Raw genomic sequence first — 132,556 nt, forward strand, 5'->3', positions numbered from 1 at the left:
GAGAGGCAACCAACTGATGTCTCTCTCTCTTCCTTCCTCTCTCTAAATATGTTCCCTGGTGAGTATTATTAAAAAGTCACAGTGATGTAAAGTACAACATAGAGGCTACAGGCAATAATATTGTAAAAACTAGATATACTGTCAGATGGTTACTAGACTTATTATGGTAATCACTTCTAAGATATAAAATGTCTAATCAATGCAACTGAAACTAACATAATATTGTATATCAACTATAATTGAAAAATAAAAAGAAATTAAAAGTTGTGTCGTGATGTGAATAAAAAAAACCAAAGAATAAATAGGTGTCAAGGAAGAATTCATATTGGATGTTCTGGAGTACATAGAGGAAGCTTTCTTTTATTTCTTTCTTTATTTTTATTTTTATTTTTTTATTTAGTTATTTTTCGAGTACAGTTTTTTGTCTATTTCTCCCATCCCAGCCCCGCCCCCACCCCATGCTCCCCACCTCCCTCCCATCTCCACCCTCCTTTTTTCTCCTCCCTGTGTACTTCACATTTGTTCCTCCAAATCCCTCCCCCCTTCCCCCTTAAATTCCCTTCCCTCTCCCCTTTGTTTTTATTCTGCTTGCTTGTTTGTTTTGTTATTTAGCTTCCTGAAACTTTTTAAAATAAGATGCAAAGTCCACAAATCAAAAGTGAAGGCACCGTAAAAGATGATTAAAAATGAAAACTGTGTATTTTTTTCAAATTATCCTTTTTTTAAATAATTTTATTTAGTTATTTTTCAAGTAAAGTTTTTGTGTCTATTGAAAACTGTGTCTTGTTAAAACAACTTAATAAGTTGTAATTCAGAGATTCACTGGGCAAAAGGATTGAACCTTACTAACAGATCAGGTATTCAATCCACAATACATAAAGAGAACAACAAATCAGAAAGAAGAAAAAATGTTCCAATCCAACAGAAAACTGTCTTAAATATCAGACATACCACAGAGAAATATCATAGAATGTTCGGTAATAATATGAAAAAAGTAATCAATGTTGCTAACAATCAGAATTAAGAAAAACAATAATAAGTTAATATTTGCCAATCAGAATAGCAAACATTTAGAAATAATATTCAGGAAGTGTAGAGATGTCGTAAAACAACATTCTCAGAACAGAATGACAAGTTTCTATGGTGTGTACAAAAAGATATGTGCAAGGACGATGACCATAGCATAATTTGTAATTGTGAAATTGGAAACAAAGCACACCGTGATAATTAGATCAACGACACAGTTCTGTATTAAAGGCAAGGGAATTTCCAAGATGCCTCATAAAGTGGAAACACACAAGAGAACAGTTTGCATAAAATAATCCTGTAAAAAAAAAACCACTATGTACTTTTGTATATATACTGTTTATTCAGAATTTAACTCTGTGACAGGCATCACTGTTAACTCTTTGTATATTTTAACGTCCTTAAGTCTCATAAAAATCCTATGAGATAGATAGTATTGCTAATCCTCATTTTACAAATTAAAAAAGAGACAGAGTGCAATTTGCACAAAGTCACAGAGATGAGAAGGGATTCATACCAAAGTGGTTTGGTTTCCTCACTCGTTTTTCAGCATCGTTTTCTCAATTTCCTTACCTCCCTGACCCTTCTATTTCCCTTCTTCCCCTTTGCCACCTCCCTGGTCACTCAGTAAATTTTCAAGTGTCTCCTGACAGTGTCATGGGGAGAAAAGTAGGGGTGCAAAAGGTGTGTTTCGCTTTTCTCCATATTCAGCTTTATGGTGTGGAAGAAAGCTTTATGGTATGGTATTCAGCTTTATGAATGAAAACTTTAAAAGAAAAGGGAAATCAACGAATTCAGTTCAGTTCAACAAGCATATATTGTGCTTGGATGCCAGTCGGAGGGAACCTGAAAAATTAAACATTCTTAAACACATAGGATCTGTCTGACACTTAAAAAGAATTAACATCGTCTCCTCAGAGACAGAGACTAAGCCTGAAAGAGAGGAAGAGAGACCGACAGCCAGAGAGCAAAAGTGAAAAGGCTCCATAAAGAAAAACAAGCTTGACCTTCCTTATCTGTGCTCCGAACTGTTCACCGCTCCCAGACCTGAAAGCCCGGAGTCTAAGGAATGGGGGTCAAGGTCCGAGGAAAGAAGTTCTCGCAGTTCAGTGACTTCGACCACACCTCCGAGGCAGCGGGCTCCTAGTTTGTGCCTGTCCCAGTCCCAGCCGGTGCGGACATCTCAGTCCCTTGCTGCCCTTCGGCCGCAAAGGGGATGTTTCTGGAGTTTGTCCAGAAGGCAAGAGGAAGGGCGGGGCACCATCTGCGCACCGCCCCGGGTGTTGGTCTCCCTGCAGCATTCATGCCTCCTGGCAACTGCCGGGACAGCCTGGGAACCCTTTAATGCGCGTAGGATCCCGGAAACGAAACCTGGAGACGCAATTTCGGCGCGGCGGTGGCTCCGAGCCCCCTTCCTGTTGATATCAGGGAACTTTGTGTAACAAGGGGGGCAGGGCCACTCCGGCAACGAGAGGACCCGCGCCGCCATCCGTGCCTGGGATCCCGGTCCTCGTTGGCCCCGTGCTGTCATCGACCAGCAGCAGCCACAGGTGGGCCGCGGCCTTCTCTGACCCCTGCCGTGGGCGCAGGGCTCCGGGGTGGCGAATGACACAGGGGCGCGAGGGCTGCTCTGGGCTTGTGCTGCGGTTGGGGCGGGGGGCGGGATACTGGGATCCTGGGGGCCCAGGGAAGTCCCCGGAAGTGGAGCCGGGGCCTAGAAAGGCAACCGAGTGACCCCGTCGTAGGTACCCAGGAGCAAAGTGCCCATGACTAGGAGATTTCTGCCTGAAACCGCCCCCAGGCTGGACTCCCCTAGTGCATCTCTACACAGTGGCACGGGGATCTGCCAGCCTATTTCGGAAGAAGATGGAGCTATTAATAGAGCCTGCTAGCTGTCCTTTAACTGTAAATCCTAATTAGGGGTATGGCTGGAATTACCCCAGGCTCCCTGGGGCACCAGAATTGGAAACACAGAGGCGGTTTGTGGATTAGAGGTCAAGCCCTTATCTCGGAATCTATCTGTCTCCTCCCTCTGCTACTTAATATCTGGGGACTCTGACCCCCAGCCAGTTTCTTCCTAGACCTTCCTTCCTTACCTCATCTCTGAAATGGTGTGACTATCCAGAGCTACAAGAGTCATACAGTAGGACATGTACTAGTGTAACTCTGTTAGAGTAGGGTCTGGCACTGCCCCAGTACTCTAGTTTTTATTGTTTCTAATATTTGACAAGCCCCCGTTTCTCTGAATCTACTGTCTCGTTCCTGTTTTATTTCTCCATTTAGTCCTGGAGGTCTGGCACGGTCACTTCCCAGTTCCAGGGGACAGGCAGAAAACAGTAGTTTCTCCTGGTTTAGCAAGGTGAGGGATGTGGCTAGTACTGTACAAGTGTCACTTGCTCCGTGTGACCTGTCAGGCGATTTGGGATCCCCTTTTTCTCCCTTGAACAAGTTTCTCTGGATACTGCCCTGGCCAGCATGACAATCGCAGGACTTGGAACGCTGGAGTAAGTAACGCAAAGGCTGTTTGTGAAATGAGTGGACTTGTTCACTTGGGTAGAAAGTGGCATTTGAAATAGCCAGGTTGTGAATTAAGCAGCCTTCAAATCTGTAAGGGATCCATTCTTTCTGACTGAAAGGAATGAAATAATTCTGTACACACATTGTTGAATCAGCAAGCACCAGTTTAAGCGCCTTGCCTGGGACCAGCCATGCTCCAGCCTTTGAGAGTTTAGAGAGCAGCTGGAGAAGAGTCAACGTGTGAGGATGGTCTCCTGTGCGCCTCTCCATCCTCATGTCTAATGATCTCTCCCTCTTGGTCTGTAACCCACAGACCTTTCCTTTCCTTTCCTTGAATGAGAAGAGCTCCCTCAGCCTCAGGACTTCTACCCATGCAGTTACCTCCGTCTGCAGTTACCCCACCCACTCCTCAAACACACTTCTTTGAGCTCTTGGATCTGTCTTCCTTGGACACCCTCTCCCCATCACCTGACCTAGTGCCCCTATAACTCTTCATTACAGCGCCATTAGATTTATGGATAGCACTTCAACTGTTTGTAGTAATATATTGTTAGTTGTCATTTTGCTCTAGTGATTGTTATAGTGTATGCCTTCCATGGATATGCTTTGAAAAGAAGCACAAGCTTTATACTTGTGAATATTTATATAATATTTATATATGTACATACATATTATACAAAGGAGGACCCCCAAAAAGCCAAAATTATCTTCTGGAGGGCATGCCTCTTGTGCAGGCTTCCCCCTCTAGGTGCCTGTTCCAGGAACCCATCCATATACCGGCCAGCGTTGTTGTGGGAGACTTCATTTGACTTTAGTAAATTTGTTGAAGACTCTTTCCATGCCTTTGCCCATTTCATGGAGGGTGATTTATGAGCACACCTGCCCACACGGTGCTGAGTATTCCGCAGTTTTTGACCAAAAAGGCATGATCCCTGTGGCCCACTCTTCATATTGGCCCGAACTTGCCATGAGTGACTTTGTTTTTGTTTCCCTGGATGAAAAGTGTCCCTCCCCAAAGGGAAACATTTTGCAGATGTGTAAGTGAAACCAAAAAAAAAAATGGCAGAAAGTACTAAAAGGCATCAAAATTGATGAATGCAAAAACTGTTTTGAGCAGTGGAAAAAATGTCTCGATAGGTGTATTGCATCAAAAGGAGAGTACTTTGAGGGTGACTTAAGTTTAAACAACAGGTAACAATAAGTGCACAATTTTTAATAAATAAGTTCCGCTTTATGGGGGACCCCTTCATATATAAACCTATGGAAAGAGCACACCAGGGAAGATACAGAGCATTTCCATTGTCACAGAAAATTCTCTCCTGTCACTTTCCATCAGCCCCCTCCTATCCTAGCAACAACCAGACTGTCTGTTCTTATTTCTGTGGCGAATAGACTATTACTCAGCGGAAGGAGCCATGATAAAAGCAGCCATATGGGTGAAAAGATCTCAAAAATATATTGAGTAAAAGAAACCGGACACAAAAGAGCACACACTGATTACATTCCTATAAATAATGATATTTTAAATGCTTTCTATAGCACAACTTTGGCTGACACCATTTGCCAATAGGAGCTGCTAAGCTCCTATGCTGCTAAGCCCCACAGGCTTTAGAGACATGCATGTGGAGGAAATTATTTTAAAAATACAAAACTCAAAATAATGTAACCAAATAGGAAGGAAAAGTAAATATGAACAAATGTGCTCTGTTTTGGGATTTGTTTAGTTTCACTTCTTTGGGTTTCCGTCCAAGAAGGAAATGATCTTTGACCCCATGAAGGAAAGGTAAATATTCTGTGGCTCACCCTCCATATTTGCATACCTTAAAGGTATTCAGGTTGGTTTTGTTTGGGAAGGACACGGGCTCTTAGGGGACTCATTGCTTAAGAGACTCCACCAGTTCCTAATGTGATTCACAGCATTTGTTTATGAATTTCCTCTTTCTGGCACATTCTTTCTTTCTGACTGGCACTGCACTCCCCAGGCTCAAAAAACTAAATGTAAAAATATATATGTTTTTTAATCAAAAATATTTTTAAGTAAAAAATATTTAAGTTAATAATAGTCCCCTCCACACACACACAGAGTGTGTGTTCCTCCTCCAGATATTATTCAGGATTTGTCCTTGAAATGAGGGCCTTTCTGTCAGTGTAGGCAAGTGGAGAATGATGGAAAAGTGCTGTAAAATTGGTTAAAGGCTATAGGATATTTTTTAACTAATCACATTAAAGAAGGCTGTCCTACAAGCAACAGAGGAGAGATAAAAACTTAAGAGTCCAGTATGTTGAGTTGATGAAGGAATACTATTTAATTCTACTGCACATCTTCAGTCTTTTAATTTTAGATATCTGTGAAAGTACTCAGCATATTTACTTTCAATGTATAATCTTTGATACTGGAAATGTGAGTTTGACAAAAGTAACCGTGGCATTTGGTATGTATGACTTTAAGTCTCCTTTTACTTTTTTTATGACAGAAACTAAAACATGAATGTGGCCTATGAAAATGCTTAGCCAACTTTGGTTACATGTGCTTATTTGCTTATTGATCATTTTACTGATTAACTGAAGAAAAGCATACATTTTAATCTTCTTGCTCTTTTTGCCTGATGAGGTCCATAGCAGTTGGTCTCTGACTAGCAAATGAAAACTTATATTTGTATTATTCTAAGAAAATCCAGGAAGTGAAGTCAGTAACTCAAACAATGTTTTTGCTTTATTCCAAGCCAAGTAAACACATTCCGAATTATTCAACCATTGCTGAATTTCTTGAGTATGTAATTAAGAGGTGATTACAATTGGAATGTTCATAAGAGTTTTACTAGATTATGAAATTATATGCCTAAAGTAGGCAATGATAAAAAATTAAGAGAAGTGACATGATTCCCTCTTGGGAACCCCAGATTTTAGTACAGGACAGAGGGATCAGTTGATTTTTATTTACCATTAAGACAACACAGTTAATAGAATGGCAGCCAAGGCTGGAGAGGGCCTGGGAAGGGCAGGGATGGTTTATATTAGTTTGTGGGTACACGATGAAAGAGGTAACAGTTTTTGCTTCACATGTTAATTGTAATTACAGGCATATAGGGATTTAAAGTGGAGAGATAGGGAAAGTAGTGAATGGACGGTCATGGGAAAGACTAGGACGGGATCAAGACATTGGAAGACAGAAGTACTAAGTACAGCTTTTATTTATTTTTATTTTTTATTATTATTCATTATTTTCAGTAGAAATAACCAAACACAAAATTTAAGTTGGATTCGTTATGCTACTACAACTATGGCATCCCCTGAGAGTGGATGGATTTTCTGGCTAAAAGCATGTCTTTAAAAATTTTTTTAATTTAATCTTTATTGTATTTTTTTTCATTACCATTTAGTCCCCTTACATCCCCTGCCCCCAGCAATCACCACGCTGTTGTCCATGCATGTTTTAAAGCATAGAACAAAGGGTCAGACCTTTCAGGTTTTCCATTTAAGCTGGCAGAAAACGTCCATAGGACTGGAAATTTCCAGAGATATTTACAGTAGTGTAACCTGATAGCTAACCTTTCTCCTTCTCATGTTGGACCATGCCTGGAGCCCAGCCGTGAGCTGTCCACTAACTGGGCTGACTTACAACATCTGAAGTCGGACTCAGACACATAGCAATGGGAATCGACCAACCAAAGGGTTTAAACGATCAGATTCTGGTAAACTAGATGAATGGAGGAATATCTTACTTGCATGTATAGTTTCAGAGTATCGTGTTTTAGCGGTCATATTTGACCTCTAAAAGTATAACCTATATATTAATATCAGGTCTTCTTTTTCAGAACTCTTTAAATCATGGACAAACAAAGTAAGTAAATTAAGTGTTGACTTTTCTCCTTAAGTGTTAAATCTGTTGTTAATATATTTCTTATCGTGTATTTTATTCAGTTTCTGAAAGGGTATGGTTTGCTTTGTGTGATTTATGCTCTAGTTCAGTGTGTTCATATATATATGCAGATAGTCACTACCACTAGTGTTTCCTTTAAAAATATTTTTAAAAAGCCTTAGATGAACCTAAGAAATTTTAGGCTTACTGGAAAACACATTGTATAATTTATTTATATTTCATCCAGATCAGTTTCTCCTTTTTCATGTGTATTTCATGCACATTGAATATTCAAATCATATTAACATATAAATTCAATTTGTCAGTTTATTGTCATAAAATCCTCACATAAATCTCTAATACACACACATAAATATATATATATATATATATTTCATAACATACACACGTGAATAGTTTTAAATAAATACCAAACATTATGTTCTAGCTTTTTTTCTTTCAAGAAAATTTTAAATAAGTTGAGTATTGACAAGCATCTAATAAGACTTTGTCTGATTAAAAATCTAAAGCAATCCATATGGGGGAAAATATAAAAAATAAAATTTTGTGTTCTGAAAGGTTTTATCATCTTTCTTTACATTTGTTTAGATAGCCAAAGATGTTTGTGTCTCACCACAGTGTCACTCTTGCTACCTATAGTGTCATTTATTAGGACCAGACACCTTTGCTCTTCTTTAGGAAGTTTCATGATTTTCTGTTTATGTTTTCTGTAATAATTTAATCTTATTTGCAAAATTCAAAGCTTTTTAAATGTAAATGTTTATAATATTAAATTATTTTGTTTGCTTTAAACTTTGGGATGCTTCAAATCACTTCATAAAGATTCTTTGGCCACAGTCATTGTCACTTTTTTTTTCTTTTCTTTTTTTTTTAATTAATTAAAATTTTACACTTGGAAAAAGGACTTTGCCTCAACTCAGCACTGATACCCACTGGGTGTTAAATTTATAAAATAACGTGAAGTCAGCTGTAATGATTAGGAGTCAATGGTAGGAGTTTCTATTTTGTTAAAGTATGTTTTTTTTTAATTGGGTTTATTTGGGTGACATTGGTTCACAAAACCATGCATTCAAGTGTACAGCTCATTGAAGCCTCATCCGCACACTGCATCCTGTGCCCGTTGCCCGAAGCAAAGTCTCTTTCCGTCCCCATTCTCCCCAACTTTGCCCACCTCCACCTGTCACCTATCCCCCTGTCCCTCTGACCATCACCACGCCATTTCTGTGTCTATGTATTATATATATTTTACGGGGTTTTTTGTTTAATTACTTAACCTTCTTTCATTTAGCCCTCCAATCCTGACAGCTCAGTCTGTTCCATGTGTCTATATTTCTATTTCTGTTTTGTTTGTCACTTTATTTTGTTCATTTGACTCTGCCAGTCGTTACCTTTTAACTTTTCAATTTCATATAGGTAAATTGTATATGTTTGCATAAATAGAAATGAAATGTAAATATGTATACTTTATATATATACATATATAAATATACAATTTAAATATACACATATATAATTTAAATGCCTTTAAACAATATACTCTTATGATTTTATAAGTTACTTTAAGTTGCATTTCTGAAATCCATTCGTGATTCATATGCTCTTTGCTCTACCTGGTTCAGCTGGCACAGGAATACAATTAAAGCTTATCAGTCTTTGTCAGCTGTAAGGATCAAACAATACATAACATTCAGAAAACCACAAAAGCTTATTCTGAGCTAAAGGGCCATAAAACTTTGGGAAACAAACTCATTCTATGCTTGGACCCTTACCAGAAAATTGAGGGCATTCTTCACAAAGCAGGTTTTACAGGATTTTATACATTCTTTCTTAGGCCCAATTGCCCCAGGGAACCGCCCATTCCTGCCCAGGGCTGCACTACCCTCTGTCATTGTTTCAGGCTTAAGTCAGGCAGGGGAAGTAAAGTAGCCAAGAGATTCGAACTTCTTGGAGACAGAATGAGGACTCGGGCTATGTCAGAGCTGATGGGTGAGGGTCCATCACCCCCTTTTTCTAGAGTCCCCCAAGTCCTTCCCTGAGGGCCCCATTGAGACCATGCCTGTCTCAGGTCATCCCTCCCTTGAGGAATCTTACCCACCATTGACTAACCAGTCATCCGCCCGGAGCCAAGCAGGTGAAGTAAAGAGGGCAGAGGCCGAGCCCCTGCCGGAAGATAACTTTGTCTCCTTAGTGGCTTATGGTCCCCTGGTCTTTTACTCAGCCTTAGCCCTGGGGGGTATCAGCTTCTGAAACCAGGCAGGGCAGTTCCCAACAGTCTTTCTGTCAGACTTGTAGTGGATTTCCTGGAGATCGACTGAGTCAGATCCTGTCATCTCCAACTCAGGCTGAGAGTGGGGGCTGTGAGCAAAGCCTTAAGAGAAACAGAAGGGAATGGTTAGAAGGAAGGGCTTGTGGTATTTCAGTTGGGGAATGTTGCAGTATCTGCCTCCATCGCCTTGCTGGAGGTGGAGGATGCTCTGTTGCCTGGATTTGTAGTCTCCATGGACTTCATTCTGCAGAACTTTCTAGGAAGCCACCTGAATGGAGGAGAGAGGGGGCCCGAATCCAGCCTTCCTGCTGAAACCACATGGGTGGAGTGGTTTTAAAAGGCACATGAAAGGGACACCTACCAGAAATGTGTCAGATTGAAAGTCCGGTCAAAATTTCCATGTGACATGTCCCCATGATTCAAAAAGAAACTTGAATTTATAGTTAGTAAGTCATGGGAAAGAGAGGAGGGCATAAGTGTAGTGTGCACTTGACCACAAGTTCCACGAAGGCAGAGCCAGTGCAGCCCCTGAGCCTAACTCGGGTGAGACAGGAGTGCTCCGTAAATGTTTATTGTCGGGTTGGGGTGGCTGTTGAGTGAATAATTGGAGAAACACAAAAATGAAGAACTAGGATGTTGAACCATTTGTGCATATTTTGAGGTTATTTAAGGCAGATAACATTTAATGTTATTATAATTAAGTCAGTTATGATATTTGTAGGTCAAAGTCAGTCAAATATTAGAATTTACTTTGGTCAACCTCATTAGGGTAATTCCAGAAAAAGCTTTAAAATATATATATATATATTTTAGAGATATTTAAATACAGCTATAAATGCATTATTTTAAGTGTTTAGTTGGGGGCTTATGGGGTGGGGGGATCTAGCAAAAAAGAAAAAGGACTCATGGACAACAGTGCGGTGATCAGGGCAGAGAGGGGTGGGGGGAGAGGGTATAAGGAGGATAAATGGTAATGAAAAAAATAAAAAATACATTGAAAAATGTAAAAATAAGAAATTCCTATAGCAATAATTATAGATATCTTTAAAATCATCCATAATCCTTTCATTCCCATACACACATCTACCTAGTTTTATTTGTCTTTTCACACTCTATATGTGTTTTTAAACCACTTTTTTTCTAATACCAACAAAAATGAAAGTATGGAAGTGAACATTCACCAGGCATAGTCGAAAACTAGAAGTTCAACCCCAGTAACTCAACCTGTCTTATTTCATCCAAAAGAGAGCTTGTTTGAGACAGGATTCTAGAGCAAAAGGGTTCTGGTAACAGGCACAGCTTTTGCCAAGTGGAGAATTCACTCTCTCTATTTCAATACAGCATAAGATCATACAAATGACGTTATATGTAGATACTGTATTTTTCTTTCTAATAAGTATTTCATTAAAGCACATATATGTTTGCCTCTCCTTGAATTACAGACGTGCAAATGAATGCTCCTCACCCAGGAAAAAATTTCCCAGTTGCATATCCTCAATATCCTCCGGCAGCATTCCAAGGTAAAAAAATTTTCAAGGTGTAACACCAGGGTAAATCAATCATTGATATTCCCAAAAAGCCAGGTGTGTGTGTGTTTCTGTCTGTCTGTACATTTCTTATAGTATTGCACTTTGTTGAAGGAACAATAATGAAGTTGCCAGCCTAATTTTGATTGTTCGTGGTTGACCATACGTTATCATAAATATCATTAAAGTAAGTTTTATTTATGCAGGGTAGTAAAGGTATAGAGTTAGTAAAAATAGTAGTGAGTTTACATTTAGCAGGTGAAATATAAAGCTGCATATAACTTAAACCCCAAAATAAACAAGTAAAATATTATATTGGTTCTCCATCTCTTCAGAAAATTGTGGTCCTGTAATCACATTTAGAAGATGTAATCCTGAGTGTTGTTGAGTCATGCCTAGCTCAGGTTAATTGTTCAGTGGGAGTCACAGAAAAGACATGACTGCTTTAATAAAACAAAGCTGCAAGCAGTAGAAACGTAGTTACCTGGGCATAATTCTCATTTTCACTCTGTAACGTGTAAAAGCTTTCCTTTTGTTTACAGGCTGAATTACGCCTTGCTTTGAGTAGGCAGGCTACCCACATCTTGAGAGACCGTGTGGAGGGGACTTTTGATTTCAGGTTTGAAGAGAAGGGTGTATGCATTTTGTATTCTATTCTGAACAATCTGCTGAGGAGCTGAATGGTCTGTTTAATTGTCTAACCGGAAATCTCCCAGTGGGGCCCGGGTGTCATCAGATGTTTGCAATTAAAATAATGTGTGCTAGAAAATATTCAAGGCTCTAAGGTAATTGTTAAAGAGTAAATGTTTTAAGTGTTCCATGAGAGCTCTTAAAAACACTAGTGTGAGAGCACAATCCCAGAAAAAAACTAAAGCAGAAGTCAGGGAGTGGGACTCAGGGACTGGTAACATTTTAATTACCCAGGTTAGTCTAACTGGCAGCTAGAGCTTCAAACCACTTTTCTAAATTCTTATGTGGTTGGTGTTCAGACACTTATTAGCAAGTCTGTAATACTCATCTAAGGCACTTGGAGAATGATTTAATCCACCTACAGCTAATTAAAAGTACATGATACATAATTAAATTGGTTATCATCAGACTTGAGAGTTTGTTGGCAAAAATAGCTCCAACAAGTTTATTGTTCAAGTTTTATTGAACAATTTTATTGTTCAAGTTCAAGGCCACATATAGTACAGGTTTTAATGTAAGGACACTGATAGCTTAATATTGAGGACTTACTCTGCCTAATGTGGATGAACTCATTTAATTCTTAGGTACCTTTATGAGATAAATACATTAGTTATTCCTATTATCCAAGTGGGAACATAGGTATAGAGAGGCTTGTTCAGACTTCAAGTTCTGGTCTCTGTAATTAATAGTTATTGTTGGTTTTAAACAAATTACTGTACCTCCAAGCCTTAGTGCTTTAAAAAAAAATTTTTATTGTATTTTTTCTATTACATTCATACACCCCTCCCCCTGCAGTCACCACTCTGTTGTCCATGTCTGTGAGTCCTTTTTCCTTTCTAGTTGATCCTGCCATCACCTAACCCTCTCACCCCCCACCTGTCATCCTGCGCACTATCTATGAGTCAGTCTCTATTTTGCTTGTTAGTTCAGTAGATTCTACATATGAGTGAAGTCATATGGTATTTGTCCTTCTCTGACTAGATTTCACTTAGCATAATGTTCCGTAGGTCCACCCATGCTGTCGCACTGCAAAAAGTAAAATATTTTTCTTTTTTTACAGCCGAGTAGTACTCTGTTGTGTAAGTGTCCCATAGCTCTGTTACCACTCATCTACTGATAGACACTTGTGCTGTTTCCATGTCTTGGTGATTATAAAAGAACACTGCAAAGAATATAGGGTTGCTTATGTGTTTTTGAATTAGTGTTTGGGGTTTCTTTAGATATATTCCCAAAAGTGGGATCGCTGGGTGAAAAGATCCATTTTTAATGATCTGAGGTATCTCTATACTGCTTTCTAAGGTGGCTGCCCCAGTCTGTATCCCAACCAACAATGTAAAAGGGCTCCCCTTTCTCCACATCCCTGCCAGCACTTTTTGTTTGTTGATTTATTGATGATGGCCATTCTGACAGATTGGAGATGATATCTCATTGTGATTTTAATTTGTATTTCTCTGGTGATTGGTGACATTGAGCATCTTGTCAAATGTCTACTGGCCATCTGTATGTCCTCTTTGGAGAAGTGTATATTCAGTTCCTTGGCCTATTTTTTAATTGGATTGTTTCTTTTTTCTGTTGTTGAGTTTTGTAAGCTCTTAATAGATTTTTGGATGTTAACCCCTTATCAGCTATGTCAGTGAATATGTTCTCCCATTCTGTGGGTTGTCTTTTTATTTTGTTGATGGTCTCCCTTGCTGTGTAAAACTTTTTAGTTCATCGTAGTCCCATTTTTGTTTATTATTTCTTCTGTTTCCCTTGCCCGTGGAGATATATCTGATAAAATATTGCTATGAGTAATGTTCAGGATTTTGCTGCCTATGTTTTTTTCTAAGGTTTTTATGGTTGCAGGTCTAATAGTTGTCTTTAATCCATTTTGAATCTATTCTTTTGTGTGCTTTAAAAAGGTGGCCTAGTTTTGTTTTTCTGCACATATCTACAATTTTCCCAATACCATTTATTGAATAAACTATCTTTAGCCCATTGTATTGTGCTTACTTCTTCTGTTGAATATTAATTGGCTATAAAGGCGTGGGTTTATTTCTGGGCTTTCTGTTTTGTTTCAGTGATGTATGTAAATGTTTTTATGCCAATACCATGCTGTTTTGATTATTATAGCTTTATACAGTTAGATATTAGGCAGCATGATTTCTCCAACTTTGTTCTTTCTTAGAATCACTGTTGGCTTTTGGGGATCCGTATAAATTTTTGAAATATTTGTTTTAGTTCTGCAAAACATGTCACCAGAATCTTGATAGGATTTGTGTTGAATCTATATATTGCTTTGGATAGATAGCATGGTTATTTTAATCCATGAGCACAGTATGTGCTTCCACTCATTTGTATCATCTTCAGTTTCTTTCTTCACTTTCTTAATAATTTTCCAAGTGCAGACCTTTTACATCCTTGGTTATGCTTATTCCTAGGTATTTTATTCTTTTTGTACCAATTGTGAATGGTACTGTGTTCTTCATTTCCCTTCCTATCAGTTTGTTATTGGCATATATAAATGCAACTGATTTATGCATATTTATTTTGTATCCTGTTACTTTATTAAAGTTATTTATCAATTCTAGTAGTTTGGGTGGGAAATTTAGGGTTATCTTTATATAGTATCGTATCATTTGCAAATAAGGAGAGTTTTTACTTCTTCCTTTCCAATTTGGATGCCTTTTATTTATTCTTCTTGTGTGATTGCTGTAGCTTGGGCTTCCACACCATGTTGAATAAGAGGTGAGAGTGGACATCCCTGCCGTGTTCCCAATCATAAGGGGAACACCCGTAGTTTGGTCCCATTGAGAATGATGCCGCCAGTGGGTTTGTTATGTTTAGGTGTGCCCCCTCTATTCCCACGTTTCTAAGAATTTTTATCATTAATGAATGCTGGATTTTATCAAATGCTTTTCCTGCATCTGTTGATTTGATCATGTGGTTTTTATCCTTCATTTTGATTACATGGTGAATCACATTTATTGCTTTGTAAGTGTTGACCCAAACTTACATTCCCAGAGTAAACCCCACTTGATCATGGTGTATGATCTTTTTGATGTATTGCTGTACTTGGTTTGCTAATATTTTGTTGAGGGTTTTAACATCTCTTCATCAGAGATATTGGCCTACAATTTTTTTTATAGAGTCTATATCTGATTCTGGAATTAGTATAATAATGCTGGCCTAATAAAATAAGCTTGGGAGCCTTCTTCCCTCCTCTTGAAATTTTTGAAATAGTTTGAGGAAAGATGTTAGTTCTCCTTGGAATGTTTGGTAAAATTCCCCTGTGAAGCCATGCAGTCCAGGACTTTTGTTTGTTGGGTTTTTTTTTTTATTACTGCTTCAGTTTCATTAAGTGTAATCTGTATTCAGATTCTCTGATTGTTCCTGATTTAGTTTTGGAATTTACCCATTTTGGCCAGGTTGTCCAGTTTGTTGATATATAACTGTTCATAATATTTTCTTATGACCATTTGTATTTCTTTGGTATCAATTGTTATTTTTCCTTTTTCATTTCCAATTCTATTTATTTGAGTCCTCTTTGTTTTTTGATGAATCTGGTTAAATGTTTGTCAGTCTTGTTTAATTTTTGAAAGAACCAGCTCTTGGATTCATTGATTTTTATATCATTGTTTAGACTCTATTTTATTTTTTCTCTGATCTTTATTATGTCCTTCTTTTACTCACTTTGAGATTTTTTGGTTGTCCTTTTTCAAGTTCCTTTAAGTGTAAAGTTAGATTGTTCATTTGAGCTTTTTCGGGGGAGGGGGCTTTTTTTTTTTTTATTATTAAGCCTGTAATGCTAGAAATTTCACACTCAGGATTGCTTTCCCTGTGTCCCACAGATTTTGAATTGTTGTGTTTTCATTCTCATTTGTTTCAAGGTATCTTTTAATCTCTTCCTTGATCTCATTGGTGACCCATTCATTTTTTAATAACATGTTATTTAGTTTCCATGTCTTTGTCAGTGTTCTTCTTGTTATTGATTTCTAGTTTCATTGCACTGTGGTCAGAGAAGATGCTTGATATGATTTCAATCTGCTTAAATTTATTGGGACTTCTTTTTTGTCCTAACATGTGGTCTATCCTAGAAAACATTCCATGTGCACCTGAAAAGTATGTATTTTCTGCTGGTTTTGAGTGAAATGTTCTGAAGATATCAATTAAATCCATTTGATCTAGTGTGTCATTTAAGACTGCTGTCTCCTTGTTGATTTTCTGTCTGGAAAATCTGTCCATTAAATTCAATGGTGTAATATCACCTACTATGACTGTATTTCTGTCAGTCTCTCCATTTATGTTCATCATGATTTGCTTTCCATATTTAGGTGCTCCTATGTTGTATAAATGTTTACTAGGGTTATTGCTAGTAAACATATCCTCTCTTTGGATTGTTCCCTCTATCATTATGTAGTGTCCTTTTTCATCTCTTGTAGCCTCATTTTTAAAGTCTATTTAGTTAGATATAAGTATTGCTCCCCTGGCTTTTTTTTCCTTTCCATTTGCATGAAATATCTTTTTCCATCTCTTTATTTTTAGTCTGTGTGTATCTTTCAACCTGAGATGGGTCTTGCTTCCTTACCCATTCAGCTATCTTGTATCTTTTGGTTGGAGCATTTACATTTGAAATTATTATTGATGATATATATGTATTTAATGCCATTTTATTGTTAGTCTATTTTTCTCTATTTTTTACATTTTCTCTTGCTTTTTCTTTTTCTTCTTAAAGCAAGCCCTTTAACATTTATTGCAGTACTGATTTGGTGTTGACAAGCTCCTTTAGCTTTTTCTTGTCTGGGAAGCTTCTTATTTCTCCTTCCATTTTATAAGATAGCCTTGCTGGGTCAAGTAACCTCAGTTGTCAGTCCTTGCATTTCATCACCATAAATATTTCATGGCAGTCCCTTCTGGCCTGAAACATTTCTCTTGAGAAATCGGATGACAGTGTAGTTGGTGCTCCCTTGTAGATAATTGCCTGCTTTGTTCTTGTGGCTGTTAGGATTCTCTCCTCATCTTTAAGTTTTGCGATTTTAATTATGACATGTCTTGGTGTAGGCCTCTTTGGGTCCATCTTGTTTGGGTCTCACTGTGCTTCTTGGGCTTGTTATTTTCCGTTAACAGATTAGGGATGTTTTCCATTATTTCTTGGTATGGTTCTTGATACCTTGCTTACTTTCTTTCCCTTACTGGTATTCCCATGAAATGGGTGTTGTTATGCTTCATGTTGTCCCAAAGGTTTCTTATGCTCTCTTCATATTTTTTTTTTATTCCTTTTCTTTTGCTGCCCTGATTGGGTGTTCTTATCTACTGTGTCTTCCAAATCGCTGATCTGATTACCTGCTTCATCTGACCTACTGTTTATTCTTTCTAGTGTATTATTTATTTCAGATATTGCACTCTTTATTTTTGATTGGTCCTTTTCTATTGTTTCTATGTCTTTTTTCATGCTGTTTATTATAGTTATAATCACTACTTTAAACTCTCTATCCAATAAGTTGTTGCCTCCATTTCATCTATATTTTCTTCTGGAGAGAGTTCTTTTGTTTTTTTTCATTAGGGTCCTGTTTATTTGTCTTTCCATTTTGGCTGCTTCTTTGTATTTGCTTGTATGTATTAGGTAGACTGCACAGGACAAGGTCTGGCCTATGTCAGACACTTCCTGTGACTAGCCCTGTGCAACCTATTTGGAGCTAACAGCAATCCGCAGCTTGTGGCTCCCTCTGCTGGGCCTGTTTTTGTGCAGAAAAAACCGGACTGTGCACCAAGGCTGCCTTTTACCAGCACAGGGGCCAGGAGAATGTCAACTAAAGTCAGAGCTCCCAGAGATCTGCCTTTGTCTGAAGTCTTTCTTTTAGGCTTTGTCTCTGAAATAGCCTCCATCTGTACTCTTCAGCAGGCAGCTAAAGCTCCAAAGGGTAGGGCAAGAGTGATTCCTGTGGGTGGGGCTGTTGCTTCTCCCTAGGCTCATGCCACTGGGAGGGGAGTGCTTTGCCTGAGAAACACGGCTTCTGAGGAGTGCGGAGTGACTCAGCACAGGGATACTACAATTCTCTCCCCAGAGCCACCAGCCCCAGCCCTCTTCACGTGTCTCTAGTCCACTCTGCTCTCCCTCTGCTGGAATCCAGGGTAAGGGGCTACAAACACTATTTTGTGTTCTGGTCCTTTAAGAGGCCCTCTGCATCTCTATCTCTCCCTGGTGGAGAGGAAGCCTGCTGCTCTTCGCAGCCGAATGTTATTTGGGGTCCATTCCCAGTTCAGGTGCTGTGTTGTAACTGTTCAAGGCCTGACAGGTTCGTAGTATTCGGGCAGATGGAAGAATATTAACAGAGCTGTGGGGGTGCTTGAAATGAATTTATTAAAGGGTGGGTCAGCCATGCACACTGCCAGCTGTGTGTCTGTGTGGCACATGCCATATCCCTTGCTCCCAAGTGTAACACCCAGCAAGGAGCCCCTAGCCCCTCTTAAAATATTAGGACAAACAAAGCCAGCTTTAAGCCAGAAAATTACATAACATAACATAATTCTGTATCTGCAGGCCCACCTTATGTAATGGGAACCATTTATTGGACCCAGTCTCAATGCTATGAGAACACTACTTACCAGACCCATTCATGGTATGGGGAACACTGTTTCCCTTTGTTACCCAGACACCTGGGTGAAGAAGCCAAACTGCCTCCACTGACTGTACAGGTGCTCTAGGCTGGGGAGCCCAGCTTGGGATTCAAACCCCATACCTCCCAGGGGGAACCTAGCCACTGAAATATACCACTGGAGTTTCAGCTGCCACCCATGGGCAGCCAGCCAGCCCCCTCGTGCCTCCACACGAGAAGAGAAGTATACACTTCTGAAATTCATATGGAGTATACAGTATATACAGCATACACTGTGCTTATTAAGTGCTTAAGATAGTGTTTCATGATAACTTTTTACCTACCCTGTTTCAAATTGTGTTTCCAGATAGCTGAGGGTGCTAAATTATGAAATTTAAATCTGTAATCTTAGGTTATTGTAGATTTTTTTCATGTAGAGGTTCTTATGAATGGAATATAGTGGACTCAAACTTTAGCAAAATTATTAACCTAGAAAATTATGTGGAAGGAATGCCAGGCCTTTACCTCTATACCGGGTTTTTCAACAGCAGCACTGTAATATTTGGGAGTGGATACTTCTTTTTCTTCAGGATGCTGTTCGGGGCACTTCAGGATTTTTAGCAGCATTCGGGGCCTCTGTCCACCAGATGTCAGTATCACCCTCCTCTCTTGTTATAACAGCTAAAAACATCTCCAGACCTGATCAAATATGTCTTGAAGGGGCAAAGCCATCCCTGGTTCTGGACATATAGGAGATACTGTTTGTTGGAATTTCAAAATTACCATTTATTACAGAGTGCTTTGGTCCTAGAAATCCTGGCCTTCAACTTGAACAATAAAATGGAGCTATTTTTTCCAACAAACTCTCAAGTCTGATAGTCTGATAACTAATCCCAAACCTTTATTTTTGGCCTGCTACTCAGTGTCCTCTCTTTATCATGAAAGCATTCCAGAGTACTTATACAAGTGACTCTAGATCATGGTTGACTTTCCTTCACTTTCTTAGGTTTTAAGCATCCTGTCATCTGAGTTTTGAATGGTAAGAGTAAGGCCTGGACCAACTCGATTCCACCCAAAAGTCTCAAAATAGTAGTGTATGTGAAACCACAGATATTTAATTGAAAATTAGCTAAAAGGTAAAAATATGAATTTTGTGCTTCATAGATACAGGACTTCTGATCTGAAATTACTGGGGTAATCCCAAAGAGTTGACACTTCCATTCTTCAGTGAAATTACAAATTATTTTACTTGTTCGTATTTCAGGACCTCCAAGACATACTGGCTACCCAGACCCTCAGGCCCCCTACCCTGGGACGGTGGCAGGCTATCCCGGCCCCCAGGTTGTCCATCCTGGAACTCAGGCAGGCTATCCCGGCCCCTATGCTGACTACTCAGTCCCACCACATGGCTATTCAGGTGCTGGTCCGGTGGGCTTTCCTGTTCAACACCAGCCAGTGTACAGTCAGCAAGGTGGACCTGCAGGGACACCGTGGATGCCAGCACCAGCACCTCCATCAAACTGCCCACCAGGGTTGGAATATTTAACTCAGGTAATCTCAAATGCATTAAACAGCCATAAAAATAAAACTGTGCTCCAGTTTACTTATGGACAAAGGACTAATTCGCAAAGTCTGAAATGTAAAACAACATTTTTTTTTTTTTGCTAACAAAATTACTCCAATTGTTCTAAGTCAGGTTTATTTAAAGCAAACTACAAATGTTTTAGGAAATTTCATTTTCGATGATGTGGAATATAATCTGTGGTAATAGCCAATAGCACACATTTATTGAGCATCGTTTTCCAGGTTTTGTTCTTATGAATTATACAAGTATTAATTCATTTGATCTTTTCAAAAACTCCTTGATATATAGGTGCTATAATTATCACCAGTTTACAGAAGAAGAGACTGTGTTCCAGAGAAGTTACATAAAATGCTCAGTGTCAAAATGCCAGGGGAGTGGGAATGGCTATTTACTTGTGAAAACTTAGCCCTGTATCCAAGGACTCAAATCCCAACACAGAATAATTTCCTAGAAGTAGGAGATAAACAACAAAGAAAGTTTAGTGTTGAGTTTCAGTAAGTGGTACCAAGAAAAAGAATTAATACTTCGTATGTAATATGACTCACTTTCCTTAATTTGCCCACATTGATAGTGAACATATTCAATAGGTATTTTTAATTAAAAATATGTTAACTTTGATTATACCCATAAGTAATGTAAACTATCATTAAATATTTATAATACTGGTAAGTATTGTTCATTAATTATATATTCTTTAAAATATAAAGACACTAATGTTAATTCAGTTGTCATAAAAACATGATATATAATTTACATCTTAACTTTTTTTGCTATAATAGGTAGATCAGATACTAATTCATCAGCAAGTCGAGCTTCTAGAAGGTATGTATTGACTATATTTCCATAAGAGAAGATGTCTGTGCACATAAAGATGTCGTCAACCACAGATATACACTTTCACTGGTGTGGAATGATTAAGCCTGGTTATTCACAAATGTCTTTCATCCTGATAATGAAATGATGATGATAGTCGGCAGCTCATTTCTGGAAGTTAGGAGTCGAGTAGTTAAATACTATTACTCCGGGCGTCTGTCCTCATGATTCAGGCCCTAATTTAGGAGGAAACCAGCCAAAGTGTACAGTCCCCTTACTGTTGCTTCCCCTTCTCTCTAGAAAGCATACAGTGATTTATCACTTTCCCTGACTTCTGTCACTTAAGCTCTTTTCTCCCCAGGATGTGATAACCTTGAGGTTGGCACAGACCACGTGCAATAGTGCAGTTACTTAGTACCTTTCCAAAGTGCATAAATTTTTTTAAATTTAGATGGCTCTGTTTTAGAAAATCACATTCCCGTTTGCAGTTTCTCTTGGGAGTTCAGATGACCCCTGTAAAACCTTTTTGCCGTGGGCTGAGGATTATCACTTTGGATGTGGGAGAATGGGGACCCACAGGCCCAGAGGTCTGGCTTCCTCAAACACCCCTGGGTCCAGTGCACCTCACACGGAAGATAACCTTAGGAAGTTGCTAGATGTTTCAGAACTCCAGCCAATAACATTCGTGAGCCGTGAATGGAGAACCATTCTTCTGCATACAGAGTTTAATGAAAACTCTACTAGTTTTTAGAATATATCTATTAAATCCTTCTTCACCACTCTGTAAAGTCTCCTTCCACAGACAGAAATTATAATATGAATTACACTAGTTGGTAATAGATTAGGTTAGAACACACAATTATTATCTATTGTATTTTGATTACTTACAATGTACATTGTTAGATATTTATACCGTTCTTATTACTATTAGCTTGTTTAAACTAAGCCTAAACTGGAAAGGAGCTCTTTGTTGTTAGATAATTTGTATTCTGAATTTTTTTTAAATGTTTTATTCTAGAGAATTTATTTTTAAGATTATAAGTCTCCCCCAATACATTATACAGTACTCCATTTATAGTTTTAAGTTTATATGTTTTTAAAAAATACTTGTATTAATCATGAAATATAAGTCTGTATTTGAACATTATGAATAATAAAACAAGATGCATATTACTCAGCTTATTTTTGGAATCTGAGACTATGGCAGCCACATTTTCCAATCAAAACTTAAGAGACAATAAAAATATAGCAGTAGATTTTATTTGTTTTTATTTTCTTTTTAAGTAACTGGAAGGAAATTTAGAGATCGTGTTATATAATCCCATTGATTTCATTTTATAGATAAATAGGCTGAAGATTTATGAGATTAAGTTCCTTAATGAAACACTGAGATAATAGGGCTTGTATGAGTCAGAACAAAGACTTAGGGGAGATCATGGTGCTAGAGTTTGTTCAGGATGTCTCTATCTCAGTCATAGAGATACTATAGAGTACACCATCCACACAGATATTAGAGAGTTCTCATCTCTAATGAAACTTTTTCATAAGATACCACCGGGTGGGTATCAGTAGTGAGCATATCTCTTTTCCCAGGTGAAGAGATTAGCCTCCTCTAAGGTACAGAATTCACTCAGGATGACAGAGGCTGAGATACTCTGTGAGTTGGGGCCTTGGTTGCCAAGCACCTCCCCCGCCATCTGTTACCACCTCCCACCTTTGAACAACTACTGCTGCATTAAACAAGGACACTCTTGGCCCAGTGTGATGTTCTAGCCAACCTTCCACTTTCACCATCTCCCTTTTTACACGTATGCAAGGGAAGTAAACACCTTTGTTACCTTCCCTCATTCAGTGCAAAAAGATAAGCCATGAATGTATTATGAAACAAAATCTCAAGCCAATTTATTTAATGCACTATGTTTATTTAATATAGCATAAACATGGCAATCATCCTCTATTCCCCTCCCTGATTGAATAACTGAAAACAGCACCATGCAAATGGACATGACATTGTATACTTCCAGCACAGCTGTGACCATCTGCATCATGGCCCATTGCTCAGCAGCAAAGTTGCTTTTTCTGACATGAGTCTGTGAAATTAGGAAGATAAGCATTTTCTTCTCCATGTCTTACAGAGGAACTCTCAATTTTATGTACCTTTACACGTTCTCCTACTTCTCTTCCTTTGCTTTTTTCCTCTGTCTAGGTTACCTCTAAACTCCTTTCCATTCGGTTCTCCTTATGTGACATGTAGTGTCACCTAAAAATGGTATAACTAGGTGTTATGGTATCTTAGGATAGATTCAGTATTCTTTTAACATAATGGTCATAGTGATTCCCTTTTATGGTTTTAGTCTTAACAGGTTTTGAAACAAATAATAAATATGAAATTAAGAACAGCCTTGGACAGAGGATTTACTTTGCTGTGGAAGATACTGATTGCTGTACTCGAAATTGCTGTGGGTCTGATAGGCCTTTTACTATGAGAATTCTTGATCTTATGGGCCAAGAGGTCATAACTCTGGAGAGACCACTAAGATGTTCCAGCTGCTGTTGCCCGTGCTGCCTTCAGGAGGTCTGTGAGCATTACCCGCCCCGAGTAATTTGTAAAGTAGTTCAACAAGAATTTTCGCCCTGTCATTGAACCTATATAATCAAATGAGATTTTATAAAAATTGGTCCATGAGCTATTGTTTTGTGCTTGAGAGTAATTTGGACAGGAAGGAGGGCAGGTGAAAAACAGTGACCAGTTAGCCCCATGTCCCTGAGAAGTTTGTCTTGTGGGATTGAGCATCTGCTCAGAGACCAGACTTCCTCATCTTTGAGGAGAGCTGAGAAGACAAGGCCCCTTGGTCAGGTCCCTTACTGGGAGTGACCAGCAGAGAGGCCTGGCCAAAGCCAGGGGAGGGAGCCACAGGCAGTGTCCTGGAGTACAGTTCCAGGAGCAAGTGTACAGAAGAATGAGGACAAGAACATACAGTCATCTCATAATTTTGGCCAACATATTATGGAACAAACCTAGGAGAGACTACCTCTGAGCAAGCTCAACTCCTGTGTTTTTAAGATCCCCATTTTTAAAAAGGAATGTGTTTGAGCCTCTGTCGTAGAGATACGCTAGGTATGGGTACCTTCAGGTCTGGAAAGACCAGATGTCTCTTTCATATCACTTGTCATCCCACTGATTTACAACATGGATCTCAGGGGAGACACCAGGGCACAGAGAGTTTGTAGAAAGGTTGCCTTGGCCTATATCCCCCGGCCTGAGACCAGGCCTTGCCTGGCCAGTCATTCCAGACAAGTAGCTCTGAGTCCATGACACAGACAGAGGCACAAGCACATAGACATTTGAGGTTTCATACTGCATTTACTTTAAACAGTTAACTGAAGCTATTCCTACTGAATACTATTGTTTCTTATGTCATTTGGGTTAGATATAGTAGTACTTATCCATAGGAATGTCTGAGAAAACAGAGTTGGAGGAAATATGCTGTAAATGTAAAAAGCACAGTAGCACACATTAAGAAAACAGTCGAGGAAGGCATCATTTACAAATGACTCTACTGTACTCTCTAGGTCACCCAGCTAACAGCAGAGCCAAGATCCTCTCCATTTTTCTTATAGAACCATTGCCACTCATACTGGAAAATTGCACCAGTGATCAGAGCTCTATTCACCTGCCCGAACCATTATTTTTAGAGGATTTTGAAAAAAGAGCTCCTTCATAACTTAGCCATGTTTCATAAGTATAAACTTAAAAATGCACACCAGCAGAGCAGTGCTTAAGAGTGGAGTCCGTGTGTGCCGCCTGCCTGCATTTGTGTCTCACCTCTTCCATTTGTAGCAGGGGAACCTCATGCAAGTTAATGAAGCTCTCTGTTATTCAGACACTTCCTTTCTAAATAGGAATAATTGTACCATCCTGTCTAGATGTGTTGTAAATCAAGTGGTATTCAGCACACTCTCTGACACTTGGAAAGTATTCAATACATGAGAGTTGTTATTAGACATTGTTATTATTACAATTTATATATGTCCTTTTGCTTTTGCAGATAGAAATCCATGCTCCTCCTGGTGTACCAGTGGGTTATGTGTCTCAGAATTGGCACCCATGCTTGCCAAAGTTTACAATTCAAAATGAGAGGAGAGAGGATGTACTGAAGATTACTGGTCCATGTGTTGTGTGCAGCTGTTGTGCAGATATTGATTTTGAGGTAAGAGATGTGATAATGCTTATGGGGTTTGCTTCCCTAATATAATAATAACATAAATTGGGAGGGTGTTAGAAATATGTTTATTAAATATGTGTATCCTAATATCTCCAGAGGGAGACAGTGCACTTATACATTTAACTTTGGTCAGAAAGGTCGTTACTAATCTCAGTGAGCTTCACTGTTGATTGTACTAATGGAAAAAAGTGAAGCAGAGCCTTATACTCAATAAAGATAAGCAAAACAATAACATTTAAATGTGGTGGTTTCTGTGCAGAAGTGCTATATATTATGCATTTTAAATACAACATATAGACCTCTGGCCAAGATGGAGGCATAGGTAGACACACTGCCTCCTCACACAACCAAAATAAGGACAACAACAATTTAGACACAAAATAACAACCAGAACTGACAGAAGTTGAACTGTATGGAAGTCAGCCAACCATGGAGTTAAAATAGACACATTCATCCAGACTAGTAGGAGGGATGGAGTCGGGCAGCCGGACAGAGAGGGGTTGGGGCACAAAAAGCAGTGGCACTGGGTGCTCCTAAGCATGCAAGATGGCAGTAGGTGGACCCCAGGTGTGCAGGGGGTGGCTGCAGACCCTGGGTGTGGGGTAGCAATGGGCAGACCCAGTGAGGCGGCAATTGTGAAGCAAGGCACTGTGCGCAAGGTGGATGGCTGACCGGGTGGTCCCACATTCACGAGGAGATAAACCAGGTGAAACTGGGGAGCGAGACAGATCTCACAACCCAGGGTCCCAGTGCTAGGAAATAAAGCCTCAAAACACTGATTGAAAACACCTGTGGGGTTGAGGCACTGGAAGAGACTCCCAGCCTCATAGGAGAGTTTGTTGGAGAGACCTACAGGGTCCTAGAATGGACACAAGCCCACCCACACGGGAATCAGCACCAGAAAGGCTCAGTTTGCTTGGAGGAAGCGGCAGAGAGGACTGAAATCTGACAGAAAGTGGAGCAAGTGCCATTGTTCCCTCTCAGACCCTGCCCCACGGTACAGCGTCACAACCCAGCAACTGGGTTGCCCCGCCCTGGTGAACACTTAAGGCTCCGCCCCTCATACATAACAGGCACGACCTGATCAAAAATGGCTCAGTCAGGAGAACAAATCAAACCCCCAGAGCCAATACTTTTAAGCCACCAAGAGATAACCAACCTATCAGATGCACAGTTCAAAGGACTGGTGATCAGGATGCTCACAGAATTGGTTGATTTTGGTCACAAATTAGACAAAAAAATGAAGGCTATGCTAAATAAAATGAAGGAAAATGCACAGGGAACCAATAGTGATGGGAAGAAAACTGGGACTCAAATCAATGGAGTGGACCAGAAGGAAGAAAGAAACATTCAACCAGAATAGAATGAAGAAACAAGAATTCAAAAAAATGAGCAGAGGCTTAGGAACCTCCAGGACATCTTTAAACGTTGCAACGCCCAAATTATAGGGGTATCAGAAGGGGAAGAGGAACAGCCACAAGTGGAAAAGTTATTTGAAGAAATAATAAAGAAGAACTTCTCCAACCTGGCAAAGGAAATAGACTTCCAGGAAGTCCAGGAAGCTCAGAGAGTCCCAAAGAAGTTGGACCCAAGGAGGAACACACCAAGACATATCATAATTACATTATCTAAGATTAAAATGAAGGAGAGAATCCTAGAGGTAGCCAGAGATAAGGAGACAATTAACCTACAAAGGAGTTCCCATCAGACTGTCAGCTGATTTCTCAAAAGAGACCTTGCAGGCAGGAAGGGACTGAAAAGAGGTATTCCAAGCCATGAAAGGCAAGGACCTACATCTAAGATTGCGCTATCCAGCAAAACTTTCATTTAGAATGTAAGGGCAGATAAAGTGTTTCTCAGATAAAGTCGAGTTAAAGGAACTAATCATCACCAAGCCCTTATTATATAAAATGTTAAAGGGACTTATCGAAGAAAAACAAGGTTAAAAAACATGTATAGTAAAATGACAGTAAACTCACAATTATTAATAACCACACCTAAAACAAAAGCAGACTAAGCAAACAATTAGAACAGGAACAGAACCACAGAAATGGAGATCACATGGAGGGTTAGCAATAGAGGAGTGGGAGGAGGAAAAAGGGAGAAAAGGTACAGAGACGATAGGTAGAAAATAGACGGGGAGGGCAAGAATAGTATGGGAAATGTAAAAGCTAAAAAACTTGTGACACATGGACATGAACTAAAGTGGGGGAATTTGGGTGGGAGAGGGTGTGCAGGGTGGGTGGAGGGGAATGAAGGGGAAAAATGGGACAAATGTAATAGCATAATCAATAAAATATATTTTTTAAAAATAAAGAAATAATCTTTTAAAAAAAGAAAAAAAAATACAACATTTACCTTGTCATCGATGTCTGACTACCAAAGCCTGTGAATCAGTGCCCTCAGCCCTCTTCAGAAGGTCTGACGTCTTTGAGTTCCCACAGAAAGCCCATGAGGCAAAGAGAGTTTTCAGAAAGATACTGTGCCACCCAGTTATGCTTCTCTATGGTCTCTGCTTTATCTTTGTATTAAGTTGATTGTTAGAAACCAAAATATTTCTGTGTATTTACTACATGGATCAGTTTCATTACAGCAGTTTTCAAACAGATGGCCTAGCCTTATAGTTCACATTATTTAATTGCAAATATTAAACATCAAGAGATTTTATAACTTAATCTTGATTTTCACATTCTACTAGAAAAGCTGAAAATGTGGTAAATGGGGCCTACATTTCTATAAAAGGGGCAGAAACGAGGCTGAACTTAAGTAGTGCTGCCCCATTGTAGTAAATATGTGGGAACTCTGCCAGTTTCCTGTGGCTTCCTGAGGTTTTCCACTATCCACTGCATTCTTTTATAGTATTTATCTGGTAATATGATATCAAATCACTGTTAGACCCTGGTTATATAAAAATGAATCCTTCTCCATAATGAGCTCAAAGTCTAATGAGGGAGACAAGAAATTCTAAGAAAACACAGATGATGTAATAGAGACTTTATAACTAGACTCCCAAAAAGGGATATATTGTGTTGGCCAAAACGTCCATTTCATTTTTTCCACAAAATATGAGGTCTGTCCAGAAAAGTCTAGCCATCGGTAATATAACAAGAACGGTTTGTGCGACATTGACGTAACCTCAATCCAAGGAGAGTAGACTGTAATGCACATGCATCAACAATGATGACTTCACTGTGCTAGTCAGCGGGGGGCAACAGACAGCATTGAGTGAGCATGTGTACTGTGTGGCCATCACATTAAAAATGACTGAGTGAGTAAAGCAACAAATTTGCATCAGATTTTGCATTAAACTTGAATATTCCTCCATGGAAACTATTTTAGATGATTAAGAAGGCTTTCAGGACTGTGTAGTGAGTCCAGCACAAATAAAAGTGTGGCACAAATGCTTCAAAGATTGTCAAGAATGTTGAAAGTGATCCATATTCTGATAGGCCTACAACAAACAGAACACCTGGGAATGTTGAACATGTACAGGATGCAATCAACAAAGGTCAGTGACTGACAATGTAAAAACTGGAAACTGATCTGGGAATTCCAAAAATAGTACTACTGTGTCCAAGATTTTGATGCAGGATCTTGGCATGAAATGTGCCATAGCAAAATATGTTCCTGGGCTTCTGCTACCAGAGCAGAAGGAAAATTGTACTGCAGTTGTGAGATGAATTGTGGCTCCACCTCTATGATCTGGAAGTGAAAGCTCAGTCATCCCAATGGAAGTCGCCTGGTGCTCCATGCCCCAAAAAGGCACAGCAAAGTTGCAGCAAGATCAAGACCACATTAACTGTGTTTCTTGATTGGGAAGGTATTGTACATCACAAGTGCGCCCCTCCAGGCCAAACCATTAATAAGGAATACTACATCAATGTTCTTTATTGGTTGAGAGGTGCAATGTGATGAAAATGGCCATAGCTATGGGCAACTGGTGATTGGCAGCTTCATTACCACAACATGCCCTCGTGTATCATGTCTCATGCAGTTTTTTGGTGAAATATCAAATCACCCAGGTGACTCAGCCTCCATACAGCCTGTATTTGGCATACTGCGATTCTGGCTTTTCCCAAAACGAAAATCACCTTTGAAAGTGAAGAGATTTCAGACTGTCAGTGAGATTCAGGAAAATATGAGGGAGTAGCTGATGGTGATTCCAACAAAAGACTTTGCAGAATGTTTTGAACAGTGGATGAGATGCTGGGAGAACCGTATGAGGTCCTAAGGTGCCACCTACTTTGAAAGGAACTGAGCTATCATTGTCCTATGTACAAAGTTTCTTGTATCTTGCATCTCCTTCAGCAAAGGTCTCTATTTTTAGTGTTACATGGCTGAATACTTTCTGGACAGACACCTTTTCATTTTTTTTTTTTTTCATTTTCACCAATAACTTTATCGATTCGGATATTTTGAGTACTTTGGCTGTCTCCCACCATTGAATTCTAGTGGGTGGAGGCCAGAGGTGCTGCTCTATATCTTCTGATGCATAAGACAGTCCCATAGCAAAGAATTTTTTCGCTAAAATGTCAGTAGTACCAAGAGATGTCGTTAACCACTTTTGACACATTCAGTCAGTCACAGTACCTTTTCCGCACATTGCACAAACCTTTTTTTGTGTTTCAGTTGCATTTTTACCTTTCTTGAAATAATAAAGCATAATACACTGAAAATGTGTATTTTCCTCCATCTTCAGTATTAAAATGGCTAAACAAAAATTCACCAATTTTGATGTTTCTTTTAATGCATGCCGATATGACAGCTATCACAATACAATCTAACAACATTGTTTCAAATGAAGTTAAAGACAACTAAGAACTACTAGAGGCATTGTATGGTAAAAACCAAACAAACTTCTTGGCCAGTCCAATAGGTTATAAGGTGGTATTTGTACTACATGTGTAAAGACTATAGATTTGTGTATAATAATAGTTCTCTATGTAGGGGTTGTTATTGTTTTCAAAGATCCAGATGAGTAAAAAGGTAATCGTTCTTTCAGGGAGTATCAGAGAAGTATGGCTAGCATATATTTTATTTGTGGAAAGTACTGGTGAAGCAACTCAGATTGTATTTAATGCTAACAAATTTAGAAAAAATCTAGAAATCCTTCTCAGTTGATACCTTAGAGTATATAGTATAGATCATAAATTAACTTTGCTCTTGTGTATCTTGAATAGTGCGAATAAGGGAATTTAGGGAATTGCAAAAACAGTTCCTTAAAATATTTTCTGAAAGCTATCTGACGGGAAGTTGAAATGCAGAAATTATTAACATGAGGAAATATAGTAGAACATGAATTGCATTTGACTATCAGTGGGCTTGGGAATTTGGTATATGTAAAACACAGCAAGAGCGGAAGTCATTCTATTGCAAGAATTATTCAAGAGACATTTAATAAGTATACTAAGTGGAACTGATTCATGGATTTGATGTCAGTTGAGGATAAAAGAAAATTGGGGGATTGTTCTGTTGTCTGAGGTTTAAGAAGCCGAGTGAATAATGTTAAGATTCTTGGAGCTGTACCAGTTCATTTTAATTGAGTTGTAATGGATTTTAGGTGTGTACAAGGACAGTTGAGAGGTTTCTACATACTGCACGAGTACATAATGCTCTAGGAATTAATCCATCAAGAACAAATTTCATGTAATAGAAAAATCTGCGATCTATCAAGTAAGAAATAATCAGATAAACATTGGGCAAAACAAGAAGCGTAACTAATATTAAAGGAAAGGAGGATTTGAAAACAAGCCAAATAGTATAAGGAAGAAGAGTCATTAAACCTCTTTGGAAAGAGTGCTACAATTAGATACAGATGAAGATAAAGTCACTGAAATGGATGATCCATTAGGAAAATAAATAAGGAAAATATATATTTGAAAGGATTACAAAAATTGAGGAGATGAGGAAGCTACAATAAACCACTCTTGCATATGCCAAAAAAGAATACAGAAAAAGAGAAGATGGAGGATTTCTGAATATTCAAATGGATAAATGGCTAAGAATGTTTCAAATACCTTTATCAATTATTTTAAAATAATTAAAATTTAATTGATAGCAATATAATACCAGTTTATTTTTTCAGACGTTGAAATTATTTTGTTTTCATTTCTTTGTTTTTAAAATATTAACTAGAGATTAGCTAAAAAATATTTAGTTTCATTGACTTTTCAGCTATAGATAATTTTTCACATTTCTGAACCTATCCATAGAAAATTATGGTCTACTTCATACATCAGTTTTGGTGAACTTTTAGATTTCTTGCCAAAGGAATCAAAAAGGGTAAATGTTAAATCTAGTGATAGGATAATAGTGGCTGACAAGTTATCTTTTGTATATTTTATTGCAAAATATTTCAAAAATACCAAATTGAAAAAATTAAAATATAAGGTTTTATTGCTAGCTACAAGTGCTTGGATGACAGCTATTAGCAGATAAAACAATGAAGTGTCAAAAGAGAGAATTTGTACCACTCTGTTTCCCCACAATAGTGTTGCATGACATAAAACATCTAGAGCTCAGTAGTTTAAACAACAAGCATTTTCTGTCATGCTCATGGGTCAACTGTTTCTCAGTGGATATTCATAGGCTCAGCTGGTGGCTCTGATTTAGGCTAGAAGTTGGCCCCAGCCCTGCTCCAGGTATGCTCATTCTAGAGCTGCAGCAAGAACAACTACCTGGATCATCATTTTCTAGTGGCTGATCACTGGAGAGCAAGAGCCAGGCCAGACCACTCAGCCATGTTTAAGGTCTCTGCTCATTGTCATGTATACTAACTTTCCACTGTTCAAACAAGTCCCATGGACCACCCTAATTATCAGTGTACAGGGAGGCATACTGGGCCTACCATGGGAGGGTGAATGAATATTGATGAACAGTAATCCACACTATCACAGTTTTCAGATGAAAAGTTTATTTCAGGTTTGTTAATAACCACCCACAAAGGGTTAAAAGGAGTAAACAGTGTTGAATTTCTCCACATTTATGTAGCAGCTCCCCACCTGAGCTAGGGCTTCACAGGGTGTTGCCGGCACATGTGCTGCCTTGTGTACACTTAGAAAAGACACTTCTCTTCCTGGTGTTGGCACAACCCTACGTGTACACAACATGGTGAGTGTGGCTACCTGCAGCCCCACATGCCCAGTAGGTGAGGTTCATTTGTCCAGCTACGATCTTTTCCACTCTTTATGATGGCCCTGGAGTCTCCTCAGGCAGAATTGTGAAATTAGAGAAATTTTACTTTAGAGCTTTTTTGTATCCACCCTTCTCTTTTGTTGTTCCTCCACGTTCCTGTCAATCACCCGTATCCCAACCCTGGACCACAGGCATCCCATCAAGTTACTTATGGGAAACTTGCCCTCACTCAAAAGTGCCAGTCCTCTTCCCCAGGCCCTTAGCATTTCTGGTTGCCGACTGACAGAGAGTGTTCATGTCCGTCTCATCAGCCCATGTAAACTCTGTGGGTGTCTTAACACAGATGTGTCTGTCACATGGGGTTTAGTTTGCTAGCCTTCTGATGGCTGATAGGAATTTCATCAGAGAAACATTTCGTGTTTGTGTCTTTTCATGCTTAAATTTTGTTTTAGGTCAGTTCAAATGCTTTATTACCATCTCTCTGGATGTGCAAAATGTTAAATATTTCAATGAATCTGTCTTCATATATTTCTCTGTAGCAAAGAAATCTTTATGTATATGTAAATAAGTACAGGAATTTATATGCATCTAATGAGAGATACAATGTTCATAGTTAAGTATTTGTATTGCACATGTTTAATAGTATATTTACTTCATTTTATTCTAACTTTGAAAGCAGATTTATTACTTTCTATTATTCTTTAATACTGATATTTTTTTCAACTTAGATTAAATCTCTTGATGAAGAAAATGTGGTTGGCAAGATTTCCAAGCAGTGGACTGGTTTTGTGAGAGAGGCATTTACAGATGCTGATAACTTTGGGATCCAGTTCCCCTTAGACCTTGATGTGAAAATGAAAGCTGTCATGATTGGCGCGTGTTTCCTCATTGTAAGTCTATTCTTGCTAATCGTGGGTATTTCTTTGGTGTCATTCTGTAAAGATTCAGTAAATTGTATATTTTAATGCCTGCTTAAATTTATAGCTTTTATTCAAAGGGTCCCATTCAATCCTAGCTCTGAAATTGCACTTTCTCCTGATAGTCTGGATTCACAGGTGACCAGTTTCTTGGGAAATTCTGCTTGGTTTCACATGGCAGTAAAAGGACCTTGTGTGTTAGAGAGAGGCCCTGGTCTTTGGGGCTTCTATTTAAAAATTCAAACAGGTGCTTCAGGTAAGACTTCAAACATGAGCTACATGGAGCACAGCTCAGTGGAACAGGGAGATGTCATTCCATTAGAAGTTATTCCATTAGACCTTCTACTGCAGGAGTGTGAGCTGCAGTGAGAGTGTGCATGCAATCAAGCCACCAGATGGAACTGGCAGTTGAAAGGAAACATAGAGGATAGACAGTGATTCTGAACTTGTCTCCCATTATATCACTCAGGGAGAGTTCAAAAGCTCCAACTACTAAATCATACCCAAATTCAACTGACTCAGAGGTTTGTAAAGGTCCCCAGGTGATGCAGTATGCAGCCAAAATCAAGGACTCCTGGGAGAGAGCAACAGTTCTCCACCTTAATTGCACACTAGAAACAGCTTGGGTAGCCTTTCAAACCCCCTATGTCAAAACTGCACCCAGATACTGAATCAAAATCTCTGGAGATGGGACCAAGCCTGCAAACTGTTTAGATCACTCCCAAGTGACTCCAGTGTGCAAGCAAGGTTTAGAACCACAAATGAATAACTTAGATATTTATTTGGGGGTACCCTGAGAACAAAACTAAAAGATGAGCAATATTTGCAGCAAATGGACCCAGTTCCTTTAACAAATAAATTTCAAAAAATAAAAATATAATAAAATGAGATACTTAAATGATATCAACTTAATGCAGTGTATAAATTCTGTATACTGAATTAAACCAATATAAAAAGACATTTATAGGCATTCACAGAAATTTCAACATTGTCTGGCTCTTTGATGATTGACTTACTTTTTTTTTAATAGTAGGACATTTATAACTCTAATGTTATATTGGGATTTTAAGTATATTTTATTGATTATGCTATTACAGTTGTCCCATTTTTTTTCTCCCTTTTATCCCCCTCCACTCTGCACCCACGTCTGTCCAGTATTGCCCCTGCCCCTTAGTTCATGTCCATGGTGTACAAGTAAGTTCTTTAGCTTCCCCATTTCATATGCTATTCTTAACCTCCCCCTGTCTATTTCGTGCCTACCAATTATGCTCCTTATTCCCTGTACCTTTTCTCCCCATTCTTCTCCACCCCTTTCCCACTGATAACCCTCCATGTGATCTCCATCTCTGTGATTCTCTTCCTGTTCTAGTTGTTTGCTTAGTCTTTGTTTTTGTTTTTAGGTTCAATTGTTGATAGTTGAGTTTTTTGTTATTTTACTGTTCATATTTTTTATCTTCTTTTTCTTAGATAAGTCCTTTTAACATTTCATATAATAAGGACTTGGTGATGATGAACTCCTTTAACTTTACCTTATCTGAGAAGCACTTTATCTGCCCTTCCATTCTAAATGATAGCTTTGCTGGATAGAGTAATCTTGGATGTAGGTCCTTGCCTTTCATGGCTTTGAATACTTCTTTCCAGCCCCTTCTTGCCTGTAAGGTTTCTTTTGAGAAATCAGTTTATATTCCTATGGTAACTCCTTTGTAGGTAACTTTCTCTTTATCTTTAATCTTGGCTAATTTAATTATGTTGTGTCTCGGAGTGTTTCGTCTTGGGTCCAACTTCTTTGGAACTCTTTGAGCATTCTGAACTTGCACGTCTAGTTCCTTCACTAGATTTGGGAAGTTTTCCTTCATTATTTTTTCAAATAAGTTTTCAATTTTTGTTCAACCTTTTCTTCTGGCACCCCTATGATTTAGATGTTGGAATGTTTAAACTTATCCCAGAGGTTCCTCAGCTTCTTCTCATTTTTTTGAATTCTTGTTTCTTCATACCATTCTAGTTGTATTTTTTTCTTCCTTTTATTCAAAATCATTGATTTGAGTCCCACTTTTCTTCACTTCACTGTTGTTTCCCTATATATTTTTCTTTATTTCACTTTGCACATCCTTCACTTTTCCTCTATTTTGTAACCATACAATCAGTTTTGTGAGCATCCTGAGTACCAGTGTTTTGAACTCTGTATCTAATAGGTTGTCTATCTCCTCATTGCTTAGTCCTATTCCTGGAGGTTTGATGTATTCTTTCATTTGGGTCATATTTCTTCATCTTAGTGCACCTGTCATGTTGTAAGGGGTGGAGCCTTAGGTATTTGCCTGGGCCATGCAACCCACTTTGCTGTGTTGTGGCACTGTATGTGGGGAAGGGTTCCAAGAGGGAACAATGCCACCTACTCGGTTCCCACACTGCTTTTAGTCACTTCCCCCGTTTCCCCCAAGCAAATTGGGCCTTTCTAGTACTGATTCCATGGTGGGTGGGCTTGTGTACATTCTAGGATCCTGTGGCTTCTTCACTGTACTCTCCTGTGAGACTAGGAGTTTCTCCTACCACTGCAACTCCCACAGGTTTTTACAGCCAGAGGTTTTGAGGCTTTCTTTCCTGGAGCTGGAGCCCTGGGTTGTGTGGCTTGTCTCATTCCCCAGTTGTTCCGCCAGGCTTATCTGCATGAATGTGGAATATCCTGGTCCACCAGCTGCCACCTGGCCTACCCTAGCCTCCCAGCTGCCACTTTGTTGCATGTCCTCTCTACCCCAGCTGCCTGTCTCCACCCTTCCCATCTGTCTAAATGTTTCTTCTTTAACTCTTTGGTTGTTGGACTTCCATACAGCTTGACTTTCTGGCAGTTTTGGTTGGTTTTGTTTTTAAATTGGTTGTTATTCTTCTTTTGGTTGTGCAAGGGAGCAAAGTGTATCTACCTATGCCTCCATCTTTGACTTACTGGTTCTTAAGGTGTAATGGTTATAATGGTTATATAAAAATAAAACAGTAACAGAGTCACTATTTTTAGGGTCACATACTGAAGTATTTCAATATAAAATGGTATATCACAGGTTTGCATTTAAATAATGGGGGGTGAGGCCTGGGAATCTAGAAAACAGAGGAATTGATGAACTAAGATTGGTCATATTAATGATTATTGAATCTGGGTGAGTAGTTATTGGGACTTCATTATGCTATTCTATCTAATTTGGGATAGGCTCAATATTTTCTATATACATTTTTAAAGAAAATCATAATTCTGCTTCAAAGTGGTATTTTCAGTAACCATTTATGTCACATAAAAAGAAAATTTAACCTTACCCTTAGGGAATTGTTTAGCCAAAGATATGGTGCATACCGGGAAGATAAGGCAGTCTGAGATGTTTGGATAGATGGGACATGGGATTGGGGGCAGTGGTGGGATTATTAGTAAAGAGCTGTGGAATAGATTGGGCTTCTGCTAAAGGACTTTTAAGGACTGGGCAATGAAAATGATTTAGTTCACTGGTTATTTTTAAACAAAGTATAAATAAAATAGTTATAAATCCAAATTTTAGAAAGATAAATCCTGATGACTGTGTGAGAGATGGATTGAAGAGAGATGGAGTGGCAATAGTACAATTGCACAAGATTTGAAATAAGGATAAAACTATTTCTGTTGATAGGATAAAGGAAAATGACAGATGTGAGAGATAAAATCCATAGGATTTGACTTTAAGTCATGGAGGGGAGGGTCTAGTTAGACACTGAGGAAGTCAGGCAAGTTAGGGACCACAGTAGATAAGTTTGGAAGAGAATTCATATAACTGAGCCAAACAGTTCCAAGTGGTATTCTAACTCTAAATGGCTTTCATTCCCCTGGAAAAAAGAAAAACTTGTAAGTTGTACATGGTATTGCAGTCATATTACTAGAGAAGGAATATAAAAATTTTAGGAAGGAAGGATCAAAAAAGAACATTTGAAGGGACCAGAGAAAAAGTGAAATTTAGAGAAATTACCCAAAGACTATTTAAATGTATACAGTTATTAATAAGTGAATAGAATTATAGGATTCAATTGCTATTATAATGAAAAGCTGAAACTATTGACTTTTCCCAGATCTACTTATGAGATTCAGTTTTCTTGTTTAGTAGATACATTATTCTGTTTCATCATATTCCTTAGCATATATGCATCTGAGAATTGTTCTCTGTTTTGATATTGAAAATTAATTTCTGTATTTTGTTTTTACTTAGGACTTCATGTTTTTTGAAAGGAGTGGAGGCCAAGAACAGAGAGCAGGAGTGTGGTAGTGGATGAATAAAGTCTTCTCAGAAAGTATGAAGTCTAAATCCTGACTGGGATTGTGTACAACTAAAATTCAGTGGGCTTTCTTTTTCTTTATTGAAATGACTTATAATTTGTGAATTACACATGATACCTGAAGCTCCAGGTATATGATTTTACTTTTCAAATTATAGAGCTTATTTTCTGTATCACTTAATTATAAATGTTTTTATACCTTTTATTTTATATATTTTGTATTATTCTGTGTTTCTGAGAAAGGGCATTAGAATTTTTACATTTAAACATGAAACTGCCTTTGATAAATTGCTTTATTTTCAATTTTATAGCAAAATTAATTAAAATGATTTCAATATAAAATTACAAATTATTTTATTAAATTTAGTTAACATTTATTTTATATGTAATGACTGTTATTTTGCAAATATTTCATATTCAAAAAGGTTAAAAATCAACACAACTTCAATTTCCTTTACAATTATGTTCAAATGATACTCAAGTTCTTATTACCAAGGAAAAGTAAGAAATGTGTTTGTTTTCATTCAGCAATTAAACCACATTTAACTTTTTATGTAAACTAATTTGTTACTATGATTTTCATATTGACAATTACCAATTCTTAATGGATTTCAGTGGAAAAGATATGATTCTGTCCCAAAGAAAGACACTTTATTTAAAGACTCACTCTAAAATTTTTGTTATAATTTTTGAGATAATTTGTTACACGTGAAATGTTTCATACCTAATTTTGTCATTCCTAGAGCATGGCAGTTATAAGATCACTCAGGTATTTATTAAATAAAACATATATATTTCACCAGAGTATGAACTTCACTAATAGACTCGTGAGTTATATATGCCAACAATCAAGTAACTAAAATAAAAAATTGTTGATATATATATATTTGCATATTTTTTTAAACTGAACAATTCATTCATATGGTGTTCTGAACCTTATACATTTAACACCTGCCTTCCTTTTCAAAAGAGCAAAAGCATTTGATAATCGTTAGTAAAATCCATACCAGTGCTGGAAACTAGGATTTCTATCTGTTAGAAACCTAAGGGAATTTTTTATATTCTGTTTTATAGGAAAATTTGGATTGAATGGGTAGAGAGGTCCAAACCGTAACTCAATTCATGCAAAGGAAAAATGGTTAGGACATAGGGGGTTTGGCGAGGGACTTGGTTTCACCTTCAGCAAAATTCCACCAAAACCACTAGCTCCTAATGTTGAGAACATTTGAATGTCAGGGGAGCTACAGGGAAAGCTAAGTCTAGACCATTTTTATTAGTCAAATAGTTCACCGGATGCCAGATTACAATGTTGAGAAGTAACCATGGCTCTCACATTCAGTTCATTCAGTTTATAGTTGGTACAGACGGCATGCCAGATAAAGCGAGGTACCTGCATAGCTGGACCCCAGTGGCCTTAGTTATACCAGTTAGAAAAGAGGAGGGCTTTCCAGGCTAGCTATCGGGTACCGCAGCCAACCTCAAATGAGGCTAGAGGTACTGATAATTTTCTCGGTGACGGTTACATCCTTCATTCTCCATCTTTCTCACCGCCTCCTTCTTCCTCTACCCCCTCCTACACACAAAATTCAGGATCTCTGGTTTAGCAAAGTAAGATTACAACTGATTTGAACAGTTCCTTTCTTCTTCAATATACAAGGAAGATTTGTGCAGAAACCATAGACCATCTGCGAAATCCATTTAAGTTCAAATACTAGGAAAACTTAGCATTTACTAAGAGAAAAGTCATTACAAATGAAAAATTAGAATTTAAATGATAAAAACACCAGGAATTAAAACAAATGGCTTTATTTGTAATCTCAGTGAGATCTGGAGGAATGTTGCCTATATCTGAAACAAGATATAGAGAAAAAGGAACATTCTGATAAGGCAGAAGCCCTGGAATTTAAAAACACGATATTCACTGTGGGACTGGGGGTTGTAAAATATTTTTAAATAGAAGCTACTGGATCACTGTTTCCTGCCCTTATGCAGCAGAAGATCTACAGTCAGGAAGCAAAACCCCAAGCAGTACCTTCTGCAAGCAGTGGAAACCTTGGGCATCTACTTTGACTACTGCCAAAGGATGTTGTGAACTGCAGGTTTTGTTCCCCAAATTCTACATGTTAAAGTCTTAAGCCCTAACGTGATGATATGGAGATGGGGCCTTTGGAAGGTATTTTGATTTAGGTGAAGTTGTGAGGGTGGGGCATGATGATGAGCTAAGAACCCCTATGAGAAGTGGAAGTGGAAATCAAGAACTAGTTTTCTCTGCCAAGAGAGGATCAGTGAGAAGGTTGCTGTTTTCTGAAAGCCTGAAAGAGGGTCCTTTTCAGGAGCCAAATCAGCTGACACCTTGATTTTGAACTTCCGAGTCTTTAGAATAGTAGGAAGAACATGTGTTGTTTACTTCACCCAGTCTGTGAGTTTTGTTATTGCCGCACAAGGTGAAGAAAATGGATGATGTTAAGACCAGAAATAAATTTCAAGGTCCATCAAGAAGAAAAAGCTAGTAGAACATCTCCACTAAAACCCGGGCTCATAAAAAGTTATCACCTCATAAAATAAAAAAGAAGTAAACTCCACCATTCAGATGGGAAGAGCACTGAAAAACTTGCTCCTGTCGCTGTGTTGCTGGATGAGAGAGCCTATCTATGTCTGTCTCTATGGGTCTGAACATACAAGTTTCCCCTGCTATCCAAAAGTAGAGCGTTCCTATGAAATCTTCCATAAGCCAAATGGTGTAAAGCAGACAAGTGATTACCTTAGATGCAATTTGGTAACAGATGAACAAAATAAATGGAGCTGAAACACAGAGGCTCACAGACACAATTCAAAGCAATGGCAGCTTGACCCTGAGATGCCGAGCGTGGTTTCTAGGAAGAAACGTGGTGTCTCTCTTGCCGCTCCGGGTGCACGGCGCCTCTGCATCGGTGCTGCAGAACAAACACGATGCTGTTTTCGCTTCTTGCCTTTCTTTGCATTGGCGAAAATCCTCTTGGGATTTCTTTTGGTTAGTGAAAGCAGCTACAAATACAGGTCTTTCATAAAAATGAAGTGGTGAAAAAAACTTTCAAAAAGCAGGGAATACCTATATATACATATGGATATATGAATATACATAAATTAAGCATTAATTTCAGACAAAACAGATACTGTAGGAAATTACTATAAGGAAAGAGAAACAATAATGAAGGTTCAATTCACCAGAAAGATACAACTTTTAAGTTTTGCTTAATCACACAATCTCAAAATATATGGGGAAAAAATCAAAGCAAGAATAAATCAATCCATAATTACAGTTAAGATTGTGATATTCTTCTGACTAAATGCTAGAAAAGCAAACAAAAAATAACTAAAATTGACAAATTGAGCCAATAAAAAAAAAACTCTACCCACAGTTGAAGACTATATCTATTTTTCAAGTATTTATAAAATACGTACAAAAATTGGCTGTGTACCAAAGGGCCGTAATACAAGCCTCAAAGTATCTCAAATACAAATGGTTTATTGAAACCATTCGCAGTATGTTCTTGGACCACAACACAATTATAAATAATAAAAATATAGAGGAAAGAAAGATGGCAACAGAGTAGGAGGGAGCAGATTCCCCTTCCCCCTACACATATGAGAAAAACCTAGCCGATCTATGGAGGAACAGAGCGAACAGCCAACAGTACCCCAGCATATGTGAAAATGAGAGACCAAAAGTTGTAGTGGACACTGAAAAACCAGGCAGTAAGGAGAATGCTTCAGGACAATAAAGTCCCGGGGACCAAATGGCTTATAGCCCCAGGCTCGGCTCCCAGCCTGCCAGAGTCCTTGGGAGATAGCGGGTCAACTCCTCCCTCCCTCCCCAGCCAAACAAAGTTTAAGCAGCAACGGGAGAGATCTGGTTGCTTGAAGGTGCAGAGAGGGGAATAAGGATAGAGCCAAACACACAGGGGCCATGATCACTGGTGGAGTCTGTGGTCGCCAGCTTGGGAGAGTTGAGTCACTCGGTGATGCGCACTGACCCCAGTCGTCACCAGTCTGTCTAGAGAAATGGGCTGTACAGAGCGGCAGGCTTGAATAGGAGGAATTTTTCAAAAAGAAAAACTGTTTGAGGAATTCTCCTACAACAGCTGCTCAACCTACTCCCCTCCCAGTCACGCAGCAATTCCGAGGTTGCGCGGAAGGCTGTGCGGAAGGCCCTGCGCACCCCCATAGCACTGGGAAGGGGCCAAGGCAGCACGGATGAGCGTGCATGCGTGCATGCCCACACCCCACCCCACAGCGGTAACCCCTGGGAAAAGAGCCTCTGCGGAAGACCTGGATCCCACACCCAAGGTGCCAGGGAGAGGTGTCAGACTACCTCTAGGGAGACTGCGTGGAACACTGGCTGCGTGCACCTGAGGAAGGGAGAAAGGCCATACCAATTACCTCGCAGGGTGCAGCCAGCAAGACCAGAAAAACGGCTTGGGCCAGTTTGAAACCAACAAGAGGTTTTGGGGGTATTTTTAAGTAATCTTTATCTTTTTAAATTTTTATTACAGTTTTATCTTTCAATACCTTTTCCTCTCTTTCCTTTCTTGTTTTATTCCTTCTTCCTTTCTTTCCAATTTTATCTCTTCTTCCTCCCTTCTCCTGCTTTTTAAAAAAATATCCACAAGTGAGACAAAAAAAAACTGGAACTCTGAAAAGACCAGAGTTGGACCCAAAGAGGGGGCATCCCAACAGTTGAGACAATGAGACAAATTTCACTTTGCTATTACAGAGAACCTGCAAGTTACTACATATTTGTATTACTATTTTTTCATTATTCTTACATCTTTTAATAGTATTTTTGTATTCCTCTTCTTTCTATATAGTCCTCTTTGTTTGGCTGGTTATATTGTGTATTATTTCACAGGTTTCCCCTGTTCCTGTACCCCTACTCTTTCACAGTGTATTGCTAATTTACTGACCTTCACGTCATTTGCATTCCTTTAGCATGCTACTCCAGGTCCTATACCCCCTATTCTTGTTATCAAGATCACATAGATTCTGTCATATGATTCTTGCTCTCATATTATTGTAAATAATAGCTGTTCCATACAATTGTAAATACTTCACAACACCCCTCCTGCATCTTAGCCCACTTCACAGTTTCCTGAACTCTATTACTGTAGTGGTTAACACTATTCTCTCACACACTACACCTATTTACTAGCCTTTACTCTCACCTCACCTCAGAATCTAACCTCTCACAACCTCACTGCTTTCTAGATCCAACTCACAATCCTTCCCTCCCCAACAAGACTCTTATCTTCTTTCCATCCTTTCTAAAAAGTGGCTACTTGGATAGAAGATCATGGTTAACACTATACATAACCAAATGATCTCCTATCTCTTCTCTATGGGCTGCTACTGTAAATATCATAGAATATTCTCTTGCTGTCTTAAGTCATTTTGCCTTCCCCTCCAACTGATCACACACACAAAAAAATAGGTGGAAGCAGTGAACACCAGGATACCCACTGGAAAGGAAACCCAACAACAAAGGAACCACCAACAGATAACAACAGAAGAAGGTGAAGGAGGGAGTGGAAACCACACAAACCTCAATCCAGGGCCTATCTGGAAATACAACTAAATAGCGGAGAAACTACCCAGTATCCTCAAAACCTTGTACACACGGAAGAACCAGCTTCAACACAAACTGCCCTCACCACCACAACAAATTACAAGACGTGGTAGACAGAGTGACCCTTAATTAACCAACTGGTGGGAAGGATCCACAAAAGAAATACCCCCAAAACAATAAAAACCCAAATACAAACACAGAGCCAACTTAGAGGAGAGCCCAAGATCAGTGAGCTTGGGAGATCAAGGAGACTACACCACTGAATCTCACAGGTATTCTACCAAAGAAGTTCACATCATAAACCCAGGGAGCCAGAACATATCAATTTAAGAAGCTGAAGCTAACAAGAAGAGTCTCACAAACAATGGAAAGACAAAGAACCAATCCCCAAATGAAAGGAAAGGAGGAAGCCTCAAAAAGAATGCTAAATGAAATAGAGGCAAGTCAACTATCAGATATTGAGTTCAAAGCAATGGTCATCAGGAAGCTCTATGAACTCACAGTGAGCTACCAGAAACTACAGGGAAACTACAATGAACTCACTGCAAACTATATCAACATGAAAAAGGAAATAGAAACTATCAACAAGGGCCAAGAGGAAATGAAGAATACAATTTCTAAACTGAAGAACATAGCAGAAGGAATCAAAAACAAGATTGATGAAGCAGAACATCAGATCAGCGAGCTAGAGGACAAAGTAGAAAAGAACACTCAGAAAGAGCAAGAAAAGGAAAAGAGGCTCAGAAAGAAGAAAGAAGGATTAAGAGAAATGCAAGACAATATGAAATGTTATAATATTTGTATAATAGGAATACCAGAAGGAGAAAAAGAAGAGCAAGGGATAGAAAACCTATTTGAAAAAGTAATGATGGAAAACTTCCCTAATCTGATGAGAGAAAAAGTAACACAAGTCCAGGAAACACAGAGTCCAATCAAGAGGAACCCAAAGAGGCCCACTTCAAGACACATCATAATTAAAATGGCAAAACTCAGAGAATCAATAACAGCTAATCAATCAATAATAACCTTAAACGTAAATGGATTAAATGCTCCCATCAAAAGGTATAGAATAGCTGAATGGATAAGAAAGCATGACCCACACATATGCTGCCTACAAGAGACCCACCTCAGGACAAAAGACCTACAAAGACTGAAACTGAAGGGCTGGAAACAAATTTTCCAAGTAAATGGACAGGAAAACAAAATTCAGGGTAGCAATACTCATATCAGACAAAATAGACTTTAAAAAAAGGCCATAAAGAGAGACCCAGACGGTCACTTCATAATGCTAAAGGGAAGAATTCACCAAGAAGACATAAACATTGTAAATATACATGCACCCAATGTAGGAGTACCCAAACACATAAAGAAAATCTTAGACGACTTCAAGAAAGATACTGACAGCAACACAATTATAGTAAGGGATTTTAATACCCCACTATCAAAAATGGACAGATCTTCCAAACAAAATATCAACAAAGATATTGTGGTATTAAACTACACCCTAGATGAAATGGATTTTACTGATATATAGAGAGCCCTTCATCCCAAAGCAGCTAAATACACATTCTTCTCAAATGCACATGGGACATTTTCAAAGATAGACCACATGATAGGACAGAAAACAAGCCTCAACAAATTAAAGAAAATTGAAATCATACAAAGCATTTTCTCTGACCACCAGGGACTGAAACTGGAAACCAACTCCAAGGGAAAAATCCAAAACACTCAAAATCATGGAGATTGAATAGCATGCCATTAAACAATGAATGGGTCAAGAATGAAATTAGATTTCTTTCAAGAAAGAAATCAAAAAGTTCCTGAAAACAAATAAAAATGAATTTGCAACAACCCAAAACTTATGGGACACAGTGAGGCAGTCCTGAGAGGGAAGTTCATAGCAATACAGGCCTACCTAAAAAAAATAGAAACATTTCAAACAACCTAATCCTACGCCTACAAGAACTTGAGGAACAGCAACAAAGACAGCCCAGAGCAAGTAGAAGGAAGGAAATAATCAAGATCAGAGTAGAATTAAATGACATAGAGATGAAAAGCACAATTCTAAGGATCAATGAATCCAGGAGGTGGTTCTTTGAAAATGATAAACAAAATCAAGAAGCCTTTAAGCAGGCTCATCAAGGAAAAAAGAGAGAGGACCCAAATAAACAGCATCAGAAATGAAAGAGGAGAGATTACAACTGACCCCACAGAAATACAAAGGATTGTAAGAAATTACTATGAAGAACTGTATGCCAAGAAATTTGAAAACCTAGGTGAATTGGACAAATTTCTAGAAAAATATGCAGAAAGCCTGAACAGAACAATAATAGCAGATGAAATTGAAGCAGTAATCAATTCCTGACACAAAAACCCTGGACCAGATGGTTTCACAGGAGAATTCTACAAAGCATTTAAGGAAGAGTTAACCCCTATCCTTCACAGACTATTCCAAAAAATCCAAAATGATGGAAGACTCCCAAACTCTTTATGAAGCCAGCATCATCCTAATTCCAAAACCAGATAAAGAGACAACAAAGAAAGAAAACTTCAGGCCAATATCGCTAATGAACATAGATGCTAAAATCCTCATCAAAATGTTGGCAAACCGCATCCAACAGTGCATTAAAAAGATCATACACCATGACCAAGTGGGATTCATCCCAGGGATGCAAGGATGGTTCAACATTCACAAATCAGTAAATGTAATACATCACATGAACAAAAGCAAAGACAAAAATCACATGATCATATCAATAGATGTGGAAAAAGCATTTGATAAGGTACAGCACCCGTTTATGATAAAAACACTCAGCAAAGTGGGAATATAGAGAGCATTCCTCAACATAATAAAGGCCATATATGAGAGTCCTACAGCCAACATATTCAATGGGCAAAAACTAAAATCTTTTCCACGAAGATCAGGAACAAGACAAGGTTTGTATCTGCTTTCACCACTTCTATTCAATATAGTATTGGAAGTTTTAGCCACAGCAATCAGACAAGAAAAGGAAATAAAAGGCATCAAAATCGAAAAGGAGGAATCAAAACTGTTACTGTTTGCAGATGACATGATAGTGTACCTAGAAAATCCTATAGACTCTACCCAAAAACCACTTGACCTAATAAATGAATTTGGCAAAACAGCGGGATACAAAATCAGTATCCAGATATCAAAGGCATTTTTTATACCAACAATGAAACAGCAGAAGCAGAAATCAAGAAGAAAAATTCCATTTAATATAGAAAAAAGAAAAATAAAATACCTAGGACTAAACCTAACCAAGGAGGTAAAAGACCTGTATGCAGAAAACTACACCACACTGAATAAAGAAATCAGAGAAGACGCAAACTAATGGAAACATATACCATGTTCATAAATCAGAACAATTAACATCATTAAAATGTCCATAATACCCAAAGCAATTTACAGATTCAATGCAATACCTATTAAAGTACCAATGGCATATTTCACAGACAGAACAAACACTTCAAAAATTTATATGGAACCATTAACAACCCCGAATAACTGCAGTAATTTTGAGAAAGAAGAGCAAAGTAGGAGGGATCACAATACCTGACACCAAACTGTATTACAAGGCCACTGTAATCATAACAGCCTGGTACTGGCATAAAAACAGGCACATGGACCAGTGGAACAGAACAGAGAGCCCCAAAATAAACCCAAGTCTCTATGGTCAATTAATATTCGACAAAGGAGGCAGCAACATAAAATGCAGTAAAAATAGCCTCTTCAAAAAATAGTGTTGGGAGAACTGGACAGCTACATGCAAAAAAAATGAAACTTAAGCACAAACTTACACGATACACAAAAGTAAATTCAAGGTGGATAAAAGATTTAAATATAAGCCATGACACCATAGGCAGGAAAATCTCACATATTTCATGCAGCAACATTTTTACTGATATGTCCCCTAGAGCAAGGGACATAAAGGAAAGAATAAACAAATGGTATCTCATCAAAATAAAAAGCTTTTTCATGGCTAAAGAAAACAGTATTAAAATAAAAAGAGAACCAACCATATGGGAAAACATATTTGCCAATGATACCTCAGACAAGGGTTTAATCTCCAAAATATACAAAGAACTTACACAACTCCACTCTAAGAAGACAAGCAACCCAATTAAAAAGTAGGCAAAGGACCTGAGCAGACACTTCTCCAAGGAGGACATACAGAGGATCCAGACACACATGAAAAGATGCTCAATATCACTAGCTATCAGAGAGATGCAAATTAAAACCACAATGAGATACCACTTTACACCAGTCAGAATGGCCATCAAAAACAAAGCCACAAACAACAAGTGTTGGAGAGGATGCGGAGAAAAGGGGACCCTAGTTCATTGTTGTTGGGATTGCAGACTGGTACAACCACTATGGAAAACAGTATGGAATTTTCTAAAAAAACTAAAAATGGATCCTTTTTTTAGTTTTGCAGCCTTTTGAACCACCAATTCCACCGGTAAGATTATACCCTAAGAACCCTGAAACACCAATACCAAAGAACCTATGCACCCCAATGTTCATAGCAGCACAATTTACAATAGCCAACTGCTGGAAGCAACCTAGGTGCCCGTCAGTAAATGGATGGAACTGAAAACTATGGTACATATATGCAATGGAATTCTATGCAGCAGAAAAAAAGGAGCTCCTACCCTTTGCAACAGCATGGATGGAACTGGAAAGCATGCTGAGTGAAATAAGCCAGGTGTTGAAAGACAAATACCATATGATCTCACTTTTAACAGGAACCTAAACAATAAAACAAACATACAAGCAAAATATAACCAAAGACACTGAAATAGAGAACAGGCTGATAAAAACCAGACAGGAGAGAGGAGGGAATTTCAGGGGAAAAGGGGAAGGATTTACAGGAACAAGTATAAAGGACACAAACTAAGGGGGGTGGAAATGGGAGGGAGGTGGGCAGCACTGGGGGGGGGGTGGGATGAGAGTAAAGAACAGGAAACTGTTCTTGAACAATGATTAAAATAAATTAAAAATATATATACAATAAAAATATATAACTAGCAATTTCCATCCCATTCACAATTAGGAAATAAACAGGTGCCAAGGAATAAATCATAGTGAATGTCCTGAAGTACAGTGAATTCACTGGCCTTTAAAAAGGAGTACGGCCTTTTTAAAACAAGGTGCAAGGCCCAAAATCAAAAGTGGAAAACACAGTAAAAGGTAAATTAACAATGAAAATTTATGTATCGTGAAAAAACAACTTTAAATAAGTTACAATCCAGAGACTAGTGGGCAAAAGAATTGTATTTTATTTAACAGAAAAGGAATTCAACTCCACAACATGATAAAGTGCACCAACAAATCAGCAAGAGGAAGGAAATGAAAATAGCACAGAAAAATGGGTAGGAAATATTCGATAAGTCACAGAATAAAATGGTAAATGATTGTCATCATATTAAAAAGTACTCAACCTGCCTGGCTGGTGTGACTTAGTTGGCTGGGGTGTGGTCCCATAAATGGAAGGGTGGCAGGTTTGATTCCTGGTCAGGGCACATGCCTGGGATTCCAGTCTGGAATTCTGGATTCTGACTGGGATCCCCCGTCAGGGTGCATGGGAGAGGCAACCTGTCAGTGTCTGTCCCTCAAATCAATGTTTCCCTTCCACACTCCCTGCCTTTCTCTCTAAAATCAATAAGTATGTCCTCTGCTGATGATTAAAAAACTACTCAATCTTAATAATTATTAATTACAAACAGAAATAAGAATAAGATAATCTTGCCAATCAGGGTAGTAAATATCTAGAATTGATGATACAGATCGGAGAGATGGATAAAACAGTATTCTCATACTTTATTGGCAGAAGAATGGAATGCTTTTCTATAGTCTGTACAAAAGGTATGTGCCAAAGATGATGTCTACAGCATAACTTATAATAGCAAAAATCCAAAAGTAAAATACACCTAGGTTATTAGATCAAAGATACAGTTTTGTATTAAAAGCCTGGAGAATTCCAAGATGCATCATCAGAAACAACTTGTAAAAACTAATCCTATTTATGTAAAAAAAAAAGACACTATATAGATGTGTACATACGTACTTGTATTGTTAAAATTAAAATCAAATGGAGACCAGCCTTGAAAATTCCCTGAGCAGACGAAACCGTGTAGTCATACAAATAAAGCTTAATTTATTTTGCAAGACTCACCGGACCTGAGTCCTTTCTTGCTTAGCCTCTGGAAATCATAAGCAAACAGTGAACTGTTTCCCAAGGTTGATACATGGTAACCACTGAAAATTCTAATATAATTAATCACTGTAAAGAATAAACAGTCACTGCTCTCTCACTATATAAGCTGCTTATTAATATACCCCCATGTCTCCTTCCATGTTTTGGTTTTAGCCTTCTGAGTGTGCAAACTGTCTTTTTGGTGTGGGATAATACACTTTTACTAATTACTACCTCAGTGACTCGTTGGTTTTATACTTCTAAACTTTTGACAGTATAGTAACATTTACTGAGTGCTTGTTTTGTGGCCAGCACCTTTACCCACTCGATCCTCCTTATTCTTCATAAAAACCTTATGCTGTAGATACCATGACTGTCCTCACTTCACACACACACAGACTGTCAGGTAACTTTCACAAGGTCATGGAGATGATCAGAGAGATGAAAGTATTGAGATTTGAACCCAAGTAGCTTGGTTTTCTTCCTTCCTTTTCCCAACTGATTTTCTCTCTATACCTTTCCCTTCCAACTCCCTTTTTCTCTTGTCCCACCTACCTTTGCTGGTTAAATCTTCAAATATCTGTTAACCATGGTTAACAGTGTAATGGAGAGAATAATGAGAAAGAAGAGGATATATTTTACCTCTGTTAGGATTTATTATTTGAAAGATCCTGTGTTACTTTTGTAAATTAAAAAATTTAAAGAAAAAATAAACAGTTCAATTTAATACGTTTGTTTAGAACAGTAAATACTCTACACACTTGCTTTCCAAGCTCATTGCTCTCCATTTAGTCTCGAAAACAAACTAAAAACATCATTTGACAAGAAGAAAGAAAGAGAGCATGAGCGAGAGAAAAAAGAGACCTTAAAGACAAATTAGGTTGACCTATGTTCATTTGTACTCAGAACACCTCCGCTTCTAGACTTTGGAAGCAACAGGGTCCAAGGAGTGGAGGTCAAGCCAGAATAAAGGAAGTTCCGCAGGCCAAGCACCAACAACCACCAAGAGGCAGCCACCTCCGAGTCAGTGACTTTCCCAGTTCCAACTGTGGCAACACCCCAGGTCCTTGCTGCCCTGAGCTGCAGAGCCAACGTCGTCGGAGTCTCTCCAGAGAGTAAAAACGAAGGCTGCGGTTTCGTGGCAGCTCTCACCCACAAGCACTCACGCACAGCCCAAGGCAAGACCGCGCCAGTCCTGAGGCCCAAACTCCGCCCCCCACCCCAACTCTGCGTTCTGGATGCTGCCCCTCGCAGACGGGAGGGGATGGGGAAGCTGTTGGGGAGTGGGGGCGGGGGAAGCACAGTGTTTGCGTCCCAGGGTGGGGGCGGGGTTCCAACGGCTTCAGGAAGCCACTCAAAAGGAGACCCAGGGAACAGCAGGGGTCCCAGCTGCCCAGGTGAGTACCACAGGCCCCGAAAGTATCCCTGACAAGGAGATTCCTACCTGAAACCGCCCCCAGTGCATCTCTACACAGTGGCACCGGGATCTGCCAGCCTATTTCGGAAGAAGATGGAGCTATTAATAGAGCCTGCTAGCTGTCCTTTAACTGTAAATCCTAATTAGGGGTATGGCTGGAATTACCCCAGGCTCCCTGGGGCACCAGAATTGGAAACACAGAGGCCGTTATCTCGGGATCTATTTGTCTCCTCCCTCTGCTACTTAATATCTGGGGACTCTGACCTCCACCCAGTTTCTTCCTAGACCTTCCTTCCTTCTTACCTCATCTCTGAAATGGTGTGACTATCCAGAGCTACAAGAGTCATACAGTAGGACATGTACTAGTGTAACTCTGTTAGAGTAGGGTCTGGCACTGCCCCAGTACTCAGTGGTAGTTTTTATTGTTTCTAATATTTGACAAAGCCACCGTTTCTCTGAATCTACTGTCTCGTTCCTGTTTTATTTCTCCATTTAGTCCTGGAGGTCTGGCACGGTCACTTCCCAGTTCCAGGGGACAGGCAGAAAACAGTAGTTTCTCCTGGTTTAGCAAGGTGAGGGGTGTGGCTAGTACTGTACAAGTGTCACTTGCTCCGTGTGACCTGTCAGGCGATTTGGGATCCCCTTTTTCCACCTTGAACAAGTTTCTCTGGATACTGCCCTGGCGAGCATGACAATCGCAGGACTTGGAACGCTGGAGTAAGTAACGCAAAGGCTGTTTGTGAAATGAGTGGACTTGTTCACTTGGGTAGAAAGTGGCATTTGAAATAGCCAGGTTGTGAATTAAGCAGCCTTCAAATCTGTAAGGGATCCATTCTTTCTGACTGAAAGGAATGAAATAATTCTGTACACACATTGTTGAATCAGCAAGCACCAGTTTAAGCGCCTTGCCTGGGACCAGCCATGCTCCAGCCTTTGAGAGTTTAGAGAGCAGCTGGAGGAAGAGTCAACGTGTGAGGATGGTCTCCTGTGCACCTCTCCATCCTCATGTCTAATGATCTCTCCCTCTTGGTCTGTAACCCACAGACCTTTCCTTTCCTTTCCTTGAATGAGAAGAGCTCCCTCAGCCTCAGGACTTCTACCCATGCAGTTACCTCCGTCTGCAGTTACCCCACCCACTCCTCAAACACACTTCTTTGAGCTCTTGGATCTGTCTTCCTTGGACACCCTCTCCCCATCGCCTAACCTAGTGCCCCTATAACTCTTCATTACAGTGCCATTAGATTTATGTATAGCACTTCAAGTACTTGTAATATTATATTCAATTTTTGTTTATCTTCCACCTCCCCCATTTTGTTTTAGTACTTAGTATGGGGCCTTGCAGGGTCATAATTTTGACATGGAGAGGAGGAAAATTGGTTCTTGCTGGAAACAGAATTTAGTTCAGGATATGGAGATTAGCTGACATTTTTTAAGCAGTGATGATGAAACCGTTGGAAGAGGGCAATCAAGGCAGGCAGGTCCTGAGAAGGGGTAGGACTGATGAATATAAATGTACAGGTCCCAGATAAGTCCAACGACTAACAGAGTTTCTGTCACCTTTGTTCATTTAAATTAATAGGCATATAGAGGTTGGCTTTAAAGTGGAGAGATAGGGAAAGTCGTGACTGGAGAGTCGTGGGAAAGACTAGGACGGGATCAAGGCACTAAAAGGCAGAAGTACTGAGTACAATGTTTAGTTTGTTTTCTATAGCAATAAGCCACATAAAGTTTCCATATGGCTTGTCATGTTACAGCTCCTGCAGTGCCTGAGAGGAGGATCTCTAGCTCCTCAATACATTCAAAAGTACATATCGATTCACAGAATGAGGGTCTGACCTACACAGATTTCGTGTTTGTTCCGGGAAGAACACATCCGCAGGACCTGGGATTTCCAGAGGTTTTTGCAGTGGTATGACTGGGTAGCTAATCTTTCTTCTTCTCCTTCTGAAACATGCCTGGAGCCCAGCTCTGAGGCTAGGTGCCCGATCACAGGCTCTCCTTAGTTTGTACAATGTGTGAAGGCTCAGCTTGGTTACCATGTGGGGTGTTGTGGCCACAGTGTTTCTTCATGGCTCTTTGCCTCATTGGGCCGTCTCCTTCCAGGTTTTAGAAATTGTCCACCAGCCTTGGCTGAACAACAAACAACTTCTAAAGTCATACTCAGAAACATAGCAATGAGAAGGGTCAAGCCATAAGGATTTAAATAGCCAGATACAAATAGATAAGATGAATAAAAAGAAATAGACTATGTGTATGACTGTATAGTTACAGAGTATCTTGTTTCAACAGTGATAAATAAATTTGACCTATAAATTTGTAGATAATGTATTAATAGCAGATCTTCTCTTTCAGAACTCCAAATCATGGACAACCAAAGTAAGTAACTTGCTTTGTTTACTTTCCTTCCTATTTGTTAATTCTGTTATTAACAGGTTACTTGTCATAATGTTTCATTTAGTTTCTGAAAGGCTATAACTTCAGTATTTGAGAAACTATACATGAATATCCACTACAGCTACTTTTCCCTTTAAAAAATAAAAAACAAAAAATAAAAATCTTAGAGAAAACTAAGAAATGCCAAGCTTAATGGGAATTAATTTAATTTATACTATATTCCATCCAGATCAGTGTTCCCTTTTCTAGTGCTTTTTAACTACATAAATATTATTCAAATGATACTAATTAATAAATATAATAACTTTACTGTATCATTCGTTATAATAAAATTCTCAGCTAGATCTCCTGATATATATTTCATAACATACAAAAGTGTATAGGTTTAAATAAATACCAATTATTATGCTCTTGATTTTTTTCTATCAAGAATATTTTAAATTACCCTGCTGGTGTAGCTCAGTGGATTGAGCGCAGGCCTGTGAACCAAAGGGTCATTGGGGCTCATGCCTGGGTTGCTGGCCAGGTCGCAGGTAGGGGGTGGGTGCATGAGAGGCAACCATGCATTGATGTTTCTGTCCCTCTTTTTCTCCCTCCCTTCCCCTCTCTCTAAAAATAAAATAAATAAAAACTTATTTAAAAAGAATATTTTAAATTAGATGGATATCAATTAAGCATACAATAAAATACATCTTTTTCAAAATTAATGTTCTAAAGAGAAAAAAATACATACTAGAGGAAAATATCAAGAACAAAATCCTGAGAAGAAGGATGTTAAAGAACTGATGCTAACCTAACAACAGGATGTACTTATATAGCTACAGTAATCAAGACAGTGTAGTATTGGTAAAAGAATAGACAAATAGATCAGTGGAACAAAATAGAGAGCTCATAATTAGACACTATAAATACTGTCAACTCTTTTTTGACAAAGGAGCCGAAGCAATATAATGGAGCAAAAACAGTCTTTTTAACGAATGTTAGTGGAACAATTAGACATTCACATACAAAAAAAATTAATCTAGATACAGACCTTACACCTTCACAATAACTAACTCAAAATGCATTAAAGAACTAAATGTAAACCGTGCAACTAACACCATTAGAGATGACATAGAAGGAAGTCTAGATCAGCAATTTTCAACCTTTTTCATCTCATGGAACATAGTAAACTAATCACTAAAACCAGATTGTAGCACACCAAAACTAGATTTTCTTGCCCATCTGACCAAAAAAATGGTATAATTTTGATTCACTCACACTGGATGATATTAGTGTGTTGGCTGTTGTCACTTTTTTGTTTTTGTTTGACAATGTAAGGGAAAAGAGGTCCATGCCCCTGACTAAATAGTGAGGTATTGCATGTTTTAAAACTTCTTGCTGTACACTGGTTGAAAATTGCTGGTCTAGATGATTATGCGTATGGTGATACTTTTTCAGATAGAACATGAAAAACACATCCCATGAAAGAAAGAATTGATAAGATGGACTTCATTAAAATTAAAAACTTCTGTTCTGCAAAAGGCAATAGCAAGAGAATTGGAAGGCAAGCCACAGACCAAGAGGAAATACTTGCAAAAGACAGATCTGATAAAGGAATGTTACCCAGAATATGCAAAGAACTCTTAAACTCAACACTGAGAAAACAAAAAGGGTATTAAATATGGTCCAAAGAACTTAAAAGACAGCTCACCAAAGAAGAAATACAGATGGGAAATAAACATGAATGAATGCTCCACATCCCATGTCATCAGGAAAATACAAATAAAAACCACAATGAGATACCATTGCGTACTTATTAGAATGGCCAAAATCCAGACAACTGACAGTACCCCATGCCGGTGAGTACGAGGAGCAGCAGGAACTCTCATATATTGCTGCAGTTAATGCAGAATAGCGCAGCCACTTTTTGGAAAACAGTTTCGCAGTTTCCTACAAAGTTAAACATATCCTTACCATGAAATATCACACTCCTTGATATTTACCTAAAGAAAGTGAAAATAAATCCACACAAACACCTGCTCCTTGATGTTTATAGTTGATTAATTCATAATTATGCAAACTTAGAAGCAAACAAGATATTCTTTGGGAGGCGGATGGATAAATACACTGTGGTACATCCAAACAATGAAATATTATGCAGTGTTAAAACAGAAATGAACTATTAAATTAAGCCATGAAAATTCTTCCATGAAATTCCATTGAGAAATTTTAAATGCATACTAGTAAGTGAAAGACGCCAATCTGAAAAAGCTGTATGCTATATAATTTCTACTGTATACCATTCTGGGAAAGGAAAACTGTAGGTAGAAACAGAAAACAATCAGTGTCTACAGAGGGGTTGGTGTTTCAGGAAGGATAACTTGGCATAGCGCAGAGGATTTTTAGGGCAGTTAAAATACTTTTTGTGATATTACAATGATGGTGGTATATCATTATACATTTGTGCATACCCATAAAATATTCACAGCCAGGAGTAACCCGTAAGGTAAACAAGGGACTTTTGTTGATTATCATGTTGTAGCAATGTAGGTACATCCTTGGGGAGATGAACCATTCTGTTGAACGATGTTGCTCATAGGGGATGCTATGCATATGTGAAATGGGGTATGTGGGAAAACTGTACTTCCCTTGCAATTTCATTGTAAAGTTTTTAAAAATGTCTTTAAAAGAAAGGGTTTACCATAAAAAAATCAGGTTTTCTAAAATGATCTTTATTCTCCGTTTTATCTTTATTAATATGGACAAATGATGTTTATTTCTCACCACGACTGCAGCCTCACTGGATTTATTAGGTCCTCTCAGGACCCAAAATCACACCTTTCCCTAGTGAAGTTTTACCATTCTCTCTTAATGATTGTTCTATTGACTTAATTTATTCACTTGCAAAATGCAAAGTGTGTTAAAAGTAAATTTGTGAAGTATTAAGCTGTTTTATTTGCTGCAAACTTTAGGAAGCTTCGGATCACTTAACAGTGTTATATTTGGCCATGCTCATAATGAGTTTTTAACTCTTCAGGATCATATGAACAGTTACATGTGTTTGTATGTAGGTGTCTGCAAAATGGAAATAAAATGTATGTCTGTAAATATATGTAAAAGTTAAAAAAATTTATATTTAAAACAGTGTGATAGTTCTGTGATTTGTAAGTTATTTTAACTCACATCTCCACCTCCCTAGTGGTTCTTTAAAAATACAAGTCTCTTCATATTACAGACAGTATTCAGTCTCTGTTGGGCTCCCATTACTTTTAAGCTGGGGACCAAAATGTTTAATTTGACTACCAGGTGCTGGGGGGCTCCCTGCTTTCCCTTAAAATCCTCTTAGACCTGGCTCTCTGCTGTTCAGGTAAATGGGTCCTTTTCTCTGATTTGAAAGGCCCTATGTTTGTTGCTATGCCAGCGCTTGTCTCTGAAATGTTCTTTCTCTGCTACCGGCCTACTCACCTCCTTTTATCCCTTGATCCTCGGGGAAGTGGTCCCCACTCCTTCCCTTTCTCCTCATCCAAACACCTTCCTTTGGCAAATATAGTCATAACACTGGCCCCATCCTTCAAATGACTTACCTTCAATTCTAACCAATCAATCAATCACTATAGCGTTGTATCCCCTTACAGTAAAGGTGAGTATAAAGTTCTCTCTCCCATTAGGCAATGAGTGAATGACTTTTAGCTGTGCTCCTGTTTTTAAATTCCAGTGCCCAGCACTCCTAAAACTTCTTAAGACATAACTCAGATCAGGGAACTCACTGTTCTGCTTGAAATCCTCTAATGCCTGTGCCTTTTACTCCAAGACACACTTGGAGTAAAATCCAAACTCCTTATTAAGGGACTCCCTAGATGAACTGCCTCTATTTCTTTACTGACAGCCACTTCTACTCTTTCTCTTCCTTAAGATGTTCCTCTCTTTCTCAAAATGCCAAATTCATCCCCAAATTGGGGGATTTGCATTTAGTTTTCTTCCTTCTAGAACATTCCTCACCAGGTTGTCATACAAAGCTTTTCCCTTCTCATTGTATAGTTCTCAACTTAAATTTTACCTGTTTAAAAGCAACTCGATGATACTTTTCCCTCTCCCCATGCATTTTCCCCATCAATTCAATCTGAAATCTTTTTTAAAATCTTATTTTCTGTCTCCCAGAAGTTGCCTATAATCCCCATGAGAGCAGTTTAGCTTATCTGATAGCCATATCCTCTGATTCTAGACGAGAGTCAGATTATAGATCATCTGTAAATACTTGTTTGTTTTAGAAGGAATTAATTATAAAAGCTATAGTGTTTAGAAGACGTCGGTATGAGGTTTAAGGTCTATTCTTATTCTTACTTTTTAATTATGTATGTATTTTTCATCAGTATTCCATTAAGAGTATTTACAAATTGCATATTCTAAGTTAAATTTTGCATGGCCTTTACTGAAAATTTTGTGGAATAGCCAGCTTTTAAAAATACTGTGGAACACAGTCCTTTCAAATTATATTCCATTGCTATGGAATTATTATTCTATGTGCTATACATATAAACTATGAAGCTCCAGCATAGTCAAAATTTACATGGAATATATAGGGTATACACAGTATACACTGTGCTTGTTAAGAACTTAAGACAGCTTTGTCATAAGAACACTTTTACCTACCTTGGTTCTCAATTCTCAGTGCTGATGGTACTAAATTTCAAGATTTAAATCTATAATCTTAATATCATAGTGGGCTTTTGTTTTCATGTGGAGTGTCTCAGGAATGGATTGCCCCATGGATTAAAACTTCTTGCAGATAGATGTTAATCCAGAAAAGTATCTGGAGCATAGTAAATGGATGACATGCTTTCACTTCTATATCAGGGTTTCTGAACAGTGGCACTATAATATTTTGGAATAGATCATTCTATTTTTTAAAAGATTCTGTTTTGGGCATTTTAAGACACTTAGTGGCATTCCTGGTAGCACCCTTCCCGTCCATTATGGCAACCAAAACCACCTCCACACCTTGCCAAATATCACTTGAGAGGGCACAACTGGTCCCAGTTCTATACATATAGAGATATCATTTGTTAGAATTCCAAAATATAATTTATTGTGGACTGTTTTGGTCTTGGAAACACTGGCTCAAAGTCATTATTATAGGTCCTCTTCCCAATGCCATCTCTTTTTCCCATGAAGAAATTCCAGAATCTTTATGAAGGTGACTCTAGATCATTGTTGATTTTCTTTCTTCCTTTTTTTTTTAGATTTTAAACGTTCATATCTAAATTTTTAATAGCAAGTGTAAGACTTAGGCTGACTTGATTCATATTCCACCACTGTCAGAATAGAAGTATATATGGAACCACTGGTATTTAATAGAAAACTTGCTGAAAGACAATAATACAAATTTTAAGCCTTGTTGAAACACTATTCTTGAGCTAAAATTTTAGTTTATAGATAACAAGGGCAATTCTAAGTGTATTGATGTTTCTATTTTTCTTCCCAGATACAAACTATTTTACTTTTTCATATTTCAGAACCTCGAGGAGCTAGCATTCAGCTAGGCCCCCAGGATGACTATCCTGGCCCCCAACTTAACAATTCAGTCACAACACCTGTCTGTTCAAGAACTACTCTCATGGACTTTCCTATCCAACACCAGCCAAAGTGCAATCACGCAGGTGAACCTGCAGGGCCACTGTGGATGCCAGCACCATCAGCTTTTTTGGACTGTCCACCAGGATTGGAATATTTAACTGAGGTAATTTCAAACTCATAAAAGAGTCATAAAGATAAAACCAGGCTTCCAGTTTATTTATTAACAAATGACTCACAAAAGATTAAATAGTAAAATATTTTTGGTAATAAATTACTCTAATTCCTCTAGGTCAGGTTTGCTCTTAAATCAAACTACAAATGGCTTGGGAAATTGTGTTTTCTATGATATTGAATATAATGTGGTAATAGTCAATAGTAAAAGTTTGTTAAGCACTATTTTCAAATCTTTGTTCCTAAGTATAATACAAGTATTAATTCATTTGATCCTTTCAAAAACTCCATGATATATAGGTGCTCACCAATTTACAGAAGAGGAGGTTGAGGTCCAGAGAAGTTACTTGATTCCCTCAACATCAAAATGCCAAGGAAGTGGAGATGTTTTTTTACTTGTGGAACCTTGGTTCTGTACCCCAGGCTCTTTAATCCCAACACTGAGTAATATCCTAGAAATTGGGAAGAAAGATCAAACCCAATTTACCACTGAGTTCCAATAAGTGGTACCAAAAAAAAGGAATTAATACTTTGTATATAATATGATCCACCTTTTATTTTAACTAACAAAACTGTATTTTTATAATGCTCTTGTTTTATGTAAAATCAAATTTTATAGATACTACTATCAACTGATAGTTGTTAGTGCCAGTTCAGTGCCAACAAGAATCCTCTATGTGGGGTGCAGTGAAGAAGGAAACTAATCAATGCAAACAACTCAATTGAGATTTAGCATTGCTGTGCAACAGCTCAATAGTGTTACAACTAATTATGAAATAGCACAGCTGTGGAACAGCATGGCTGTGAGGCAGCCCTTAGGTGAGGCATCCCAAGGGTGAGGCCTCTCTTTGGCTAGAAAGCTGCTCCACTTCAGTCCACTTAGGGCCAGTGAGCTCACCTGCTCTTCTCTGTTCCATTCTACTCCAATCTACTCCATTCTAGTCTGGTGAGACATCTTTGGTGTTTCAGCTCCAGCCAGGGAAACTCAGTCTTCAGTGTTTGGTGGAAAGGGAAATTATGCTCCCTAAACCAGAGAGGAGGTGACTAATGTAGAAAGAAGCCCCTGACACTCATCACTGATTGGTCTGTTCTCATGCACATGAGGACTCTAAATCCTCACAGGTTGATTAATCCTAAAAGTTGTCCCGTCCTAATTGTTCAGAATGGAGCTATTCTGATTGGTCAGTAAAGATACCAAAAAGAATATAGCTATGCAGCTCTGAATGGAGAGGGAAAGTCTCAGTCCTATTGGTTGAAATACAATTTCAGGAATTCCTTTATACAGTCTGTCTCAGAGAAAAGGAACAGTGAAGAAAGGCAATTCAGTGTGGGAGGCAGAAGGCTTGGTGCAAACTTTTCTCTAAAGTGTGGCTTGCATAAAAGGATCCTGCTTAGAAACAGCTACCAGGCTCTTTTTAAAAATTAGAAACCTGCCCTGGCTGGTGTAGCTCAGTGGATTGAGCACAGGCCTGAGAACCACACTCACATAAAAATTAGAAACCAGTGAACCACCAGGATTCCCTCCTAATAGGTATCTTCTTTCTCAGGGTCAACATCACCAATAAAAAATAAAATGTTGGATTTTAATGTACCATATGATAGTTTATCTCAGCAATGTGAGATTTCATATTTGGTATTAAGAATATCATAGATAAAGTATAAATTCTAAAGTGTTCAATCTCTAAATAAATAAACTAATATCTTATAATAGCAAATCACTTTTCAATAAATAAATGGTCTTTTTTGTACTTTATTGAATTAATTTCCCATAATGCACTTGAGTAAGATATTTTATACAAATTTTAGTAGTTTACATATTCAACAAATACAATAAATAGATTTTTTAAAATCAGGACTCACATAATATGTAGGGCAAGTCATTGTTTACTTCAAATAATCATATCAAGTATACTTAAAAAAATTTGATATTTATAGAGAAAGTTCCTTAAATGGATGAAAAGGAACTCTTCCTATCTCCTGAACATCTTATTAGAAGGAATGTTTTCTTAAGTGTTTTTTTAAATTTTTATAGAGACTCCTTTATAAGTCATTTGCTCCCCTTCATAGTGAACACACCCAAGATCCTTTTTATTTAAAAAAATTATAAATTATTGAACTTTAGTTTTACACTTAAAATTAATGTAAGCTGTTGTTAAATATTGAGAATATTGACAGATATTGATACCTATATGCATTCTTAAAAATATAAAAAATGATGCTTAATTTTGTTAGCTTAAAAAATTTGACATGTACTTAATGCTAATTTTTTTACTATATTTAGATAGATAAAATACAGATTCATCAGCAAATTGATCTTCTGGAAGGTATGTACTTATTATCATTTCTCTATAAAGAGTAGACATTTATGCAGATAAAGACACATCAACAACCACAAATATAACAACTTTCACTGATGGTGCTGATTAGGCCCCGTTATTTACAGATGCCTCCCTTCCTGATAGTGAAATGATAAAGTTGATCATCAGCTAATATCTTGAAATTAGGAGTCAAGTGGTGAAATGCTACTTCTTTGGGCATCTGTCCTCATGATACTGACCTTAATTTGGAAAGAGAAGAAACAAAACATGTTTCTTACCACTCCTCTCTAGAAATCACTTTAGTGATTCTATTACTTTATCTGCCTATGTCACTTTAGCTGTGTTCCCCCCAATTTGTGATAACCTTGAGATTGGAACAGAGCCATATGCAATAGTTCATGTTACCTTAGTACCACATATTAATAGTTAGCTTAGTACATTTCCAAAATAAGGGAACTTTTTAAATTTTATGGACTGTTAATTACCAGCTAGATGAAACAATGCTGCAGTTCTGGTTGTGCCGACCAGCAGGCCCAGTTGCCTAGTTGCCTAGAAGAGCACTCCTGATCCTTCTACCTGACACCTTTTGACTCTACGAGATGTTTCCAGTACTGCCCAAGTGCAGTAACAAACTTAGAAAGCCACTAGAACTTCAGGACCCCCGAGAAACAACAACAACAAAAAACCCTGGGTAGATTCATTAACAATAGTATTGCCTTGGGATGGTCAAGATGGCAGAGAAGTAAGCGGAAGCTATACTAACCTCTTCCCAGAACCAGTCTGGCATTACAACAAAATTGTGGAGAAAGCATCCTGAAAAACTAACTGAACAAGAGCTGGAGGGAGCCTTATAACCAAGGACAGACAGAAGAAACCACTTCACCACACCAAGACTGCGGCCATCTTTTTAGACAGAACACTCCTCTCCAGCGGGCATCAGCCTGAAGGAAGCAGTAGCCCCACCCACAGAAATTGTTCTACCTGTGGTGCTTAAGCTTGGCTGCTGATTACAGATTAATTAGTTTAACAACTGATCAGTTTAATAGTTGCCTAGTTTAATAGCTAAGTCAGAAAATACAAAGAAACAGCCAAAATGGGAAGACACAGAAAGAGACCCCAAATAAAAAAACTAGAGAATTCTTCAAAAGAAGAACTAGATGAATTGGAGGCAAGCAAGTATCAGATAGAGAGTTTAGAGTAAAGATTATAAGGATACTCAACAGCATAAAAAAGTACATAGAAACCATAAAAAAAGGTCAGAAATGAAGAATGTAATATCTGAAATAAATAATAATTGGAAGGAATAAACAGACAGATGAAACACAGGATCAGATCAGTGATTTGGAAGACAAGGATCTGATTTGGAAGATTTGGATCTGATTTGGATGCTGTTTGAAAAATAGCATCCAAGCAGAGCAGCAAACAGAAAAATGAATTTTAAAAAATGAGGAGAGCTTAAAAAACATTTTGGGTAATATGAAATGTAAAAACATCCACATGATGGGAATACCAGAAGAAGAGAATGAGCAAGCAAGGGATCAAGAACCTATTTGAAGAAATAATGACAGAAAACTTCCCTAATCTGGTGAAAGAAAAAGACACAGGTCCAGAAAGTTCAGAGAATTCCAAATAAGTTGGACCCAAAGAGGCCTACGCTAAGACACAACATAATTAAAATGATGAGGTTTAAAGACAAGGAGAAAATCCCAAAATCCTCAAGAGAAAAGCAAGTAGTTACTTACAAGGGAGAACCTATTAGACTGTCATATGAGTTCTGAATAGAAACATTGCAGGCCAGAAGCAGGTGGCAAGAAATATTCAAGGTGATGAAAGGTGAGGACTTACAACCAAGGCTACTTTACCTAACAAGGCTATCATTTAAAATCCAAGGAGAAACAAGAAGTTTCCCTGACAAGAAAAAGCTAGAGGAGGTTGTTCATAACAAACTAGTACTGCAACAAATGTTAAAGGGCATGCTTTAAGAAGAAGAGGAAAAAAAACACAGGAAAATAGTCTAATAAAAATGGCATTACATACATATCTATTATTAATCACTTGAAATGAAAATGGCTTAAATGTTTGAACCAAAATAGACAGAATAGCTGATTAGATAAGGGAACAAGAACCATATACAGGTTGCCTCAAAGAGACCCATCTCAGATCGAAACACACACACAGGCTAAAAGTAAAGAATGGAAAAAGATATTCCATGTGAATAGAAAAGAAAAAAAAGCTGGGGTAGCGGTGCTTATTTCCAAGAAAATAGATTTTAAAACCAAGGCTATAATAAGAGACAAAGGAGGATACTACATAATGATAAAGAGAAAAACCCAACAAGAGGATATAACCCTAGCAAACATGTATGCAACCAACACTGAAGTACCTAAATATAGAGAGCAAATCTTAATGGACATAAAGGGAGAAACTGACAGAAGTACACCCATAGTTGGGGATTTTAATACCCCACTGACTCCAATGGATAGACCTTCCAGGAGGAAAATCAACAGGAGACAACAGCCTTAAACAGCACATTAGATCAAATGGATTTGGAGTATTTCACCCCAAAGCAACAGAATATACATACCCTTCAGGTGCACATGGAACATTTTCTAGGATAGATCACATGTTAGGACAAAAAATAAGTCCCAATAAATTTAAGCAGATTGAAATCATATCAAGCATCTTCTCTGACCATAATGTGATGAATTTAGAAATCAATCACAAGAAGAACACTGAAAGACACACAAAGACATGGAAACTAAATAACATGTTATTAAACAATGAATGAGTCAACAACAATATCAAGGAAGAAATCAATAGTTACCTTGAAACAAATGAGAATGAGAACACAATAGTTCAAAATCTGTGGGACATAAAGAAAGCAATCTTAAGAGAGAAATCATAGCATTACAGGCCTATCTCAAAAACCAAGAAAAAGCTCAAATGAACAATCTAACTTTGCATTTAAAGGAACTTGAAAGGGAACAACAAACAAAGTGCAAAGTGAGTAGAAGCAAGAAAATAATAAACATCATAGCAGAAATAAATGAAATTGGGTAAAAAAAATGATAGAAAGATCAATAAACCCAAGAGCTTGTTCTTTGAAAAAATAAACAAGATTGACAAACCTTTAACAAGACTCATCAAGAAAAAGAGAGAAAAGACCTATATAAATGAAATCAGAAATAAAGAGGAGAAATAACAACTGACACAAAAGAAATACAAAGAATTGTAAGAAAATACTATGAACAACTATATGCCAACACACTTATAACCTGGATGAAATGGATAAACTCCTAGAAACATACAATGTTCCAAAACTGAATCAGGAAGAATCAGAGAGTCTAAATAGACAAATTACATCTAGTGAAATTGAAGCAGCAATCAAATATCTCCTAACAAACAAAAACCCTGGACCAGATGGCTTTATAGGTGAAGTATACCAAACATTCTGAGAAGAGCTAATAGCTCTCCTTCTTAAACTGTTTCATAAAATTCAAGAGGAGGAAAGGCTCCAAACTCATTCATGAGGCCAGGATTATCCTAATCCCAAAGCCAGATAATACACTATAAAGAAAGAAAATTATAGGCCAATATCCCTGATAAAAACAGATGTTAGAATCCTCAACAAAATATGCACAAACTAAATACAGCAATGCATCAAAAAGATCATACACCATGATCAAGTGGGATTTATTCTAAGAATGCAAGGTAGGAACAACATTCTCAAATCAATAAGTGTGATTCACCACATAAACAAAATGCAGGATAAAACCACTTGATTATATCAATAGATGCAGAAAAGTCATTTGATAAAATTCAATACCCATTTATAGTAAATACTGTCAGTGAAGTGGGAATAGAGGGAACATACCTAAACATAATGAAGGCCAAATATGGTAAACTCACTACCAGCATCATATTCAATGGGCAAAAACTACAAGCATTCCCCTTAAGATCAGGAACAAGACAGGGATGTCTCTGCTTTCATCTCTCTTATTCAACACAGTACTGGAAGTCCTACCCACAGCAATCGGACAAGAGGAATAAATAAAAGTATCCAAATCATAAAGGAAGAAATAAAACTCTCATTATATTGCAGATGACATGATACTCTGGAGTCCCAAAGATTCCACCAAGAAACTGCAAAAACTCATAAATAAATTCAGCAATGTAGCAGTATACAAAATTGATGTTCAGAAATCAGTTGCATTTTTATATGCCAATAACAAACTGACAGAAAAGGAAATTGAGCAAACAACTCCATTCATAGTTGCTTCAAAAAGAATAAACTACCTGGGAATTAAGCTAACCAAGGATATAAAAGACCTGTACTCAGAAAATTACTGAAGAAACATATTGTAGAGGATACAAATAAGTAGAAGCACATAACTTGTTCATTGATAGGAAGAATTAACATCATTAAAATGTCCATACTACCCAAAGCAATCTACAGATTCAGTGAAATCCTTGTCAAGATACCAATGACATATTTCATAGAACTAGAATAAATATTCAAAAAAATTTGTGGGACCACACAGGACCTCATGTAGCAACAGAAATTCTGAGAAAGAAGAACACAGTTGGAGGGATCTAGTTACCTAATATCAAACTATACTACTATAAGGCTACAGTAATCAAAACAGCATGGTATTAGCATAAAAACAGACACATAGATTAATGGAACAGAATAGAAAGCCCAGAAATAAACCTAAACCTTTACTGTAAATTAATATTTGACAGAGGAAGCAAGCACATACAATGAGCTAAAGATGGTTTATTTAATAAGTGGTGCTGGGAAAACTGGATGGATAAGTATAGAAAAATGAAACTAGACTACTTTCCCATGCCACACACAAAAATAAATTCAAAATGGATCAAAGACTTACATGTTAAACCTGAAACTGTACATATTATAGAAGAAAACATAGGCAGAAAAATCTCAGACATTGCTTTTAGTAATTGTTTATTAGACATATCTCTCCAGGCAAGGGAAACAGAAGAAAAAATAAATTACATCAAACTAAAAAGTTGTTGCACAGCAAAGGAGAACATCAACAAAATAAAATACAATCCACAGAATGGGAGAACATATTTGCTGATACAGCTGTAAGGGGTTCATATCCAAAATTTCTAAAGTTCTTACAAAACTCAACACCAAAAAACAAACAACCCAATTAAGAAATGGCTAAAGGACCTGAATAAACACTTCTCTAAAGATGGTCAATAGACATGAAAAGATGCTCAACATCACTAATCATCAGAGAAAGATAAATACCATATGATTTTACTCATATGGAGAATCTAATGAGCAAACTAAACTAACAAGGATAATGATGACAGCTAGTAAGGGGTGGGGAGGCTAGGGGTGGAGGGATCGAGCCAGAAAGAAATAGGTCATGGACATAAATAACAGTATAGTGTTTGCTGGAGGGAGTGGGCTATAAGGGTACTAAATGGTAATGGAAAAAATACAATAAAGATCAAATCAAACAACAACATAAACCAATAGTGTTGCCTTGGCCAGGTGGCTCAACTGTTAAGAGTGTCATCCTGTATAGTGAAAGGTCATGGGTTAGATTCTTGGTCAGGAGACATACAAAGATCGAGGGGTTAATCCCTGGTCAGGGCGAGGTTAGCAGGCAACCAACTGATGTTCTCTCTCTCTCTCTCTCTCTCTCTCCCTCTCTCAAATTAGTAACCCTATCCTCAGGTGAGGATTTATGAAAAAAAAAAAAATAGTGACTTCCTTATAGATATAAGAAGTTTTGAGAAAACTGCTAAGTTTTAGAATATACCTGTGTTGAATCCATGTTTATCTATTTAGAAATTTCCTTTCTATTTGTAGATTTAAAACATGAATTGTACTAGCAGAGTAATGAATTTGACAAAAAATACAATTATTTATAATGGTCCAGTTTAAGCTGGTGATGCAACATGCTCCCAAACTCATCCCCTCCCATGGACCCACTGAATCTGTAGCTACATACAGACAATGCCCTGTGAACAAAATTCAGAAACTAGTTGTGTGACTCCTACACACTGGACGAATGAGAGAATATTTATATTGAAACAGGTAGAAGAGGCTATAAAGCTACATCACCATAAACTCCACTCCTGGCACAATGACACACAAACAGGAGGGAACTCAGAACTCCCAGCTTCTCCCTGAGGATCAAAAGTTTTGAACATCGCACCTGGTACCCCCACTTTCAGGATTTCTCCCTGCATGATATGCTGCCAAAACATCCAGCTTCGAAAGCCAAGGTGGTTTGTGTCCATGTCCCAAAAGGCTATAGCAAACTCAGAGACAGTTAATAAAGGTCTCATGTTCACCATGGCTAAACCCTGAAAGCCCAGCACAGAGACAACTGATTAACTCAAGCTGGCCTTTCTGTGAAAATAGCATATTTACTTTAAAAAACTTTTTTAAAAAATTGAGTGCAGGCTTCTTATTTAATACACATCTAGGGGCCAAGTACAGCAGTACTTTCCAGAGACCAGAGAGGCCAGTGGAAGCCAACTTCATGTTCTCCCTGTCCATACATGGGTCACTGATATCCCCCAAAAGGAAAGTTTGTACATGACTGGCATCCCCAGCTTTTGTGGCTACTATCCAGGAGACACATATATTGATAGCCTGCTTCCAGTAGCCAGCAGGACTTGTGTTCATGGATTCAAAGGGAAGGTAGCAAGAACCCTAGCCACGTAGCTCAGTTGGTTAGAGCATCATCCCAGTGTGTCAAGGTTGCAAGTTCCATCTCTGGTCAGAGCATATATTAATACAAGAAATAACCAATGAATGCATAAATAAGTGAAGTAACAAATCTCTCCCTTATTCTCTCTCTCTCTAAACTCAATAAATTTTTTTAACCTAAAAGACAGTTACAGAACATTCCATCCAAAAGTAACACAACATGCATTCTTCTCAAACACATGGAACATTTTCCATGAAACAGCATATTTTATGAAACAAAATAATTCATAATAAGATACTAATAAGGTCATTGAATTAGTAATCAAAAATATTTCAACAAACAAAAACCCAGGACCAGATGGCTTCCCTTATAAATTCTGCCAAACATTTAAAAATCAATTAATATCTACATTTCTCAAAATATTCTAAAAATAAAAGGGAACACTTACAATCTCACTTTATGAGGCCAGCATTACTGCGATGCCAAAGCCAGACCATGACACTCCAAGAAAAGATAATTACAGTACAATATCCTTGAAAAGCATAGGTGCAAAAATCCTCAACAAATGTAAGCAAATGGAATTGAACAATACATCCATTCAAAGAATCATACATTATGATTTTGTGTGATTTATTCCAGGGATGCAAGGATGTTTTAACATCTGCAGATCCACCCATGATCAGTAATGTGAAGGATAACAATCATATGATCCAAGTAGATACAAAAAAGTATTTGACAAAAATTGCACATCCATTCACAATAAAAACTCTCAGTAAACTCAATATAGAGGAAATGTACTTCACACAAGAAAAGCTTGTCATATATTGACAAGCACACAGTTAACATCATACTCAATGACGAAAAGTGGAAAGCCTTTTTTTTATAACTAGGCATAAGACAAATATGCCACACTAGCTACTTTTATTCAACATGTTACTAAATTCCAGGTCAGAACAATTAGGCTAAATAAAAAAATAAATAAAAGTCATCCAAGTTGTAAAGATAAGAGTAAAAATCTATTTGCAGGTGGCATAATATTATATAGAAAGCCTTAAAGACTCCTTCAATAAACTATTAGAACTAATAAACAAATTCAGTATAGTGGCAAGTTAAAAATTAATATATAAAAATCAGTTGTTTTATTTATCAATGATGAATTATCAGAAGGAGAAGTAAAAAAATCCCATTTATAATTACATCAACAAGAATAAAATACCTAGCAATAAATTTAACCAAAAGGTGAAACCCTAAAAACTAGAAGACATTGCTAAAAAAAATTGAAGACACAAAAATTGGAAAAATTTACTCACAGACTGAAAGAATCAATATTGTACAAATGTCCATACTGCACAAAGCAATCTACAAATTCACTGCAATCCCTACCAAAATTCCAATGGTAGTTTTCACTGAAAGAAAATAACAACCTTAAAATTGTACAAAATTACCAAAGATACCAATATCCAAAACAATCTTGAGAAAAACAAAGTAGTTTTCACTAAAAGGAAATAACAACCTTAAAATTGTACAAAATTGCCAAAGATACCAATATCCAAAACAATCATGAGAAGAACAAAGCTGGAGGCATTCCACTACCTGATTTCAAGTTGTATTACAAAGCTATAGTACCTCTAACAGTATGGTATGGCATAAAAACAGACACACATTATTCTATTCTATTAGGAACAGAATAGGAAGCCTAGAAATAACCCATACATATAAGGTCCTTTGATATATGACAAAGAGAAAGAATATACAATGGGAAAGAATAAGCTCTCCAGTAAATGGTGTTGGGAAAACTGGACCACTGCATGCAAAAGAATGAAACTGGATGACTATTTTACACCATATAGATAAATCAACTCAAAATGCATTAAAGAGTTGAATGTACAATGTGAAACCATAAAACTCCTAGAAGAAAACATAGAAGGGTAAGCTGCTTAACATTGGTCTAAGCCAGGGGTGTCCAACATTTTGGCATCTCTGGGCCACACTGGAAGAAGAGTTGTCTTGAGCTATACATTAAATGCATTGTGACACGTAATCACAAAAAAAAAACTCATAATGTTTTAAGTAAATTGACGATTTTGTGTTGAGCCACATTCGTAGCCATCCTGGGCCACATGCAACCCATGGGTTGCGGATTGGACACTTCCGATAAAAGCAATGATATTATTGGTTACATTACAAAAGCACAGGTAACCGAAACTAAAACAAATGGGACAACATAAGCTAAATATTTATAACACAGGAAGATGAACAAAATGAAAAAACAACTTATGAAGTGGAAGAAAATACTTGTAAATCATATATCTGGTAAGGGGTTAATATGCAAATTATATAAAGAATTCACACAATTCAATAGAAAAACAACAATTTATTTTAAAAGGTCAGAGGATCTGAATACATTTAAAAAAAAAAGACATGGCCAATAGGTTCTTGAATGTGCTCTACCTCAATAATAATCAAGGAAATTTTGGTTGGAATATAAATTGGCACAGCCACTATGGAAAACAGTATGAAGATTTCTCAAAAAATTAAGAACAGACTACCTATGATTCAGCAGTCCAGTTCTTAGTATTTAACCAGAGTTAAAAAAAATTATCTGCACCTCTATGGTAATCGTAGCGTGTTTATAATAACCTAGACATAGAAATGCAATTTAAGTGTCCATGAACAGATGAACAGATGAGTGGATGGATGGACCTTGAGGGCATTATGCTAAGTGAAATAAGACATAGAAAGCAAACTCGGTATATCACTTATCATACTGCATTTAAATGTGTGAATTTAAAAATATCAAATTCACAGATACAAAGAACAGATTGGTGATTGCCAGAGATGAGGGCGGGGGTGGTGTAGTGGATTAGCAAAATGGATGAAGGTAGTTAACAGATACAAACTTCCAGTTATAAGATAAATAAGCCCTGTGCATATGGTTACATCATGGTGAACACAATTAATGATATTGTAGTGTATATCTGAAAGTTGATAAGAGAGTAAATCTTAAATGTCATCAAAGGATGTTTTTATCTGGACATAGTAATGGATATTGAATAAACTTATTACGATAATCACTTCACAGTATATACAGGTGTTATATCATTATGTTGTACACCTAAAAATTATACAAGGTTATATGACAGTGGCAATTCAATAAAATATAGTATAAAAGCATCATTTCCAAAATTACTTATTATTGAATGTCCACCATAATTGAAAAAATTTAAAAATAAGTAAATAAATTAAAAAAAATTACTTATACTGTATACTATTAGATATTTACATGTTCTTGGTTTTGTTTAGTTTCTCAAAACCAAATTTTATCTATAAAGGAGCTCTTTGATGTTTAATAGTTTGTATTGTTAACTTTTAAGTGTTTTATTCTAAGACATATATTGAGATTATAAAACCTGAAAGTCTATGTACTCTGTATTTTACAGCCCTCTAATCATGATTTTAGAATTAAAAACATTATATATGTAAAATACATATTTATTATGAAATATAAGTAGCAAAAATACTACTTCTTAATTCTTCAGTTTTTAAAAATAGATGTTTTGAATTTTTTCATGTATTTCTATATGAAATTCTGTATTATATTTTAGCATTAGGACAAGTAGAAAGTAATGAAGATTACTCTTTATACTTTATACTCAGCATAAAGTGATGAAGGCTTGGCTGCCTTCAGAAGGTCAGTGACTAGTGTAAGGGATAAAGTTTATTTTTAGCACCTGAGACTATGACAGGAACTTAGACCTTTGCCCAGTTCAAAATTTAATAGACCAGAAAGTCTCTGGAAGTGACGTCAAAAGAAGGACAGCATGAGATCCTCGTAATCTCTCCTCTTAAAGTTTCAACTATTTAAACAGCTGTAATTCAGCAAATGATTCACTGGTCAATACAAAAACACATCTGAGAGATCCAGGTATTGAAATATCTGAAGTAGGACAAGTGAGAGCAAACTAGAAAGGTGGGAAAGGAGAAGAACAGAGATGGGTCACAGACAGAGCCCTGCATCCAGGGTTCACAGGCTGGAGCCCACTGCAGTTCTCAGCCAGAGAGGGGAGAAATCAGGCCACTGTCTGCATTTCCTTCAGCTGGGAAGAGCAAAGAGAGTCAGTGATTATTCCTACAACAGTTGGCAATAGAAGCTCCAGCTTAGTCCAATGACAAAGCATAGAGGTGTGACTTCAGTTGTCTGGCAATCAGCATTATAGACAAAGAAACAAAGGCAGGAAGTCTGACCACCTACCTCCTTTCACTCTCCCAGAGCTCACCTCTATTAATCCTCCCAGAGGTCATAGCAGGCCCCAGAAGAAGCTGTAGCAATGAGTTTCAGGCTGCAGAGGACATTATCTACAAACCCAAGAACTGGTGTTACAAAAATAATTTTTCCCTGAGTAACATGCACACTCTACAAATAATTCAGGAGTCATGTGGAAGCACATAGGAGATGCCCCAGAGGTCTAGCAATCATCATTATTGGGAGAGCAAAGCAACAAAGAAAGAAGCCAAATTCTCCCAGTTCATCCCATTCCTACACATCATAACTGCATTGCCAGCAGCAGCATCTGCCCACAGGGAACAGCACTGGGATTTCACAGATTTGGAACACCACCGCCCATCATATCCCTAGCGAGGTTGGTCCCTTAGGACCTAGACCACCAAAACATTAAGGAAATGCCCAAATCCCTAGGGAATATAGGCTAATTTCCAACATACACACCCTATTTTACCCCTGAGATCTGAAAAGCAAGAGTAATACTGAAGAGCTAAAAATCTTGGGGTTCAGCACCACCTACTGGAAAACAGTAGAAAGACTTCATTTTATCAATCTACAGAAGTACCACTCACACGTAGATGCATATAAAGGAGTTGGCAATAGTTACAACCAAATACCATGAATAATCAATGTAATGAGGCAGCTCACAAAGCAAATAAAGACTTCTGGTTAAGATGATGGTATATGTAAACACGGCCTACCTCCTTGCACAACCACATCAAAATTACAGCTAAACTATAGAAAACCATTTTGGAAACTGAGCTGATGGAAGTCCTAAAACTACATTAAAGAAGAAAACACATTGAGACTGGTAGGAGGGGTGGAAACATGGAACAGGCTGGTCCCACATTCATGTGTGGCAGATAAAAATCAGGAGTGATATCTTGGGAGCAAGGACCCCTGGCCCAGGGTTCCAGTGCCTGGAAGATAAGTCTCCATAACTTCTGGGTATAAAAACCAGTGCAGACTGAGGCTGTGGAAGACAAAGTGCTAGAGTACCAGGCAGTTCCTCTTAACAGGCTCATACACAACTTACTCTGACTCACTCACTACCTCTGAACTCCAGGGCATCAGAGAATTACAGGGAGGAACTAAATTGTCCAGCCTTAGGGTGAGAGCTGGAGGGCAGCTTTCTTCCAGGGAGAAGTGCTGGCAGAAACCATTGTTTCTTTTCTGACCCTACCCTCCACAGAGCCACAGAGCTGGCAGGCAGATGGGCACCATATTATTCCATCAACCTGGCTCACATCATTTGCCCCACCTGGTTATTCGCTGAGACCCTGCTTCACCCAATTTTCAGACCCACACAAGCTGTTTCCAGTGGCTTTTCCATATGGGTGGCTTATCTTGGCCCATGTTTCAAATTTTCCTAAGCTGTCTCAAACAAGCAGCATCTGAATTCAGTGTGCCCTATACCTCTCACTAAATTCCCCCAGGCCTGGCACTAGAAAGCCAGCCTTGTTTCACAACTTGGCCTCTCCTGGGTACCTCCAGCCCAGCACAAGTAGCAGCCATGTGCAAATAACTTTGTCGCTAGTACTTTGTGACCCCAGACAGAACAGAGGCATTGGATGACCTTGAACATACTAACAGTCAAGACTCAACTACACCAAGAGGGCATACACAGCCTATACACTGGGTGCACCTTGAGTACCCAGCTTGGAAAATAGGAGAGGCCGGGTTACTGGACCCTACTGGACACCTACCACATTAAGTCATGTTATCAAGTCTGGAAGACATAGTAGCTCTACCTAATACATGAAAACAAACACAAGGAGGCTGCCAAAATGAGAAGACAAAGAAACATGGCCAAAATGAAAGAACAGGTTAAAAACTCCAGAAAAAGAACTAAGCAAAGTGGAGTAAGTGCTCTATCACATGCAGAATTCAAAACACTGGTTATGAGGATGCTCAAGGAACTTAGTGAGTACTTCAACAAAATTTTAAAAATCTGGTCAGAAACAAAGGATACGCAAATTAAAATAAAGAACAATTTACAGGGAATCAACAGTAGAGTGAAATAAGCCATGAATCAAATTAACAATTTGTACATAAGGAAGAAAAAAAACAAGTAATCAAAACAGCAAGGAGAAAAAATAATTAAAAAATGAGGATGATGTAAGGAACCTTGGGGATAACTTCAAGAATGTCAACATTCTCATCACAGAGGTGCCAGAAGAAGACAGAGACAAGAAAATAGAGAGCCCATTTTAAAAAACTGAAAGATAACTTCCCTAACTTGGTAAAGAAAATAAACATACATACTCAGAAAGCACAGAAAGTCCTAAACAAGATGGACCCAAAGAGGGCTACTCCGAGATACCTCATAATTAAAATGCCAAAGTTTAAATACAAAAAAATATCTTAAAAGCAGCAAGAGAAAAGTAGTTAGTTACCTACAAGGGAGCTCCCATAAGACTATCAACTGATTTCTCAAAAAATCTTTGCAGGCTAGAAGGGTTTGGCAAGAAATATTCAAAGTCATAAAAAGTGGAAGCTACTGCCAAGAGTGTTATATCCAACAAAGCTATCATTTAGAATCAAAGGACAAATAAAGAGCTTCCCAGAGAAGAAAAAGCTAAAGGAGTTCATCATCACCAAAGTAGTATTATATGAAAAGTTAAAAATTGTTTTATAATAAGAAAATAAAATGGCAATAAATACATATCTATCAACAATTGAATAAAAAATAAAATAAAAAAGCAGAACAAAAACAAAATCATATGAGTTCCAGCCATGAAGGTGATATAAGTAGAAATGCTTCACTTCCTCACATAACCAAAAGAAGGATAACAACAAATTTAAAAACAATGAAGAACCAGTACTGCCATAAAATCAAACTGCATTGAACTCCAGCAACCAAAGAGTTAAAGAAACATTCATCCAGGCTGGTAGGAGTGGGGGAGACAGGCAGCCAGGCAGAGAAGACCTGCAGCAAGGTGGTAGACTGTGCAGGTGAGGCAGGGCTGATTAACTGGGAAACCAGAGACTCTAAAGTTCTAGTTGTAAAATACTGTGGGGGTTGCAGTGGCGGGAGAAACGCCCAGTCTCACAGGGGAGTTTGTTGGAAAGTAGAGCTAGAGCACAATGAGTGAGTGACATTGTTCCCTCTCTGACCTCTCCCCCACAGACAGTGACACTACACAGCAAAGAGGATTGCCACTCCCTGGCAAATACCTAAAGCTCTTCCTCTTACAACATAATAGGTGTTCCAAGAAAAAGAAATATGGTCCAAATGAAAGAACAGATCAAAACCCCAGAAAAAGAGCTAAGCAATGAAAAGATTGACAACCTATCTGATGTAGAGTTCAAAATACTAGTAACCAGGATTCTCACAGAATTGATTAGCTCAGTCACAAAATGAAGAAAGAAATGAAAGCTATGCAAAGTGAGATAAATAAAAAATACAGGGAACCAACAGTGAAAGGAAGGCAGCCAGGACTCAAATCAATGACTTGGAACAAAAGAAAGAAATGAACATCCATCCAGAACAAAATAAAGAAACAAGGATTCAAAAAAAAGGAAGAAAAGTTTAGAAATCTATGCGACAACTTTAAGCACTCCAATATCTCAATCATAGGGGTGCCAGAAGGAGAAGAGAAAGAGCAAGAAATGGAAAAGTTATTTGAACAAATAATGTAGGAAAACTCCCCCAGTCTAGTGATGGTTATATACTTCCAGGAAGTCCAGAGAGCCCAGAGACTCCCAAAGAAATTGTGCCAAAGGGGGAACACACCAATGCATATCATAATTTAGTTATGCCAAATTAATGATAAGGAGAGATTCTTGAAAGCAGAAAGAGAAAAGGAGAAAGTTACCTACAAAGGAGTGTCTATAGGATTATCAAATGATTTCTCAAAAGAAACCTTACAGGTAAGAAGGAGCTGGAAAGAAGTATTCAAAGTCATGAAAGAGAAGGACCTACATCCAAGATTATTCAGCAAAGTTATCATTTAGAATGGAAGGACAGATAAAGTGCTTCCCAAATAAGGTAAAGTTAAAGAAGTTAATCATTACCAAGCCCTTACTATATGAAATGTCAAAGGGACTTATTTAAGAAATAGAAGCAAATAAAAAACTCTGAACAGTAAAATGACAACAAACTCATAACTACCAACAACTGAACCTAAAAAAACAGAATCAAAGACTAAGCAAACAACTAGAACAAAAACAATATCACAGAAGTGGATATCACAGGTAGGATTATCAGTGGGTAGGGGAAAGGGGTGAATGGGAGAAAAGGTACAGGGAATAAGAAACATAATTGGTAGGCATAAAATAGATAGGTGGAGGAACGCTGGAGGGTAGAGTGGGTGCAGGGCACAGGGGGGATAAAGGGGAGTAAAAAATTGGTACAACTGTAATAGCATAATCAATAAAATGTACTTTGAAAAAAAACAGAATCATAGATACAGAGAATATTTTGATGGTAGTCAGATGGGAGAGGGTCATGAAGATGGGTGAAAAAGGTGAAGGGATTAAGGAGTACATGACTCTTAAATTAGTAGTCACAGAATAGTCATGTGGATGTAAACTACGGGATAAGAAATAACTAGCCAAAGAACACGTGTACAGGACCCATTGACATGGACAACAGTATTCAGATTGCCTGAGGGAATAGGAGGTTTGCCGTGTGGAAGGGGACAAAGAGGGAAATTTGGAAACAACTGTAATGGTATAAAGAATACAGTATAATTGAGAGTAAAGACAATACAACATCTCCTGAAAATAAACTTAAATACATGGAAAGATGGCATTTAAATGACAGAATTCGAGATTGTGGTTCTGAAAAAAACTCAGTGAGATACAAGAAAACTCAGATGGGCAATTTAACAAACTTAGAAACAAAATTTAAAAAACCAAATACTTTACCAAGGAGATTGAAACTTTAAAAAAAGAACCAAATAGAAATTCTAGAGATAAAGAACTCTGTAAAGGAAAGGGGTATGGGGGGCTAGAGGTGGAAAAGGGTATGGGGTAGATAATAGGTCATGGAAAAACTACAACAAAAATGAACTATTACAAAAGCTGTCATATTTTACCAACATTAAATAATTATAAAATATATAAGGAATTGTAGAGGAGAAAAGAAGTAAAGAATAAACTACCCAGCATAGAAAATAGAGCTGACCATATGGAAGAAAGAGTTGGTGATACCAAAGATAGAAGTCTAGAAGTAATGCAGAGAGAAAAAGAGACACACTTAGGCATTAAAAAAAAAAGGAAAGAACTCTATGAGAACTGACTCCCTCAGAAAGAGCAACATTAGAAGAAGAAATGGAGAAAACAATGGAAAGCCTATTCAGACTGAAAGTTGACGACAATTCCCCTACTCTGTGGAAAGAGCTAGATTCTCAGATCCAAGAAGCAAACAGAACAATTACTTCAATCCAAAAAAGCCTTCTCCAAGGCACGTATTATTAAAACTGTCAGAAATTAATGACGAAAGAATTTTTAAAATACCCGGGGAAACGAAGAAAGTAATGTGTAAAGTAAAGGCCATTAAATTATCATCAGACTTGGCCCTGGCTGGTGTAGCTCAGTGGATTGATCACAGGCCTGTGAACCAAAAGGTTGCTGGTTCAATTCCCAGTCACGGCACATGTCTGTCTCTCTTTCTACTTTCCTTCTCCTGTATCTAAAAATAAATAAATAAAATCTTTAAAAAAATTATCATCAGGCTTCTCAACAGAAACCCTACAAACTAGAAGAGTGGAAACAAATATTTAAACTACTGAGAGAAATTATCAGCCAAGGATAACAAATCCAGCAAAGTTATTCTCTAAATATGGAAGAAAAATAAAGACTCCTCAAGATACACAGAAGCTGAGAAAACTTTCCACCGGAAGACCTCTATTGCAGGAAATACTTAGGGAAGTTATTCTACTTGAAACAAAGAACAAAAGATCAAAAAACTGTGAGTAAGATCACCAACAAACTCACAGTGTAGGTAGGGATAATTTCAGATGACAAAAACATAAAGAAGGATTTTGCAAAAGGGTGGAGATTAGATAAATTCAAAATAAAAAGAATTGCTGTATGTATGAAACTTTCTTTTACATAAACCTAATGGTAAACACAACAAAGAATTCCAAAGCTGAAGCACATAATACATATACAAAAAAAAAGGAAATGGAAGGAAGTATGGAATACCACCAAACAAAAATAACAAATGGAAACACAAAGGGTAACATCAATGGAGGCACAGAGCTACCAGAAAACAAAAGATAAAATGGCTACAGGAAATCTTCATGCATCAATAACTATCCTCATTATAAACTGTAAATGTATTGAATTAGGCAATAAAAAGGCACAGAGTAGCAGATTGGGTCAAAACACAAAACCCAACCAGATGTTGCTTTCAGGAGACACATCAAATTTGCAAAGCCAAATATAGACTCAGCGAAGGGTGCAAAATGATTCTCCAAGCAAATGGCATAAACAGAAAAGTACATGTAGCCATATCAATATCTGAAAAAGTAAATTTCAGGAAAACAAAGGTAACAAGAGACAAGGTAGACATTTTATGATGAAAGGGCCACTACAGCAATAACACTTCTTTCTATATATGCATCCAATCAGAGAGCACCAAAATATAAACAGAAAAACAAACAAAACTAAAAGGAAAAACTGACTAAAACACAATCACAGTATGGGATCTTAACAATCCATAATAACTCTAGGTAGATCATCCAGACAGAAAATAGAAATATTGGCCTTAAATGACATATTAGACCAAAAAGACAGAATTGACATTTACAGAGCCTTTCATCCCAGAACATCAGATTATACATGCTTCTCAGGTGCACATGGAAAATTCTCAAGGATAGATCATATGTTGGGTCACAAAACTAGCCTCAACATATTTAAGAAGTCTGGAATCTTACCAAGCATATTCACAATGTTGCTCTGAAATTGGAAATCAATTGCAAAAAGGAAATAAAAGGCTACAAAAATATGTGGAGATTAAACAACATGACACTAAAAGCATAACTGAGTCAGAAAAGAAATAAAAGGTAAGATCAAAATATATGTAGAGACAAATGAGTACAACAATATGACATATCAGAACTTCTGGGATGCAGTGATAAAAGGGAAGTGTACATCATTGCAGGCCTATCTCAAAAAACCAAAAAAAAAAATCCCAAAATAAACAACATAACATTATATCTTAAAAAAAAAAAACTAGAAAGAGAACAAAAGCAGCCCAAATCAGCCAAACAAAAATAAATATTAGAGCAGAAATGAATGAAACACAGAACAAAAAGGCAAACAAAAAATTAATACAACAAGGAGTTGGTTCTTTGAAAAGATTAATGAAATTGATAAACACCTAGTTAGACTCACTATGAAGGGAAAAAACTTATATAAACAAAATCATAAATGAAAGAGAAGTTACCTCAGACATCACATATATATATATGAAGGGTCATACTAGAGTACTACGAAAGGCTATATGCCAGAAAATTCAATAACCTAGAAGACACACCTAAGTTCCTAGAAATACATAACATTCTTAGACTAAGTCATAAAGAATTGGAAAATCTATATAGACTGATCAACTGTGAAGGACTTGTAACAACCATCAAAAACCTCAAAAAAACAAAAATCCAGGACCAGAGATTTCTTGACTAGTGAATTCGACCAAACCTTCACATAAGATTCGATACCTATCCTTCTCAAAGTCTTCAAAAAAACTGAAGAAGAGGCGATGCTTCCTAAAATATTTTATGAGGCCAACATAACCCTAATACCAAAATCAGGCAAGGATAACCCTAGAAAAGAAAATTACAGACCAATATCTCTGATGAATACAGATGAAAAAGTCCTCAACAAAATACAATACATTAAAAAAAAATACGAGGTCTGTCCAGAAGGCATCCAGCCATATAATATGAAAAATAGAGACATTTATTAAAGAAGATACAAGAAACATTGTACATAAAACAGTGACACCTCACTCCCCTTCAAAGCAGGCATCTTCGGACCACACATAATTTTCCCAATTACCATCAGCTGCCCTGTCATATTTTCCTGAATTTCATAAACAGCCTGAAATCTCTTCCCTTTCAAAGGTGATTTTAGTTTTAGGAAAAGCCAGAAGTTTCAGCGTGCTAAATCTGGGTTGTCGGGGGCTGAGTCACCTGGGTGATTGGATGTTTCACCATAAAACTCTGCAGGAGATGTGATGCATGAGGGGGCATGTTGTGGTGATGAAGCTGACAAACACCAGTTTCCTGTAGCTGAGGCCTGAATCTTCCAAATAGTTTCCATGGAGGGCTGTGGAAACTTAATAATATGGAATGCTTAACTCAAAATCTGATGCAGATTTGCTGCTCTACTCGCTCAGTCATTTTGAATGCTACAGCCACACAGTACACATGCTCACTCAATGGTATCTACTGCCACCACTGACAAATACAATGAAGTTGTCATTGTTCATGCATGTGCATTGTAGTGCTCTCCTTGTCTGCCAGGTTACATCGATGTCACATGAATCATTCTCATTATATTAACAATGGCTGGACTTTTTCCAGACAGACCTCATATACCACAACCGAATAGGGTTCATCCCAGTGGCACAAGGAAGTTTCAACATATGCAAACTGATCAATGTAGTATACTGCATGAGCAAAACAAAGGATAAAATCATATGATCTTACCAATAGATGCAGAAAGAGCATTTAATAAGGTAAAACATCCATCTGTGATAAAAACACTCAATAGAATTGGTATAGAAGGAAAGTATCTCAACATAATATAGGCCATATATGACAAATATTCAGCATATCATACTCAATGGTGAAAACCTGAAAGACTTTCCTCTAATATCAGGAGCAAGACAAGGATATCCATTCACCACTCTCATTCACCGTATTACTGGGTATCCTAGCTAGAGTAATCAGACAAGAGGAAGAAATAAAAGTCATCCAATTTGGGAATTAAGAAGTAAAAGTATCATTTTTTGCAGATGACTCAATTCTATGCATAGAAAACCATAAAGACTCCACCAAAAAAACTATTAGAACAAAAAACAAGTGGTAAAGTTGCAGGATACAACATCGATTTACAAAAAACCACTGTATTCCTATATACTAACAATAAAATTTCAGAAAAGAATATTTAAAAAAATACCTAGGAATAAACTTAGCAAAAAATGAGGAGGACCTATATACTGAAAACTCAGAGCTTTAAATCATTAAAGAGATTTAAAAAGACACAACAAAATGGAAAGATATTCTGTGTTTATGAATTGGAAAAATAAACATAGTCAAAACGTCTGTATCAACCAGAGCAATAAACAGAATTAATGCAATCCCTATCAAAATCTCAATGGCATTTTTTAAAGAAATAGAACAATAACAAAAAAAACTTACCACATTCATATGGAACCAAAAAGACCCTGAATAGTCAAAGCAATCCTGATAAAAAGGACAAAACCAGAGGTATCATACTCTCAGACTCCAATTATACTACAAAGCCACAATAATCAAAACAGGTTGGTATTGGCAGAAAAAATACATAAAACAATGAAACAAAATTGAGAGCCCAGAAAAATACCCACATACATAAGGACAAATAAGTTTTGACAAAGAAGCAAAAGTATACAATGGATAAAAGAAAGACTCTTTAATGAATGATGCTGGGAAAATTGGAAAGCCACATACAAAAGAATGAAACTAGATACATGTTGCCCCCATTTACAAAAGTTAATTCTAAATGGATCAAAGGCCTAAATATAAGATCTGGAAAAATAAGTTACATAGAAAATATAGGAACTAAAAGCATGAGTCTTGGTTTTAAAGATTATGTGCCTTTGACTCCAAGGGCAAAAAGTAAAGGCAAAAATAAATTAATGGGACTATATCAAACAAAAAAGCTTCCGCACAGAAAAAGAAACCATCAACACAACAACAAGTCAACCAACCTAATGGGAGAATATATTTGCAAACAAAAGCTCTGACCAGGGCCTAATGTCTAAAATATATAAAGAAGTCATACAACTACACACACAAAAAACACCTAATTCAACTTAAAAATTGACAGAGGACTTAAATAAACACTTCTCCCAAAAAGACATACAAAGGGCCAGTGGATATATGAAAAGATGCTCAACTGGACTAGCTATTAAATAAATGCAAATCTGCCCTGGCTGGTGTAGCTCAGTGGATTGAGCGTGGGCCTGCGAACCAGACAATCGCAGTTCGATTCCCAGTCAGGGCACATTCCTGGGTTGCAGGCCAGTTCCCTGCAGGCCAATTCCCAGCAGGGGGTGCATGAAAGGCAACCATACATTGATGTTTCTCTCGCTCTCTCCTTCCCTTCCCCTCTAAAGATAAATAAATTAAATTAAAAAATAAATAAATAAATAAATAAATAAATGCAAATCAAAATTACAATGAGATACCACTTCACACTTACTAGAATTACCATGTCCCAAGACAGGTAGTAACAAGTGTTGAGGAGGCTGTGGAGAAAAAGGAACCCTCATTCACTGCTGGTGGGAATGTAAACTGGTGCAACTACTATGGAAAATAGTATGCTGGTTCCTCAGAACATTAAGGGTAGAGTCACCATCTGACCCAGCAACCCTCTTCTGGGTACCTACTTGAAAACATTTATTCTCAAAGAAATATACACCCCTATGTTCATTGCAGCATTATTCACAGTGGCCAAAACATGGAGACAACCAAAATGCCCTTCAATAAATGATTGGATAAAGATGTGGTACATATATACAATTGAATACCACTCAGCCATAAGTAAAGATGAAATATTGCCATTTGCAACAACATCGATGGACCTTGAGCATATCATGCTAAGTGAAATAAGTCAGAAGAAGTTAAGATCCATATGATTTCACTCATATATGGGATATAAAACAAGAAAAACAAACCAACAAAAAACCCCTACACATACCCCACAGTATGGTGGTTATTACAGGGAAGGGAGGTAAGAGAATACAGTAAAGGGTAAAGGGCTTAAAATATATGGTGACAAAAGATGATTTCACTTTGGGTGGCAGGCACACAGTGCAATATGAAGTTCATGTACTATAGAAATGTACACTTGAAACTTATATAATCTTTTAAAAGTATTTTTATTGATTATGCTATTACAGTTTTCCCAATTTTTCTGCCTTTATCCCCCCTCTACCCTCCAGCATTCCTCTTGCCCCCAACCGTCCAGCATTTCCCCCCTTAGTTCATGTCCGTGGGTTGTACCTATAAGTTCTTTGAGTCCTCTGTTTCCTATACCATTTTTTATCTTTCCCCATCTATTCATGCCTACTAATTATGCTTCTTCTTCCCTAAACCTTTCCCTATGATTCCTCCCTTCCCCCTCCCCTCTAAACTCCCTCTGTAATGTCCATTTCTCTCATTCTGTTCCTATTCTGGCTGTTTGCTTAGTTTTTGTTTTTGTTTTCTCTTCTTTTAGGTTCATTTATTGATAGTTATGAGTTTGTTATCATTTTATTGTTCACAGTTTTGATCTTCTTTTTTTGTTAAATAAGTCCCTTTAACGTTTCATATAGTAAGGGTTTGGTGATGATAAACTCCTTTAACTTGACTTTATCTGGGAAGCACTTTAACTGCCTTTCCATTCTAAATGATAACTTGCTGAATAGAGTAATATTGGATGTAGGTCCTTACTTTTCATGACTTCAAATACTTCTTTCCAGCCCCTTCTTGACTGTAAGGTCTCTTTTGAGAAATCAGCTCATAGGCTTATGGGAACTTCTTTGTAGGTAACTGTCCCCTTTTCTCTTGCTGCTCTTGGGATTTTCTCTTTGTCTTTAATCTTGGATGTGCCTTGGTGTGTTTTTCTTTTGGTCCAACTTCTTTGGGACTCTCTGGGCTTCCTGGACTTCCTGGAAGTTTATTTCCTTCGCCAGACTGGGGAAGTTTTCCTTCATTATTTGTTCAAATAAGTTTTCAATTTCTTGCGGTTGCTCTTCTCCTTCTGGTACCCCTATAATTTGGATATTGGAACATTTCAGGTTGTCCCAGAGAGTCCTCAGCCTCTCTTCAGTTTTTTGGATTCTTCCTTTGTTCTGATCCAGTTGGATGTTTATTTCTTCCTTTTGTTCCAAATCGTTGCTTGGAATCCTGGTTTCCTTCTTATTACTGTTGGTTCCCTGAATATTTTTCTTTATTTCATTTTGGGTATCTTTCATTTTTTGACCAAGCTCAATCAGTTCTGTGAGCATTGTGATTACCAGGGCTTTAAGTTCTCCATCAGTTAGGTTGGCAGTGTCCTCATCGCTTACATCTGAGGTTTTGCTCTGTTCTTTCATTTGGGCCATATTTCATTTTCTTGGCACACCTGATAAGTTGTAAGGGGCAGGGCCTTAGATATTCATCCAGGCAGGGCAACCTTCTCTGCTGTGCTGCCTGTGGGGAAGGGGCCAGGAGAGTGAGCAATGCAGCTTGCCTGCTCATTTCTAGCACCCTTTCCAACACTCTTGAGTCAGACTGGAAGAATTTCCCACCATGGCAACCCCAGCTGTAGCCCACAGTCAGCTCTGAGTTTCAGTTTCCCCCTTAAGTCAGTCCCCCGCCCCGCCCCCAGCAGCTCCCTGCCCCGCCTCAGCTGTCTCCCTGCTGTTTTTAAGTTAGTACCCTGCAGGGTCTGCCTTACTGGTCTTGTTGTTCTGGTTGATTTTTTTCTTTAATTCCTTGGTTAGTTTGATTTTCTAGTGCTTCTGGTTGTTTATTGACTTTAGATTGGTTGTTATCCTCATTCTGGTTGTGAGAGGAAGTGAAGGGTTTCTACCCACGCCTCCATCTTGGCCAGAACTCTTCCAAAATTTATATAATCTTATTAATAAAAATCACACCAATAAATTTAATTAAAAGAAAAATAAAAACTGTGAAAAAATTAATGGACCATTAAGGTATAGCCATATAATTGTCTGTTGTTGTTTTTTTTTACTTTTTATTTTTTAAGTAACAAGAAAAAAATTTAGATATTGCGTGAGTTCATTGATCTCATTTTACAGATAAACAAGATTTGTGAGATTTAGCTACTTAATGAAACACTTAGGTAATAAATTCCACTTCATAAATTAGTTCATATTTTTAATGAAATATTTGACTGGCATATGTTTAGGTGAAGGGTGATTCTTATAAAGGTAAAGTCCAGGGCCTGTGTGAGTCAGAACAAAGACATTTAGGGGAGATCATGGTGCTAGAATTTGTTCAGGATGTCTGTATCTGAATCAAAATCCATCCATATGGATATTAGAGAGTACTTTTCATCTTCATATCTTTCTTTTAATCCCTTTTTATATGGGTAGCTTGTGACATCCTACATCCCAAGTTAATGAGGGCTCTGGACTAGTGGGAATGTGAGTTGCTCCTTCCTGGCTCTGAGTGAGGAGCGGTTTCCAATGTGTGGTTCAGTCTGGGAGGACTTTCATAAGATATCAGATTGGTGTCAGTAGTGAACATATCTCTTTCCCAGTGAAGAGATTAGCCTCCTGTAAGGTACAGAGTATCCTGAGATACTCTGTGAGTTGTAGCCTTGGTTGCCAGGCACCTCCCCCACTAGTCCCCCCCCCCCCCCCCTGCCATCTATTACCACCTCCCACCTCTAAACAACTACTGCTGCATTAAACAAGGACACTCTGGGCCCAGTGTGATGTTCTAATCCACCTTTCACTTTCACGATCTCCCTTTTTACATTTATTCAAAGGGAGTAAACACCTTTGTTATCTTCCTTCATTCGGTGCAGAAAGATAAGCCATGAATGTATTATGAAACAAAATCTCAAGCCAATTTATTTAATGCACTATGTTTATTTAATATAGTATAAACATGGCAATCATCCTCTATTCCCCTCCCTGATTGAATAACTGAAAACAGCACCATGCAAATGGACATGACACTGTATACACCTAGTTCGACTGTGACCATCTGCATCATTAGCCCATTGCTCAGCAGCAAAGTTGCCCTTCCAGACATGAGTTTGTGGAATTAGGAAGATAAGCATTTTCTTCTCCATGTCTCACAGAGGAACTCTCAATTTTATATACCTTCACACCCTCTCCTGCTTCCCTTCCTTTGCTTTTTTTCTGTCTGGACTCTAGATCATCTTTAAACAACTTTCATTTTCATTCTCCCTATGTGACATTAAGTGTCATCTAAGTATTGAGATATTATCAAAAGTACTTGATTTTAAATATTTAGATACATTATATTTTTAAACATAATGGTGATTAAGATTTTCTCTTCTTTGTTTTCAGCCATAACAGGGTTTGAAACAAATAATAAATATGAAATTAAGAACAGCCTTGGACAGAGGATTTACTTTGCTGTGGAAGATACTGATTGCTGTACTCGAAATTGCTGTCCATGTTTTAGGCCTTCTACTGTGAGAATTTTTGATCTTATGGGCCAAGAGGTGATAACTCTGGAGAAACCACTAACATGTGCCAGCTGTTGTTGCCCATGCTGCCTTCAGGAGGTCCGTGAGCCATTACCTGAATAATTTGTAAAGCAGTTCAACAAGAATTTTTACCTTGTCATTGAACCTATGTAATCAAATGAGATTTTATAAAAATTGGTCCATGAGCTGTTGTTTTGTGCTTGAGAGTAATTTGGACAGGAAGGAGGGCAGGTGAAAAACAGTGACCAGTTAGCCCCATGTCCCTGAGAAGTTTGTCTTGTGGGATTGAGCATCTGCTCAGAGACCAGACTTCCTCATCTTTGAGGAGAGCTGAGAAGACAAGGCCCCTTGGTCAGGTCCCTTACTGGGAGTGACCAGCAGAGAGGCCTGGCCAAAGCCAGGGGAGGGAACCACAGGCAGTGTCCTGGAGTACAGTTCCAGGAGCAAGTGTACAGAAGGATGAGGACAAGAACATACAGTCATCTCATAATTTTGGCCAACATATTATGGAACAAACCTAGGAGAGACTACCTCTGAGCAAGCTCAACTCCTGTGTTTTTAAGATCCCCATTTTTAAAAAGGAATGTGTTTGAGCCTCTGTCGTAGAGATACGCTAGGTATGGGTACCTTCAGGTCTGGAAAGACCAGATGTCTCTTTCATATCACTTGTCATCCCACTGATTTACAACATGGATCTCAGGGGAGACACCAGGGCACAGAGAGTTTGTAGAAAGGTTGCCTTTGCCTATATCCCCCGGCCTGAGACCAGTCCTTGCCTGGCCAGTCATTCCAGACAAGTAGCTCTGGGTCCATGACACAGACAGAGGCACAAGCACATAGACATTTGAGGTTTCATACTGCATTTACTTTAAACAGTTAACTGAAGCTATTCCTACTGAATTCTTTTGTTTTTTTATGTCATTTGGGTTAGATATAGCAGTACTTGTCCATAGGAATGTCTGAGAAAAACAGAGTTTGAGGAAATATGCTGTAAATGTAAAAAGCACAGTAGCACACATTAGACTATTGGTCTTAGAAAACAGTCTAGGAAGGCATAATTTACAAATGACTGTACTGTACTGTACTCTCTAGGTCACCCAGCTAACAGCAGAGCCAAGATCCTGGCCCCATTTTCTGTATAGGAGCATTGCAACTTATACTGAAAATTGCACCAGTGATCAGAGCTCTTTTCACACATCTAAGCAACTGTATTCAATCAAGTATTTCAAGAATAGTAACTTATACTTAGAAGTGGGTAAAGGAGCTGAATAGGCATTTTTCCAAGTAAGACATAAAAATAGACCACAGATATATAAAAACCTGTTCCACATAACTAATTATTAAGGAAAATAAAATCAAAACTACAATATGATATCACATTATACCTGTTAGGACTACTGTTATAAAAAAAAAGACTTAATTTGGCAAGTGTGTGGAGAAAAATGGAACCCTCGTACACTGTTGGTGGGAATATATATAAATTGTTATTGCCACTGTGGATAAGAGCATGCAGGTTCATATGATACAGCAATCTCATCTCTGGGTATGTATGCAAAGGAAATGTGACCAGGTCTTTAAAAAGATATCTACCCTCCCATATTAATTGAAGCATTTTCAAAATAATAGAAATATAGAAACAACCTAAGTGTCTGTTGATAGATGAGTGGATAAGAAAATGTAATATAAACATAGGTATGTACAATGGGATATTATTCAACCAAAGAAAAGAAGAAAACCATGCCACTGAGACAACGTGGAGGCACTTAGAGGGCATTACACTAAGGAAAATAAGGCAGAGAGGAGCAGGCAAGTGCTATATGGAATCACTCATGTACCAAATCCAAAAAAACCCAAAAACTAACTCATAGAAAAAGAGATTTGAATAGTAATTGCCAGAGACTAGGGAAGGGAGGATGGTAAAATGTTGGTCAAACTTTACAAACTTTTAGTTAGCAGATGAATGAATTCTGAGTATCAAATGTACATCATGGTGACTATGCTGTATATTTGAAGTTTGCTAAGAGAGATCTCAAGCATCGCTATATGAGGTGACAGATGTGTTAACTAACTTGATTGTGGTAGTCATTTCATAATGTATATGTCATCACATTGTACACTTTAAATATATTATAATTATATTTGTCAATTATACATCAGTAAAGCTGGAAAGGAAAAATATTGCCCATTGCAATAAAGTACTCATTAAGTGAGAACTCATATTATTATTATGATAATAATGATGATGAGGATGACAATGATGATTGTGTGTTACATATTCTTTTGCTTTTGTAGATAGAAATCTACTCTCCTCCTGGTACACTAATAGGATATGTTATTCGGGCTGCTCACATGTGTCTGCCTAAGGTTACAATTCAAAATGAGGATAGAAATGATATGCTAAGAATTGTTGGCCCATTTTGTACACGTGGATGTTGTAAAGATGTTGTTTTTGAGGTAAGAGATTTAATCACTCTAATAGAATTTGATTTAAAAATATTAGGAGAATATAATCTTGTCACATGTTACAAATATATTAAATAAATGTGTGTATCCTAATATCTCAAGAAAGAGACAATGGACTCATATATGTAATGTTGGTCAGAAAGGTAGTTATTAATTTTATTGAGCTTCAGTGTTGATTGTGCTAAAGGAAAAAAGTAAAGCATAGCCTTATAGTAAACAAATATAAACAAAACAACTAATATTTAAATGTGGTGAGTTCTGTGTGGAAGTGCTATATATTATCCACTTTGAATAAAACATTTACCTTGTCATCAATGTCTGACTGCTAAAGCCTATGAATCATTCCTTAGTCTTAAACACAGGCTGTTGGTGCCCTCAGCCCTTTTCAGAAGGTCTGACGTCTTTGAGTTCCTGCAGAAAGCCCCATGAGGCAAAGAGAGTTTTCAGAAAGGTACTGTGCCACCCAGTTATGCTTCTCTATGGTCTCCATTTTATTTTTGTATTAAATTTGATTATTAGAAACCATAATATATCTGTGTACTTACTGTATGAAGCAATTTCATTATAGCAGTTTTCCAGCAGATGTTCTGGCTATAAACCAAAATTATTAGTTGTAAATGTTTAAAAATCAAGAGATTTGATAACATAATCTTGATATTATGATTCTGCTTGAAAATTATACAATCTGTTAAACTAAGCCCGCATTTCCACAGAAAGGGCAAAAGTCTACAACTGAGCAGGGTTGACACCCTATAATAAGATGTGGGAATTCTGCCTCTTTCTCAGCTTTCTCAGTTTCCCACTATCCCCTTTATTTTTTATATCATTTGCCTGACTCCCCTAGTTGTATGGTTTTCAATTCTGTTAAACCCTGGTTATATAAAGACGAATCATTTCCTTCACATAATTAACAGACTAATGAAAGAGATGGATGATTATAAGAAAACATGCATAATGCAGAGAGCCTTTATAAAGCTCTTTTAAAAGGATATGGATAATGCGTATGCTTGTGTGTGTGTGTGTAATGTGTATGTATAAGAACTTTACATAGAGGTATGTATAACAATAGTTCCTCATTTAGGATATGGCGTACTTATCACAGACCCAGAAGAGTGGAAAGATAATTGTTCATTCACAGAACAATAATAACAGAAGTTTACCTGGCATGTATTATTTTGGAGAAATTGGTGAAAACACTAGGAAAGCATTGTGAAATTATTATATTTAATGCTAACAAATTTAGATTTTATCCAGCAAATTTTCACAATAGAATCCTTGGAGAATTCATCATATGTAATAAACTAACTTCTATTCTATGTATCCAGAATGGTGATAGGTAGGTACCATCTTCCAGAGCACTGAGAAATAGTCATTTGAATCAATTTGTGATGGCAAGAGTAACACCTTAAATCTGGAATTTTGAGTATGAGAGATTGCTATGAAACACGGATTGTGCCATGATTGTGTCAGTTGTTATGGAAACTTGGAGTAGAAACAAGACCAATGCCCTGACACAGCAGGAGTCATTTTATAGGAAGAAATGACACAGAAATTTGTTGGACTGAGTGGAGCTATTTTATGAATATGATGTCCATTGAGAATGAAAGAAAATCTAGAGATGAGTCTGATGTCTGAGAATTAAGAAACTGAAATAATGCCTTTCACAAAGATGATAATCTTAAAGGAAAAATAGTTGATTTGTGGGAAACTAGTGATTTGTAATTGAATTATGCTGAATTTGACACATGTGGAGCAAAATATTGGGGACTCTCCAGCATACATATGGTAGTTGAAGCTGTGAGAAGATTGTCCCAAATGGGAAACAGAGACAAATAGACTTTCCTCTGTATCTCGTGAAGATTATAAGGGAATCTGTCTTCTTTTGGGAAATTTGGTAGGGAAAAAATATCCATACATTAAACTGATATCCCAATCCAGGCCCCTCTATGAATATGAAATCTGAATTAACAAAATTACTATGGTATGTTTAGGAATCTCAAAACAAAAATAGATGCTGAGTGGTGATACTGGTAGCAGGATCAAATGCTAAAGTGTTACAGAACAGACCTGGTCAGGGGACCAGCGAATAATATACTGTTACTGAATGGACCCACCTTTATGCCCTGGGGGTCCTCTATCCTGTACTAGGTTCAACTTGCCCACCACCAGAAAAAGATGTCTCTCGATGCCAGAGATTGATGAAAAGAAAAGGGATTTTTTATTTAAAAGTTATACAAACTTGAGAGTAATGACTTAATGTCTTCATTGAGATCCCAAAGTCCTTTAGAATGCACATTCCTTCCTTCCCGCTCTTCCAGTCCAGGGTACTGTATCTCAGAAAAAGATATAGAAGTCTGTGGTTCTTCTCTGTCCAAGCTGCATGGTCCCAAAAAGACTCTTCATGGCTGCTGCACTTGGATTTAAATCCCAGCACCAATCTTCCTCTGCCACACCATTTCCAACTCCTCCAACAAATGGCCACAGCTGGCAGCATTCCCATGTTTCCAGCTTTACTGGGCTGTCATAGTAATTCCAGGCAGGTGAGGCCCTATGGTGTGGAGCCATTCATCTCCAAGCTCTTATGCAGGCTCTGTAACCAGGGGGAGTTGCCTCCCAGTTACATTATGGGTTGAAGTCACCCCCATCCCCCTGGCTCAAAGCATGGCCACAGCTGTTTAACATATCTATAGAACCAGTGAAAAGTGATAGAGATGTTAAACCACTGTTCTAGCAATGGCCCTGCTCCATGCATCCTATCTTCCAGCTCAGACTTGTAGGGGTGAGGACATTCTATATATATTTTCCTAATATTTCCTGGATACTGAGTTCTGGACCCCAGGACAAATCTCTATTTTCCTCCCCCCCTTGGCTGTACCCTGTTACAAAAGCAGACTAGAAGAAGATTAATCACCAAGGGCGCCCTCTATTGCTACAGGGGAAAAAACCCTATCTTTACATGAGCATATTCAAAAATTATATAAACTTCTGGCCAAGGTGGAGGCATGGGTAGATACACTTTGCCTCCTCGCACAAACAAATGATGAAAACAACAAATTTAAAAACAAAAAATAACCAGAACTGCCAGAAAATTGAACTACGGAAATCCATGACAACCAAGGAGTTAAAAATCCAACCAAGGATTTATTCAGACTGGTAGGAGGGATGGAGACCAGCAACTAGGGCTGAGAGGACATTCAGCAAGGTGGCGGCTGGAGGGCCAGGAGGGTAAGGCAGCAGCTGGTGGGTGGGGCAGTCCCACATTTGTGTGAGGATGAACTAGGAGAAACAACCGAGGAGCAAGACAGACTGCAAAACCCAGGGTTCCAGTGTGGGGAAAGAAAGCCTCAAAACCCCTGGTGGTAAAAACCTGTGGGTGTTGCAGCAGCAGGAGAAAGTCCTAGCCTCACAGGAGACTTCACTTGAGAGACACTCAGGGTCCTAGAATGCACACAAAACCATCCACCCAGGAATCAGCACCAGAAGGGCCCAATGTGCTTGTGAGTAAGGTGGGAAGTGACTGAACGCCGGTGGAGAGCTAAGCAAGTAGCATTGTTCCCTCTCTGACCCCTTCCCCACATATAGCACCACAACACAACAACATGGGTTGCCCCTTCCTAGCAAATACCTAAGGGTCTGAGCCTTACAAGGTAAAAACTGTGCTGAGACAAAAAAAAATATGGCTCAAATGAAAGAACAGGTCACAGCTCCAAAAATAGAATTAAGCAATGATGAGGTACCCAATTTATCAGAAGCAGAGTTCAAAACACTGGTAATCAGCATGCTCACAGAAATGGTTGAGTATGGTCTCAAAATAAAGGAAGAAGTGAGGGTTATACAAAATGAAATGAAAAGAAATGTATAGGGAATCAACAGTAAAGGGACAGAAACGAGGGCTAAAATCAATGATTTGGAGCAGAAGGAAGAAATAAACATTCAACCAGAACAGAATAAAGAAACAAGAATTCAAAAAAATTGAGGAGAGGCTTAGGAACATCTGGGACAACTTTAAATGTCCTAACATCCAAATCAAAGGGGTGCCAGAAGGAGAAGTGGAAGAGCAAAGTTTCAATTTTCAAATTGAAAAGTTATTTGAAAACACAGCAAAAGAAAACTTCCCCAAACTGGCAAAGGAAATAGACTTCCAGAAAGTCCAGGGAGCTCAAAGAGTCCCAAAAAAGTTGGTTCCAAGGAAGCATACACCAAGGCACATAATTAAATTACCCACAATTAAAGAGGTGAGAATCTTAAAAGCAGTAAAAGAAAAAGAAAGAGTTACCTACAGAGGAGTGCTCATAAGACTATCCGCTGACTTCTCAAAAGAAACCTTGCAGGCAAGAAGTGGCTGGAAAGAAGTATTCAAAGCCATGAAAGGCAAGGACCTACATTCAAGATTGCTCTATCCAGCAAAGCTATCATTTAGAATGGAAGAGCAGGTAAAGTGCTTTCCAGATAAGGTCAAGTTAAAGGAGTTTATCATCACTAAGCCCTTGTCATATGAAATGTTAAAAGGACCTATCTAAGAAAAAGAAGATGATCAAAACTATAAACAGTAAAATGACAACAAACTCATAAGCCTCAACAAGTGAACCTAAAAAAAACAAACTAACTAAGCAAACAACTAGGACAGAAACAGAATCACAGAAATGCAGATCGCATGGAGGAATGCCAGCAGGGGGTATGGTGGGGGGAGATTGGGGGAAAAGGTACAGGGAATAAGAAGCATAAATGGTAGGTACAAAATAGACAGGGTAAGGTTAAGAATATTGTAGGAAATGGAGAAGCCAAAGAACTTATATGTAGGGCCCATGGACATGAACTAAGGGGTGGGGGACTGCTGGTGGGTAGGGATTGCAGTTTAGAGGGAAATAAAGGGGATAAAACAGGACAACTGTATTAGCATAATAAAAACATTTTAAAGAGAAAAAGACAAAAGTTATATAACTCTCTAGGAACTAATCCAAGAACAAACAGCATGTAATGAAATAGTTTGCAACAAGACAAGAAACACCTAAATAAACAGTGATGAAACTAAACAAAAAAGGAAAGAGTAAAATAATAATAAAGGACAGTGTGACTTGAAGACAAGCCAGAAATAAAGAATAGCTATTAATAAACCTCATTGGAAAGGGTAACCTGCAAAGTAGATAGAGATGAAGAGAAAATTGGTGAACTGGATTATCGATATGTAGAAAATAAACATGAGGGGAAGAATTAAAAATTTGAAGGAACAAAAGAGTTGAAGGGACATGGAACAATGAACTACTCTTGCATGTGACAATAAAGAACCACAGTGAAAGGGAAGGCAGAGAATGCACTGAGATGTTATTTCAAAGAGATAAATGACAATGTTGCTGATCTGATGCCATGGAACCTCAGATTCATAAAGTAAAAGGAAACCTGATTGGTGTGCCTCAGTTGGTTGAGTCATCCCACAAAGCAAAAGGTCACTGGTTCAATTCCTGGTGAGAGCATATGTCTGGGTTGCAGCCCAGTCTCTGGTTGGGATTCATGTGAGAGGCAACTGGTCAATGTTTCTTTCACACATCAATGATTTTCTCCCTCCCTTTCTCCCCTCTTTTCAAAAATGAATAAGCAGTAATCAAGATTACTCTACCTGGAAAAGGTATTATTTAAAATCAAAGGATAAATAAAGAGCTTTCCAGACAAGAAAAAGCTAAAGGAGTTTTACACCACCAAACAACTACTATCAGAAATATTAAACGGTCTTAAGAAAGAAAAAATAAAGATAAAAATATGAATAATAAAGTGGCAATAAATCGTTATCAACAATTACTTTAAATTCAAATGCATTAAATGTTTCAGTTAAGATATACAGTAGCTGAATGGATAACAAAACAAGACCCTTACGTATGCTGTCTATAAGAGACTCACTTCAGATCAAAAGACACACAGCACGAGGGTAAAGAGATGGAGAAAGATATTTCATAAAAAGTGGAATAAGCAAACGAACAAAAGCTGGGATAGCAAAATTTACATCAGACAAAATAGATCTAAAAAACAAAATAAATGAACAAGCAGAACAGAAACAGTTGCCAGATGGGAGGAGGGTTGGGGGGGATGTGTGAAAAATTTGAGGGGATGAAGGAATGCAAATTGGTGGTTACCAAATAGTCATGGGGATATTAATACACCATAGGAAATATAGTCAATAGTATTGCAGTAACTATATATGGTATCAGATGGATTTTAGATTTATTGGGGTGATCACTTAAACTTATGTAGTGTATAATCACTGAATTGTACACCTGACACTAATTTAATATTGTATGTCAACTGTAACAAGAATTATTTCAAAAGAAATGAATTATTTTAAAAAGAAATGGCTAATGTGGACAGCAGCTCTAGCCACAGTAGCCAAAAAGCAGAAACAATCCAAATGTCCATTGACTAATGAAAAAACAATATGTAGTAAATAAAATCAAATATGCAATCAGGAAGGGGTAATCTTATCTCTACTTTAACAAGTAATTCCTTGTCATTATGGATTTTGAGCATTTTACTTTAGGTTTACTGGTTACTTGTATTTACATTTTTTGCCTTGACTATTAATGTCCATTTATCTATTGAGTTGTTTATACTTTTCTTGCCAACTTATAAAACTAATTTGTTTATTGTGAACAATCTTGCATCTATCCTCTGATTTATGTTTTCCACAATCTAATCTTTATTTTTATAATATATATAAATGCTAAAAATAAAGAATATTCCCATACAAAAATTTTGTGTGGGAAATGTACCACACAAATATGGTATACCATATCATCTGATATATTCAGGTACATCTATTTTCATTGCTTCTGGTCATCTTAATTATGAAGGTTTCTCCAAACCTTCTATTTTATCCATTTTTTATAATAAAACTTTAACTTAGTGAGAAATTTATTAGTACAAGATAAAAACAAACTTTATTTTCTTGTAATGACTAGAGACAGTTTGATATCAGAATTTATTAAGTATATTATTCATTCCTTGCTAAATTGGTTACCATTCTTGCCATACTCTAAATTCTCCCAAGTAAGAGAATGTATTTCTGAATTCTCTCTTTTGTTGACCTGAATGTCTGTTTTTACAGCAGTGCCTTATGTTATGTTTATGGTGACTTAGTGAGAGGTCCTCTATCACAGCAAAATTATCACTCATTCTTCTGTACATATTTTGTTGTTATTATCTTGTTTCCCTTTATATAAACATTAAGATCCTTTTATTCAATTTTTAGAAGTTAGAATCTAATCAGAATTGTGTTAAATTTATTATTTTTTAAATTAACATATTTATGATACTAAACTTGTGCCATCCCATATAGAACCATATAGGTTCATCATATAGAACTTCTGACTTTTTGTTAGGTTTATTCATAAGTAATTTATAGCCACTATTACCAATAAGAAGGAATCTTTATACTTTAGGTGCTTATTACCAATATTGAGAAAATCTATGGATTTTTCTTTACCTGTTATCTAGTCATATGACATTAATCCAGTATTAAATTTAGGTGTTTATGCTTCACTTACATGGTCTCTCTAGGTATAAAATCGCAGTGCAAATGAGATTATGGTAGCTCTTTTGTGTTTACATACTAAATGGTTCATTTTTTTCCAGCCTAAACAACAAAAATTATAATGATAATGACAATAGTGGGAATACCTACCAAGTTGATGATCTCAATTAAAAAAGTAACAAATATTTTATAATTTAGAAAAATATTGCTATTCAAATATTTCATAATCTAGGGAGTTTTTTCGTTTTTCATGTCATTTTCTTTTTTTACTTTGCTTAGAACAAGAATCATCACACCCATAGTGGTAAGAGGGCCATACAGAAAATATTTAAGGTTTTACAGGACATATGGTCATTGTCACAACTACTCGGTTCTACAGTTGTAGCATGAAAGTAGTCACAGACAATACATAAATGAATGGATATATTTTTGTGCTAATAAAACTTTATTTAAAAAAATGGAAAGCGGGAAGATTTGGCGCAGTAACCATTAATTGCTGACTCCCAGCTGAGATTTTTATTCAGAATTGATACATAACCTTTAAAAAGAATTTCTAGGGGGAAGGAGTTATTAGGGGGTTAAATGGTAATGAAAAAAATACAGTAAAGATTAAATCAAAAAAGAAGAAAATTTTTTAAAAAAGAAAGAATATCATAATGGTTGAGAGTACATACTTTGAAGATAGAATGCCTGGATTTGAAACCTATCTCCACAATTTCTTATCTGTATAATGTTGGATGAAGTACTTACCCTTTCTTTGTTTCATTTTTTTTCTTGTGAAAATTACGTATAAAAATAGCATGTATTCTGCAAATTGCCATCAGTATTAAAAACCTATCAATCATAAAGTTTTTGTATTTTGTGCATATACTAGATGTTCTATAAATGCTTAATTAGTAAGTAATAAAATATCTTTTTGGTAGCCATTGATATCAGCATGTTTTAAATTACATTGATTTTCTAGTGGTTTATATTTTACTACAGTATATTCTTTTGATACTTACCTAGGTATAGTGCTAGTGTTCTATTTTTTCCATTATATTTACATTATAGGTGAATCTATAATTTTCATTTTATTGTATCTTTAATACTGGTATTAAATTTATGTATTTATAAATTAATTCAAATGTAATATACCATAATAGTATCCGCACTTCTGACACGAAATGTATGCATGGGGGCTGGTTCCCATACCAAACAATTCTTCCTACACACCGACTGCTTGTACTACTACAACTCAATTCAGTTCTGACATGAACTGCTCAGAGTTGATGCAGACCCCACAGGTACTGGACTCAGTCCCACTAACTGTCCCACTTGAGATGCCAATCACAAGTCCTAAACATCCTGTACTTCTGATTGCCTGCCATAAATCTGGGGTGCTTATGACCCCATCCTCAGATTCAATAATATGCTAGAATGGATCATAAAGCTAAGAAACATACTTCATTCATGTTTACAGCCTTTCTAAAGGATACTGTAAAGATACAGATAAACAGCAAGATGAAGAAATATATAGGGCAAGGTCTGGAAGGGTCCTGAGTTCAGGAGCTTCTGTCCTGTATAGTTAGGGTGTACCACCCTCCCAGAACATAGATGCATTCAGCAATCAGGAAATGCTACGAACTCCATTATCTAGAATTCTTATGGAGGCTTCACTACATAGGCATGAATGATGAAATCATTGGCTATTGTTGATCAAGTAAAATGCTAGCCCTTGTCTCCTCCGCAGAGGCCAGGAAAGAGGTCAAAGTGCCAAGTCTCTAATCATTGCTTGGACTTGCTGAACAGTCGTCATCCTGAAGCTGTTGGGGGCCCACAGCTACCGGTCATTTCATTACCCTACACAAGATTTATCACTCAGGAGAAACTAGGATTTTAGGATCTGTGTGCCAGAAACATGAGACAAACTCCAAGTATTATTTTTTTCAAACAGCCTCTCCTATAATTTTTATCATTTAGAAATATACAAGACTTTTAGATTGCTATGTCAGAAACCAGAGGAAAAAACTAAAGATATATTTCTTATGGTGCCACAAATATCAATTTATTATTTTAATGTATAAATAACTTTATTATGTGGATTTTCTGTTTTTAAAAGGTTATCTAGAATTTAGCTAAAAATTACCTAGTCCTGATAACATTTTAGTTGTCATTATTCACATTTCTGATACTTTCTTTAGAAGAACTGTTTTTTATTTTTTGCTTGAATATTTGTGAAGTTTAAAATTTCTTACTATAAGAATAAAAGGAAAATATTAATAACAGTTCAATCTAGTGTGGTATTTTTATGCAAAGTTATCTTCTATATTGTACATTTCAAAAGATTTCAAATTAAAAATAAATTTAAAAATAAAATAAGATTACTTTACAAGCTATGAATACTTAAATGACAGCTGTTAGCAGATAAAACACTAAAGGGTTTGAAAGATTTGTGTTAGTCTGTTTTCCCACAATAAATAGTGTTACAGTAGCTTAAACTTCCAGAGCTCACTAGCTTAAACAACAGGCATTTGCTGTCATGCTCATGGGTCAACTGTTTCTCAGTGGATATTCATAGGCTCAGCTGGTGGCTCTGATTTAGGCTAGAAGTTGGCCCCAGCCCTGCTCCAGGTATGCTCATTCTAGAGCTGCAGCAAGAACAACTACCTGGATCATCATTTTCTAGTGGCTGATCACTGGAGAGCAAGAGCCAGGCCAGACCACTCAGCCATGTTTAAGGTCTCTGCTCATTGTCATGTATACTAACTTTCCACTGTTCAAACAAGTCCCATGGACCACCCTAATTATCAGTGTACAGGGAGGCATACTGGGCCTACCATGGGAGGGTGAATGAATATTGATGAACAGTAATCCACACTATCACAGTTTTCAGATGAAAAGTTTATTTCAGGTTTGTTAATAACCACCCACAAAGGGATAAAAGGAGTAAACAGTGTTGAATTTCCCCACATTTATATAGCAGCTCCCAACCTGAGCTAGGGCTTCACAGGGTGTTGCCGGCACATGTGCCACCTGTGTACACTTAGAAAAGACACTTCTCTTCCTGGTGTTGGCACAGCCCTACGTGTACACGCCATGGTGAGTGTGGCTACCTGCAGCCCCACATGCCCAGTAGGTGAGGTTCATTTGTCCAGCTACGATCTTTTCAAGTCTTTATGATCGCCCTGGAGTCTCCTCAGGCAGAATTGTGAAATTAGAGAAATTTTACTTTAGAGCTTTTTTGTATACACCCTTCTCTTTTGTTGTTCCTCCACGTTCCTGTCAATCACCCGTATCCCAGCCCTGGACCACGGGCATCCCATCAAGTTACTTATGGGAAACTTGCCCTCACTCAAAACTGCCAGTCCTCTTCCCCAGGCCCTTAGCATTTCTGGTTGCCGACTGACAGAGAGTGTTCGTGTCCGTCTCATCAGCCCATGTAAACTCCGTGCATGTCTTAACACAGATGTGTCTGTTACGTGGGGTTTAGTTTGCTAGCCTTCTGATGGCTGATAGGAATTTCATCAAAGAAACATTTCGTGTTTGTGTCTTTTCATGCTTAAATTTTGTTTTAGGTCAGTTCAAATGTTTTATCACCATCTCTCTGGATGTAGAAAATGTTAAATATTTCAATAAATCTGTCTTCATATATTTCTCTGTAGCAAAGAAATCTGTATGTATATATAAATAAGTATAGGAATTTATATGCATCTAATGAGAGATACAATGTTCATAGTTAACTATTTGTATTGCACATAAGTTTAATAGTGTATTTACTTCATTGTGTTCCAACTTTGAAAGTACAATAGATTTATTATTTTCTAGAACTCTTTACTATTTATAAAAATTAATAATTCTTTATTGCTTCCTAAGACTCTCATTTTTTTCAATTTAGATTACAACTGTTGATGAAGAATATGTGATTGGCAAGATTTCCAAGCAGTGGACTGGTTTTGTGAGAGAGGCACTTACAGATTACACCAATTTTGATATTTGTTTCCCCTTAGGCTTTGATGAGAAAATAAAAGCTGTCATCCTTGGTGCATGTTTCTTCATTGTAAGTCTATTCTTTTTAAAAATATATATATTTATGTATTTTTAGAGAGGGAAAGGGCAGGAGAAAGAGTGGGGGAGAAACATCAATGTGTGGTTGCCTCTCATGTGTACCCTACTGGGGACCTGGCCTGCAATCCAGGCATGTGCCCTGAGTGGGAATCGAACCAGCGACTCTTTGCTTCCCAGGCCCATGCTCAATACACTGAGCTACACCAGTCAAGGCTCTAAATCTATTCTTGTTAGTCTTGGGTATTTCTCTAGTAGATTCAGTAAATTATATATTTTAATGCCTGCTTAAATTTATAGGTTTTATTCAAAGGGTCCCATTCAATCCTAGCTCTGAAATTGCACTTTCTCCTGATAGTCTGGATTCACAGATGACCAGTTTCTTGGGAAATTCTGCTTGGTTTCACATGGCAGTAAAAGAACCTTATGTGTTAGAGAGAGGCCCTGGTCTTTGGGGCTTCTATTTAAAAATTCAAACAGGTGCTTCAGGTAAGACTTCAAACATGAGCTACATGGAGCACAGCTCAGTGGAACAGGGAGATGTCATCCTGATAAGTTATTCCATTAGACCTTCTACTGCAGGAGTGTGAGCTGCAGTGAGAGTGTGCATGCAATCAAGCCACCAGATGGAACTGGCAGTTGAAAGGAAACACAGAGGATAGACAGTGATTCTGAACTTGTCTCCCATTAAATCACTCAGGGAGAGTTCAAAAGCCCCAACTACTAAATCATACCCAAATTCAACTGACTCAGAGGTTTGTAAAGGTCCCCAGGTGATGCAGTATGCAGCCAAAATCAAGGACTCCTGGGAGAGAGCAACAGTTCTCCACCTTAATTGCACACTAGAAACAGCTTGGGTAGCCTTTCAAACCCCCTGTGTCAAAACTGCACCCAGATACTGAATCAAAATCTCTGGAGATGGGACCAAGCCTGCAAACTGTTTAGATCACTCCCAAGTGACTTCAGTGTGCAAGCAAGGTTTGGAACGCAAGAGTGGACTTGAGGGAGCAAATTTTTAAAAAAGTAAAAGGTGAAAGAGTGCACAGAGAAAGAATAGTTACTTCAGTAAATAAATATCAGGAAAATGAAAAGATAAAAATAAAATGAAAAAGGGACAAACTATCAACATAGTAGTTTGTGGGCCATGTTTAGATATTGATTCAAATTAATCATTTAGAAACATTTACAACACATTTAGGGAAATTTAAACATTGGCTGTTTGCCCTGGTCAGCATAGCTCAGTTGGTTGTACTGTCAGCCCAAGGACCAAAGGGTTGCAGGATCCATACCTAGTCAGGGTGCATTCCCAGGTTCCATCCTTGGTCCGGGCAAGTAGAAGGCCACCCATCGATGTTTCTTTCTCACATCGATGTTTCTCTCCCTTTCCCCTTCCTTTCTTTCTCTCTGAAGATGGGGTGATGTGAAATATATGGTGTCTTTAGGGAAGAGAGGGTACTCTAAAGTGTTTAGATCAATGGGAAATGGGGCTGGGGTGATGTTTTGGCTTATTCGTAAATGACTAAGGGTTTCACTAAAGGATCTTCAAAGATCAGGCAACTTTTGCCCTGATTGGGTGGTTTGGATGGAGTGTTGTCCAGTATACCAAAAAGGTTGCAGCTTTGATTCCCATTCAGAGAACATACTAGGTTTGGGGCTCAATCCCCAGTGGAATGCGTTTGGGAGACAACTGATGGATGACTCTCTCTCTCTCTTTCTTTCTTTTTCCCCCCTTCCCCTCTCTCTAAAAATCAATAAACATATCCTTTGGTGAGGGGGAAAAAGATTAAGAAACTTTTTATAGAGAATTGTAATTCATTGAGAATGGTTTCATTTAATGTTGATTTTAAACTAGGCTTAACTATAATAGTTATAAATCAAAATTTTTGAAAGATAAATCCTGGTGTTTATGTGAGGAATAAATTTGAGAAGTAAAATTGCAGTAGTGCATTTGCCAGTTATTAGCAATAAGGATAAGATGATTTCTGTTGACAATATAAAGGAAAATGAGTGAGAGACATAAATTCCATAGGATGTGGCTGAAGTCATAGGGGTAGAGGTCTGTATAGACACTGATGAAATGAAACAAACTGGGCACATAGTGGACAGAGGTGGAAGACAAATGAAACCAACACCAAACAAAATTCTACTTCTTAAAAAGACTGTCATTCTTATACTTTTTTAAAAAAATTTAGATGAAACTCTAGTCACAGAAAAAGTTCTATTACTAGACAGGGATGAAAAAAAGTTGAGTAAGATAGATCGAAAGAGGAAGATTTCTAGGGGACTAGAAAAGGCAAAATATATTGAAATTACCAGATGATAATTAAACTCATGCAGATGTCAACAAATAAATAGAATTATAGGATTTAATTGCTCAGAAATGGAAAGCTGAAGGTAGAGTTTATCTAGCTAGAAACTCTTCCCAGATTTACTCATTACAGTTAAGTTTTCTTATTTAACAGGTATATTACTGTTTTCCTCAGAACCATTAGAATTTCTATATCAGAGAATTGTCTGTTTTGCTGCTGAACACTCATTTCTGTATTTTTTGTTTTTATCTAGGATTTCAGGATTTTTGAAAATAAGTTGTGTCCTAAAATATTTCAGACATTCCTGGGAGCAAGGCTGTGTTAATGTATTAATGAATGTCTCAAGCTTTGAAGTGTCTGTGCTTGGGACAATGAAGTGCTTGGGACTGTCAAAAGGATTATCGGTGTGTTTCTTAAAAATAATTATACCATGTTTAAATTACTCTGTGATGCCTTGTCATCCAGGTATATGATTTCACCCTCATATTATATAGTTTATTTTCTGTATCATTGCTTATAAACGTTTTATACATTTTCTCTGAATGTTCATTGTGTATTTGGGAGAAGTTACATAGAACATTTTACCTTTAGGAGAAGTTAAATATAGTGAAAATTTCTGAATATAAAACAAATACAAATTTTACTTTTTCCCAATAACATGCATATTAGTTAACTATTATTTGAACATAATTATAAAGGAAACTGAAATTATGTTAATATTTAAGTATGAATATATAGTATTTGCAGAATAACACTAGTTGTTACAAAGGAAGTAAATTCAGCTAGATCTATAAAGTATAATTTTATGTTATAATTACATTCATTGTCTACTTTGAGTATAAAAATGGAAAAATTAGACTATAATTCAAAAACAGTTTTGCATGAGACCTGCCCCGCTCCTGTCTCTGCCCCTGCCATCACTCACTATGCCTGAGCTAAGTAAACTTCTTAGGCCAGCATTCCTGCTACAGACCTTTTCTCTTTCAAGCTGCATCACCACCTATATCTTCACTTCCTCAACTGTCCAGCGGGCATAACAGTGTCTACTTTATTAGGTCAAAGTGAGAATTAAATGTTTTAACCTAGTCAAGGCTCTTGAGCAGTTTCCTGTAGGAAACCAAAGCAGAAAATGAAAAATGCTTTAGCGTTAGTAATGATCATTGGTTTTAAAATGAGAAAGTGGCTCCATCCAACATGCAAAAATTAAACTAAATTGTATCTCTGTATTGTGGCTTTAAATGACATATACAAATTATTCTGTATCCACAGATGAAGACTGATTCCCTTCTTGGAAGAAAGAGAATGTCTTCATACAAAATGCCAAACTGGAGAACCATTCTCATTTCAGAGCTGGGTAGAATACCATCTGGGTCCTGAAGCCTTGACTTCCCTTCTTAGCTTCATGGCCTCAGAATATGGTAAGTCATGAAAGAAGGAGGCAAATATCTATAGCATGAGACCAGATGAAATATTGTTAACTGAACAATACAGGATTTGAACTAGAAGTTCTGGATTTATAAGCAGAATAGGCCATAATATGCAAAGGTCAATTGGCCACAGACTTGTGAACTTACTTTTCCCTATACTAAGCATGCAAGTTAAACTTCAGTCTACCTTTAATTTTATGTAAAATAAAGTCGCTTAATTGTGCCAAGGGATAGCTTATAAATTTACCCATGTTGGAAGCCAGCTTGCCCATGTACCGCAATTTATTTCTCCCTATAAGATACTTATTAGTGTAGGAACAACAAAATAGTAAATACAGTTTTGCAATGCACAATTCAACCAAGCTTTCTGACAATATATATTATGAAAAGAGCCCCTTTCCTCTATTTTCCAATAACATGTTCTTCATTTTTGTCTGAGTTCTCCCCTTCAGTGCCTTAAATCTATATTTCTACCATCAACCTGATTCATGATGGTGCAAATATACTCTAAAATAATACATATTCTTCTGAGTACTTCTGAGCACTGACCAACAATCATTAAAATTCATCTTTCAATGAATAGTCTATTTAAGGCAATCTTAGCTTTTTTAAAATCAAGCTCCTCAATTTTTTTTCCATTTCTACTTCCAATTCCCAATACTACTACTGCATGTGTAGGTATCTGTTACAGTAGCACCACACTTTCAGAAACCAAAATCTGTATTAGTTTCTTATTGCTGCTATAACAGACCACCACAAACTTACTGGTTTAAACAACATGAATTTATTTCCCTATGGTTCTGGAAGTCAAAAGTCCGAAATGGGTCTTAATGGGTGTTGTGTATTGAATGTTTATATCCCCTCAAAGTTTGTGTGCTGAATCCTTAATATCAGTGTGACTGTATTTAGAGATGAGATCTCTAAGGAAGTAATGAAGGTTCCATGAAGATAAAAAGGATGGGGCCCTAATCTGATAAAATTAGTGTCCTCATTAAAAGAGACTTTGCTCACAACTCTCTTTTTCTGTGTCCATGCACTAAGGATAGGCCTTGTGGGGACACAGCAACAAAAAAGTGGCCTCTACAAGTCAGGAAAAGAGCTCTTACCAGAAGCCAACCATACTGGCCCCCTGAACTAAGACTTTCAGATCTGTGAGAAAATAATACACCAGGTTAACATGAAGGCATTGGAATGTTTTTATTCTTTCTGGAGGCACCAGGGTAGAATCCTTTTCCTTGCTTTTTCTGTCTTTAGAGAAATCCATTACTCCTTGAATAATGGCCTCTTTTCATCTTCAAAGCCAGCAAATGCTGTCATTGTAACATTACACCCCTGACCCCAATTCTTCTGCTTTCCTCTCCCACATTTAAAGGACCCCTGGATTTACACTGTGCTCACCTGAATAATCCAGGATAATGTTCTCATTTTATGGTTACTTGATTAGTAACTTTATTCCTACCCACGACTTAATTCACTGTTGATATGTAACATAACTTTGGGTAATACGCATATCTTTTCAGGAACATTATTCTTCTTATAATAGGAACTCCATCACCCACTCGCCTAGGAATGTTTTCAGGAATAACTGAGCTGTGTTCAGCTAATTTGAAAATGTACTGAGGAGACTGGTTCTTATATAAATTTAAATAGAACCACTTTCCATGCCATACCCTAGACATTCAAGTGACTGAAAACACCCATAAACTTGGTGATTGTATATGGAAGTATTAATAAAACCAAAAGCTTTATTTACAAAACAATGTATAATTGGTATAACTCATTTTTGTCAATTATTTTTCTATGCAGTGGGTAATATTGTTTACAGGCCTTTTGTGAATGAAATATTTTAGATGATCTCTGTCTCTATTTTTCCCTCTTGTCTCTCTTTATATATATATATATATATATATATATATATATCCATAAACAATATAACATATAGTATTACTTTTCATAGTTTAATAGGATATAAATGGCATTATACTATATACTTCTTCTGCAATTAGAATATTTTATTCAAAATTTTGTTTGTACCTTGTCCATTTTGAGCTCTAGTTTCCACATTTTTCTGGTTGGATAGTATTGTGTTTTACCAGTATAATAAAATATATTTACCTGTTTAATGAATATTCTGTTGTTGCCAATTATAGTGGTTAATTTTATGTTAACTTGGCTAGGCAAAAGTACAGACATATTTGGTCAAACATTATTCTACATGACTCTTTGTTTTTTTTTAAACTTTTTTATTGATTATGCCATTACATTTGTTCTATTCCCCCCCTCCATTCCCCTCCACCCTGCATACCCCTCCCACACCATTTCCCCCTTTAGTTCATGAACATGTGTCTCAAAGTCTTTAGATTCTGTATTTCCCCTACTATTCTTACCCTCCCCCCATCTATTTTCTATCTACTGTCTATACTACTTATTTTCTGTACCTTCTCCCCACTTCTCCTCCTCCCACTCCCCTGTTGCTAACCCTCCATGTGATCTTCATTTCTATGGTTCTACTCCTGATCTAGCTGTCCTCTTAGTTTGCTTTTGTTTTAGGTGTGGTTGTTACTACCTGTGAGTTTGCTGTCCTTTCACTGTTCATCTTTTTTATCATCTTTTTCTTAGGTAAGTCCCTTTAACATTTCATATAATAAGGGCTTGGTGATGATGAACTCCTTGAATTTGGCCTTATCTGAGAAGCACTTTATCTGTCCTTCCATTCTAAATGAAAACTTTGCTGGGTAGAGCAATCTTGGTTGTAGGTCTTTGGTTTTCATGACTTGGAATACCTCTTTCCAACCCCTTCTTGCCTGTAAGGTCTCTTTTGAGAAATCAGCTGACAGTCTGATGGGAACTCCTTTGTAGGTGACTGTCCCCTTAGCTCTTGCTGCTTCTAGGATTCTCTCCTTCATTTTAATCTTGGCTAATATAATGATGATGTGTCTTGGTGTGTTCCTTCTTGGGTCCAACTTCTTTGGGACTCTCTGAGCTTCCTGGATTTCCTGGAAGTCTATTTCCTTTGCCAGATTGGGGAAATTCTCCTTTATTATTTGTTCAAATAAGTTTTCCACTGGTGGCTGTGCCTTTCCCCCTTCTGGTACCCCTATAATTCGGATGTTGGAACGTTTAAAGATGTCCTGGAGGTTCCTAAGCTTCTCCTCATTTTTCTGAATTCTTATTTCTTCATTCTTTTCTGTTTGATCATTTTTTTCTTCCTTCTGGTCCACTCCCTTGATTTGAGTCCCAATTCCCTTTCCATTACTATTGGTTTCCTTTGTATTGCCATTCATTTCAATTAGTTTAGCTTCCATATGTTTCTCTAATTTGTGACTAAAATCAACCAGTTCTGTAAGGATCCTGATAACCAGTGTTTTGAACTGTGCATCTGAAAGACTGGCTATTTCTTCATCGCTTAGATCTATCGGTTCTGGGGCTCTGAGTTGTCCTAGAGCCATTTTTGGTCTATTCGTGCTGTTAGGTAAGTGGAGCGAAGCCTTAGTTGTTTACCAGGACGGGGCGACCCAGGTCGCTGGTTTGTGACGCTGTGTGTGGGGGCGTGGTCAGAGAGGGAGCAATGGCGGTCCTCTCCACTAGCCCAGTCCATCCAGTCACACCACTCGCCCCGGGCCTGTTTATCCGATCGGAATTGTGCGAGCCTGCTGCCCCGCGCAGGCTTCCCTTCTCACTGGTTTATCCGCACGCAGATGAGTGGACCGACCGACCCACCACAGACAGCCCGCTGCGCCTCTTCCCTGTGCGCTCCCGTAGCTAGCCCGAGATTAGCGCCTTCGGCTGCTTGCGCACCTCGCACCACCCGGGGACTTTTTCTTGCCAACCTGCTCTGCTGCTGGCTTTGCTTCTCTTACTGGTTTAGCTGAGCATTTAGTTGTCTTTGGACTCCATATTGTCGATTTTCTGTGTGGCTTGGTTGTGTTTACTGTTGTTAAAAATACTTGTTCTTAGATTTGGTTGTGCACAGAGGCAAGGTGGTTCCACCTACATCTCCATGTTGGCGGAAGTCTCTAGGCCTCTACACGACTCTTTGAAGGTATTTTTTAGATAAGATTAACATTTAAACCAGTAGACTTTCAGTAAAGCAAGTTACTTTCTATAATGTTGGTGGACCTCATCCTATCACTTGAAGGCCTTAATAAAAAGTATCGGCTTCCCTCAAAGAAGAGAGGGCTCTTCCAACATACTGACCTCAGACTCAGACTGCAGCACTGTGTCTTCCCTGAGCTTCCAATCTGTCAGCACACTCTGCAGATTTTGGACTTACCAGCTTCCACAGCCATGTGAACCAATTCCTTAAAAACCTACTGTTTTCCCCTTTTCCTCCCCCTGTTCCTTTCCCTTATTCCAATTCTCTGGATAGCTCTTATTAATACACTAACTTCTCTTTATAATCTATTTTGCAGTAAATATTTCTGTATATGTTTTCTTCTATGCATAAGAAGAGGTTCTCTGGGGCTATTGCTATTATTAGAATTTCAGGTTCTAAGGGTATGAACCTCTTCGTTGTCATGAGAGATTGTAACATTGCTCTGCCAATTAGTCATACCAATTTACGGTTTTACCAGTAGTGTATGTACATTACTGTTGATTTACATACCACCGCATCTTGATATTGTCAGGTTTTGTCAATTGACATTTTTAATAGGAAATCTCATTGTTGTGTAATTTGCAACTTATAGGATTTCTAGTGAGATTGAGTATATTTTTATTTATTCAATGTCCATATTTTCTCTGTCAGTGTAAAATATGTTCAAGTCCATTACTTGGTTCAAGGCAGTTTACAAATGTCCAAGACTGTCGCACTGTCTATAGGTATATTTACCTATACCTATGGGTATAGGTAAATATATTTTATTATACTGGTAAAACATAATACTATCTAACCAGAAAAATGTGGAAACCAGAGCTCAAAATGGACAAGGTGCAAAGCAGTCGACTCATGCAAAAGAAGCTCACATAATTTTCATTCCTTTTAAAGGGCCAATATACAAATTTTAAGTATATTTTAATGATTATGCCATTACAGTTGTCCCATTTTTTCTCCCCTTTATCCTTTCTGCCCTGCACACTCCTCCCACTGTATTCCCCTGTCCCTGCTTAGTTCAAATCCATTGGTTGTACATACAAGTTCTTTGTCTTCTCCATTTCCCATTCTATTTTTAAATCCCCCCTGTCTATTTGGTATCTACCATTTATGCTCCTTATTTCCTGTAACTTTTGCCCCGCTCTCCACCCCTCCTTGCTGTAACCCTCTGTGTGAGCTGCATTTCTGTAATTCTGTTCCTGTTCTAGTTGTTTCCTTTGTTTTTTTTTAAGTTTAGTTGTTGACAGTTGTGAGTTTGTTATCATTTTACTGTTCATATTTTTGATCATCTTCTTTTTCCTAGATAAGTCCCTTCAACATTTTATATAATAAGGGCTTGATGATGACGAACACATTTAACTTTACCTAATCTGAGAAGCACTTGATCTGCCCTTCCATTCTAAATGAAAGCTTTGCTGGATAGAGTAATCTTGGATGTAGGTCCTTGCCTTTCACGACTTTGAATACATCTTTCCAGCCCCTTCTTGCCCGAAAGGTTTCTTTGGAAAAATCTGCTTATAGTCTTATGAGCACTCCTTTGTAGGTAACTCTCTCCTTTTCACTTGTTGCTTTTAAGATTCTCCTCTTATTTTTAATCTTAGATAATTTAATTGTGACGTGTGTTCCTCCTTGGGTGCAATTTCTTTGGGACTCTCTGAGCTGACTGGACTTCTGGGAAGCCTATTTCCTTCTCCAGATAGTGGAAGTTTTCCTTCATTATTTGTTCAAATAAGTTTTCAATCTCTTGCTCTTCCTCTTTTTCTGGCACCCCTATGATTTGAATGTTGGAACATTTAAGGTTGTCCCAGATTTTCTTCAGTTTCTCCTTATTTTTTGAATTCTTGTATCTTCTTTCTATTCTGGTTAGATGTTTATTTCTTCCTTTTGTTCCAAACCCCCCAAACAACCCAATTAAATGGGTTAAGGATTTGAACAGACACTTCTCCAAGGAGGATATACAGATGGCCAATAGACATATGAAAAGATGCTCAGTGTCACTAATCATCAGAGAAATGCAAATGATAGCACCTCACATCTGTCAGAATGGCTATCATCAATAAGTCAACACACAGCAAGTATTGGCAAAGATGCAAGAAAGGTGAACCACTGTGAACTTTTGGTGAGAATGCAGATTGCTGTAGCCACTATGGAAAGCAGCGTGGGGGTTATTCCAAAAAATTAGAGATGAAACTGCCTCATGAACCACAGATTCAACTATTGAAATTTACCCAAAGAAACCCAAACACAGATTCAAGATAAAACGCATGGACAAAGACAACACTGTTGAGGGGGGGGGTGGATGTAGGTTGAAGACGGTTTGGGCATCTAAATGGTGATGGAAAATAAATAATTAGATAAATAGAATAAAATTGAACTTTTTAATGTTTATTTTTTATATATTAATGTCTTTCAAAAATTGACAGAGATGCAAGCAAATAATTAAATATGCTGTAGTATATAGCAATGTATACTCTATATAGCAAACCTTAATAAATAGAAAAAAGCTTAAAAAACCTAAAATTTAGAGTATGAAATATATTAAACACACTATGAGATATATCTAAAAAAACATTAAAGACTCAAATGTTCAGTAAGTTAACTCTAATGAAATGGATCCTCCAGATCTATCATGCAGAGAAAATGGTAGGGTATAGGCATGTTATAATGTCAGGTGTGTATTTGAACAAAAAATTAATGCTAAATTTTGGCAGGATTGAATGTGTAACTTTTTTCCTTCTCTAGTGTTAGACTTTTCTATATTGAATATATGAATAAAAATATATAGAAAGAAATAAAATGCGGTAGAATTTGTTTCTGTTCTCTAAAAGACTTTAAATTCAAAATTACGTGGGTGCATACAAGGGTAGCAAACAATCATTCTTATGCCCTTAGAAGTTGGATGCTTATTGATATGATCCTCAGAATGCTGTTTTAATATGTTTATAATTATATTATAATAAACCAGATGCAAAAAGCACTGTCACATTTAAAGTTTGTACTAATTTCTACTATCAGGCCAACCTAATTACATTTATTTTTTATTTCTATTCTAGGACTACATGTATTTGAAACCTTGCTAATAAGAATCAGCCTGAAAGAGTATGCCAGACATAACTAGCATTACATTTTGACAGCTCTAAGCAATATTAAACCACTTTCATGGAGAATATCTAAATAAACTTTTATTTCAATAAAATTACTTGGGTGATTTTTTTCATCATAATAAAGCACACCAAACTTTAGAACTTATAATAATCACTTTATTGAGATAAGAATCTTGTTGTATAGTTCTGCTGGTCAAGACCTGGCTCACTCATGCATGTCCAGTCAGTAAACAGATTTTCTGGGGGCTGTCTTATCCCAGATGGCCTCATTCATAGAAGGTTATTGTTGTCTGTGGCAATGGGGGCAACAGATCACAAATCTTTCATCATCTGGGAGGCTAGCCAAAGCTTTTACCACAATGACTATGTAACAAAAGCAGCAAGAAGGCAAGCTCAAATGTTCAAGTTCATTCCAAGCCTCTGATTTTATTATATGCATTACTGTTCCATTGGCCAAAAGAGTCAAGGAATGGAAAAATAAAAAATAGACTGAATTTCTTTATGGGAATTGCTGCAAACTAGTAGGACCCTCTTTGCCTTCCTATCCCAATATACCATTGTCCACCCTCTGGTCACAATTATTTCATTCCCCCCCCCTCCGTGTACAACACCCCCAACTCCGTCAGGAATCTCCAGAATCTCTTTTTCAATTATGCACCAGGCTCCAGTCTGCTGTTACATGATCTTCATCTTTTGTGAGTATAAGTTAGGATATTTGGACATAATTCCTCTTGATTCAGAGATTTTAGAAATAAAAAGATACACCCAATGTTCAATAGTGAGCCAAAGTCAGAGCAACCACAATAAACAAAAGGAGTCCTCCTAGTGGTCAACAGTCAACAGCTGTTTCAGGACTGAGATGGGCACATGTTGTCAGTTCTACTCACTTTGGGGACAAAGAATATTCTGCCCTCTGGCAGAGTCCATCCTTCTCCATGGCTGTGCCTTCTGGTATTTTGGCTCTGCCTTCTGAGCCAAAGACGTTTTATGTTTCCTAAATGAAACGGCCATATTTTTAGCTTAGTAGCTTACAGTTGGAGTCCCTTTTTGTTTTAAATTGTCTCAGTCTCTTTTACTCTGTGTTGGTATAATTCCCTAAAAACTGTGTCACTTTCCATGTATTGGGTTTAGTTCACTCCATGTTAAAAAGCCACACCCACCCTTTCTCTCAGGACAGGCTTCTGTCTCTGGACTCATTCGTAGCTAGCCCAGCTTGATTGTATAATGGCTGGCTTCTAAAAGCAGCCAGAAAATCCACCCTCACGCACAAGCACTTTTCAATCCTCTGCTTGCATCAAGTTTTTAATGTCCCATGGGGAAATTCAAGTCACATGGCTAAATCCACATTCAAGGGATATTGAAAGAGATCCTATTCCTTGAAACAAGGTGGTATAAAATAAATATTGAGGATATTTTTCACAATCTACCAAGTTGTTTAAAGGTGAGTTTTATTTTATGTGTATTTACTCTAGACTAAATGTTTTTGTCCCCCAAAATTCATGTGTTTAAACCTAATCCCCAATGTGATAATATTTGAAGGTGAGGCCCTTGGGAGATGATTAAGTCATGAGAGGGGAATGGGATGGGTACCCTTATGAAAAAGACTCCAGCTCCCTTGCCCTTTCACCACTTGAAGTTATAGCAAGAAGATGACCAACTGCGGTCAGGAAGTGGAACCTCACCACACACTTAATGTGCCAGGATGTTGATCTTGAGCTTTCCCAGCCTGCAGAACTGTGAGAGATTAATTTCTGTTGTTGATAACCCAAAATGAGCAAGACAGTGTTAGCTAAGAAATAGCTTCTAATCTGTGATTTTATGTTTCAATTCTATCTCATTGTGTAAGGAACTTATAATAATTCATGATGATTTTTAGATATGTTTGTTCTCAATAAGAGAGAGGTAAGTTCCAAAGAACAGGTCATCTGCATCAGAACTACAAAGACACTGTCCTAAGAGGACCATAAACAGTTAAAGACTCAGTGACATATATTAAAATAAGGCTTGAATATTTCCACACAAAGGCTACTCTTCCTTCTTACAGAAGTGTCTGGATAGAACAGCCCTTGACATACAAGGGCTGCCATTTCATATTCTGGACAAATCTTGTTCTGGTGGTAGAGGTTTCTCTCTCTCTCAAAAAAAAGTAGGGTTTTGTTTTTGTTTTTGTTTAAATTTCATGCTTGGAATGCATATGACCTTTGTAATACAATAGAATGTATTACAAAGAAAAAAGTAAGGAGTCAGAAGTGGCTTATATTAAAGAGAAGGGTAGACTTGAGGGGTACATTTCCAGGGGATGGGGATTGTGAGTAGGTGACCAGTCCAGAGGTAAATGGACCCATGCATATGCCTAAAGGTGTTTATTGGGTGCTTTGGCCTGGGAAATTCATATAATAACCCCATGTTCTAGTTTGGAGCATATGGAAACTTATGCCTTCTGAAGGACTATGAAACATTGGCCTATGAAGTTCTCCTGAGTTTTCTATGCTTTTCTAATATTTATTAGGAGTCTTTTATGACATTTAGTAGGAAAATAGCACACACACACTCAAAAATATATGAGACTAAAACTCTTAGCACATTGGTGAGAAGAACCAAATTAAACTAAAGAAAAAATTCATAAAATGATTTTTTTTGCTCCCAAATTTTGTGAAGCAGTTTTATTTCCAAATTATATTATTCACAGTTCCTTCTACAAAACTTATCTGCCTACAATTGCTGGAAGACACACCCACTTTCCCTCTACATCCAGGTCTGTTTAAACAAGGGTTTGGCACCATTGGTACAAAGTACTCAGCTCCTTTAAACTGTGTATATAGTAATAGTACTTACTTAAAGCATTGTTTGGAACATAAAATTAGATAACTTTTAGCATGGTGCATGGCACATACTAGTGCTTAGTATGTAAAAACTAGTAGCATTTTTATAGCCATATATAATTAAATGTTGATAGTTCAGATATATACATACACACAATGGAATATCATATGGAGAAAGTTGAAACTTGTTCACACACTAGTATCTAGTTAGACTCCATTTATGTAGGTATCAACACTAGTTAGAGTGCCGGGGTCCAGCCTAGGCAGGGTTCAGGGTCCCTGAAGGATGGACGGCGCAGGCAAATGAAGAGTCAGACACTGGATTGGATGCCAGAGAACAGCCAGCCTCTGTGGGACTGACTGAACTCATACAGTTTGATTTAGGCTTTATTTTTATAGAGATTGTTATATAACATTAAAGAAACAGGTGCATGGTGTGATCACTTAAGCAGAAAAAACAAATACAGAGGTAACCAGGAAAAGTACAGGAATTTCCATAGTTTCAGTTATATTAAACAAAAGTTGTTTTGACCAGGAGAACCATTAATCAGACAATTTGAACTAGCTCTATGTACAGAATTTGAATGTCTTATTGTTTATTAAAGGTCTTAGAATTTGACATGGGGCAAAAAGGTACTCTAGACCGAGCAGAGGTTAGGAAATTCATTATAAGGCCTTTGTGATGTCTAACTTAGCTATCTATCTTTCTGTCTAAAATGTTTCTTTATGTACTATGTGCCTCGGCCCGCGAGGCAGTCAACGGGGTCCGCCGATATACCTGTAACGGATGAAGGGGGATGGGACAGGAGGCGCGAAGAATGGCAGCAAGACAAAGGATTCTGATCAAGCTGCAAATTTTATTTCAAAATGGAGGGAGTTATATAGAGGAGGGTAGTAGAGGAAACGCAGTGGTTAGGGGGCTTCAAGGCGTGCTCTAGCCCACGATTGGGCGGGGGGCGCATGGTGGGCGCATGGTGGGCGCATGATCAAGGCACTGATTGGTGTGCTACCTGCATGTCCAGGAGGGGAGGTTTTTATGGCTCCTGACTGCAACATCCTGCCATTCAAGGCGTATCTCTCAGGTCTGATTGTATCAGCCTGTTTCAGGCTTATCCCAGCCCCCAACAACTATGGACTCTAACTCCTTGGTAATTGTATCTATGTGCTTAGTTTGTAGTATCTAACAAGCTTCTCCTGTTTCTTTGCCTACTAAATTCTAATTAATATATATTCCTGTTCAAGGTAAAGGAGGGGCTGTTACTCCAACAACTTTTAGACATTTAGGGGCTATTTCATTAGAGGGAAGAACTTTGTTCTCTGGTCAAGAAATTATTTTGTACAACTTCATTGGAATTATGCAAATCAATGAACCTGAAATACAGGTGTCTAACAATCCCACCACCTTTTGATCACCAAAACAAACTTGTAAGAAGAGATAGACAGGAAATCCAGCCACAGTTGCCTCTGCCTTGCAGATGCATCTCAACCATCCTGACCTTGTCAAGGGACGGTTGCTGGCTGGCTCCCGACATTAGAGGACAAAGTTTTGTTGGAAGTTGTTAATAGAATGTAAAAATGGAATGTGTTTCTGCTTTTGTCTTGGTCAGGCTTCCAAAGGTGAAACACAAAACATTAAGATTTCAATGCTTACATTGCAGAACAAGGTACAAAGCACTTACATGGGATATGTTAGAAAAAATAAATTTATCTACAGTTTATGACTTGTCAAATATGTTTAATGCAATAAAATGATTACAGGAGGAAGAGAAAGATGAAGTGTAAGCTACCGTGTCTGAGTCTCATCCTTTGTGATTTGGGCATTGTGGGCCAGAAGATGGTACAATTGATCAAGAAGAAATGCTATAAAACAGGTGAAATTGTTCTCGGAACAACATTTAGTCCTACCTCAGTAGATGATTCGATGCTCTTCTAGCACACTGACAGCACCTACACCCAACGCCCTTGGTACAAAGTTTCTCATAACAGGTCTTGGCCCAGGCAGGGTTCTTCAGGTGAGACTGGAGAAGGATAAGTGGAAGCAAGAGCAGAAGAAACAGAGAACAGCATGCAATGGGGAACTAACAGAGACAGACTGGCTTCTGAAAACACTTTAAATGAAATGCCTTTGAAGTATACCCCCTGGTATGACATGGTGGGATTATGAGGGGGCATTAGGAGAACAGAAGGGCTCTGCCAATACCTAGTAGGGAGCTGTGGAGCCAGTCAGTATTTGTTGCTATTGTTATTGTTATTCATACTCTAAAGACTATTTGATTTCTATAAGTTTTTAAAGATTACTTAGAGACATGTACAGGAGTGGTTTTGTGGTTGTTTTATGTTTTGTTTTCTGAATATGAAACTTTGAAGAAACTTCGGGGCCTCATTTTCTCCCATTATTGAATATGTGACTATGTGGGTTCACATATGCTCCCAAAATTATCAACCAATAAAAACTTCGGATAGGAAGCAAATGAGATTTTCAATTGCTTTGCAGAGCCAATCCAAGAGAATTTTAGAGCAGCTAACTAGAATTTTTAAATGTAGCTCAACATATGTTACTGTACATAAAAATACATTACATGTTCGTCTCACCAGCTCTGTAAGTGGATGTGCTATCTTGTTGTAACCGGGTAGGTCGGATGAGAGATTGCTAGAGAACAGGGGAGGCCTCAGTCCAGGGGAGCCCCAGTCTAGTACAAGAGGGTGCTCCCCATTCCACAAGAAGGCAGGGGGCTGGAAGAGCAGCCACTGTGCCAAATTAAAGTAACCTGCCTCGTCCAAGGCAGGGGCTGCAAAATACATATTGCCCAAGGCAAACTATTAACAAAGGCAGCTATCAACTGTAAACAACAGGGCAGGAATTGCCAGGACAACCAAGCAGCCCTTGCCTTCCAGCAGAGAGGCTGCAGGAGAACCGCCTCAGGCAGCATCACTAGGCCTGCAGTTAGCGGAGGAAAGACAGAGAGGCAGCCTGGGATTGTACTCGAAGCTGGGGCTTGATAGCTCACGGAAGGGCAAACACGGGGGCACACACTGGTTAAAAACGTAGACACTTCCACTAGCTTCCTGTGTGTGAGATTTTGAAAGGAATCTTTTAAAAACAGAAAGGCTAGAAGCGGGGGCTTTTGGGGCTCTAACTTGCTTGCCTTGCATCCCCAGTTGGTGACTCCTATGGAGCACTTGTAGGACCAGCACAAGACAGATCACTGGGCAGACACTGATCCCACTTAGGGCTTAGGCCTCACAGGTTCAGAAGCCAACTCCCAGAGGTAAAGTCCCACACTGGGATATGTACCTCGAAGGCTGGGAGGCTCCAATCCTTACACAGCAAGGCATCCTGGACTGCTTCCACTCTCACCCAGAGAGTAGTGCACAGAGGCCGAGAGTAACCTGAGAATAAGCAAAGGTCCAGGGGGCAACAGCAGCTTTGGTTGCTGGGGCTCCATGGATGGAGCTTTTCCTGCACAACCCAGGCTGGATAGAGAGCTCCAGCAGGGCAATGGAGATGGAGAGAGAGAGGGAGACAGAGAGAGAGAGAGCGCTGGAGAATGGAGTGTACTCTTGAGCTCCAAAGGGACAGATAAGCAATAATGGAAAACTTGTGAGTTTGGTTTTGGACTTTAATCTCCCTCAGGTTGGCTGATTTATAGCACTTTGCAAATGAGGTTGGCTCGAAATGTTTCCAGCCCTCTCAAATCAGGTTTCCTGTTAATAAAAACCTATTTCCTTCCTCACAAATCTCTGTAGTATGGATACACGTGGTGACAAGTGGCCAGACCCCTTGGTGCATGGTTACACTGTCACTCTAGTAAAGTAGATTATGCTAGAAAATATTTTCCAAATCATCCACCAAAATAATTCACTGACAAATGAGTGCTAACATTTTTGGGAAACTTCAGGGTTCCTGGTTATTAATTTTTGGCCATTCATTGAAATAGCATTATTCAAAACTTAGCATGCATCAGAATCACCTGGAGGGATTTTTAAAACAGAGTGCTGCACCCCACCCCTAGAGTATATGATTCAGTATGTCTGGGCTGGGGTCCGATAATCTGCATTTCTATCTTGTTCCCAGGTGAGGCTACTGCTGATGGGGACCACATTTTCAGAACCTTGGCACTAGAATAAACTTCCAGATTTCAATCAGAATACTCAGACCTACTGAAGGGACTAAGTTGAGCAAATCCTGAAGGCTTATTAAACATTTATGGAATCACCAAAATCATCCAAATTGCCCCATCTTCAAACATCATCACTGGGGATCTTCAGGTATATCTACAGAATATATCATTGATTTAATGACATCACAACAATTATGGTAGCTCACAGGAACTGTCACTGGGAACGCTTCTCAGAACTGTTCCACGTTATCTGTAGGAATAATCATTCCCAGTACAACTAGCAACGAAACTGGTTGTGTTTCAAAGCTTGCAGAATAATTTGACACAATCATCAGTATTCAAACTACTGGATGACTAGAGAAGTTTTTGGTTTGGATTAATTTGGTTGAGATTGGATTCCATTGCCCCCAAATCTATTGAATGACTGTCCAAAAATAATCCCTGCTTCAAAGCAGAAGTCACCCCTGTTATTATGCAGATATCAGGGACACTGGCAGTGCAGCGTATTTTCTTGGTTTTCATGTGAAAAAACACATGTAATAATCAATATGGTGACAACTGCACACACTTTGAGGGCTAATATGTCCTGGTTACACACATCAATGTAACCCGGACATAGCTCTCTGGAATTCCACTTTGCAAACACATAAGCAATTGCTGTCAGTTACTTCATGATTACATATATGTCAGATGCTTGTGACAATTCTACATAGCCAGTACTAGACTGAAATGCTTGAAGTGACCATAGCAGACCTTCCTTAATCTCCTGCAAATCTACCAACAAACTCATTCAATTTACATTCATACTTTCTTTTTTTCCTCCTTGTCACAAAGGAAGAAGCACCTGCCTTTCCTTCCACTGAAAAGGCAACTGAATCACTGGTGCTCTAGATGTTTCCACCTCCCCAAAGCACCTTTCCTTTATCTTCAACCTCTCTCCCTAGAGTAGAATATGACTCTGAGTGTGGTCTTTGAGTCAACAACATTAACATAATCAGAGAGCTTTTTAAAAAGGTAAATTCATGGGCCCCACCATAGACCTACTAAGTCAGAAACTCTGGGATTGGGGCCAGCAATCTGTGTTTTAACAAACTCAAGAGAATTTTAATCATCACTAAAGTGTGGGAAGCACCAGAGCAGTGCAGTGGTTCTCAGTCATCTACACAGTGGAATCCTCGGGAAACTGAAAGGCTATTGATGTTTCTGTCTGATCCCCTTGAACTGTTTCATTCATCTAAGGTACAGCCTGGGCACTGATTTTTTTTTTTTTTCATTTTTGAGCCACTGTGTTTACTTTCAGTGCATTTTATTTTATTTATTTTATTCCCATTTTTCCTAAGCCCTCCCCTTTGATAACCATGAGTTTATTCTCTATGTCACTGGGTCTTTTTGTTTGTTTTGTTCATGCATTTGCTTTGTGTTTTTAGATTCCATGTATAAGTATAATCATATGGTATTTGTCTGACTTCACTTAGTATAATTAATTCTCTTTAGGTCCATCCATGTTGACACAAAAGGAAAGATTTCATTCTGTTTAATTGCTTAATAATATTTCACTCCTGCCATTGCTAATATAACAAGAATGGTTTGCATTATATTGATGTAACCTGGCAGCCAAGGAGAGTGGACTGCCAGGTCAGTGTGCATGTGTGAACTTTACAACTTCACTGTACTAGTCAGTGAGGGTGGTAGATGCTGTTGAGTGAGCATGTGTACTGTGTGGCCTTCACATTAAAAATGACTGAGCAAGTAGAGCAAGAAATCTGCATCAAATTTTGCATGAAGTTTGAACATTCCTCCATGGAAACTATTTGGACGATTCAGAAGGTGGCAGCTCTGGGCAACTGGTGATTGGCAGCTTCTTCATGACAATATACTCACTTATGCATTATGTTTAGTGCAGAGTTTTTTTGCAAACATCATATCACCCAAGTGACTCAGCCCCTCGACAGCCCAGATTTGATGCCCTGCAACTTCTGGCCTTTTCCAAGACTAAAATCACCTTTGAAATGGAAGAAATTTCAGACAATCAATACGATTCAGGAAAATATAACAGGGCAGTTGATGGTGAATAAGAGAACTGTGTAATGTCCCAAGGTGCCTACTTTGGAGGGGACTGAGGCATCATTGTCCTATGTACAATGTTTCTTATATCTTGTATCTTCTTAAATAGATGTCTTTATTTTTCATTATTACATGGATAGATGCTTTCTGGACAGACCTCATACATATATACATGTATAATATGCACATATATGTATAATATGTATATATACGTCACATCTTCTTTAATCATTCACCTATTGATGAACATCTAGATTGCTTTGCATCTTAGCTGTTACTATCAATGCTGCAATGAACATAGGATTGAACATGAATTTTTTTATAAAAATAGACTTCTTTTAAGGGCAATTTAGATTCAAGGCTCAGAGGTTTCCAATATACCCTCTGCCCCCACATAGACGCAGGCCTTGGAAACTTCTACAAGTATCCAGGTGATTCTCATGTACAGACAGGTTTGAGAGCCACTCACAATATTTTTCTCATCAATATTTAGACATGTTCTGGATTTTATTATTTTTCCTCTAATATCCTTCAGTCACGTGTCTACCTCTAGCTTTTCGTTGTTCTTTCATCTCTCACCTTGACTTTTCTCTTCCTTTTTCCACTTCCTCATCTCCTATTTACCACCCAGTTTACTGCGGTTTCTCGTGCACATTCAGCATTCCCTTATTTTCACCAAGGGATCCTTTTAAACCTTATCTTGCTTGACTTCTCTAGGGCATTTGGAGTTGTTGACAATTCCTCTCAGAACTCTCCTCTTTCACTGGTTTTTAGAGATCCCACTCCCTGAAGTTGATTCCCCACTTCTTCTCACTTAGTTTCTAGTGTTTTTTCTCCTGTGCTCATCCCTTAAAAGTAAATGAGTGGGTAAAAAAAGCTGTGATACATTGCACAATGGAATACTATAATACTTAGCCATGAAAAAGAAGGAAATCTTACCTTCTATGACAGCATGGATGGACCTGGAGAGTATTATGCTGAATGAAATAAGCCAGTCAGAGAAAGACAATTACCATATGATCTCACATGTGGAATCTAATGAACAGCAACAAAAAAAAAATAACAAAATAAAAACAGACTCATAGATATAGAGAACAGTCTGACAGCTGTCAGATGGAAGGGATTTGGCTGGGCTGGGTAAAAAGCTGAAGGGATTAAGCAGTACAAATTTGTAGCTGCAGAAATGCCACAAAAATGCTGTTTGCAGCATGGGGAATATAGTCAGTAATGTCAAGATAGCTGGGTATGGGGCCAGGTGGATGCTTGGGGCAGCAGGTTCTACTAAGTAGAGTACATGGTTTTCTGACCAATTTGCTGTGTATCTGAAACAGGTGGGAAATGGTACTGAGTATAAACTGTTGCTGAAAAATTTTTAAAAATAGATTAATTTTTATTTATCAGTAAGTAGTATATGCATAGTCCAAAAAGTCAAACACTGCTAAAAGACTTAGGAGTCTCTGGGTATTCCCCTCCACCCATTTTTCACAAAAACAAACAAAAAAGTCTTGTTGGAACGTTTGGAATTTTACTGAATCCATAGACCTAATATAAAAATATTGAAACTTCCAACATGAAAGCATCTTTTATATAGGTCTTTAATTTTTGTCATCCAAGTTTTGTAATTAACACAGTAGAGGTCTTACACATTTCGCATTACCTTTTTTCTCTACATTTTGAATGCTTTGAAGCTGCTGAACAGACATCTTTTAAATTGTATATTCTAATTTTTGTTTCTTCTGTATGGAAATACAATTAATTTTGTGCATATTGACTTGCTAAATTTAAGTTCTAGCACTTTTTTTAGAGTCTTTTTGATTTTTTGTGCACACACTCATCATTTGCTAATAAAAATAATTATACTTTTCACTTTCCAGTCTTTATGGTTTTTTTTTTCCTTTCCTTGCTTTTTCAAATAGGCTAAGACATCCATTATAATGGTGAATAAATGTATTGGCAGTAGACATCTTTGCTTTCTTCTCAACTTCCTTTAAGAAAAAAACTTGCTATTTCACCCTTATATACAGGGGTGAGCAAAAGTAAGTTAATAATAACAATTAATACAATCATTGATAAATAAATATAATACAAGAGTAAACTCTGTGGCCCTGGCTGGGTGGCTCAGTTGGTTGGAGCTCTGTCCTGTGCACCACGAAGGTGCAGTTTCCATTCCTGGTTAGGACGTGTACAGGAAGGAGGCAACCAATTAATGTTTCTTACATCAATCTCTCTTTCATTCTCTCTCTCTGTCTTCCTTCCCCTCTCTCTAAAATCAATTTAAAAAAAACCCTTGGGCAAGGATTTTTTTTTAACTGTTTTCGATGCTCACAATTGTAAACCTACTTTTGCCCATCCCTGTACGTTGTTTGCTCTAGGTTTTTAATAGATACTCTTAATCAAATTTAAGTTTAATTCTGTCCTTAAATTGCTGAGATTTTTACCAATTTAAATTTAATTAACAAAATTTTATACATCTGGTGATAATGTCATATGAGCTTATACTCATATCAACAGTTTATACTCAGTGTTTTCTCTGGGTTATGTTAGTTAATACTCTATTGAAGATATTTACGTCTATGTTCATTTGTAATTTTATTCTGTAATTTTTCTTCTTGTTATATTCTTTTTGAATTGTGGAATCAGGGTGAACTGACCCAGTGGTGTGGTGGTACATGTTAAATCATTGTCTTTCCAGGGGGATGAGAGACTTTGACTTATAGTGATTAATTATTTTCTTGGTGAACGTACTCCTCTCTGAGCTGATTTGAATCTACCAATGTGATGTCACTGAGAGCAGAGCTAGGAAGAGATGCTCACTATTACCTTTTGTCCACCTATGAAAGCTGGCTCCACACACCATTATTCTCACCTAAAAACTGAGACATCTGGGAATTGTTCCATCGTGCTTTATACTCTAAAAAAATTGATGTAATATTGGTATTTCCACTTCCTCTTTAAATTTTTGTTAGCATCCACAGGGTTTTAATTGAGTTTGAACATTAATCCTCTTACTCCTGAAACAGTATATATTTTCTCATTTTTTTTAGTATAAGTTATTTCCCTCTTCTACAAAGAGCATGTCCATAACTACACTGTGATTTTCAAGAGAAACTTTTACTTATATGAGTACAATGTCACCATTTTTCAGTAAAAAAGAAAACTGAAAAAAGAAAGGCAAAAAGAACATTATGATCCTACTACCTGACAAGTACATTTGTAGTTAGCTAAATAATTAGCAATTGTTTTTGTCAATGCTATTGAAGAAAGATTTATGCTAATTAATGGTTCACCCTATCTTATGCTAAAACATTAGTTTAATCAATGGCTCAATTTCCCTTTAGCTAAAACATTAGTTAAATCACGTTGGGAAAATAAAACCCAGAGGTGGAAACTAATTGAAACCATTGCTTTTAGGTAATGAAGCACTTACACGTCCATTGCAGGGATTCATTAAGTTTTAGTCTGGAGACATTTTCACATAACTCACTTGAAAAGTGCATAACTGTGATTGAGATATATAATTGCCAAAATCTGAATAAAAGGGGGATTCGGCATTTTATTTCATCAAACATTCCATCAAAATTTTGATGAAATTTTAGCAGTCCAAAGATTAAAAAAAAAAGATAAACAACAGTCTATTTCACTATTCAAGGAGGGTAGTAACACACTAAAACCTATAGCAACTTTACCAGGTGAGAAGGACAATTAAAGAGATTTATATAAAGTGCTACAGGAATCCAATGAGAAAGTAATACTCTTTCTGGATGGGACTACTGAGAGTGCTGTAGTCTCTCCCCCCACCCCTCCCCTGCACCACCCCATGCCATCACCTCTCCCTCCTCCTTCCTCCTCACACAGATTTACTATTTTGAAGATGGGTTTAAAGAAAGGTCAAAATATCTGTTCAGTACTCAAGAGGAAGTCATTCTGGTCACAAGTCCTGTGGTTTGCTATGAGGACTGGTCAACCCAAATGAAAGGGCACGCCTTCCCAGTGGGAATGCACCTTCCTTTGCAGAACTCCAGAAGTGTCGCCGCCGTGGATGAAGGGCATTTAGGCAACAAGAGCACATTCAGGGCCAGTGAGTATCATTCTAAGGGAAAGAGAAACTTGACATCTGACAGGTAAAGCTGTATTACCAATGATGAAAAGAAGTGGGTCAGTCTCAAAATTGTCTAGGAACAGTTTTGCTGTTGATTAGATGTTTTATCAAATCTTTAAACATGAGGACTGTTAAAAGAGTTGTTGAAGTATTTCCAGGAAGCAGAACCAATACTCTGGTTTCTCTTCAGATCATGTCAATCTTTCACCTTTAATCAGGAAGCAGGCCCAGCTACATAATCTGCCAGGCCCAGTACAACTAAAAATGCCATGCCACTTGCTGAAATACTATTACATTGTCAAGGAGGCAATAGAAACACTTTAAACCAGGCCCATAAGACTGACAGTAACCAGGCCTATGAAGCCAGCCCTGACCAGAGGGTAGTATCACTTCATATAACAAAGCAAGCTAAATCTCACTTGGTCTAGAAAGAAGACCTGTAAGCTTTAAAATAGAGCCAATGCAGGTCTGAATCCTACTTCTACCACATACTACCTACTAGATGTTAGACAAACTTTTTATGTCCTCTTGAAAACGTGGCCATATTAATTAAAACTTATGTTGCAAGTTCCAATAATATGTAAATACACATGTGAATTTTCTTATAGTGCATTCATAAATAAGTGTGTTATGAAAAAAGAGTTTTTGCAAGTTAGTGGCTTTATAATATTGCTGTTGGCTTTAGAAGAGTAATTGTGTTATAGTAAAACAATTCTTTGATTTTTATTTTCCTGTGCATTGATAGCATCCCTCATCCCAGTTGTGAGCTGCCAATCACAAGTTTGATCCACCATAAAGATCATTTAATGTCAGATTTTAAAATATTGAAGTAAAAGTTATATACTTATGATAAAGAACATATCATGTGCATTATATATTCTGCATATTATGTTCTTTATTGTAATATTTTACCATTACTTTAGAGTATTTATAGATAAATTAATTTAGTTTACATTGTGTTTAACAATGAAAAAATCACCCCCTAAAACACAGTACTGACAAAACAACAGACACATAGGTAAAGAGAACAGAATAGAAAGCCCAGGAATAAACCCACAGATAATATGATCAGTTAATTGAGAACAAAGAAGCCAATATTATACAATGGGGAAAGGACAGTCTCCTCAATAAATGCTACTGGGAAAACTGGGCAGCCACATGAAAAAGAACGAAACTGGACAACTATCTTACACAATATGCAAAAGTTAATTCAAAATGGATTCAAGACCTGCATGTAAGAACTGAAATCATAAAACTTCTAGGAGAAAACTTGGGCAGTAAAACTTTTGATGTTGGTTTTGGTGATGATTTCTTAGATTTGACACCAAAAGCAAAGGGAAAAAAACAAAAATAAACACGTGGAATTCCTTAAAACTAAAAAGATTCTGCATAGCAAAGAAAATCATAGACAAATAATATTTGCAAACCAAATATCTCATAAAGGGTTAATTGGTTAATATCCAAACCATATAGAGAACTCATACAACTCAGTAAAAAAAAAAAACCAATCACATTGAGAAATAGGCAGAGGATATGAACAGACACTTTTCAAAAGAAGATACACCAATGGACAATAGGTACATAAAATGATGCTGGACATCACTAACCACCAGAGAACTGCAAATCAGAACCACAATGAGATATCACCTATTGGAACGACTGTTATCAAAAGAACAAGAAACTGGAACTTTATTTTTCTGGAAACTGGCCATCTACCATGGACCACATTTTATCTGGATGTTCCTACAGAAGCAACCAAGCATTGACAAGATGACCGTCTCCTCTCTTCAGAGGGACCATTTTTCTGCCATTAAAACCAAGAAGCAGAAAAAGCCATCCAGCAATTAGAAAATAAATGTATTGCAATACATTGAGGCAGAGGAAAGACACACAGAGAAAAAAATGTTCACTAAAACACTATTGCTAGAAGCAGGACTTGATTTCTGGTCCCTACATCAGAATAATGAAGTCAGAATCTCTGTGGGTGAAGACTGAATTTTTAAAAATTTCTTCCAGGCTAAGATGTAACCAGGTTGCAGAATCAGGTTTCTAGACAGATGCCAAGGCTCAAGTGCATCTCCTATGTAGAGCTTAAAACATACCCTAGTACTCATCTAAATTACTCTGATCTAACATAGTGTCTCTGCCAAAATTTTAGAGTGCTGCAGAGAGAGCTAACAAAGGAAGTAGCAAATACATACCATTTTAAAGCAATGTTACATTTGAATGGTTGGTTCAAAAAGAAATTTGCTAAATACCTACAGTGTGATTCTTTTGAAGGGAAGTTTTAAAATACAAGGTTGAAGACATTGTATTCCTATATGGACATACAAAAGATGAACATACAGAATAATTAAATTGGTTTTGTAGGAGCCTGAGTTTCAGGCCCAAGGTGCACTAAACCTCATTTGATACAAAAAAAAACTTGCATGGGGTCAGACCATAAGTAAATGGCAGAGTCCTAACAAAAATTGTTTTATATACATGACTGTTAGAGCAAGTAAGTGGTTGAGGGAAGTGGTATATTATTTTTAGCCTATATTTCTATCTGCTTTTAAAATTTACTATCCTCGTGTTAATGTTAATGTTAATGGAGGAGAGAAAAAACCAAGGGGGGAATAAAAGAAGAAAAAAAATAAACATTATCTTTGATCCTTATTCACTAACGAATAATTCAGTTTCATATCATTCTATAAGGAATCCAAGTTTGTGTAGGGTCAGTATATATATATTTCTGAAATATATTCATATGTACTATTTCATCTAATCCAATGATTTAATAGCAAAACATTAGTATACCTGATCACTCAAATATATTTACAATAAAGGTCCAAGATGGCAGTGAAGTAGATGGAAGCTACACTAACCTCCTCCCAGGACAAAACCGGAGTTACAACTAAATCACAGAAAAACAATCCTGAAGAACCAACTGAACACCAGCTGGAGAGAAACCTTGTCACCAAGGACTCATGGAAGAAATCACATCACCACACAAAGACTGGTAAAATGCGTGGAAGTGTGAGAGGGTTGGCCGGTATCCATGGGTGGCAACTGAAGTTCTGGAGAGATATTTTAGTCCATTGGAGGAGGGTTCCCCTTAAGAAGTGTGGGTTCTAAACCCAACCTGAGCTCTCCAGCCCAGGAAACTAGAACTGGAAAAGAAACTCAAATAACATGCAGCTGTGAAAACAACATGGTTTCTGCCTGCAAAGGGGAGACAGCTAGAGATGCAGACAAATCTTAAAGGGCCAACAAAGAAAATTTTATTTATAGCCACTTACCATGGGCACTGGCAGAGGGAGGGTAGAGTGGACTGACTAGAGTCATGTGACAAGAGTACGGGCTTGGTGGCTCTGGGGAAAGAGCTGGAGGGTCAGTCACCCTGTGCTCAGCCCACGCTGCAGAAGACATCTTTCTCAGGCAGAGCACTCACTCCATGCAGGGTTAGCCCTTGGGGAAGCAATAGCCCCACCTTCAGGAATCTCACTCACCCCAGCCTTTGGAGCTTCAGCCCTGCTGCTGAGTACTGCACCTGGAGGCACTTTCAGTGAGTAAGCCTAAGAGACACCCTACGTGTGGAGGTGAATCTCTGGGAATTTTGAGAGTTTAGCTGCCCCTCCCCTGGGCATGATGCTGGTAACAGCTGGGCTTGGCGCACAGTTTGGTTCTTTCTGAAGACACCCAGGCCCAGCAGAGGGAACCACAAGCTGGTAGCTGATAGCTGATAGCTCCAAACAAGTTGCTCAGGGCCAGCCAAGTCAATATCTGACATAGGGCAGCACCAGAGTCTTTGTGTATCTACCTAACACATAGGAACAAACATAAAGAGGCATTCAAAAATGAGAGACAAAAACACAGGCCCTAAATGACAGAACAAGCTAGTTCTCCATAAGTAGAACGAAATAAAAAGGAGGCAAGCAAATTCTCAAATAGAGTACAGTGATGATTATAAAACTATCCAACAGCATGAAATAAAAGACATAGAAACCACAAAAAAGGACCAGTCAGAAATAAGGAGTGCAATATCTGGAACAAATAATACACCTGAAGAAATAAACAGTAGGTTAGATGAGGCCAAAGATTGAATCAGCAATTTGGAGAATAAGGTAAAATAATACACCTATCAAAACAGTAAAAAGAGAAAAATACTTAAAAAATGAGGAGAGTTCAAGGCACCTTTGGGACAATAAGAAGAGTAACAACATCCACAATATAGATAAGCCAGGAAAGGAGAGACAGCAAGGGATCGAGAACCTACTTAAAAAATAATGACCAAATATTTCCTTAGCCTGGTGAAGGAAATGAACATACAAGTCCAGAAAGCCCAGGGAATCCCAAACCAGATGGATCCAAAGAGGCCCACAACAAGATACATCATAATTAAAATGGCAAAGCTCTAAGATAAGGAGAGAATCTTAAAAGTAGCAAGAGAAATGTGGTTAGTAACCTAAAAGAGAACTCCCATAAGAATGTCATCTGATTTCTCTAGAAACATTTCAGAACAGAATGGATTTGGCATAAAATACTCAAGGTGATAAAAAGCAAGGACCTACAACAAAATCTACTTTAATCGGCAAGCCTAACATTTAAAATGGAAGAAGAAATAAAGAGCTTCCCACCAAGATAAAGTTAAAGAAGCTTGTTACTACCAAACAAGTATTGCAGCAAATGTTAAAGGGCTTCTTATAAGAAGAAGAAGGAAAAAAGGAAAAAACAGAGCAAAATAGTTAAAAAAATAAAATGGCAAATATATTTATCATTAATCTCTATAAATGTATATGACTTAAATGTTCCAGTCAAAAGACATACAGTAGCTGAATGAATAAGAAAACAAGACCCTCATATATGCTGTCTCCCAGGGACCCATCTCAGAACGAAAGATACACACAGACTAAAGTAAAGAGATGGAAAAAGAGAATTCAAAGAAATGCAAAGAAAAAATAAGTTGGAGTAGCAATACATATATCCAACAAATAGACTTTAAAACCAAGAGTAAGAGACAAAGATGACACTACATAGTAACATAGGGAACAATCCAATAATTTTTGAACCCAGTAGAAGTACCTAAATATGTAAAACAAATCTTGATGGGCAAAAAGGGAGAGATCAAAAGAAATATAGTCCTAGTAGGAGATTTTACACCTCAGTGACTTCGATGGCTAGATCTTCCACACAGAATATCAACAAGGAGAAAGCAGCCTTAAATGACACACTAGATCAAATGGATTTAATTGACATCTGCAGAGCAGTTCAAAGCAGCAGGACATATATTCTTTTTGAGTGCACTAGGAACATTTTCTAGGGTGAACTACACATAGGACACAAAATAAGTTTCAAGAAATTTAAGACTAAAATCACATCAAGCATATTCTCTGATCATAATGCTATGAAACTGGAAATCCTGACCAAGATGGAGGCATAGGCAGACACACTTTGCCTCCTTACACCACCACCTCAAAACAAAAAACACCCAGAACTACCAGACACTTGAACTGCATGGAAGACTGACAGCCAAGGATTTAAAGAAGCCATATTCATCCAGATGGGTAGGAGGGGTGGAATCATGGAGTCAGGGTGGAGAGGACAAAGTGTGGCGTGGAGAGGCAGTGGTGGCAGTAGCAGCAGAATAGGCAGTCCCAAGTTTATGTGTGGTGGGTAAAAATCAGGATGTGCGATTGCTGGCTCTCATCGTTGAGAGCCAGAAATCCCACACCCAGGCCAGACCACATAGTTCAAGGCCCCAGTGCTGGGAAGATAAAGCTTCATAACTTCTGGCTGTAAAAACCAGTAGGGTTTTTGGTGGCAAAAGAAACTGCAGTTTTTCTCAGGATAATTTGTTTAAAGGGCCTGCACAGATTTAGAACATATACAAACCTACTCACTCTGGGAATCACCACCAGGGCAACAACTAGAAGTCACATACAGGACGGGTGAAGTGACTGGAAAAAGGGCAAGTGCCAGGCAAACCTCCAGAAGCTAGGCAGTGGCATTGTCCCGACTCCCTAACCCTAATCCTCCCACCACACAGAGGCACAAAGTGGTGAATTGGGCTGCTGCGACTGGTGAATACCTAAGGCTCTGCCCCATACAACTTAACAGCTGCTCTAAGTAAGACAAGGAGTCAAAGCAGCTCTACCTAATACAGAAACAACCACAGGGAAGCTGCCAAATTGAGGAGACAAAGAAATATGGCCCAAATGAAACTACAGAACTAAACAAAACCGACATAGCCAACCTATTGGATGCAGAGCTCAAAACACTGGTGATAGGATGCTCAGAGAATTCATTGAGTATGGCAAAGACATAAGGGAGAAATGACGGTTACACTAAGTGAAATAAGAAAAATTCACAAGGAACCAACAGTGAAGGGAAGGAAGCCAGGATTCAAATCAACACTCTGAAATATAAGGGACAAATAAACATTCAACCAGAACAAAAAGAAGAAACAAGAATTTTTAAAAATGAGGATAGTATATGATGACTCTGGGACACCTCCAGAAGTGCCAACATCTGAATCACAGGGATGCCAGAAGGAGAAGATGAAGATCAAGAAATTGAAGCTTTATTTGAAAAATATATTGAAAGAATACTTCCCTAATTTGTGAAAGAAATAAACATACAAGTCCAGAAAGCCAGAAAATCCCAAATAAGTTGGACCCAAAGAGGACCACAACAAAACACATAATAATTAAAATGCTAAAGGTTAAGGCAAAGAGAGAATATTAAAAGCAGCAAGAGAAAAAGGCAGAGAGTTACCTACAAAGGAGTTCTCATAAGACAATCAGCTGATTTCTCCAAAGAATGTTTTCAGGAAACAAGGGACTAGAAAGAAGTATTCAAAGTGATGAAAATCAAGGACCTACAACCAAGATTACTCTATCCAATAAAACTATAATTTAGAATGGAAGGGTAGATAGAGTGCTTCTCATACAAGGTAAAGTTAAAGGAATTCATCATCACCAAGCCATTATTACATGAATGTTAAAGGGACTTCTTCAAGAAAAGGAAGAAGTTCAAAACTATGAACATTAAAATCCCAACAAACACAACTATCAACAACTGAATCTAAAAAACAAAAACAAACTGAGCAAACAACAAGAAGAGGAACAAATTCAGAGATATGAAGGTCATTTGGAGGATTATCAGCTGGGAGAAGGTAGGGGAAGGATATGGGAAATAAGCATTCGACTATAACAGAATGAAGAAACAAGAATTTTTTTTAAATGAGGAGAGGCTTAGAAACCTCTGAGACAACTTTAAGGATTCCAACATCTGAATAATAGGGGTGCCAGAAGGAGAGAAGGAAGAGCAAGAAATTGAAAACTTATTTGAAAATATAATGAAGAACTTCCCCAGTCTAGTGAAGGAAGTAGACATGCAAGTCCAAGACACTCAGCAAGTTCCAAAGAAGTTGGATCCAACGGGAAACACACCAAGTAAACTAGTGATTGCTAGTATACTGTTAAGGTTCTCACTAAGATCCTCGAGCATCCTTATAAACAGTGTTTTGAACTCTGCATCTGATAGATTGTTTATGTTCTTTTTGTTTAGTTTAGCTTTTTGTGGAGTTTTGATCTGTTCTTTCATTTGGGCCATGTTTCTTTGTTACCTCATTTTAGCAGTCTCCCTGTGTTTGTTTCTGCAGAGCTGTTTTGGCTCCATGTCTTTGTACTGTGGCCTAATGTAGTAGGTGTCCTGTAGGGTCCAGTGGCATAGCTTCCCCTATCACTCAACCTGTGCTATTTGAGGTGTGCCCTTTCTTGTGGGCTGAGTACACCCTCCTCTTGTAGTTTAGCCTTGGTTGCTGTTGGCAGATCAATGGGAGAGATTTACCCAGACTAATCAGCTGCAAGGATTCACTGTGACCATTGACCACCTAACCCCACTCTCCACGGAGGCTCAGCTATGCAGGGGCAGGGTGGTGTTGCTCCAATGTGGTCTGTAGCTGTCCCATGGGTATGCCTGCCCTGGTGTTTCCTGGGTGGTGGATGTCAAGGTTAACCCC

General features: G+C 37.7%; 2 protein-coding genes across 3 annotated transcripts; both read left to right on the plus strand.

Moving 5' to 3' along the window:
- Positions 1–2,390: 2,390 nt before the first annotated feature.
- PLSCR1 (phospholipid scramblase 1) lies at positions 2,391–38,287 on the plus strand. Of its 2 annotated transcripts, XM_053667266.1 has the most exons (9): positions 2,487–2,576; positions 7,359–7,384; positions 11,132–11,209; positions 19,745–20,031; positions 20,845–20,887; positions 23,233–23,453; positions 24,928–25,089; positions 32,967–33,128; positions 37,370–38,287. In XM_053667266.1, exons 2-9 carry the CDS (start codon positions 7,372–7,374, stop codon positions 37,424–37,426), a joined length of 1,023 nt encoding a protein of 340 aa, XP_053523241.1. In that variant the 5' UTR covers positions 2,487–2,576; positions 7,359–7,371; the 3' UTR covers positions 37,427–38,287. The 2 variants fall into 2 exon arrangements, with proteins under 2 accessions (XP_053523242.1, XP_053523241.1); XM_053667267.1 differs by lacking the exon at positions 7,359–7,384 and having other exon boundaries at positions 2,391–2,576.
- Positions 38,288–58,666: 20,379 nt separating this feature from the next.
- LOC119046981 (phospholipid scramblase 1-like) lies at positions 58,667–100,516 on the plus strand (the record flags this gene model as incomplete). The annotated part of the gene is made up of 5 exons (XM_053667237.1): positions 58,667–58,789; positions 61,079–61,121; positions 86,344–86,564; positions 88,779–88,940; positions 100,346–100,516. Coding segments are annotated over exons 1-5 (720 nt in total), but the record flags the coding sequence as incomplete, so codon positions are not given.
- Between the last annotated feature and the right edge of the window lie 32,040 nt (positions 100,517–132,556).

The sequence above is a fragment of the Artibeus jamaicensis genome, unplaced genomic scaffold, assembly GCF_021234435.1.
Source record: "Artibeus jamaicensis isolate MK-2021 breed Jamaican fruit bat unplaced genomic scaffold, CSHL_Jam_final contig_466, whole genome shotgun sequence".
Taxonomy (NCBI): Eukaryota; Metazoa; Chordata; class Mammalia; order Chiroptera; family Phyllostomidae; genus Artibeus; species Artibeus jamaicensis.

Bases quoted from the DNA above. Each gene is read 5' to 3' on its own strand.
- PLSCR1 (XM_053667266.1), top strand. The intron at 20,032-20,844 runs GTAATCTCAAAT...TTGCTATAATAG, and splicing joins GGTTGGAATATTTAACTCAG to GTAGATCAGATACTAATTCA. The intron at 33,129-37,369 runs GTAAGTCTATTC...GTTTTTACTTAG, and splicing joins TTGGCGCGTGTTTCCTCATT to GACTTCATGTTTTTTGAAAG.